The sequence below is a fragment of the Telopea speciosissima genome, chromosome 7, assembly GCF_018873765.1.
Source record: "Telopea speciosissima isolate NSW1024214 ecotype Mountain lineage chromosome 7, Tspe_v1, whole genome shotgun sequence".
NCBI classification, from domain to species: Eukaryota; Viridiplantae; Streptophyta; class Magnoliopsida; order Proteales; family Proteaceae; genus Telopea; species Telopea speciosissima.
In genome coordinates this window covers 1878518-2012064 of record NC_057922.1, presented here as the reverse complement: position 1 = coordinate 2012064, position 133547 = coordinate 1878518, and the positions used below count along the sequence as shown (strand labels likewise).

Sequence of the window (133547 nt, the reverse complement as noted above, 5' to 3'; positions counted from 1 at the left end):
GGCATGTCAAAAGGGGAATGGAGAAACAGAAGGAAGTGAATCCCAGCTCTCAAATCCCTTATGATGTCTCGGATTCTATTTCTTCGGAATTGGTGGACGATGATGGTGTGATTTCGGAGAGCACCCCACAGCTCGGGCAATTTTCATTAGATGATATGGAGGTTGTTGGCCTTTTGGATCGTCTGAGGCTCTTTCAAGGTTTCAAAAACCATTTTGAATGTCGATATTGTAATGATTTTAATATCGCTGATTTGCGGAATCAAACAGGTGATTGGGGCTCCATCATTGAAGGCCTCAAGAATTTTAGCTCCACGATGGGCAGAAGAGTGGACTTGGCGTTGTGCAGATTCAAGGAAGACCAAATAAGTATGGACAAAAGGGGGAGTGAAAATGCAACTGGTCATGGTTTACATTCTAAGGGAGCTCGACATAAACCCTCGCAGGCCACACCGGTGCAGAGACGCATAACGAGGTCTATGGACCTGTCAGGTAACATCCCAACCGTTATTTAATGAATTTCCTTTTTTGGAATATTCGTGGTGTTGGAAACAAGCCTTCTTGCAGGCGTTTGAAATTGTTAGTTAAGTCATCAAAGCTGGATATGGTAGCAATTGCAGAACCTAAAATTTTGTTTAGTAAAGCCTTCAATTATGAGAAGAATTGGCATGTCTTTTTGCATCTCCAACGGTAGAGAGGGAGGGGACTGGATTTGGGTTTTCTAGAAGGATGGTTTACAGGTGCAGGTGGTGGGATCTCACACCCAGTTTGGTACTTTATTTGTTTCCATTATTACTCCTAGTGTGACTTTCCTAATCACCTTCGTGCCTGTGTTATGTTCGGTTGTGGATAGAAGGATTTTATGGGACAAGCTTAGTGTGTTTACTGGTTCTGTAACACAAGCTTGGGCTGTCTGTGGGGACTTCAACGCCATTCTTCTTCCATCTGAAAAGGTGGGTGGGAGATTGCCTTGCTCTCAATCCTTGGAAGATTTTGGTCGCTTTGTGAATTTGGCTGCAATCATAGATTGCGGGTTCGAAGGAAGTGCATTCACTTGGTCTAATGGTCAGGTGGGCCAAGGCATGTTGAAAGCTAGATTGGATAGAGCTCTTTATAACAATACATGGTCCGGACAATTTCAGATCAGTCGGATTCTGTAGATGCATCCATTGGGGACTTATTTTATTGGATAAATTTCCTTGTCAATTGTCCAATAACTTATTTTATGAGTTCTGTAGATGCATCCAATGAGGTTCAAAATGCACCAATGCCATTTCAGTTGCTTGACAACAAAATTGAAGAAATTGGGGAAGATAATGTGGTACAAGTGGTGACAGAGTGCATCAAATTATGTTGTTGCTGGTAGATTGTTGATGGAGAGGAGGAAGAAGCTGTTTTGGACTCCTTGTGCAGCTCATTGTTTGGACCTAATGTTAGAGGAAGAAAAGAATGGGATGGACCTAGTGAGAGCTGGTGTTACAAGGTTTGCCAGTTCATTCCTCACCTTGCAAAGTTTGTTAAGGCACAAGGATGCCTTAAGGCAATTGTTTATTTTTTATGATCGGAAGAATTCAAAGTTGTCTTCGACAGGGGAAGGTAATAAAGTTCTTGATACAGTCCTTTCTCAAACAGTTTGGAATAGTTTGGAAGATTGCCTTAGAGCATCACAACCAATTCTAGTTGTCTTGAGGTTGGTGGATGCGGATGAGAAACCTGCCATGCCTGAAGTTTATATGACAATGGAAGTGGCAAAAAATAGGATAAAACAGAATTTTGGAAATAAGGAAAGATTATGGAAGAAAAGAAAGTGATTATAATTGTTGATAGGCATTGGGAGTGTCAAATGGATCGACCTTTATATGCTGCAGCATTTTATCTTAATGCTAACAAGTATTTTGAGTACATTGATGATCCTATAGTATCTCCTGAAGACATTTGTAAATTATGAGAAGATTTTAATGATGTAATTACAAGATTAGAGCCCAATGAATCTATACAGGACAAAAGCACTCGTGAGTCTCAAATGTACAGAAAAAGTGAAGGAGCATTTGCAAAGTCTTTAGCTATTAGACATTGGACACGCGGGACAGCATTGGATACTAGTAAGTATTTTTCTTTTTTAAAATTTAACAAGTATTGAATTATTATTGAGTTATTTGTAATTGTATGAGCAACATATTATGTGTATCTGATTTTTTTTCTTATATATTATATTTTATAGTCACTTGGTGAGAAACACATGGAACTTCGACCACCATACTTCGGCAAGTTGCAATATGTATATTAGGCCTTTGTTGCTCCGCTTCCTGTTGCGAGCGCAATTGGAGCATGTTTGACTTTGTAACAAGTATTTTGTAGTTTGTACATCTATTTTTTAAATAATAGATTTTAGGTTTTAGTTGTAGTTTGTACTTCGTACATCTATTTTCTTTACTTAAAGTTTTAAATAAAGAGGTTAATGTTATGAGTTATGATTATTTGGTTATGGATTTAGATTTGCGCCAAGAAGAGGAATAGACTAGAACATCAACGCTTGAATGATCTAGTCTATATCCAATATAATCGGCGTCTCCATTCAAGGTTCAAAAAAAGGATTGAAAAGGGCGACAATTATGATCCACGACTACTTGATGAGTTAAATTGTAGTGAGTGGATAGTTGCCTAGCAAGATGAAGATTTAGTCCATCCTGAAGACATTCTCACATGGGGAGATGTTGATAGAGCAATTGGGCATCTACATTGATTGAGGGCCGTAATCTACCAAGGAGGGCTCAAACATCAACAAGTGTAGGTGCAACCAATGTTTGCTATACATGTCGTGCTAGGGGGAGAGGTGTTGTTGAAGAGGAATCAGAAGGAGAATTTGAAAGAAGAGGTCGAAGAGGGTGTAACGATGATGAAAATGTTGAAGAAGACTTGGGTGATAGGCCAACTGATTCTATGGGGCAGCAACAACATAAGGGAGAACAACAAATAGATGTTAATTTGTTAGTTTGATTATGATTGAACAAGAACAATGGGATATTTGGATAATTGGATTTATAAGTGTTTTGTTGTTTTGAATTTTGATAGTGGATACTTTAGTAGTTCACTACTTCACTTTACTATTGATGGTATTTTTTTTTGTTTTAAATCTTATTAAAGTTTATAATTTAATAAGATCCTTGCCCTCCGCCCCCTGGCCCTTCGTGGAATCTCTAACTCCATTGCCCGAGGCTCCTCTACCTCCCTCTGGCTTGACCCTTGGCACCCCCTTGGTATCATCTTCTGCGTTCTCGGCCCCAGGTCCATCTATTCCTCTGGTTTTCCAAAAAATGCCCCCCTTTCCATTCTCATTTCCTCTGGGTCCTGGTCCCCCCCTTGCTCAACCCCTCTATTGTCGATCGGATTTGGCCTGCTCTCCCCCCCTCCCCCCCCCCCAATGATGACAAACTTTTGTGGTTGCCCTCTCCCAATGGCCTCTTCACCTCCTCCTCTACTTGGAACTTCGTCCACCTCTCTGCCCCCTCGGTCCCCTGGCACAACCTTGTCTGGTTCAAAGGACACATTCCCCACTACAGCCTTACCACCTGGAGAGCCCTCCACCTTTGCCTTCCTTAACCACCGCCACATCCATGTTTCCCCTACCTGCTCCCTTTGTTGGAATGGTCTTGAGGACATCCCCCACCTCTTCTTTGACTGCCCTTTCACCGCTACCATCTGGAAAAAAGCCCTTTCATCCATTTGGCATTATAGTAGGAGACCCCTCCCCTTTGACAGAGAGTGGCCCTGGGTGGCTAAGTCCTTCGCAGGGACCTCGATCTGTGACACCATCGGCAAGCTGATCTTTGGAGCTGCTTTACACCACATCTGGATGGAGCGTAACTTTAGGAGATGGACTTCCAACTCTCGATCCTTCGATCTGATTTGGAAAGCCATCTCCTTTGACGTCTCTTCCAAGCTCAGCCATATCCCTCTTCGTGCTATCAGAGACACCCCTAGGAACAGGCACATTGCAATCTATTGGGGTCTTGATCTGGACTCTCTTTTTATTTCCACCTCTGCGTAGGTCGGTTGTTGTTTCTCCCCTCCCCCCCTTTTCCCTTGTATATTCTTTTCTCCCTTTCTCCCTCCCCCCCCCCCCCTGGGGTAAGGTAATACATTTTATTCACCCAAAAAAAGTTTATAACTTTGGTTTGAAGTTTGATTTTTATGTTTTCCACTAAATAGATGTTGATTTTTGCATGAAGCTTATTAAAATTCAGGTTGATGTTTTCCCATAATAGATGTTGATTTATGCCTGATGCTTATTGAAATATCGTGATCTATGGAGGACTAGGAGGATCTCGTTTAGGCATCTTAAAGGTAAGTAAGTTTAACACATGTAAATATTATGTGCTTAATATAGTTCTGATTAAATGTTATTGTGCCATTTATTTTATTGCTTTGTTTTCTATTTATTTTTATTTTTATGTTGTTACATATGTTTAATATAGTTATTATTAAATGTTATTGTGCCATTTATTTTATTGCTTTGTTTTTTATTTTTATGAATATACTTCTTTATATTTTTACATTTTGTTCATCATTTGTTGAGTTTCTCATTTTTAAAGTGTTCATTTTTGTCTTTTAATGATACTTATAGTGTTGATTCTTCATAAACAATTATATCATTGTTGTACTGGATATAATAGACATATTAAAAAAATATTAGGGCGCCTTGTCGCCTAAGCGCTTAGGCAGACCTCCAATGCCTTGGTTCGCCTAGGCTCCGTGACAACTATGCCTACTTAAGCATGCACATGGTGGTTGCCTCTAAGGCCACCATGTGATCCACTAATGTGCTTAGTCAAATCAGGGCCATGGCCACCTCCTCCTTCCAGCCATGTGGCTGGGTTCCTATTGCCACCACCATCTTGGCCATGCAAATGGTGGTTGTTTAGACTTGGTCAAACAAAATGGCTGACCCTTGACTACACCTCACCCTTATGCCATGTGACTACTAATTATGCCATAACCTCATCCTCTCCTTGCACCATGTGGCAGGCTGGCAACCCTTAAGTAGGACACATGGTCCAATCATGCTAAGCCACCTCTAATCCCTCATTAATCCCCCTAATAAATAGGATTAACTTAATTAATCATATTAATCAAATACTAATCAATATTTAATCACTAAGATTAATATAAGCATGCCACCTTGTGCTTGCACTATTCACCATAAATAAATAAAACAATTCAATAGACACTAAAATAATAACAAATAATCCAAATCAATATTAAAGTATAATACTAGAAATGTGGGGCATTATCTGACACCCTTCTAACACTAGAAAGCTTGCTCCCAATTGGGAAGGACCTTACAGAGTTACCAGAGAAGTCCGCCCTAGGACGTACTACTTGGAAACTCTAGAAGAGAGAAGGATAGACAGAGCATGGAACTAGAAGAACCTTCGAAAATACTATTAGCAATGAGCAGGTCTAGCCCAATTTGTTAGCCCATTCTCTTCTCAGTTAGTTAGTTCTTTTCAATTAGTTCGACCCAGTCAGCTAGTTGTGTTTAAAAGTACTTTACTTTTTTTTTTTTTAATCTTAGGTCATCTAATGCATTGTATTTTCCAGAAGATTTAGTGAAGATTGCAGATTTCTAAGTCAAGGCACCGCACCTTATAAGACCTCTAAGTTGAGGCACTATGCATACATAAGACCTCTAAGTTTAGGCACTGCACCTCGTGAGGCTTCCAAGTTAGGGAAGTTTACAACATAAGAGGCCTGACAACCTATAAGCAAACTAAGCCAGGATTCTACACAAGGAAGGTGAGGAAGCGTACCTCGTAGGAAGGATCTAAGGCAAGAAAAAAAGAAGGGCAAGCAGAGATGAAAGAAAACTTCTTGTATTATTTCGGGTAAAACCCCACAGGTTGTTACAACAAGGGATGAAAGATATACAAAGTTACAACATCTCTTCAGACGACCGACATAACGGATTTTGTAGATCCACTTCCTCACAACAGCTGCTTGGCGAGTGATAGTGGCAAACATCCTAAAGAGCATACTCCAACTCCAAAACATTGGTCCACAAGTCAGAGGAAGGTTCCCACTCCTCATGAAGCTGAAAATAATGTCCACAGGAGGAGCAGGGAACCTACCTCTACACTCATCTGGCCCTCTTCCTCAAACCAATAAGCGATTCAAACACGCAAGCATTACCTTGGGGATGAACTCGCTGCCAGGATGAAGGAAGGACACAGAGCAATCTACAAACAACGAAGTGATACGTTGTTCGAAGAACGCTCCTGGAACAGGCATCAACAAAGAGATCACCTCCGAAAATTTCAACTATACCCACATCAAGTTATAGAAGCAAAGTTGCGTTGACAAGACTCTAGGTTCTAAGCGTTGGAGGATCAAGGAGAAGGGAAGAAACGTCCCGTTGAGGAAACATGACCTCCAGGCAAAGAAAAATTTAAAATGAAATTCAGTTAGCCAGGAAGAAGTAGGTGAGGAAAAATGGCGAAGGCATGTCCCTTATAAAGAAAAGCTAATGGTCAGGATCTATTCCAGTTGGACGTAGGGGATTACGAGACTGTTCGTTCCCAAATGGTCTTTTCAATTCCCCAAAACATGGACCACATGGTGCTACCCCGGGCTGAAGTTCAACGTATGCGACCTCTTGGAAAGGCGTGAACTTGATCCGGTCCAAGAGCATCTGACTGTGTACGGCGAATATTTATGACAACGGTTCAACTGGTCAAACGAAGCTCAGATTACTGAAAAGGAGCCTCGGGAACATGAAAGACCTCCAAGGTAAAGGTACTCGCCTAAGACCTTAGGGACACGACGACCTAAACTAGGTAAGAAGTCATGGAAGACCTCCAAGGCAGAGGTACTCGCCGAAGACCTTAGGGGTGCGAAGACCTAAGCTAGGTAAGAAGTCATGGAAGACCTTGAAGGCAGAGACACTTACTTAAGGCCTTAGGGGTGTGACGACCTAAGTTAGTTAAGATGTCATGAAAGACCTCCAAGGCAGAGGCACTCGCCTAAGAACTTAGGGATCCGACAATCTAAGCTAGGTAAGAAGTCATGAAAGACCTCCAAGGTAGAGACACTTGCCTAAGACCTTAGGGGTACGATGACCTAAGCTAAGTAAGAAGTCATGAAAGACCTCCAAGGCAGAGGCCCTCGCCTAAGACCTTAGGAATGCGACGACCTAAGCTAGGAAAGAAGTCATGAAAGACCTCCAAGGCAGAGGCACTCGTCTAAGACCTTAGGGGTGCGACGACCTAAGCTAGGCAAGAAGTCATGAAAGACCTCTCAGACAGAGGGTTAGAGTCACAGGCCTAAGACATTAGGGTGTGACGACCTAAACTATGCAAGAAGTCATGAAAGACCTCCTAGATAGAGGCACACGCCTAAGACTTTAAGGGTGCAACAACTTAAGCTAGGGAAAAAGTCATATACGCTCACAAAAGTAAAGGAATAACTAAGACAAGAGCCACAGATGGAATTTCCTTTAAAAGTTCCAAAAAAGTATATGTTTATCAAAAAAAAAAAATACCTGGGACCTCGGCAGCGTTGCCAGGCTTGGCAATAGCATTGAGTAGAGATGCATCAGAAGGCTTGAGGGAGTCGTCCACTAGCGGAGAAGCATCAACCAAGTCAGAAGGAAGCCCCTCTAAACCTTTGATGTCGAAGTACGGGCTCACCCCAAGTACATAGGACCGCCTTCTTCATACCATCGATGTAAGCGCCCTCAGAGGCCTCTTCCATCTTGTCCACGAACTTGGGAGATGACTTATAGTTAGAAATTTCCCGTGTGATTCCGGCTTCCCTTTCCTCCTTAGCTTTGGCCTCCACCTCAGATACCACCAAAGCCTTAGCGGTTTCAGAATTATTCAGCTTGGCCTGGAGTGCCCTTAGTTGATCCTTTACCTCAGACACTCTCTTCTCAGCGCTTTCCTTGGCCTCAGCTAAGCCTCTTATCTTAGCCTCCAATTACCGATTTGTCTTCAGCAACGCATCCCCAGCCTTCTGCAACTTGTCCATCTTTTCCTTTCACGTACTCATCACTTCATCAAACTAAGCTTGAAGTCTCTTTTTGTCGACCTCTAGCCCCCCGCACTAGCTTGTAACAAAGTCAAGACGGTCAAAGGCTTCGACGGTATGGACCAGGGCCTATGGAAAGCAAAAAATCGGAAAAAGCCCACTGCAGAGAAGAGGCAAGTGAACCAAAAGCAAAGCAAAACTCACCGAAACCAATGTCTGAAAAGACCTCGAGATGAGCTGCTTATCATTGAGCTCCCAGACGTGCACCACATCTCTCTGTAGATGACCTCTAAAAAGGAGCTCTTAGGCAACCTCGACAGTCTCAAGAGTGGATTGATCAGCACGAATGTCCCACGAAGGGACAAAGAAAGTCCGGTCAAAAGCTCTCCCAGAGCAGGATATCATGGTTTTTACCGAATCATTCACATCGACCCTAGGAGCGTACACAGGAGCCATATTGTAACGTCCCAAACTCGGACAAGATTCTAGGCACTGCTCTTACAAGTGCCAACCCATTAGGTTACAAACTTACATTAATAGTAATAAATAAATCCCAATCTAGTTTACAACGTAACGGAAGCTTTATTTATTGGATAACAGTTCAAGTCAAATGTATATACTGGTGGCAGTTATCTAAAATGCCGTACAACTAAAATCTTGTTCATTCATTCATCAACATTAAATATTCTAAAATAACTTTGTTCATAAAATATCTCTCTGATCTTCTAACATTACCCATACTTCAAATACTCCGGAGTTGTATAAGACTCCACACCTGACTCGTCATTTGAAAAACATCAACATATATAGGGATGAGCTTACGCCTAGTGAGGTACACATGATCTTATACACACAAGCATTCAAAAGAACAATAAATGAAATGGAGACATACATAACACCTCATAAAACTTCACTTTTTATTTAATTAGGTCAGGTCTTGGCCACTTAGTGAACTACCATAGTGCATAAACAGTTGAGAGTGTAGTCGACTACAAACATTCCTAGGCACTGTAGCCCAACAATATAGATGCGCTCCACTCCCATGTATCCAGGCACCGTAGCCCTAGGGGAGGACCCCTCATCTATAAAAATATCATATTAGACGCACTTACTCCCATGTGTCCAGGCACCGTATCCCTATGGGAGGACCATAATAGACGCGCTCTACTCCTATGTATCCAGGCACCGTAGCCCTGGGGGAGGACCCCTCATCTATAATCTTTCTCTTTTAAGACCCTCATCTAGTACATAACCCTCTATTGGAAAGGGGTAGTAGCCACGGGGGAATTTAATGCAAAGTTATCATTAACCATACATACATACATACTTCTCTTTCATTCATTTACTTCATCTCTTCATTACCCTTTTCATTTTATAATGATTCATTACTTTCTCTTGGCAGTTGGCATAACATGTGAAATCATTCTCATACATATTTCATTGCATGGTATATATCAGATTTCATATCACATTCATAAACCATATGCATACCATCTCATATAAACATTTCATGTCATACTTAATTTTACATTCAAGTAATGTCAAGTAAACACTTTAAGCATTCGCATGGCATTCATTCATATAACAATATATAAATCAACCATCATTCAATAAACACATCATATCATACAATTCATACCCATGCTTTCCTCACACAACATGCATACATTGTATTATAGTACATAGTCATGGATCCCTCACCTTGATGCTAGTGTGTTCGAATATTGTATGTGTATCTCCCAACAATAGCAGTACCAATATAGCTATTTAACACCTTATTCCACTGTAATTCATAAAATTCCTCTGCAACTCAAGGTTTCAGCAGCTCATACACCCAATCCCAGTTTTAAATCAATGTAACTTTTTTTTTTTTATTACCTGGGACCCGGGCCAGCCCCTAGAATTTTATTAGAATCAATAAAATTGAATAAAGAATACAAGGGGGGGACGTACCGCCTTACCCCAACCCTAAGGAGCAAAACTCTCAGCAAAACACTAGGCCCAAACCCATACAAAGAGATTAGAAAAGGACTCTACATTCTGAGAATGGGCAGACCTGCACTGTCCTCCCAAAGAATACGCTGCAGATCCCCCTGTGGCAGGCTGCCAATGTTGAAGATGCTAGAAGACCTTGTAGAGCAAGCAAAGTTGGCAAGCCAATCTGCAGCCCTGTCCCTAAACGCAAAGGAAACAAGAGGCCGCGTAGAATGCAACAAAACCATCGTATCTTGGAACCAGTACCAACCCCTCCAAAGGTTACACCTCCTCTGATTAACCATTCCAACCGTAACAGCAGAATCTGAATTGACTACAAATTCTGTGAACCCTAAATCATAGCGCAACTTCAAGCCATCCCTCAAAGCTCTCAACTCAGCAACCGAGTTAGTGCAATCACCATAAAACTGAAGAAGCCTGCCAAAACAACACCCTCCTTGTCTCTGATGATCCCTCCACCCCCTCCAACGCTTGGGTTGCCCTTACAAGCCCCATCCACATTGAGTTTAACCGTGGCAAAGGGGGGACACCAATACATAGGGAGTGGATGCTTCAAGCTTAGAGGGGAATCCAACAAACCTAAACACTGGAGGATTAACACTTCTCTATGAGAGCCCGAACACTTAAACTTGGGAGGATAAGGAAGTCCCTTCACTCAGAGTTTTATACTCTCAATAACAGAACCAGCAGCCCGCCTTTTCTCACCGTGCCTACGGTTATTCCTTTCCTTCCAAAGCTCCCAAACTACCAGAGAGGGGATCAGCCCCGTAAGGCACAGAGGTTTTTACCACTTGCCGCTCCTTGCCAAAGGAGGATGCGACCTCTGACATCCTGTGCAAGAACCACAACAATATCAAAGAGAATAGAAAAGAAGTTCCAAACCTTCACCGCAGTGCCTCCAGCAACCAAGCAATGATCGGTTGTATCACTCTTCGGGTTCCTGCAACAGTTACACCTTGACACCAAAGGAATCCCAACAGCCATCAAGGAGTCATCTGTGGGAATTCTTCCACTGAGGAGCTGCCAATTAAAGAAGGCTATTTTCATGGGCAGGGAAGGGTTCCAAACCCACCTAGCATAGGAAACTTCAGAAGATCTGTTCCGCACTTCGTTCCAAGCTGATTTTGCAGAGAACTGACCGTCAATATTGGGGGTCCAAACCAGCACATCCTTATAACCCAAAACTGTTTTGATTTCAGCTCCTATCTTCTCCTTTCAATTCTTGGACCCAAATCAGTTTCCTTCCTAATTCTGGAACCCTTTTGGAAACCTTCCTTCAGCTACAATTCCTTCTCAATTTACACCGTGTCAGTACCCCAATTCGCAGATGTTCATTTGATTTCACAGAAATACAGCAGCCCCACATCACTCCTAGGAATTCAGCTTCTCTTCTTCTACAATTCTCCTCTGTTTTTCTTCAAATTAGAACTTCAGATCTTCTACACTCAATTCCAGATCCCAATTGATAAGATAACCCCTCTTTAAAACACAGTTCCAGGTTCAAAGATCTCGGGTCCTCTATTCAATTCTTCTTGATTTCCTTGCTGAACCCAATCTGAATTTCCTTCTTACATAGAACCCTTTGGAAAGCTTATGATCAGCAGCCTCCAATCTTAATTCCTTCTCTTAATTCAATTTTTTCTTCAATTAACAGTGATGATGCTGCAATGAAAACTCTAGGGGCTGGCCCGGGTCCTAGGTAATATTCGGGGGGAAAAAAAAAACAGTGATGATGCTGCAACACCTCAACTTATCAATCAAAAGAGATAATTAACATACCAATTTCAACTTCTTTCTTCTCTTAAACTCTTCTTAAATTCCTTCTTCAAATTTGATACTCCTGCCAATTCATAAAACCTACTCCTTCCTCAATTAAACAATCTTATTAAGTCCTTGCTGCTGTGTAATATCTCTCTTGCAGTCCCAGGTCCAACTTCCAGCTACCCTTTTCAAACTTTTATTTCTTTCCAAATCTCCTATGGTTCAGCAACTCCATATCATAATTCTCTTATCTAATTTCATGAGTTCACTGCAGCTCCTTCCCAAATCCCATTCTCTTCTCCTTCTCCCTTCTTCTTCCTCTATAATATAATCCACTAATTGCTTTAATTAACAATTCCCAGCTTCATTTTCTTCTTCTTCTTCTCCTTCCCTCTTCTTTTTCTCTCAGATCCAGAATTCCAGAAATATATTTCATCTAAAGTCATGGATTAAATTCTTAATTAAGCAAAACCCGAGCACCAGCTCCTCCTTCCTGTTTTCTTCTTTTTCTTCTTCTTTTCCTCCTCCTCTAAGCCTCCTCCTCTTAAGTCCAGAATGACTCTACCACAGAACCTATTATTGATTGAGCTCAAGAGTAGGAATAGTAAATCTATTTCCTAATTCTTATTTAGCTTATATATAAATATCCTAATTACTCACTCATTAATACTATTATAATTTAATCCAAATAGCTTAATGAGAGCTGAGCACTAATTATGTCATAACCTACAATAATATAATCAAATCATCACTAGTCCCTAATTACTTAGCATAAGAGACACCTCAACAGAATTTGGTAGGTGGCTTATTCCTATCATGACACTACAATCCCCACTTAAAGATAATGTTGCCACCTAATTTCTTCTCAGCACCATGTGACAATCCACCTCATGCTTCAGCCACCACATGCTTTCTCTAAGCATGTATGTGGCAGTCCTAGCTTTGCCACCACCTCCTTTTGACTTTACCATGTGGCTGCTCCTTTTTGAATCTCCATAATCCAAACAAACCAATAGCTATCCATATTTGAACCACTTGGTTCAGCCAAGTCAAGCCACACCAAACCAAAGCAGACCAGACTAGACCAAACCAAACCAAGCCAAGCCAAGCCAAACCACCTCCTACTTGACTATTCACACCTGCTTCACTATTCACTTAGTGAATTATACTATTACAAACTATATATTATATCAATCATATATATACACATACATATACCATAGTGTATTATATAATATAAAACTCACAAAATTCATATAACTTGTATTAAAATTAATGAAATAATTCTCTTCACATTATATACAATCCATTAATATAATACTAAAATAGAATATCAAACAATAAAATACTCTCAATTATTCAAATACTATTAAAATATTCATAAAAGCATTAGAATATTCTAGGACACCTAATATAATAATAAAATATTCATGATCTGCATTAGGGAAGTTACACGTATCACGGCGGCAAGCAGGATCGAGCGGACGCGGCACGAAACTAATTATGTCTACGAATGCTATCAAAATCACTCTGAATGAAAATATTATTTTAAACATCAAAACAAATGAACATTTTACCGCACTTTTATAGGTTGATTGGTTATATTCAGGTCTGCTTTGCCAAGACTCTATCTAGACTACTTCAGCCTTATCCGATTCCTCTTGGGTCTGGCATAAGATCCTTGCTAGTCAACATTTGGTCCTCCAAGTCATTTGCTCCAGTATTGGTGATGGGCTATCCTCTTACTTGTGGTTGGACCACTGGCACCCTATGGGAATTCTCTTCCACTTGGTCACCCCGAGAACCATTTATGCTTCAGGTCTCAACAGGCTTTCCTTAGTGGCTGATATCATTGACCAAGTTGGCTGGGGTCCTCCTCCTACTTCCTCCACCTCCCTAGGCCTTATATGGAACGAGCTCCATACTATTTCCAGAAGGCTTGCTCCTAGAGGTGACTCTGTTACTTGGAAGACCAACAATTCTTGCACTTTCTCTTCTAAGACTGCCTGGAATCTCATCCGGCTGCAAGGCCCGTTGGCCCCTTGGCGCAAGCTTCTTTGGTTTAAGCATCACATCCCTCGGCACTGCTTCACCGCCTGGAGAATCTTCAACAAATGCTTACCAACTTAGTCTTTTCTTCAGTCCAGACAGATCCTAGTCTCTACTACCTGCTGTCTCTGTTGGAACAATTCTGAAGACTTGGATCATCTCTTGTTTGATTGCCCTACTGCTGCTGCCATCTGGAAAGGAATCTTGTCCAAGTGTTGGCCTGCCTGCAGAAGAATCCTCCCTTTCTCAAGGGAATGGATCTGGATTGACATGACCTTCGCCAGCCATTCTATTTGCAACTCAGTCGGCAAATTAGCGTTTTGAGCAACTCTCAACCATATTTGGATGGAGCGCAATATCAGGAAATGGACCTCCAACTCTTGCTCTTACCAGAAGATTTGGAATTCCATTTCCTTTGAAATTAAAGCAAAGTTATCGCTAGCTCCTCATTCTAGTTGTTCTAACACCCCTAGGAACAGGCTCATTATTGATTCCTGGGGCCTCTCAAATGTTTCTTTTGTTGCTACAGCCGGCCTCTAGCTAAGCTAGGGTCAGGCTCTTTATTTTTCTTTCTTCCCCTCGGGGCCCCTTATTTCCCTTTTCCCGTTTGATAATGAAATTCTTATTCACCCAAAAAAAAAAAGATTTTTGGAACTGTTCTGCTTAATGGCAGCCCGGCAGGTTACTTTGGTGCTTCGGTGGGAATTTGTCAAGGGTGCTCTCTGTCCTTGTATTTGTTCACTTTAGCTTTGGAAGTTCTCTTTAGGGAAATCCAAATCTGCACTGATCAACAACTCATCTCTCCTTTGCCCAAGTGTAAAGCTCTCAAGCTAACTCACTTGGCTTTTGCAGATGACCTTATGATTTTTTCTAAGGCCTCCATTACCTCGCTCAAGTCCATTTTGCTTTGTCTTCAGCACTTCCATGAGCTTTCAGACCTCCGCATCAACCCATCTAAGTCTCTTTTATTCTTTGTTGGGGTCTCTGAGCTGGACAAAGTAGCTTTTCTTGACAAATCGGGCTTCCATGAGGGGCAGCTAACAGTCAAATATTTGGGGCTCCCTCTGATTCCTGCCAGACTCACAGCTCACCATTGCACCCCGATGTTAGATCTTATTCGAAAAAGACTTCAGATGTGGAAAGGTAAGTTATTATCTTATGTAGGCAGGTTAAGTTACTATCTTATGCAGGCAGATTGGTTCTTATCAAATCAGTATTGGAGTCATCTTATATCTACTAGTCTGGCACCTATGGTCTCCCGCAATCTACTATCAAGTCCTTGGAATCCCTCCTGACCTCATTACTTTGGAAGGGTAATGATTCTTCTAAATTTCTTCACCCTTTAAGTTGGGCTATTGTATGTCTGCCTAAGAAGGAAGGTGGTTTGGGTCAGAAGGATTAAAGAAGTGAACTTTGCTGGCATCATCAAGCTAATCTGGAAGATTGTTAAAAAAAAGAAAAGCATCTGGGTTGATTGGATTTACTTGGGCCTTCTCCGTCATGATTCCATTTGGACTGCTTCAGCCTTGTCATATGCTTCTTGGGTTTGGCGCAAGATCCTTGCTACTTGTTATTGGTAAAGCCTGATTTCGGTCCAGAAAGTGCGGTTGGGATCTTCGGAGGGCTGTTTCGGCCTCAAAACGACCTCAGATTGCCCAAAAATGGAGTAAATTACCACCAAAGGCTGTGAGTTGTGTTGGGCTCATCGAAATCTTTGAAACGGTATATTTAGGGATATATGTTATGTTTTGGTCCGACCCTGTCCGGTTTGGCATTTTTGGGTCTGGGGGCATTTCTGTACTTTCTCGGGTTAGGGCTTCTCTATATAATGTTCTTATCTTTGGGAGGATTGTATGAGAGGTTTTGTAACATTTCCAAAAGATAGTAAAATCGGTTCTATTGCTCAGCCGTGTATGTTCCTTCCCATCTTGGGGGTGAACCACGTAAATCTCATGTGTTGTGTGTTGTGTGTCTTCTCTATTTTTCGTTTTCTTCTGCAAATCGCCATTTTGGGCGTTGTTTTCTTAATACTCGTCACCTGGTCCTTCAATCCATTCACTCTCAGATTGGTGATGGTCTCTCTTCTTTCCTTTGGCTGGATCACTGGCACCCAAAGGGAATCCTCCTTCACTCAGTCACCCCTAGTTACATTTATGCTTCAGGCCTTCATAGGCTCTCTTTGGTAGCTGACATCCTAGATCAGACTAGCTGAGCTCCCCCCCTTCTACTTTCCCTGTGCTGAATCTGATTTGGAATGACCTACATTCCATCTCCAGAAGACCAGCGGACAGAGGTGATTGTGTTTCTTAGTCGTCAAAAAATTCAACTTCCTTCTCCTTTAAAGCATCCTGGGAATTAATCCGTCAGAAAGGTCCATTGGTTCCTTGGAGAAAACTTCTTTGGTTCAAGCATCACATTCCTCGTCACTACTTCACGGCCTAGAGGGACTTTACCAATTGTCTTCCAATTCAGGGTTTTCTTCGCAATCACCAGATATCAGTCTCCCCTTCATGTTGCCTTTGTTGGAACAATGTAGAAGACTCTAATCATCTCTTCTTTGGTTGCCCTACTTCGGCTGCCATTTGGGAAGGCATTTTGATCAAATGTTGGCCTGCCCCTAGAAGAATCCTTCCTTTCTCTAGAGAGTGGATTTGGATTAATATGACTTTTGCGGGCTCCTCTATTTGTGATACGATCGGAAAGATGGCCTTTTGTGCAACTCTAAACCATATTTGGATGGACCATATCAAAAAATGGACCTTCAACTCTCGGTCCTATCAGCAGATTTGGGATTCCATTTCCTTCGAAATTAAAGCCAAGTTGTCGTCAGCTCCTCCCTCTTCTTGCTCTGACACCCTAAGGAACAGGCTCATTGTTGTCTCATGGGGTCTCTCATCTGCCTCTCTTGTTGCTCCAACCCCTCTTCCCTGAGGATTTGGCTTTTTCTTTTTGTTGTTGCTCCCCAAAGGGGATCGCTGTATTTTTTTCTCTCTCTTCAGTAATGATATTTTTTTTTTCACCCAAAAAAAATAAAATATTTATAAAACTTTTAGATTTGAGAAAAACCCCAATATTTAAAAGTTTCAAATTGCACCTATTGCCGAAAATCCAGTTTCTGTTATTGAATTGGGGGGTTAACTTTTTATCCTTTTGGAATTTGATTTTTTAATTATGTTTATTGGATTCAAATAAGGGGGTATTTGCTTATTTATGAATAATCTCTTAATTAATATTAGGCATAAATAAGTGTCTGTCCTGGTTTCCCATTAAGTGAAACTCATATTTGGACTTTGATTTTTCGAAATATGATAATGCCATTGTGTTTAAATGGCCCAAAATAAACTGTATACCAAGTTTCATGACCAAACTAGGTCAAAAACCCACCGAAACCATCAAACGAGTCCAAAAAAAAAAGTGCACCAACTTGTCGAGATCTTAGTCCAACTCGGTTTTTGGCCTAACCAAAACCAGGTCTGAAACCGAGTTCTTGAACCTTGTAGTTCGTGGCAACAGGTTTGCTGTTGACATGTATCACTAGAGTGTGTGATTTGACTTGTACATGGAGAAAGCACTGGAGGAGGAAACTTCCAAGGAATATAGATCAATTTGTCCATATAAAAGTGATGGAATAATTGGAATGGCTTGTCAATATGACAGGCTGACAGCCCCCACACGATTTATTTATAATCGATATGAAGAAGATTCCAGAATAAGAACAATTACAATAATACCCTTAGGAGAAACTAGAATAGAGAAAACCCCATGGGTCGACCCATGTTACATTAATACCATATTTCAACACTCCCCCTCAAGTTGGTGCATAGATGCCAATCATGCCCAACTTGCACATTAGAGGTTGAAAAGCTTTTCCACTTGACCCTTTGGTGAACACATCTGTCAACTGTTCCTCAGATTGAACATAAGGAACACAAACAGTCCCATTATCCAAATTCTCTTTGATAAGACGATCAATTTCTATGTGTTTCGTCTGATCATGCTGAACTTGGTTATGGGCAATACTTATTGCTGATTTACTGTCACAGTAAAGTCGCATTGGCAGAGTAATAGGAATGCTCAAATCTTGCAACAAGGTTTTGAGCCACAATAGCTCACAAATACCAAGAGCCATAGCTCTAAATTCAGCCTTTGCACTAGAACGGGCCACCACTGTTTGCTTCTTGATGCGCCACGTAACACAATTTCCACCCACAAATGTACAGTAACCTGTGGTGGATTTACGATCATGGGGACCAGCCCAGTCCGAGTCAGTGTCGGCCTCAATGTGAAGATGGTCATGAGGAGACAATAAAACCCCTTTACCAGGGGCTGACTTCAAGTATCTCAAAATCCTGAATATGGCTCCCAAATTGTTAGATCGAGGATCATGCATAAATTGACTAATGAGACTCACAACATAGGCAATGTCAGGCCTAGTGTGAGATAGATAAATTAGGCGCCCGACTAACCTCTGATATCTCCCCTTGTCCACTGGTTCACCATCAGTACTTCGAATAAAAGTATTGGCCTCAATAGGAGTATCCACAGGAGAACATCCCAACATTCTTGTTTCTGAAAGAAGATCAAGAGTATACTTGCGTTGAGATAAGAAGAGCCCCTTAGAGGAATGGGCCACTTCAATCTCGAGAAAATAGCGAAGTATTCCCATATCCTTGATCTCAAATTCCTTGGCAAAATAGGTCTTCAACTTGGAAATTTCTGCAAAGTCATTTCCAATTACAACTATATCATCCACATATACGATGAGGAGAGTAATAACGCTGCCCGTCTTCTTGATGAACAAAGTGTGATTTGCGTTGCTTTGTTTATAACCAAATGTCACCATTGCCTTCTAAAAGCGGCCAAACCATGCACGAGGTGACTGTTTCAGACCATATAAAGCCCGCTTGAGTTTACAAACCTTGCCTTGAGTCGCAACAGATGAAAATCCAGGTGGCACATCCATATACACTTCCTCCTCCAATTCACCATGGAAGAAGGCATTTTTAACATCAAGCTGTTGTAGACTCCATCCAAGGTTCACAGCACAAGAAAGAATTACCTTGATAGTGTTCATCTTGGCAACAGGCGCAAAAGTCTCCAAATAATCTATCCCATATGTTTGGGTAAAGTCGCGAGCAACCAATCTTGCTTTAAAGTGGTCAACTGTTCCATCAGCTCTCTGTTTAATCACAAAGACCCATTTGCAGCCAACAGTCTTCTTTTGTGGTGGAAGTGTGACGAGGTCCCATGTACCACTCTTCTTAAGAGCTTGCATTTCTTCGACCATAGCCCCTTTCCACCTATCATCTGCAAATGCATCCTGCCAAGTCTGTGGTATGGAAACAGAATATAAAGAGGAAACAAAAGCATGAAATGAGGGAGACAAAGATTCATACGAAACAACCTGAGAAATTGGATGTTGCGTACAAGATCTTTTTCCCTTCCCGAGAGCAATGGGTAGGTCAAGTGACGGATCAGAAATAAGAGGAGGTTCAGAAATAATAGTAGAAGAATTTGAAGGATCATAAATATTACCAGAGAAAGTCTCATGCTGTCCTGGATCAAAGGACAACTCTCGGTCTGATATAGATGCAGTGGTGGGCTTTAGTTGTCATTGCCCTTTGTTCTTCCGATAATACTGCCGATGAAAATCCTTCTCTGGCTGAACCTGTTGCTCCCCCTAGACACCACCATTATGGGCTCATGAAGGGGAGGAATGATAATCGGCACATCTTCTAGAGTAGATGTAGACTCCCCCTAAAGAGGTGCCGATGAGGGATAAAATGCCACAGCCTCATGAAAAACAACATCCACAGAAACAAAAATGTGACGAGATGAAGGATGGTAATATTTATAACCTTTTTGAGTAGGAGAATATCCAATGAAAATGCAGCATATACCGCGAGGATTAAGTTTACCATGGGCATAGTGGTTTCGAACAAAACAAACACACCCGAAAATTTTCGGAGGAATAATATAAGAACACCCCTTTAAAAAATCAAGAGGAGACTTATAGTCAAGGATCCGAGAGGGCATTCGATTGATAAGATAAGCGGCTGTTAGAACAGCCTCTCCCCCAACAATAAGAAGGAACATTCATTTCAAACATAATGGAGCGAGCTACATCAAGAAGATGTCTATTTTTGCATTCAACCACTCCATTTTGGGGTGGAGTGTCAACGCAACTAGTTTCGTGAATGATACCTTGAGTAGCAAGAAAGACTTGAAAGGCCCCGTCGAAATATTCACGACCATTGTCACTTTGAAGAGTTTGAATGGTCGCCTGAAACTGGGTTTGAACCATGCTATAAAAAACTTTAAAACAAGAAAACACTTCACTTTTGTGCCGCATCAAATAAACCCAAGTGGTGCGTGTGTGACAATCAATAAATGTGATAAACCACTTAAAACCAGAAATAGATGATGTGCATGAGGGACCCCAGACATCAGAATGAATCATAGAAAAAAGGTTTGGAACATCTTTTATTAGAACTAGAATAAATAGAACAAGTTTGTTTAGCAAAAACACAAGCCTCACATAATAAAGTTTGAGGATTACAATGCTAAAATAAACCAGGAAAAATTTTAGCTAAGGTTCCTAAAGGTGGATGTCCCAACCGGCGATGCCAAAGATGTAATTCAGATAAATAATGGTCAGTGGAAGTAGCATTATGAGCCTGTCCAGAAATTGGAGTAGTATTAGAGGTAAGATCATCGTCGAGCAAATAAAGGCCACCACGCATTCTACTTGTTGGTTGAACCGTGGGTCAAAGAGAGGAAATAAAATAATAGAATGGCTTGTATTAATGATAGAAAGGCCCCTCTATTTATAATAGAGGGGAAGTTACAAAATAAAGTAAGCTAGGCGATGTGGGACTAAACCCACACAGCCAATATAAACTTAACACATTAAATAACATAAAAAATACCCCAAAAGGACCAGAATACCCCCACGGTATTCTGGTGTACATTATTCTAACACTACCAGTTCCAATCGTTCTCCCCGTCCCCAAGTCTTGAAAGACACAATGAGAAGGATAAAAAATAGCTTTACAATTGAGATCAGATGTCAAACTACGGATAGAAAGCAGATTAGAAGCTAACTTTGGGACATGCAAAACAGAGGACAAGGATAAAGAAGGAGAGTAATGGATGGCTCCCTTCCTTGATACAGAGGAAAGAGAACCATTGGCAATTTTAATTTTATCCTTGCCAGAGGAAGGAGAATAACGAAAAAATAAATTGGATGTATTAGTCATGTGATCAGTAGCTCCGGAATCAATTATCCAAGGATGGGATAATACTGAAGCACAATGACCACCAAAAGAAATATTGTTAGATATATGGGCCAGAATACCGTGGGGGGTATTCTGGACCTTTTTCTCTTTGTTATTTTATTTGTTTTGTATGTGGTTTAGTCCCACATTGCTCATGTACATAATTTTACTGTTTTATTACTCTTATAAATAAAGAGGTGCTTGGGATGGAATTAATCATCCAAGCCTTTCCCTAATTTTAAATCTCTCTACATGGTATCTGAGCAGATTTCGAATTAGGGACCAACAACCTTATATTTCAGTCATTTTCTCCCTCTCTCTCTCTCAATCTTCTTCCCCTCTCTTTCTTTCTCTCTTCTCCCTTGTTCTCCCTCCCCATATCGGTCAGCACTGATGAGGTGATCATGCGATCCAGTTGCTGCCCCCATTACCTCATTTATGCCCCATAATTATGCTCGATAGGAACAGACCAGAGCTGCCTGCGATATTGGTTCTTCAGTTTTTTTTTTGGAGATTGCTTCTACAACAACTATAAGGAATCAACTCCTCTCTTTGAAGACCACAACCTGCTGTAGGATTTCTCTTTCATTGGTTCAGTTCTAGGTTAGGTCCTACCAGTTCTTCTGCTCCTTCAGGTTCACACTTTGCCCGGTCAGGTATTCCATTTGGAGGTCATTGTGCTTCTGTAGCTTCCCATCCTTGGATCATAGATTCTGGAGCTACAGATCATATGACCGGTTCCTCTGGTTTGTTTCATAGATATTCTCCCACTTCTGGGAAAGACAAGGTCAAGGTGGCTGATGGTTCCCTTTCTTCCATATCTGGAAAAGGAATCATCAACTGCACTTCCTCTCTTCCCTTATCTTCTGTTTTGCACATTCCTAACTTTACTATAACCTTCTTTCCATTAGTAATATTACCCGTGATCTTAACTGCAAAGTCACTTTCTTTCCTTCTCATTGTGTGTTTCAGGATCTGGAATCTGGGAAGACGATTGGATTGGGTAAAGTGCACGGTGGGCTGTACCTGCTTGATGACAGTCGCTTCTCTCCACCACCATTGCCTTCTCTGCTACACCAAAACTCCATGGTCTCTTCTGAACTCTACCAGTGGCACTCTAGGTTAGGTCACCCCCCTTTAGGAATTTTAGCTCATTTATTTCCTAGTTTGGTCACCCTTCGTACTAAGGATGACTTTTTTTGTGAGGCTTGTGTTTTGGCCAAACAGACACATTCAACTTATCCACTTTCAAATAAAAGGAGTTCTTCTTGTTTTCAATTAGTGCATTCTGATGTTTGGGGCCCTAGTCGTAAAACATCTATTTCTGGTCATCGTTGGTTTGTCTCTTTCATTGATTGTCATTCTAGGAATACCTGGGTGTATCTTTTGCACACAAAAAATCAGGTTTTTTCATGTTTTCAGTACTTTCATAAAATGGTCTAAACTCAGTTCCAAGCTACTCTCAAAGTATTGAGAAATGATAATGGAACCGAATATACAGAATCCCATTTTCAAAAATATTTGGCTGACCATGGCATCATTCATCAAACTAGTTGTGTTGATACCCCTGCCCAGAATGGTGTGGCAGAAAGGAAAAATCGCCACTTGTTAGCGATGGTCAGGGCTTTGATATTTGCGCGGAATGTCCCATCTCAATATTGGGGGGATGCGGTTCTTACTGCGGCCTATCTCATCAATAGGCTACCCTCTCAGGTTCTTAACTCCCGTAGCCCCTCTGATATTTTAATGGGTAATTCCTCATTTATTGTGCCTCCCAAGGTGTTTGGTTGTGTGTGTTATGCTAGAGATACCAAATCTCCAGGCAAACTTGAACCTCGGGGGCTTCGTTGTATTTTTTTGGGTTATTCTCCAACCCAGAAAGGTTATAAATGTTACCATCCCCCTTCCCGCCGTACCATAGTTAGTATGGATGTTATTTTCCATGAGTCCCTTTCTTATTATTCTTCGCCACCTCTTCAGGGGGAGAGTCCAAGTGAAGATGTGCCTTTTGAGATTCCTCTACCTAAGGTTCCTCTGGCTGCTGCCCAGCCTCCTTTACTACCCACGGCTGCTGTCCAACCTTCTTTACCACCCATGGCTACTGCCCAGCCTCTTTTGAATGCTGCCCATCCTACTTTGGATGCTGACCATCCTACTTTGGTTAATACCCAACGTCCTCTGGCTGTTCCTCCCTCACCTGATGGGAATCCTTTACAGGGGGAGACCATAGAAAATAGTGTTGTTAATGTTCCTATCCAGGGGGAGCAGACTCCAGTCCAGAGAACTATTGGTGAATTTCAGAAGAGAATTGACAACTCCAACATACTCACATATACTAGGGGCAGATCCAACAGAGGCCAGCTGCAACCCACTGTCGCACCAGTACCCATCCAATTGCCGGCTCCAGACCCGGATCCTACATCTCCTGGTAATCCCTCTTCTTCCGACCTACCTATTGCTCATCACAAAGGTACTAGGACTTGCACTTTACATCCCATATCTTGTTTTGTTTCTTATGGCTCTCTTTCTCCCTCTTTTCGTGCTTTTGTATCTTCTCTTTCCTCTATCTTGATTCCTAAAAATTGGCAGGAAGCATCTACAGATGGAAAGTGGAAGGCAGTAATGTTGGAAGAAATGAGAGCACTACACAAAAATAATACGTGGGATCTTGTGGCTCTTCCTCCAGGGAAAAAACCAGTGGGATGTAGATGGGTCTTCGTGGTCAAACAGAAGGCTGATGGTTTTGTGGATAGGTATAAGGCACGCCTGGTTGCAAAGGGGTTCACTCAAACTTATGGAGTAGACTATCAGGAGACCTTTGCACCAGTGGCAAAGCTCAACACCATCAGGGTGTTATTATCTTGTGTTGCAAATCTTGGGTGGGATTTTCAGCAGTTAGATGTGAAGAATGCCTTCCTCCATGGGGAGCTTGAGGAGGAGGTATATATGGACATTCCACCAGGCTTCTCTGATGACAGGACTGGGGGCAAGGTCTGTAAATTGAAGCGTGCTCTTTATGGGTTGAAGCAGTCACCTAGGGCCTAGTTTGGCAGATTTCATAAGGCTATGATTTCAGCAGGTTACAAACAGAGCAATGTTGATCACACTTTGTTTATCAGACGAGTTAGTTACAAGGTTACTCTTCTCATAGTCTATGTGGATGATATTGTGGTCACTGGTAATGATGGTGCTGTAATCAAGGATTTGAAGCTTCTCCTTAGCCGTGAGTTTGAGGTCAAAGATCTTGGCCCTCTAAAATATTTTCTAGGGATAAAAGTTGTTCGCTCTTCAAAAGGCATCTTTCTTTCCCAAAGGAAATATGTCCTTGATCTATTGACTAAGACAGGGCTGCTAGGTTGTCATCCTTCAGATACTCCTATGGAAGCTACTACAAAACTTAGGGAGAAAGAGGGTGAGCCGGTTGACAAGGGTGGTTATCTGCGGTTAGTGGGCAAACTAATCCACCTTTCCCACACACGACCTGACATAGCAGTTGCTGTAAGTTTGGTGAGCCAGTTCATGCATGATCCCTATTCCTCTCATATGGATGCAGTCCGTCGTATTTTGAAGTATTTGAAGTCTGCTCCAGGAAAGGGAATCCTCCTATCTCCCAATGGTCATCTCAAGATTGAAGCTTATACTGATGCCGATTGGGCTGGTTCTACTGACAGGAAATCTATCTCTGACTATTGTTCCTTTATGGGTGGGAACCTTGTCGCATGGCGTAGCAAAAAGCAAAATGTTGTGGCAAGGTCCAGTGCTGAAGCCGAGTTTCGTGCGATGGCCCAAGGCATTTGTGAACTTCTATGGCTTAGAGGATTATTGCAGGATATCGGTGTTGCTGTCCATCTTCCCATGATGCTTTATTGTGACAATAAGGCTGCCATTAGCATTGCTTATAACCCTGTCCAGCATGATCGCACTAAACACATGGAGGTTGACAGACATTTCATCAAGGAAAAGCTTGAAGCTGGCCTCATGTGTTCCCTTTGTGAAGTCTACTGATCAATTGGTTGATGTGTTCACTAAGGGACTGAGTAGCAAGCTGTTTCATCCTATCTTAGTCAAGTTGGGCATGCATGATATATATGCTCCAACTTGAGGGGGAGTGTTAGATATATGGGCCAGAATACAGTGGGGGGTATTCTGGACCTTTTTCCCTTTGTTATTTTATTTGTTTTGTATGTGGTTTAGTCCCACATTGCTCATGTACATAATTTTACTATTTCATTACTCTTATAAATAAAGAGGTGCTTGGGATGGAATTAATCATCCAAGCCTTTCCCTAATTTTAAATCTCTCTACAAATACCTGGTTTGGAGAAAACAAGGTTGGATTCAGAAGAGGGAACCACAGTCGAGGTAGAGGCAGAGGCAGATGTTGATGCGAGGGACCCAAAGTTGGTCACCATACGACGAAATACAGCAAGCTCCTCTGCAGATAGTGTGGTATTAGGAGATGATGTTTCGGTTGCTTCAGTAAGATTGGCCTGTATATCACCACGGCCACCATTACCACGACCACGGCCCCGGCCACCACCACAACCATCAGACGTATCAGATGGCCGACCATGCAACTTCCAGCAATAATCCACAGTATGTCGTTCCTTTCCACAATGGGTACATTTAAGAGGTTCCTTCTCAGACGAGGAACGTGTACCAGTATTAGAAGAGCCACCTCCAGAAGTAAGTAAAGTTGATCTCTCTAGCTGAGTGAGGGGTAACATAGTGGACCGACGAGTATCCTCCAACTGTATCATAGAGTAGTCCTGCTCCAAAGTGGGAAAAGGAGAACGACTCAAAACCTGAGACCGTAGCTGGTCATATTCCACATCGAGTCCAGTCAAAAAGGTGTAAACTCTGAATTTATCCTCCCTTTGCTGAAATTTTGTAACATCAGAAGGACAGTCAAGTTGAAAATTATCATAGTAATCTAGCTCTTGCCATAGACTACGGAGTTCAGAGTAGTATTGTGACAAAGTGAGTTCTCCCTGTTTGGTTGCATAGATTTTTCTCTGAATATCATAAACTTGTGCATCATTCCCTACCTAGGAATAGGTATCTTTTGAAGCCTTCCAAATCTTGGCGGCTGAATCAAGCAATACGTAGCCACGGGCAATGGCTGGAGTCATAGAACTGAGAAGAAAAGACATAACCAATGAGTTATTTGTACTCCACTTATCTTGTACTAGACCAACATCACTTGGCTTGACAGCAGTACCATATATATATCCCTTATAGCCCCGTGAATCAATGGAGAGAAAAACTGATGTAGACCATAGTAAGTAATTTGTGCCATCCAGCTTCACTGGACTGGCTGGAAAAGAAGGATATTCATGATGATTCCCTTGTGTAATAGATGGGCCAATAGATGTTGTGGATATGTCTGAATCAGGCATAGTGACTATAGTTGCACAATATCGATCACAAAAGATGCAGAAAAATAGCCCAAATCACAAAGTCGATCTGCAGAAAAGTTGCAGTTATCGTTTTCTATAGAAGGATGATTCTCGGTTTCTGTAGAAGACTAGGAAAAAAATTGCAGATCGTGGCTGAGAGTATTTCTCTAAAAAAAAATCTGCAATGGCTTCAAATAATGATCTCGATCTGTATGGAGATCATAAATATAGGATAGAAAAAAAGGACGTAAGATCCAGGGCAGGTACTAGATCATTATTGATCACCTCAAAGTACCGCCCCCCATAAAACTATGGAGACTAGAGGGAAAAAAAAATCTAGGTTGTAAGGTTGGGTTTAAGGTTTTGAAGAAACTAGAAGAATGGAAGAAGAATCGATCTAAGAGGGATCGATCTTGAGAGGAAGGGAGAGATGAAGGAAAAAATCAAACTCAAGAAGGGAGATCGATTTTTGGGAATTGGGATTTATTTCTTAGGTATCGATTTTGGTTCTGATACCATGATGGAATAATTGGAATGGCTTGTCAATGTGACAGGCCCCACACGATTTATTTATAATAGATATGAAGAAGATTCCAGAATAGGAACAATTACAATAATACCCTTAGAAGAAACTAGAATAGAGAAAACTCCATGGGTCGACCTTATAACATGGTCGACCCATGTTACATTAATACCCATATTTCAACAAAAAGAGTCTACACAGAAGGTGGCTGTCATAGTTTAGGAAAGAACGTTGGAAATGCTTGGATGAAATTCATCATTTTGAGTTTTATTTGTACAGATTTCAACTCCCAATACAATATATGCACTGGGGCAATCTTTTCTATAGCTTATAGATATTTACTAATGAGGCTTGTGTAATTGAAGCCACTTGTATATCCTAGCTTTGCAATTTTCTCTTCCCCTAGCTTTAACAAAACATCTGAATTATCAGAAAAGAAGCTTGATAATGGAAAATGATTATAATGAGGATGAGGATAATTGAAAACTATAATGACAATAACAGCTAGAGTATTAGAACAATAATGATAATGACCACAATGGTAGTAACAAGTAACAACTAAATATCAGAGAAACTTAGTATTAAAAATAATGAAAAGATGCAAGTATTGTTTGTAAGACTTACCTAAGAGAAAATCAAAAAAACCTCCAACTCTAGCAGTAAATCAGTAATATTCAACAGCAGCTATGAAACACAAAACATAAAATCCTTCAAGAAAGAAAGTAGAAAGAGTCATTAAAATCCACTCCCCAAATTGCTCCAATGGAACCTGATGAGTGATCAGAAAGTAAATAACCACTAAATCAATTGATATCACTAAATAATCACCATAACAATATAGAGATTAGACCAGAATTTGCTCTCTCTCTTTTTTTTTCCCCTCAAGATAATTGCTACAACTGCTTATCCCAAAAGCCCGAGCTGTTAAGCAACAGCCAGAACAATGTATATCAACACATTACAACACCACCCGGCACGTGCAGACCGACTCACATACACGGTTCTGCACATGACACCATCACGTGGCACCAAGGGGGGCACAATCAACATGTAGGGGCAAAACAACATATAACACAAACCCCTCTCACACTTAACATGGATTGAACACCCGACCTCCCTGCTCTAGTACCATGTTACAATTTGTTCGTTACCGTTTCACCTAAAAGCTCGAACTGTTAGGGAAGGGCAGCATCAATGTATACATCAACACTCCCCTGCACGTGCAGGCCAAGATCCCATGGTCCTTGCACATGGAGCTCACGCGGCATTTCCTTCGCGCAGCACCGAGGGAGAAGAAATGTCGGGAAAAACTCTTCCGATGCACTTCCCAGGAGTCGAACACTTGACCTCCCTGCTCTGATACCATGTTCGCTACCATTTCACCTAAAAGCTCAAACTGTTAGGGGAGGGCAGCATCAATGTATGCATCAACACAATCACTTATCTAAGAAGCTCAAGCTGTTAAGTGAGGGCCACAACTATGTATATCCACAAGTTACAACACTAATTACCATAAAGCCCAATAAAAAAGAATTCACAAGATTAGCAACTTTTCAAAGCACAGAGCTTACTCATGAAGTTGGAAGAGTGGCCAACCAAGGGAGCAGTTTTTGATGGACGAGGTCAGGCCTGTCATCATGGGGACAGTGCCCTACTCTTTCCAGTACACAGACGCTTACATTTGGCAACCTAGAAGGCAAGGAAGAGAAGTATTTCCCTACAGGCCCATCCAGAGGAGTAAATGGATCTTGATCACCCCATAAAACCAGAACTGGGAGAGAGATTCTTGGCATTAACTGCACTGGACTTGGTCCAGGTGGACCTGTCACAATAGAAATGAATGCATCAAGTGCCCCTTCATCATCAGCTGGTCTTTTGATTATCTGCATTTTCAAGAACACTCAAGCATTTAGTCACTATGACTAGATGTTCAATATGAATATTAGAGTGAAGTATTAATTTACCTCCACCAGATCATCATCAACAGACTCCTTATTTCCATATACAGACAATAAGATGTTCCTGAGACTCCCTCTGGGCCAGTACAAGCATGAGATTTCTGTGTTCAGCCACTGGGGTTGGGGTACAACAAGAAATAGGCACTTACCTCTGCTTGACACGTTCAAAGATTGTTGACGCGATGCCTTTTTGCTTCAGCAATAAGTCAAACAACAAAAGCAAAGGCAACAACAGTTTGATTCTCCAATCATCAACAATTGCTTTATTGTTCATGCCACCGGCGCAATTTAACAGCACAAGCCCTCGAACCAGGCCGTGCCTTGATTCTGATTTCAGAAAAGAAGGCACATGCAAAGAACAGTGACAGATTTCAAGAATCATGAGCAGTTCAAAGTGATCCATTTACAAAAAAAAAGTGAATATTCTTTCTTTTCAGCCAGAGCCTTCTGGAGATACCTGTGGCAGCTATGACACAAGCAAGGCTTCCAACAGAATTTCCCATCAGCACAGCTGGATTCTGAATTATTTCATCCAAGAAATCCAGGATCAGCTGTTCACAGTGAACAAGCGGATCAGCAGAAAAGAAAAAAAGTGAAACGATGAAGGCCACTTGCAGATAGATAAAACCCCACATAGGGCATAATAAATCACATACCTGAGCCCATACTTCCATTGTATAAGCAAATCCTGCTGGCTTATCCGAATCACCAAAACCAAGAAGATCAATGGCATAAACAGTGTAACTTTGAGCTAGCACCCTGATATTCCTAACACCTCCATAAAAAAAAATCAAGGATGAACACTTTTAAAGGGAAAGGTGTAGAACAGTACCACAAAAGTAGATAAAACCAAAATATAAGAAGCCCAAAAAATGACCATAAGAGAATGTTATCAATTCTCACTCTCCCTGGGTTGAAGTGGATGGAAACTAAATTGAAAAAATACTAATGATATGAATAATAGACCAAAACAAAAGTAAAAAAAATAGAAAGAATTTATGGTGAGTGATGTTCATCAGGAGAATCAAGTGTCAAATGAAAAGGGCATCCACATAGAAAATTCAATCAAGCAGGGAGGTTGGAAGTTAGCCAAATCAAGAATGGTCTGATAGAAGTCATTGAAGGGCTAGGTTAGGAGGGGGATCACAGCAGGTTGGTAGAGGAGAAAATCAAGGGGGGGGGGGGGGGGGGACAACTTAAACTCATGCTCAACATACACAATAGAGGGGGCTGGGATGGTTATTACAGAACAGAGAGGAGCTACGGTGTCAGTGGTGCTAAGCATGGATTGGGAGGGTGGGGGGAATAGAGGGGGAGCAATGACTGTTGGCCAGATACTGGTTAGTACTAGGGAGAGGCATCCTCAGCTTGCGATGGGAACTATTACAGAGGTCGAAACAGGCAGTCGGGCAAAACAGGAGAGTTTTGTAAATTGATAACGGTCATGTCAGTGGACACAAGATCCAAACTCGAGATTGGAAGACTAGTCAAAAGAGGCCTGGTGCTATCAAGGATGGAAGGATTAATAAGCCCATGGGGTGCATTGGTGGGGGGGCCCTTTGGAGCTGGAGGGAATTGGGTGAGAGATAGGCCCAAGAGAAGCGTGATGTAATGGAGTGGCAAGCCCCACACTATGGGCAACCTCTCATTGAGACAGGAGAAGACGCGTGATGGCATTGTGTATTCCCAGTGGGTCCCCCGTCCAAGGAACCATTACAAAGAAATAAATGAGAGGTAAGGGGAAGGGTTGGTTCGTGGACTGAAGATATGGAAATCCTAGGAGCAAGGGAATGCAGGAGGTTGAGTGTGCGGACGATGGAGCAGATGATGGGCGAATGGCAAGGAGTAGACTCATGGAGAAAACGGAAGCGGGAACCTGAGGAGAGTGACATCTTGAGGAGCAAGAGGGATCTAAGTTGCTGCAGCTAGTAGGAGGCAAGGTCTCGAGAGCAGAGCTGATATTGCCATCAACGTCAAGTTGTAAAGCTGAGAATCTGCTGTTACCCAAGGACCTTGTTGGGTTATTGACCAATAGTATAGGGACTGAAGGTCCAGTGAATGCCATATTGGAGAACCAGATACAGACATTTCTCGGTTCTGCTGTCATCTCCGACGACGGTTTCTGGCCCTGCGACGACTGGGTGATTGGAACCCAAAAGAAGGGTTAGTGCCAGGGGAAAGAAGTGGAACAAGGGGTAAGTTGTAGGGTAGTGGTTCAAGGTTGCATGGGAGGCGGAGGAGTCGGGAGCTGAAGGGACATCAGGGCCAACACCGTCGAGACGATAGGAAAGCATAGATTGGAGTCATGGCCAAAAAGTTTGTGGATCAGGCATTGGGGGGGTCCATTCATATGCGACTTCTTTCTGGAATGAGAAATTTTCTCCCCATCATGCTCCGTAATGAATGTTGGTTAGGATTCCTCTGTAGAGACCTCAATACAGATACAGGCGTAAGCAAGGTGGTCATTCCTCTTGGTTCTAGCGTTGGTGTAAAGGGGAAGTCCAAGAAGCGAGATTCATAGAGGAATGGTATTTAGTTCAACACGATGCAATTGCAGTTTTCGGTTCCATTGATGGAGAAATATAGTTTTCCATCCAACTTGCCATGGTCCTCCTTCCAAAGCTCGTAGCTTATCGTGTTCATTGAAGAACTTGAAGATGAAGAATCCGTTATCCATTAGATAAATCTCAATATTTCCTTGTAACCTCCATTGTTTAGTGAGTGCGAGCTTGCCGATATGAAATGGTGGTCGACTTTCAATGAAGTGACCAACCAAGGACTTGAGTCAGAGAGAGGCCTCATCGCCAAGTAAGAGAAGTATTTTCAGAGGTTGTAATATATATTCTACACTACAAATAGAGAGGCTCTGTCACTCTAGACAAGCCAATTGATTCTCTCCAATCTTTTTCTTCTCCTCTCAACTTCAACTTGGTATCAGAGCCTAATCCTTTGGGATTATTTTTTTTGCTAATAGAGGCTTCGGCCTCCCAAGGTTAAGCATGGTAGATTAAAAACATGTCGCCTCCACCCAAGAAAATGGTCCTCCAATTCCAGATCCTTCCAACAAATTTGCTGAAAATTTGTTGTGTCTTGGGGTCTACCCCTCTCCATTCTGTAGCCCTCTTCCTCCTCTCCTTGAGGAATGGGTTTTGCTTGTTTGTATTTTAGTTCTTTTTGTCGTTGCTTCCTCCCCTATTTTAGGGGCTCCTTGTATCTCCTTTTCCCCTTCTGGTAATGAATTTTATATTCACCCAAAAAAAAATATGAGTTGAGTTTCCAGATTCCTGGTGGGAAGTTGTCAATGCTTTAGAATGTCATTATATCTAAGAATTTCCAGAAAACCTCCAAACAAGCCATTTGTTGCTTCCTGTTGAACTACTTTACATGTAATCTTGCCAATCACTAAACTTTCTTCTGAGAATGTTCGTAAACAATCTACAGTGTCTCTCCTCCCACAGGCAGCAAAAGCCTGCAAAGAGAACTCCTCTCCATAGAATTTTTCTTCTCTCGCTAAAAGGTATCAGGTGCCAAAACCAACATAACTCCTTAACATCTGCATAAAATCCCAAGCCATTTGGAAAACCATCAGAAAGTGGCAACAAACATTTTCAGCAAAGAGACAAAACAAGGAAAGATGGTGACTGGCTCACTGTCTTACTTATACATCAAACACAGATTGGGAGAAAGAAGCCAAGTTGCCATCTTGTGTGCTAATTTCCATCCCAATATCCTGCATGTCAAAGTTATTCTGACCTTCCATTGCATCATTTTAAGAAAAAGTCCTCTCACATTATTCCCATCATCAGAATGAGCAATAATACACAACTCAATGAAACAAGATTCAGAAGTAAATTTACTCTCGCCATTAAGGGTCCATAAGTGTTGTCTCCTCCTTCACTATCAAGTTCTGAAGATGAGAAACATTCTAGGTCAGAAGTTTATGTGGACCAGGTAGAGGGAGGAGTCGAAATTCCATGGACTGAAACGGCAAATCCAACAGGAATAAGAAAAGAAAAACCAAATGACCAGAAGTGCACTTCACTAAGAAGTGAAGTGAAGTAAAATAAAATTTGCAATGCCAAGTGTTCTGGGTGCTATGAAAACATGTGGGTACCACAACATAGAGAAAGTAAGAGGGGGAAGAAAACTTTATGAAATTTTGATTGACAAGTGAAGTAGACTTTAGTAACTAGGTGCAGTATGCTTTTAGGTTACACAAGGTCTTCTTGGCTATGATTAGAAAACATTCCATTTCATTTTTGTTTTTGCTGTACTTCACTTCAAACCTAAAAAGATGTAAAGTAAAGTAAATAAAAATGCCAATCTATGCTCACCGCCAGAGGAGCAACATGATGAACCAATGATGTGCAAGGATAGTTTTTTAATTCATTTTTTAGCCATATTTTACTTTGTTGCCAATATGGGGCCATCCCTAGTGGTGTGAGGATTCGCCCACCAACCAATTTCCCTGATGCGACAGTTAGGTAAATTGTCCCCCATTGGAAGCTCCTTTAGTCAGAACTCAATGTTTGGGTGCTTGCAACTAATTTGCAGTTGCTTTTTCCTTGACTGACCATTAAATCAACCACATGCATTTGCACATAATTAACTAAACGGGAGAGTTGGATATTTCTAGTCAGCTTGATCTCAGGGACTTTCAATTGAATAATATTAGCAACCAACGTCATCTAAATTCTATTGCATATAGCAGTGATGACTATGATAACAACATTTGATGGTTATAATGATCTTGACATCCATCGGTTAAATTATCCAAGTTGTATAAACGGAAGATAAAACGTGTGTATAGTCTACAACTCCCACAAAGGTTGGGGTTTGTCTCTAGATTTAGGTGGGATATTGTAATTATAAGTCGTTCAAATTCTAGAGAAAATGTGCATATAATCAAAACTAGTCTAAAAGGGTTTGGGTGTTTATCTTGATTAAGACGGAATATCACAATTTGGAAGAAGAAGCAGTAGCGAAAACGAGAAGGGGAACGGAAAAGGCACACACATAAGCACATGAAATTCACTCTTACAAATAAATAGGAATTCCTTCAAAATGTACTTGTTAGAATATACGAGAATTATTTGTTATAAACTGTGAACCTAACTTCGTTAAAGGAAAGATGTTTAAAAAAAAACAAGAAGAAAATAAGAGAAACCAAAAGGAAGAACAATTGTAGCTCGTAGGACATGGAAACCAACGAACGGGTTTTAAGGATGTGAATCCAACCTGCGCCAATGGGCGATAGAAGCCCCGAAGCCATGAACGAGAAGCAGAGGAGGTTGAAGGGAATGATCTTCGAGTAGGATTCCGTCGCCATGAAGAGGAGGAGAAGCAGGATGAACAAAGTAGTTGATGACGTGGCCCTTCCAACGCCATTTATTGCACCTCTGCCTTATCTCATTCACGTCTAATACGGTATTGCTGCCGCCGCCTTCGCTTCTAATTGGAGACGCAGACGACAGCGAATAATTTATTATAAAACGCTGGTGATGGAGAGAACTTGCTTTAAAGCGATGCAGTGCCTGCCTTATAGTACCTGAATATGAGGGACTAACCGGACGAAGATGACGAGATGAAAGAGGTAGGGTGGGCGTTGGTGGGAAGAACAATGTTGGACTTGGAGCAGCAATTGCTGTACCCTTCACCATTTCCTTATCTTGATTGAACTCTTTTGAACTTTGAAGAGAGAAACACTTTTAAACAGTTTTACTAAAAGGCTAATATTTGCATGCCAAGAAAAGAAAATTTGTTTCTTTTATCCAAATTCCTCGGTGTCGCAAATAAATAATGGGAAAATTTTTCACGTATCTTACCTGAGCTATAACTTATGTACACTTTCACCAGTGTGATTTGAAAAATTTTACGTACCTCCCCAGATCTCCAAACTAAATAACAAAAACCCCCAGGCCGTTAACTATAAATGTTAAATGTTAAAATTTTGTTTTAATTGATCAAAATAATATCAACCATTACCCATTTTTTAACGGTGTTAATCTTTGAAATTTTTTTGACCAAAATACCCTTTACATTAAAACATAAAAAACCTAGATTGATCCAATGACTGAGAGAGAGATATTACCCAATCAGATTATTCCAATGACCAAATTTCTCCTAATTTTTAAATTAAAATTGATTAAAAAAAATGCAACATCCACAAGTTTCCCAGGGCGCATAGTGGACATCACCATAAACACAAACACTGCAGCAAAGCTCATCAAACCATTTCTCACAAAGAAAACAGAAGGGTTTGTTTAAGATCGATATCAAAAAATTAGAAAAAGAGAAGGAAAAAATCTGTGTTTGGGAAGGGGTGCAATACTGCAATGGGTGATTGCTAAGATGGGCTATGAAACCTGCAATACTGCAATGGATGATTGCTGAGATGGGGTATGGAACCTGGGGAGATTCTAACCATTATCCGAAATCTAATCCTTATCTCTCTCTCTCTCTCTCTCTCTCTCTCTCTCTCTAGCCCTCTTTGACCACGCAGAGCAGACCTTCCACACCCAACCCCATACCTCATCAACGTTGTTGGCGTGCTCAACCCCAAATCACCCACTGTAGCCAATGGCGCCATGGCCCATTGAAGACTTCGGAACCGGCAAAAGAACAAAAGGGAAAATATCTCTACCAGTAGAATAGATAGTATGTCTGGAATTCTATATGGATTCTTAGATTTTGGTAGTTTGAGACTTCAACTTTCAACCACTACTTTCTCTTAATTTAATGAGTAATTGCAGTGAGTATGAATACTTTTAAATTTGATTTTTGGGCAGTGGGGAAAATTTAATTTTTCTCTCGTTTCATCATTAACTGAAGGAAATAGGAATGAGACGATGATCATGGGTGAAGTGTGACCTATCTATCACCTCTGTTATTGCAAGAAGAGGAAGAAGAGATGGATGGTTTTGCAGAAAGAAGAAGTAGAAACAGAAGGGTTTCGATTCCTTTACTAACCTGAAACACAAAACATCGTTGGAAAAGAAAAACAGCAAATCCATTTCAATGGTGAAACAAGCAATAAGCAAAGAAGGGTAGATTTGGTCACCGAAATAGGTCTCTTTTCAGAAGATAGTAGGTTGTAGTGGATGTTTTCCATGGTTGTCTAGGTTGTAGTGGATGTTCTCCATGGTTGTCGATGAGTATGAGGAAAAAGAAGGGTTTGTGGGTGTTCTAATTGAAAGGATAGATTAGATATTTTGCCACTAATAAAGACAGAATTGTCTTTTAAATTGCTGACATCATCACTTAATAACTCTTAACTAACGGTAGGGGTCTGTCTGAAATTAGTTTGGTAAAACAAAAGATGACACTGATATTATGGTAGTTAATGGATGTGCTTTAAAATATAGGCAAATGTCAGAGGTGGCGTTGATAATTTCCCTTGATCAAAATACCCTCATCTTCCCTAAAACCTGCAACTTGACTCTCTCTCTGCAGTGTGCAAGTTGTAACTCTATTTGATTGAAACAATCAATAGTGCCATTGCAAAGGTCACAAAAGTCATGGGGGAGGGGGAGATCGATCCTTCTGCTTGATTTTTTAGAGCGAGGGAGGATGGCGTACGTGAGGGTTCAAGCCGGCGTTCTGTGTGAGTGACAGCCATAGACACAGTGGTCTTAGCACTTCAGATGTCATTGTCTCCCTTCAGAACATTCCTGAGACGCGCTTCGATGCTATTGATCTTCTAGGAGTCTTTAATTGGAGACAAAGAGTCACATTCCTTGACATAGATGAGAGACGCAATGCGTCCATTGTGAATCCACACTTTGGCTTCCACAACATTGCATTCAAGGTCTACTAGGAGTCTAGGACTGCAAACACCTCTAAAAGGAGACCTGGCCGGTCTGTTCCCGTTAATTCCAACGCCGTTAGGCCCTTGAAGCAGTCAGATCTGACGGAATTACAGGTACCAAAAGACTGTAACAGATGAAAAAGCAAACCCATGTTTGCATTTCCTTAAGAAAGAATTAAAAACGGAATGGAAAATTAATGGTTTTCAATGGCAGAACAGGGAAGAAATCTGAGTAAGAGGAAAGTGTAACTAAGAACAGACGGAGGGATTCAAGAACAAGGCACCCCAATTCAACTTTGGGTGCTGCAAGATTGTCGTTCTGAGCCTAGATTCCGACAAAACCGACGAGGTGGAGTTGCAGAATGCGATCAAGAATGCCATCGACCATCTGGTTCCCTTTGATGCTTCTCTGGCGGAGTACTCAAGTTATGCCGACACTTCCACCTTTCCAGGGCATTACGTACTCTACTGGGAGCTTCGGCTTGGTGGGTCGACCCTAGTTCCGCCGTCTGTCTTCGAGGATTGCTGCCTCACGGTGGAGTGGTGATAGTTTTACCATCCCTGTTGTTCTTCTCGTTACCGGTGGTAGCGTTGGAGGTGACATTGATGAGGGGTTGAGAGGGGTTCGATTCGACGGCAGAGTCTTATTTCACTATTTAGGGTTTTATTTTTCAAACCTTCAACGATTTTGGGGAAGATAAGGGCATTTTGGTTAATTAAGTCAACAGATTGGGTGTTTTTGTTACTTAGTTTAGAAAACAGGGGAAGTACGTGAAATTTTCACATAAATAATTTATAGAGAATGGATCGTGTGCACGTACATCTAAGAAGTAACCAAATGTCTTTTGTTTTCATAAATAACCCTCCTCCCCTTGTAAACGTAAGAAATGAGACATGTGGTTGCCTCTCTCACATGAAGTGAAGAGGAATTGAAATCCAATTTATAATCTTATTTTTTTGTCATTTTTAAAATATTACACAATTTTTTTAAGAGGATAATAATATCATTTTACATTTATACTTGAAAAATGTATATCACAATTCACAATAACACATTTTGATAATGGCATTTCAAATTATTTTTGAAAACCATTTTTATACTCTTTATTTCAAAAAAAAAATTTGAAAATAGGAAAATTATCAACGTCACCCCTATGGTTTACCTTTATTTTAAAGCACCCACACGAAATATGGCACTTATCAGCGGCTCTCTTAATCGAGAAAAAAAATTACACACCCCCTACCGTTAGTCAAGGGTTGTTAAATAGTGATGTCAACATATTAATTTTTTCTTAAAGACAATGCTACCATTATAATGACATGAATTACCTATGATACCCTTCCAATTAAAAAAACCAAACACCCCTTTCTTCCTCAGCCGAATACCTCAACTGGGAAAACATCTCTGCTATGTTGTGAGCACTATGGCGACCCTACATTCCGAAGACCAAAGAAGTTGTCGTCAAACATGAGGCTGCTTAATGTTGAAATAATGGAGGGTGAAAAGTGGTGCTCAGGCGAAGGGTGGGAGAGGTATCGGAGAGGAGTGGGGTACCACTTGAGGGGGTTGTGGGAGGAACGAGAGTGGAGGGAAGCAAGGGTAATTTAGAGATTTAGAATTAGGATGGGAAAAGAGGAGGTGAAAGGTTGTTTTTTGGGAATCAGAAAAGAAACATTGAGTAGGGGAGTTTGAGTAAATATAGGGTAAGCATATGGAAGTGATAGAAATTTTCCCAAAACAAAATCAATTAAATAGAAAGTTACCTACATCATAGTGAAGTAACTAGATAATACTATAATAGTTACATTTACATGAGTTATAATAAAAGTTAATTCCAATAAAAGATCAGAAAGTTCAAATGGCCAGTCTATTTGACTCCCGTGTGTCAAGCAAGTGCATAGATCAACTCTATCAACCAATATTTCTACATTCTGATAGCCTTGTTCCATGGCAATACACAAACCTTCCATGGTTCGTCTGGTCTTTTTGTGCCAATACATTCCATAAAACACCACAACTCAAGGAAGCAAAGTGAAACTTGGACTAAAAAAACATTTCAATACAGCCATCACATACTAGTATAGGACAATCAGTAGTGATCAGGGCTTGGTACTGATATAGAGACCAAGGAACAACGCAAGAACCATGAGAGAGAGGCATGGGGGATTCTAAATAGAGCATGATTAGCATACCAAATATATATGAGATGTAGTTTGTGACGAGGTGAATGCGGTTGATGCTAAAACACTAACTGATTCCTAGCTATCTAGATAAAATACAATGAAATGGCTGCGATGGAGATAACTCGTTTTAACATCCAGAGTGGAAAGCTAGGTAGAATGCGTAAGTTGTTCAAAAAAATCCACCATAGAAGAAGCCTGGATATATTCAGTACGTAAACCCAAATTTCCTACAACCCAAATATGTTTAGAAAGAGAACATGAAATAAAAACATGTCAAATTTATTCACAATTATCATGGCCAAAGGATGTAAATGGATAATCGAAATCCAAATCCGAATTCGCATCTGTATCTGTTTAGGGACATTCGTATTCGTTTAGAGATATCCGGAAAAAAATCCAAATACTCCGATAAAAATTCGTCTAGAAAAAAATCTGAATACATAATAATAAAAAATCAAGTAAATAATGATTTTAAGGGTTTATGAAGATTCAACAGGTTCTAGAATATGATGAAAAGAGAATTATGATCTAAGAAATATGGATTGAGATTGAATTGTATCTGCCAAAGGGAGGAAGGTCCGGGTTACACAAGGCGGAGATGTAAACGGATGGTCGAAAATTATGGATCAAATATACTATATAGGAATGGAAAAGTAATTAATGAATAAAGTCGAACTAGACTTACTGGTTTCTTCTCCCTTTTCTATTTCCTCCATCATTGGAAAAAAAATAATTAAGCCAAAAAAGGACTGCAGACAGAGAGAAGGCACTTCTAGGGTTTTGATATTGGTGAAACAAGAGGTCCATGTATTAAAATAAACAAAATAAAAAATATAAAAAATATAAAAAAAAAACATAATTCCAACTGACATAGTGAGGGTAACCAAACATTATTTCAGATGGATTTAAAGTGATTCTAACTCACAGACTCAGGGTAACCAAACAGTATTTCAGATAGATTCAGGGTGAATCCAAGTGACAGACTCAGGGTAACCAAATAGTTTATTCAAAAGAATCATGTCACAGAATCATGGTAACCAAATAGTTTATTTTCTAGAATTACGATTCATTTGATGGTAACTCAAATAGATGACAATCTCCAATCAGACAACATCCAAAGGATTTACGCAACCAAACGCACTCTAAGACGTTCTAGTTGAGGTTTCAAAATTCGGACGCAACACAAGTTGCCCTGTGAAACGGAGTAAAGAAATGAAAAAACAAAAATTTCAAAGAATAAAATATAAATGTAAAACACAAAGAAAAGGTAAAGGCGAAGGGCTTGCATACCCAGATTTCTGGCGAAATCAAAAAGAAATGAATGAGGTTCAACGAATTGAATCAGCTTGAATTTTTTTAAGATCTGATTATCAGTTGAAACTCAAGGGTTTTGGTACCTTAATAGTGTTAGAAACGACTTTTGAGTCTTTGTAGTCCTGGTTTAGTAATCTCTTGCCTAATGAGTTTCCTCTTCAGCAAGAGGAAGGCTCCCACAGCCTGAGGCACCAGAAGAAATGAAGGCGGAGCAGAAAAAAGAAGAAATGAGGAAGGACCTCACAACTTGCAGTACAGCAAGAGGAAGATGGCCCAGAAGAAATGAAGGCGGCCCCCACAGCCCACAGCACGTCAAGAGGAAGTTAGTCGTCTAGTCTCTTCATCTCCAGACCCTTGAAGATGATGGAGAACAAACGAAGGTGGTGGCAATGCAGTGAGAGAGAGATAGACTGCGGTCTTTTAGGGGTTGGAGGAGAAGGGTTTTACATAGACCAATTTGAAATCACATAGATGCCCTTGCTTCAAGAGATGTACTGTACAAAACATTAACTATGAACTAATACTGAATCACCGACTGTACAATATAAATGTAGGCACTATCATGTGATCAGACTAAAGGAATGATACAACAGAAATATGGAACCTTAAGAACAGCAAACACCTGATGATTAATCACTTCAAACACCAAAATTGTGCAATGAAAGTCATTTGGCTCTGGAACCCAGGCTGTAGCTTGTTGAGCACGAAAATGTGTTCCTGAGCCCGTCCGTGATCAAACCCACCATCAATCCATCCTGTAAGCCCAACTGTGGTACTTCAGAAAAGCTTGCACTGCTTCCTTGATGGCCAAATTTGGAACCAGCTGGTGTAGCTCAAGTGGTTCCCGCGTGACTGGATCAAACTTGCCAACCTAATTCAAAACTGAATTAAGAAACCCATATGGAAAAACATAGACAGGCCATACGAAGAAAATGCAACTAGGAAACTGGAATCACCTTCTGAAGATGATCAAGGATCACAGCCCTCTCATATGTTACTCCACTTGGAGTGATGACGGGATCACGGAAGATATCAAGAGTGATTTTACAACATAAGTAGTCCGGCACCTAGATAATGTAAGTTAGCCCCCCCCCAAGAAACTGAATGCAAGATAAAGAAAGAAATAAGGTGTGCTCAATATCTGCATATCACCTCAGTTGGTGTGTCGGCCTCTGCAGCTTTCCTAAACACTTCCTTCAAAGACTTCAACTGTTCCATATGTGTATTCTTAGCTTCGCCTTCACCCATTATGTATTCCCCTTTTGAAGAATCAAGTTGATATTGCACATTTAGAGCATTTTCACAAGCTTCCCTGAAAAAGTAAACCCACATTACCTAAGTGGTAAGATGAGACTAAAAGCAAAATAAAGATGCAAGTACCTCGGCACATAGTATCACCAAAAAACTCACTGAAGAAACATACTTCAAGCTTTGCAGCTTCCATGTTCGTTCCGTAGATTTATACTCCCACTCCAAATATTTCGCCTTGGCAAGCTCCTGCCAGATTTCCTCTACCATGTAACTCTTAGGGTTTGCACCCCTCCCAAGATCCAAGGCCTATAAAAAGAAGTTGATTAACTTAATTAATTTACTTGCTAGTGCAGATAACAAAATCAATATCTCAAGTTCTAACATGCTTTTAGATGCACATTCTCATTACTTCATGGGTTTGACACCACATAAGGTATAATGCTCAAAGCTCTTTGTGGAACGTCTTGTCCTCTATAATGATTTAAGATAGTTCAAATGAAAACAGAGGTATTTTCACACAAATGTACCTCTATAATGATTTAAGATAGTTCAAATGAAAAGAGAGTTATTTTCACACAAATGTAACGTAATTCACAACTAAACCATTTCATGTTTTACCTATTGCGTCAGCACATGTGTGTGTGTGTGTGTGTGAGAGAGAGAGAGAGAGAGAGTATTATTTAAGAAAGCTATGGTGTTCCCTGACCTCCTCCCTCTACTACTTTCCTACAGAATGGACGCCAATAGGGATCAAATCAAATCCTTTGAGAAGATTATCAGCACAACCCTAGTAACATCCTAATGCTAACAATAGAACTCTTCCCCATGTTAACAAAGAATAATGGTTTTGCCCTCTCACAAATGATAATTATACCTCCTATGGACTACCATTCAGCCCGTAAATTTTTGAATTCCCCGAGTACTATTATGGGTTGAAGACAGATGTTCATCACACAATGTTGATTCCTCCATTTTGCAAAATTCAAGGACGAATTTTTTTCAATCAGGGGAGAATTGATGTAAATAAGTCACTTAGAGGACTTATTTTATTGAAAATAAGTTTTGGGTTGGGTTATATATGTGTTGGGCTTTTGATCCCATCGGTTTATTTTGTAATTGGCCAATTTAATGCGCCTAAAATATGGGTAGAAAATAGGAAAATGGGATTTACTTCCTTAGTTTAGTTCGCGTCCTATTTTGAGTTTGTTTTCTTTATTATTTCACTTTCTTAGTCAATTTAGGTTACCTTATTAGTTAAGGATAGGGTTAGGCACTTAGGCCTTTCCTTTTTAGTGTCTAAGTCTATTTTTGAGTCTTCTATATAAGTTTGTAAGGTACACGAATTTGATTAATGAAATATTGGTTTTAGCCTTTGTTAAAATCCTGAGATAGGTTGGGTGAGATGCCCAGGGTGACATGCCCATTCCCTTCCCCATCCCCTTCCATCGGTTATTGAATCCAAACCCTAATTCTGTTCAAATCGAGTTCAAGAGTGCTACAAGCTGCTGGGATTTCTTTGAACTGATTGTCACATTGATTTCTTGAAGATTATTACATCAAGATCATTGCTGCGTCAACAGGTTACAAATTTGTGGTTTTTCTATTTGTTACTTCAACCAAGGAAATTGTTCCCTCATTTGAGTTTCCATTGTTCTCTTGTTTCCCTTATTCTTACTTCCCTTTGTTCACTTGGTTCCCTCATATGATTTTTGTTTCCATTGCTCTCTTTCTTGTTCTTTGGAGATTTTCTTTTTGATCCTGCCTGGGATTAGACCTATTCTGGTCTAGTCTTACATTATTTTTTCTTACCAGAAAAAGGATTTTAAATTGCAGCAACAATAGTTGTCAGATAGACACCAAATCCAGGTCGAGTGGCCTCTCACAATAGGGCAACAGTGCCCTAAAATCATATCAAGATCTGATGGTCAGATCAAATTCAATTTCAAGTACTGACAAAGAGATAAATACACGAAAAACAGAGTACCGTAAGTCATGAGAGAAGAACCTGATTAGATTATCTTGGATGCACTGATGATTCCCAAATCAAGATCGAGTGTAGTATCCATAAGGGTTAACAAAACCCTAAATAATAAAGAGAGTCCGATGGGTTGATGAACAATGAACTCAGATTTAAAATCTGTCCAATATGAAAGGTAGAAACAAGGTGCCGCCAGCACTTGTATTGATGTCAATCAATTTATGTAGATGATCAACTCCATGGAGCTCAAAAGCAGGTAGTGTTCTTCAGGTATGTAGCATAACAAAAAATATATATATTAGTTTTTAGACACACACTAGATCTACATAGTAGATAGTTGCAGCAAGGGGTGGCTGCACACCACAGGAGAGGAATCGAAATAGGATCTCCCAAAACAAAGATGAAAAAAGGTTGCTAGCACTAATTACCTAATCTCTGATACCATGTGACAATACCAGAAGAAGATAACAAGTACGAATAACAGAGGACAAGTGAGAGGAATATGAAGAAGAGGAGGATGAGAGAGAACAGAGACTGCCGCATGTAGACAGAACAGTCAATATCCCTAGCAGCAGTCCATCGTTGTATATATATATGTCAAGCACTAATTACAATACAGTAAGGACTGTACAGTCCTTGCTGAAGTAAAGAACAACTAGGAGACTAACTAACTATCACTAATAACATAACTCCAACTAATGACTAACTACTGACTACCGCAGGGACTGGACAATACTACCCCCGTGGTATATTACAAACACATAATTTAACAATCTCTAACTATCCCTATGCCTAACTGCCTCACCTCCATTCGAGATTATTGTCTAATGCAACTGCCATGGAACAAGAACTCGCCGAGATCTCTGTAATATCTCGGTTTTTTTGAAAAACTGAGACAAAATGCTAGGCGAAATGAGAAGATTGTCTCGCCGAGATCTCGGTCGAGATCTCGACGGGAAACCTTGGTATACAGACACTTATTTATGCCAAAAACCAGGACAGACAGATATTTATGCCAGAAACCAAGACAGACACTTATTGATGCCTAATATCATTTAAGTAAATGAAATAATATTTGTTATCAATTCATTTACTTTAAGATATTATTCATAAATAAGCAAATACCCCCTATTTGAATCCAATAAAAATAGTTAAAAATCAAATTCCATAAGGATAAAAAGTCAACCCCCCCAGTTCAAGAAAAAAAACTGGATTTTCGACGGTAGGTGCAATTTTCAACTTTTAAATGCTAGGGGTTTGAATGAAAATATTTTTTTAGACATCAAAACAAATGAATATTTTACCGCACTTTTGGTTTTCATCATATTAAGATTTATGGAATTTATAGATTTGAGAACCCCAACATTTAAAAGTTGAAAATTGTACCTACCGTCAAAAATCCAGTTTTTTTTCTTGAACTGGGGGGGTTGCCTTTTATCCTTTTTGAATTTTATTTTTTAACTTTTTTTTTGGATTCAAATAGGGGGTGTTTGCTTATTTATGAATAATATCTTAAGCAAATGAAATCATTTACATAAACAATATTAGGCATAAATAAGTGCATGTCCTGGTTTCTGGCATAAATAAGTGTCTGTCCTAGATTCCCACTAAGTCAAACTCCTATTTGGACTTTGATTTTGGGAAATCTGATAACCATTTGTGTTTAAATAGCCGAAAAATAGGCTGTATACCAAGTTTGATGATCAAACTAGGTCAAAAACCCACCGAAACCATCAAACGAGTTCAAAAAAAAAAAGTGCCCCAACTCACCAAGACCTTGGTCCAACTCGGTTTTTTGCCAGACCGAAACCAGGTCCGAAACCGAGTTCTCGAACCATGGCAACTGCATCACGGAACACATACCACCCCATACCAATTCCACTAGCCAGATTTGCCACATCACCCTTCCACGTGGAACAACTTTATGGACTTCTAGTACAAGCTGAAGTTCATATGTTGCATATCCATAAAAATAAAAAATAAAATTGATTTGGAAGATATAACACATGCCTTGCCCGTACACATGTTGATGTTGTCTCTGCATAGATATTTTGGGTTGGGTCCAGGTATCACAGCATGTGTGATATCCATGTCCAACGGAATCATCCACAACCTAGAGCTAACAGTGTGGAGTCAACTGAGCATATTACTGTGCATTGTCATTATGTTCATTGTTCGTGGTTGATGTCTGCGTACCCAATCCAGTTGATCTAAATTGCTAATCTTGTCAAAACCCTAAGGTTCTGAACTGAAGCAGTTACAACCTCCTTAGAGACAAGGTGATGTAGATTGATGGAGGAAGAACCAGCAATCAACAGCCAGCCCTGGAGCACATCGAACCAACCCATTCTTGAGCTCCATATGGGCCACCAATGGATCATCGTGGCCATTATTAAAAAGGCTTGTGGCTTGAATCTTAGACCCAACTAATGGGCTAGGTTTGGATCCATTCTCTAAGTGACTTGTGTGGGAGCCTTTTGATCAGTTTCAATTTTCCAGTTTTGTTTCTCTTTGGTAGGCAACTACAAGACAGATTTTATTTTGTAACTAGTTTCTATTTTGATACAACTAGTTTCTAATTTATTGGAATGTAATCGGTAGCGGATTCCCTCCCCATGCAAGAGGGGGATTTGGGAAGCTATTAATAAAAGAGGGGCTGTACTTCAACCCCCCCCCCCCCCCTCGACTTGATTGATGAAGAAGAAAAAAATTTGGTTTGTTAACCACGGATGCTGTGAGATACAGTGAGTAAGTATGATACCTAGGTTAGTGAGAGACTGACCAAAGCCATAAGTGAGAGGCCTTGGTCATATCCCTCCCCACCTTCTTCTTCTTCTTCTTCACTCCCATCTTCTCTTAGTATCTATTTCTTTAATTGCAACCTGAAACTGAGGAGTACAGAGTGATACCGAGACCTGCTGGAGGGATTTATCTTACTGTTGCATGCTCCATTAGTTAACTGTGTGGTGTACTAAAGACTTGGAGACAGAATACCCCTGCGGCACTGTGGATCTGTGTTTTTTTCTGGCAGCATCCTTCAAGTTTGTATGGTTCCACTTCCAGCCATCAACTCCAGTCCTTGTAGTATGTTAATCAACTTAATCCTTCCTTCAATGGCTTCCTTCAACTGTAATTTCCTAGCCATTCAATGGCTGCAAGTCCTTGAGCTAATAACCTTCTAATTCTGATTCTTAGTTACTAATTTTGGACCATTGCCATATCTTATGATCTAGCTATTAACATTGGCTGAAAATTTGAAGTGTTAATCCCTCCTAGGTACCCTACCTTCAACTGGAAGGATCTTCCCATATGATTCAACTAGTTGCTATTTTGAGATATCATCTTATTTCCTGGCATTTGAGTCTTTTGTGTTCTGCCGAAAGCAGTAATTTGTCTTTCTGTTTGCTCACTGTGGTTGGGTATTTCATGACTGTACTTTGTATAAGATCTGAGGCTATGCCAGTGTTGCAAATCCTAATTTATTAGCATGTTGTTGGGACTGTTATCTACTGTTCTGTTGCTGGGATAGGTGTTATAACCTACTGTTTTGTCAGTATAGAGTGATCCTATTATGGGAAAGGTTCCTACTTGTCTAGTTGTGACCTGGTCCTACATTACAAGGTATACTCCAGAGACCATCTGAAGCAAGAGTCAAGGACGAGATGGCAAAGGTAACAAAACAATGAAGGATGCATCATGGGCAAGCAGTAGGAATTGTACTCTTTCTTTTAATTCCAACCTCCAGTTGAACAAAAGGAAATTATTTAACAGGAAGTGTTTAAAAGCTAAAAGAAATTGTATAGGCCTAAAAAATGACATTATTTTCCTGGAACGCACCATAAATTTGGAAAATAAGTTCCTATTATTTTTTCTGGCTGCTATTTTCCAAAAAAGTGTTTGCCACTTGGTCAGTGATATAATTCCCACCCATGCGGAACAGCACACCATCATGTGCTCAGATTCTTTTCCTCGTGCAACCATGCCAAAATATTCTTCTTGTGATGTACAATCAAGAAAAAATGCAAATAGCAAACAAAACAAAACAAGAAAGTTTGATAAGTAAAAGCTGATTTTCTAGGATTTATTGTTTTTCCCAATGAAGCAAATGAAGCCCTAATGAGAGATTAATTAGAAGATGATGTTTTATGATTTCAAATTTTATCAAGTATCCAGTACGATTGGAATAGAGATGCTAGTTACAATGATGTGATTTATTTTGTCCCATTTGGGTCCAAGAGACATTTAGAAACGGACTCAGGGGCATCAAGAAAGGGTTGGATCTTTTTATTTTGAAATTGAGAATCAACATGTTTTCCTTCTCCATAACATGACTTGTATCTTTGCTGCTTTTTCCTTCATCCAACTCTGGTATCAGAAATTTCCACTTTTGGAATGTGTAACAACCGCTTATCCCAAAAGCTCGAGCTGTTAAGGATCTACAACAATGTATATCAGCATACAACACCACCCCGGGCACGTTTAAGCACACACATACACACAGTTCTGCACGTGGCACCGAAGGGGCACAACAACACATAACACAATCCCCTTGCACTTACCAGGGATCGAACAACTCACCTCCTGGCTCTGGTACCATGTTACAAACGCTTATCCCAAAAGCTCAACCTGTTAAGTAAGCTTATGCAGATCTGAAGACCTACATTCACAAGCAGCGAGGCCAAAACGTGGCCTAGTCTGGTTGATGTTTGGCTGCTTTCATACTTGATTTACGTTGATGTTTTGTTATAATTTTCAATTGATTTTACAATTGAACCATGGTCCATTTTGGTCCAATGTTGGTTCAATTTAAGTTGTCTATTTAAGTAAGTTGATTGTGCTATGTAATTGAGTCGGTTGGGGGATTTCCCAATCCAAATCAAAGTCTACTTCTGGCTTCATACATAAACCATGCATGGGGATCTCTTTCTTACTCACGATTTTTTTAAAAAAAATTCATAGAGCTGCAGCTGCAACTTGTCTTCTTCAGCAGAAGAACCTTGTGTGTTTTGATCCAATCGACAACTTGCGGTGAGAAGCCCGGGTGGATCTACATATGTTCTTGTTCTGCTACTAATGTTAGTTATTGATTTATCATTTTTATTCTCAGATCTTAGCCATTAACAGGAAAGCTTTTTTCTGAAAATTTCTGCAACTAGAACCAAATCTTCTAGAAGTTCATATGCAGCACTTTTTTTGAGATAAAGCAAACCAACCATCTGATTTGACTGAAACTGTAACCGAATCTTAAGAACCCTAACTTGAGAACTCGATTCAAGTTTCACTCAATTCTGACCAGCCGATTGGCTGCTGGAGTGAAATCTCTGTACTATCCTTCACCTTGTTAAAACCCTGTTTTCATAGCTGATTCAATTTGTGATTTGCTGAACCTATTAAGCTACTGTTTATAGGTTATTTTCATGTCTGAAACTCTGCAACCTATCTTCAACCTCTGAATCCTAATTAGAGTACTTAAATTACTATTTTACCCCTAATCCTATTGCCACTAGGAATCAACCATAATTGCTGATCAAACCATCCGATTGAGGTCAGATTTTCAGCCAACCTTACGATTCCAATTCCCTACACTCGACCTTGGTATCAGCCCCATCCAACCACTTGATTTTGTGCTATTAAAAATCTCCCTAATCTGATTAAAAATTGTGCAATGGCTTTCGCGCTAGCAGCAATCAAACTACAGTGCGTGCTAATGCACAACGAAGGTCATAGATCAGCTAGAGCTCAGGTGCGTGCTAACGTGCGCGGAAGGAGATGAAATCGTTCTCCGTCCCTCTACCTATGAACGTTTTGTAAACCCCATCCTGATCGATCCCTATCGAAAACCCTTAAGGGAAACGGGCCTACTCTACTGAAGTCGTCGTTATTGGCTACTGATTTGACCAATCAAACCACTACTACAATAGTAAGGGTTACAAAAAAGTATATCAGCACACAACAGAAAGATTGCAGTATAGCTTGTTTTGGCACAAGTTCATTCCTTCTCCGAATACTGATCAAAGACAAACTCTTGGATGAATACTAAAAATTGTTAGGAATGCCAAAAGTTCTTAACTAATAATGATAACATCCAACCAGAAATCACATCACTTATCTTAAGAGTACAACTGAACTCATCTCAACTAATCCTTTTCCCAATTAAATGGGGTAAACAAAATGATACATAATATTGAGAAAGCAAACATTTCCATCTCCCTCAAGCTCTCCTCTTTGATAAAAAGGTTTACTGTTTATATTGTTCTGGTATTTCTTGAAGGTTTCAGTCGAGCAACAAGTTGTTGCGCCAGAGATCAGCAAGTTTTGACTAATCATTATAGGAAAGCCACATAAACTGACATGACTTACAAACTGTATTTATTTTATTTACAAAAAAACTGTTCTTCCATGTTGCCTCGTGATTTGGAAAATAATTCTGTGTAAACCTGTGAAGACAGAACGCCTGAACCAGGTTTTGACTTTGTGTAGTGCCAAAATGTCACAAATTCTATTAACAGAAATTTAAATATTAAACACTGCCACAAGATACATGATTTGCTCATGAAAGGGAATTAAAGGTAAAAAAATGAATGTAGCTTTTGATATATAACTATATAAGCGAATGAGCATCGGGAGAACTTGTACAAATTAAATAAAAAATATTAAGAAAGAAAATTGAGAGGGAAGGGTGCTTACCTTCTCAAGTTCCCTCACTCCTCCAGCATATTCTTTCCTTTGTAGTAATGCAAGTCCCAACATATAGTGTGCCTGTCACTCATTGAAGCACGTCCAACTTAGTGGCATGTATGGATTATATAAATATTATTCAAAAGACATATAGTGATTCCAGTTGTATCTAACCATAGCACACCAAATGAACAAAAAGGCAAAACACCCAACAGGAAAAGTTTTTTCCACAATCCTCTAGCCTGCGCATTCACCAAAAAACAGCAAAACCTTCTGATAATTGGAAATATTGGAGGCAGAAAAAGAGTAATACATATGACTAATTATTGAATTCTTTCCCCAAAATATAAGTAAATGATACATGACTCGAAAAAAAAGGAGCTCTATTTAGTTGGAGAGAAATAGAGTTGGACATACTTACAGGAACCTGGGCTGTAGGACAAGAAGACTGTGACAGTCCTAGTTTCTGCTAGGAATATGGAATCCTAGCCCCACTAGGATAAGGAAGGAGTTCTCCTAGCACTACTAGTAAAAGGAAAGTAAGCTCCAAATCCAAAGTACAAGAAGGCAGTGTGGCCCTAATTTTGTCAAATCCATAAGATAGGAAAACTAGAAAAGAATCACCGCATTTCATCTATCGAACCGTAATGCATTTCAAAATCAGAATTGACAAAGGAACTCATGCACAGAGAAAGTTCACAAGGTTGCAAATCACAGAGAATGTTGACAAACTAACAACCAATTAATGATTCAAAAGCCTCCAGCTGAGAGAGAATTGATTTCCCTGAGATCTGAAAGGTACATTTGCAACTTGTTAAATGTAGACCTGCAAAAACATCTCAGAGGTGATCCTAATCATACAATGAAGGGAAAAAGAACAAAGAAGTTTTATTATTAGACGCTTTTGAGTCCCATGATCACCAGGACAAGAGGGTGTGGACTTTGAATTCTAGTGTGATACTCACTTTCAACTCCTGTTTTTGTTCCTTTTTATCATTTGCTTTGCCCTGAGGATAACCATGTGCTCCTTTTACTCCTAGAGCTCTTTCGAAACCTCATGTTCCATCAATCCATCCAAATGTAATGCTTAGGATGGGAGACAGCCCATAAAAAAATTAAGAATGTAGATATCTCCGAGCTGAGGAGGGGAAGTGTTGCCTTTCATCCTTCGTATGCTTTATGTGCAAGGAGAACAGAGAATTGGTGATGCAGCCCATGAGCCCTTCACTTGGCTAGATAGGAATGATCCTATTTGGAGGCCCATTGATGAGCACATTTATGTGTGAAATCTTAGTGCCATAAAGCATGCATTTTTATACTTGGAACGGAACTACTCGAGGTTTTTGTTTGTGTTTTCAGGTTTTAGGTGAATTCTTGTGAAAATGAAGCAAATGATGCTAAGGATCCATTTTTAAGCTATTTAGTGGTGTTTGGCAGTAGCCGGAAGCGCCCAGGAGTCGAGAAAATCAAGTTTGGATTGAGCACTAAAAGAATCACGTCAATTAGTCAAATTTGAATGTGATTACAGTGGGCCCCTTAGCATAATTTTGAGGTGTTAATAGTATGGATGCGTAGTCCATCGAGTTAGCTTCGCAACAGTTCAAACGGCACTTGATTCCGAGCTGAAACGAAGAAGTTACGGCCGTTTCCGTAACGACGCACGAAAATGGTCTGCAGGGGTTTGTTTGTAATTATCAAAAATCGGCCGAGGACAAAATAAAACGGAAGTTCGGATTCGAGGGGCTTTAGCACAATTATCAGAAGCTATCTTTCCTGTTAGCTGAAAGACTCCATTTGGAAGGCTCTAGAGCAATCAAACTTCAACTTGAGATATCTTGGGCTCCCGAACTCCAAATTGGACGAAATTTGGGTCTATTTTGGGTGATTTTTTGCAAGGAATGCAATAATGAGGCTTATATAAGCACCCCATGCTCCATCTTTTTTGAAAGACAGAATGAGTAAATTATTTGTTGAGTGGAAACCTAGTCATCACTTTCTCTCTCCTTCAACTTTCCAAGGGCACTTTTGGAATTTTACTATGAATAGATTTGTTTTGAAAAATATTCTCTCATCCATGGAAGGTTGAAAAGTCAAAGATGCCTTGATCTCATTGCTTGGAGAAGACACCTACAAAGAAAAGGAAGCACAAGTTTAGAATTAGAAAGTTACTTTTTGAAAAATAGAAGGTTTATGTAGCTAGGCTTTTTATCTCTCTTAGTTTCTATTTCTCTCTTTTTTCTTGGGATTCAAGTAATGTAAAGAAGGAAGGAATATTCTCTTCTCTTAGGGAATATTTCTCCTACCTCTTCTCTCTTCCCTCTTCTCCTCTTCCCCCTATAAATACCCCTTGCCCTTTGGGTTGTAACTAGTTAATTTTTAGTTAGTTCTAGTTCAGTTTTTAAGTTAGTTTTAGTTTAGTTTTAATTCAGTTTTTAGTTCAATTAATTAGTGAAATTTCTTCTTCTCTTCTTTTAGTTTTTGGCTTTCTAAGTTCTAGTTTGATTTCATGCTTTCAATTCCATGGTTGTAATGCTTTTGATTCATGCTTTAATTTTATGTCTTCAATATGGTTGTAATAATTCTAGTTTAGTTTCAAGCTTTCTAGTCTAAGTTCCTAAGTTGATGACAAACCTTGGAGATTTAGAAGAGGAAGTCATGCAAGGTTTGTTCAAGTATTCAAGCTCTTCAACTACAGGTTTTTACTCTCTAAACTCTTCTATCTCATTCTCTCTCTCTTCTCTCTCATTCTCTCTTCTTCTATCTCATTCTCCTTCTTCTTCTTTTGTTTTTTTTATGTGGTTGTGGTGTGTGGCAATCTATCCCTTCCAATCCGTGTTAGTTTGATAGGTTAGATGGCTATGTGTTAGGACACCAATTTAATTCGTTAGATGCTTGTGAGTTAGGACGCATTAATTTTTGTTGGTTTAATTAGTTTAATTTGACACTTTAATTTGGTTCATTTTGCATTAATTTTTGTTAGTTTAATTTGACACTTTAATTTGGTTCACTTTGCATTACTTTAAGGTGAGGAAATAGGGTGGCGTATATCTCCTTTAGTTCGACCCGTAGCTACGATTAATCCGTACGCTTGCGGTTATTATTTTGTGCAAACACACATGCTGAAGAAAACCAGGGAAAGATCACAGGCTGCAGGTCTATATTTTAGGTCTAACAGGGGCTGGCGACAGTCTAAAGGGTTTAGTTTTTAGGATGTTGAGTGCTACAGTTGTAATTTGCATAGTTTTAAATTGATTTTTTTTATCTGTCAACAGCAACTTACTGATAACAACTAAACCAGCCAATAAATCAGCTTCAAACTACCATCGAAGGGAGGACTCTAGGTGGGTATTCCACTGTCACAACATGGGTTGGAATGAATGGCTTGATCAGGAGATAAAGGCCCACGAAATCTCCGCAGAAATCTCCAATATCAGAGAGCCGCAATACAACAAAATCAGCCTTATCCCAACTTAATGGGGTCGGCTACATGGATCCAATCAAACAAAGTAGGTAAAAACTGCGAAGTGAAAGAGAAGAATGGGAAAATAAGATGAGAAGCGAAAAATGACAAATGAATAAAGGAAAATACAAGAAAAGTGAAAGAGGAAAGAGGCACAGCCCAGCAAGTCAGGAGAATCTCAGCTAAATAGGGTGTTACATGGATCCTTGCCCTCCAATAAGCTCTATCCAAGGTCATACAGGGCACAAGACCTAGACTATGCATGTCCTTTCTCACAACTTCTCCTACGGTCATTTTAGGCTTGCCCCTCGCTCTTTTAGCTCCATCAATCGGAATCATATCACTCCTCCTAACTGGGGCGTCCCTAGGCCTCCGTTGAACATGACCAAACCATCTCAAACAACTCTCTCAGAGCTTGTCATTGATTGGAGCAATTCCCAAGTCATCTCTGATACGATCGTTCCTTACTTTATCCTTCCTTGTTTTCCCACACATCCATCTTAACATCCTCATCTCTACCACACAAAGCTTCTCAATAATGACACTTCTTAACTGCGCAACATTCTACCCCATACATCAGAGCCGGTCAAACTACGGTCCTAAAGAAGCTTTAAAGGAATATGTCGATCACATAGTACTCCGGACGTACGTCTCCACTTCAACCATCCCACTTTAATTCTCTGTGAGAACCATCTTCTATGTCACTTTCCTTATTAATGATTAACCCCAAATATCTAAAATAGTCACTTTGTGGTATCTCTCTTTCCTCAATTCGCACCATGTTAGTATTCATCATAGTGTGACTAAAATTACAACATCAAATACTCTGTCTTCGTTCTACTAATCTTAAAACCTCTTGTTTCCAGGGTTGGTCTCCATACCTCTAACTTAGCGTTTATACTTGATTTTGTCTCATCCACCAAAACGATATCATCGGCAAATAGCATACACCATGGGACCTCGTCTTGAATGCTCTTGGTTAGGTCATCCATGATAAGCGCAATAAGATAAGGGCTTAAGGCTGATCCCTGATGGAGCCCAATCGTAATTGGGAATTCCTTGCCCTGACCTCCCACAAATCTCACACTAGTCACAACGTCCTCATACATATCCTTTATTATATCCACATATTTACTCGATACCCCTCTCTTCACTAGTACCTGACGGATTAAGTCTCTAGGGACTCCGCCATAGGCTTTTTCCAAATCAATAAAGACCATATGGAGGTCCTTCTTGCTATCTTTATATCTTTCCATGAGCCTCCTTAATAAGTAGATAGCTTCAGCCGTGGATCTACCTGACATGAAGCCAAATTGGTTCACCGAGATATGGGTCTCTATTCTCAAATGAGCTTCAATAACCTTCTCCTAAAGTTTCTTAGTGTGGCTGATAAGCTTAATGCTTCTATAGTACTTGCAACTTCGGATATCACCTTTATTCTTGTAGATCGGGACTACAATGCTTCTCATCCATTCATCTGGCATCTTCTTTGTGTTCATAATCCTATTAAACAAATTGGTTAACCAATAAACCCCACAACTTCCAAGGCTTTTCCACACTTCTATCGGAATCTCATCTAGGTTTGGAGTCTTGCCTGTTTTCATCTTTCTTAAGGCTTCTTTAACTTATGCCATACTAATCTTTCTTACATATCTATGTCGTGTGATGTCTTGAGGAGAGATGTAAATGTCCAGATCATTTCTACTCAACCTATCTCCATTTAGAAGGTCACAAATATACTCATCCCATCTCTTCACGATGTCCTCATCCCTTACCAATACTCTTCCATCCTCACTCTTGATGCACCTCACCTGATCGAAATCTCTACTCTTCCTTTCTCTCATCTTAGCTATCTTAAATATAGCTTTTTCCCCCTTCTTCAGTGCTTCAGTTGGTATAAAGATCCTCATATTTCTTTGCCCTAGCCATCCCCACAATGTTCCTAGCTTTGTTTCTGGCATCATAATACCTCTTTTTTATCTTCTGAATCTTTAGTCCTTTGCCAAGGCTTAAAACAAACTTCTTTGGTCTTAATGGTTGCTTGGACCTCAACATTCTACCACCAAGTCTCCCTAGGGGCCTGACGACAACCCTTCGCTTCCCCTAGCACATTTTTGGCAACCCTCTTAATATATATCATCATCTCGTTTTACATCGCATTGGTGTCTCCCTCAGAGGCCCACTTTCCTTGTTTGACCACAATATCAGTAAATGTCTTTAGGGACTCCCCTTTTAATCTCTACCACCTTATCTTAGGATACATAGGTTCCCTCCTCCTACGCTTCTGTGCAATGAGGCACATATCCAGGACTACCAATCTATGTTGGGTTGTTAGGCTCTCCCCAGGGATAACCTTACAGTCCTTACACACCATTTTGTCTGCCCTTATTGTTAGGAAGAAGTCAATTTGACTGGTATGAATCCTATTTTGTTTGCCCTTCTTGTCAAAGAGCTGCAATGATGGGAAATTATTCTTCAAGTCTTATTTACACAAGAACTCGATGGATTGATCTTCAAAGAGATGAACAACTCCAGCAGTGCCACAGTACTTTGAAATTTGAAGGCTTCTCAGATGCATGAAAGTTGCAGAACCAACAAAATAGAAAGTAGAAATCAATGGAGAAGAAATAGAGGAAGAAGATGGGGGGGTATATAACCAAGGCCTCTCACCAGTCTCTCACTGCCCCCACGGTACAACACCTCACTGCTTCTCACAGAACTTGATAAAAAAAACCATAGCTTTCAACTTCATTAAATCGTGGGGAAGAGACATTAAGGTCTCAATATATATAGGCTATTGTTGCTAAAGCAAGAAAGGAAATAAATCAAATTAGAAAGTCCCTTACAAAGTAAATCGTGGAACTTGTACAGCAACTAACTACATTTCTAGCTATTAACCAAATTAGAAGGCTCTTAAAAACAAAGACTAAAAAATAAAATCTCAGCTAAACTCTCCTACGATCTAGTTTTGATGAACCAGAAAACACCCAGCCCAAGGCTAGTTGGCCCAAAGGCCTATCGAACTGTGGTCCCCATTCAGTGTGAGGGGCCTCATTCCTAATGTTCCTGCGGGTATATTTCTGTCCAAAGAACCTGTCTAAATCACTCTTGGCAGGTTTGCAGTGCTGCATTTGGTAAGAGAGAAATGCTAGAGTGTTCTTGGATGAGTTTCTCCGGAACAAAGAGTGACAGAAAAGGTTGCACACCAAACGATGGCTGACCCTCTCTTCAGATGTCACCTCCATCCACCTCTTCATCGATTGGGGAAACATTAATTGGTCAAACATTTCCATAAACCTTCCTCCACTGGTTTGGCGAAATTAAACTTTGATGGGTCTTCAATAGGCAACCTTGGGCCACGGTTGGGTGTTATCATCAGATCTTACAATGAGCGTTATTTAAGGCATATCTGAGACCAAGTGGTGAAGGGAATTCAATCAAAGCAGAGCTACATTCACTTCAGATGAGATTAGAATTTTTTTTTTTGAAGGGTTTGTAATGTAGTTCTAGATTGGTAAGAGACCAACTAGAAGCTAATAACCAGGATCTGCTATGAACCATGTAATTCAGCTAGGTTAAAATAGGTAAAAATTGTGAAATTAGGGCCAGGGTTTGATGGGACCTAGAGGTTTGATGGTAGGGTTAGGTCAAGTTGATGTAGGGGAGTCTATCAGTAAAGGTCCTGAGATGTTTTGATGGAAGGAAGTATGTAAACTTGAAGGGACAGCAGGTTAGGGTTAGGTTTCCTGGGTTATTGAAAAGAGGAATATGGGGGATTCTAGGGTTTAGGATGGTCAGTTGGTGATAGGGTTTGGATCGAGCTCACCTCAGGGTGAGAGAGTGATTCGGTCCAAGTATGGGCAGATTCTGATGGCTGGTTAGGTATATGGAGGTTTTTGATCATGGAAAACTCAAACACAGAAAGGGGAAATTTAGGGTTGAGATTGTAGAAGGTTAGGAGAAGAATTGTGGGGATGGGAATCACTTCTAAGTGCAGAGAAATCCTGGCAGCAGCTTGTTGCTAATGTAGTTCTAGATAGGGTAAAGCCCTACTAGAAGCCAATTAAACCAGGACCAATAACAAGGAACTAAGGGGCTGTTGGTTCTGCAGTTTCAGTAGGACAGAACTGCAGTTTTAGGTCAAATCTAGGGCTTAGGTTTGGATAATGGAAGGGGGGCTTAGAGGGTATGGCGAGGCAGGTTTATAGGACTCTAATAATGTAGGTATTATAGAGTTTTAAGTGTTTTGAAAATTCTGTAAAACTGGGCAGTAAGTCAGGATCGACTATGGGCTTTGGGGAAATTAGTGAAGGATGAAGGGATTAGGGTTTTGATGGACAAATTTGGCTGAGCAGCAAGATCTAGAGTTTAATGGAATTAGGGTTTAATGGAATTCAAGCAAAAATAAAGGGGGATCAATTGGGGAAGGGAGTAGAGGATTAGAAGAAGAAATTAATGAACAAGTTGCAGCAGAAATCCACTAGCAGCAGCTTGGACAGAAGTGAAGGATAGAACCACCTTCGAATTGGGATCCTCCCGGCCGTCACGGTGCAAGGAGTCGATTGGATTCTACCAATCCCTTTCCACCTTGATAGAACCACAAGGATGCACACTCACAAGGAGCACAGGAGCAGCAACAATGGCAGCCAACAAGCAAAAGCTTTTTCATTAATCAAATTCGTGTTCAAGGCTTTGCCCCCTTACAACCTTATATAAAAGACTCAAAAATAGACTTCTACTCTAAAAAGGAAAGGCCTAACCCAATCCTTAACCTATTAGGTAACTTAAACTGACTAGGAAACTAAAATACTAAAAGAAATAGACTCAAAACCTGGCTGGACTTATAGAATCCTAATCCAGCCCAATTTACATCACATGACCACTTAAACAAGTCACATGATCACTTAAGTGATCACATGGCCACTAATTACATAAAAATCAAAACTAAGGAATTAAAACAGCTAATCCCGTGTGCAACCTAATTACCCATATTTTAGGCCCATAAAAGTGGCCTATTACATTGAAAACCCATGGGATCAAAGGCCCAACATACATATAACCCAACCCTAGACTTATTTCTAAAGAAATAAGCCCATTTCGGTGATGAATCTGCATCAGTTGCAAGTTGGAAACTTGAATAAAAACTGAATCTTGAACTAGAACTTGAAGGAGATCTTCAAGGAACCACCCGGGCTACACACCACAAGGTGTCGATTGGATCAAACACCAATCCCACCAACCTTGATCAGACACAAAGCAATTCCCAAAGGAGAAAACAAAGTTGCGGAGCAGCTTGAGCAGTTTTTAAAAATTCAGAGGTAAGAAACTGTTAGCATATCTAAATTAGAGAATGTTGCTTGAATGATCAATGTGATCAAACAAGCCTTGTATTTATAATAAAAGAGATTACAGCCTAATGTCCAAAATACCCCTAGCTTAGCCGACTTAACTAGGAGGTACATAAACATAATATTACAACTGTAAAAAGACCAGAATACCATGGGGGTATTCTGGTGTACATTATTCAACACTCCCCCTCAAGTTGGAGCAAATATGTCAATCATGCCCAACTTGACTAAGTTTGGCTGAAATAGCTTTCCAGACAATCTCTTGGTGAAAATGTCAGCAACCTGATCAGTAGACTTCACAAAGGGAACACAAATCACCCCCTCTTCTAATTTTTCCTTGATGAAATGTCTATCCACTTCAACATGCTTAATGCGATCATGTTGTACCGGATTATGTACAATGCTGATTGCAGCCTTGTTGTCACAATACAACATCATAGGAAGATGAATAAGAATACCAAGGTCTTGTAGCAAGCCTTTCAGCCAAAGTAACTCACAAATGCCTTGGGCCATAGCACAAAATTCTGCTTCAGCACTAGAACGAGCCACCACATTCTGCTTCTTGCTACGCCGAGTGACAAGATTGCCACCAACAAAAGAACAATACCCAAAGATAGACTTGCGATCTGTAGAACCAGCCCAATCAGCATCAGTATACGCCTCTATCCGTAGGTGACCATGAGGAGACAGGAGAATCCCTTTTCCAAGAGCTGACTTCAAGTAGTGAAGAATGCGAAGAACAGTCTCTATATGAGAAGAGTAGGGATCATGCATAAACTGACTCACAATACTCACAGCAACTGCAATGTCAGAACGTGTGTGTGAGAGATAAATCAACTTCCCCACTAGTCTTTGGTATAGGCCTTTATCAACAGGTCCACCCTCCTTTTCTTTGAGACGAACATCACCATCCATAGGAGTATCTGAAGGGTGACATCCTAACACACCGGTTTCAGCCATTAAATCCAGGACATACTTCCTTTGAGAGAGAAAGATGCCTTTAGAAGATCTGGCAACCTCAATCCCAAGAAAGTACCGTAGCTTTCCTAGATTTTTAATCTCAAACTCCTACCAAGGTACTAAAACTCGGAACTCGGTACCAACTCAACCCTTGGAAAAACCGAGTCGAGTCGAGATCTCGCGCCGAGTTGGTGCATTTTTTTTTTCCGACTCGAAGCCTCAACTCGGTGGGTTTTAGACCTAGTTTGGGTCTGAAACTTGGTATTCAGCCTATTTTAGGCCATTTAAACACAATGGCACTATCAGATTTTGCAAAAACAAAGTCCAAATATGAGTTTCACTTCGGACCATAGGTTGGCAGGCGACGACGTACTAAAATACCCTACTCTACACATAGCTTAGTAATAGAAAGCAATCAAAACATTCAATTAATGTAAATCAACTTAAATAAGCATTAGAAATGTTAAAGTGTACAATACATCAATCTTTAAACAAATGTTACATAAAATGTGCTATGTTAATGTATTCAGTCCCAACACGATCCACATAGAATTCCCATGTCATAGTGTTGCTGTAATTTTGCACATAGTTTGCCACAACACTCATATAAGTGTTGTCATCAACATATTCCAAGTCCCCTATCCTAGGGTATAGAAGAGACGGTTGGGATGAGGCGTGAGATCCACTGCTACTGTCATATTGAGGCATATATGGGTATCGTTGGTTAGGGACTAGGAATATGGGCCCAAAACCAGACCCAGTGCTTTGATTGTCAAACTCATGTGTTGACTGCCCAAACTGACCATAGCCACTATATTCGGAATCGGTGCTCTCCTGGCCATAATCATAGTCCTGATGAGGCTGAGATGAATGCCACGACTGACGCTCACTAGTTTACCTTTGAAAAATCCTTCAAATTTGTGATGAATCATGAAGATTTGTGATTTAAATCTTTTAAATGTGCAGCTGAATCACCTCTCCCGCAAGTTACAAGTTCAAATCCATAGCCAAAATGACTCAAGTTCAAGTCACAGCCTTCAAATGGAGAAGAAAAGAGGCTCTGGACAAAACTCAATCAAGTTCTGTCGAGTCTCGTCGAGTTAGGTGAACTTTAAAGTGTTAGATGGGTCGAGATCTGGGTCAACCCGAGATCTCGCCAAGAAAGTGTAATTTTTAATATCATATAGGGACTCGACTCAATTTCTCAAAAAATCGAGATCTCGCGAGTTCTCGAGCCATGACTCCTGCCCAAGAAAGGTCTTCAAACGGCTGATCTCATCGCCATCATTGCCAGTAACAACAATGTCATCAATGTAGACTATAAGAACAGTGAGTTTTCCACCAACCCTCTTTATAAAGAGAGTGTGATCAGCATTACTCTACTCATAGCCTACAGAAACCATGGTTCGAGAACTCGCGAGATCTCGGCAAGATCTCGATTTTTTGAGAAACCGAGTCGAGTCCTTATACGATATTAAAAATTACACTTTCTCGGCGAGATCTCGGATCTCGGGTTGACCCAAATCTTGACCCATCTAACACTTTAACATTCACTTAACTCGACGAGACTCAACAGAACTCGATTAAGTTTTGTCCAGAGCCTCTTTTCTTCTCCATTTGAAGGTTGTGACTTGAACTTGAGTCATTTTGGCTATGGATTTGAACTTATAACCTACAGGAGAGGTGATTCAACTGCATATTTGGAAGATTTAAACCACAAATCTTCAAGATTCATCACAAATTTGAAGGATTTTTCAAAGGTAAACTAGTGAGCGTCAGTCGTGGCATTCATCTCAGCCTCATCATAACTATAATTATAGCCAGGAGAGCACTGATTCCGAATATAGTGGCTATAGTCAATTTCTGCAGTAAACACATGAGTTTGACAATCAAAGCATTGGGTTTGGTTTTGGGCCCATATTTCCAGTCCCAAACCAGCCATACCCATACATGCCACAATATAACAGTAGCAGTGGATCTCACGCCTCATGCCAACCGCCTCTTCTATACCCTAGGATAGGGGACTTAGAATATGTTGATGACAACAATTATATGAGTGTTGTGGCAAACTATGTGCAAAATTACAGCAACACTATGACATGGGAATTCTATGTGGATCGTGTTGGGACTGAATACATTAAAATATCACATTTTATGTAACATTTGTTTAAAGATTGATGTATCGTACACTTTCACATTTCTAATGCTTATTTAAGTTGTTTTACATTAATTGAATGTTTTGATTGCTTTCTATTACTAAACTATGTGTAGAGTAGGGTATTTTACTACGTTGTCTCCTACCAACCTATGATCCGAAGTGAAACTCATATTTGGACTTTGTTTTTACAAAATCTGATAGTGCCATTGTGTTTAAATGGCCTAAAATAGGCCTATTACCAAGTTTCAAACCCAAACTAGGTCTAAAACCCACTGAGTTCAGGCTTCAAGTCGGGAAAAAAAAATACACCAACTCGGCGAGATCTCGACTTGACTCCGTTTTTCAGAAACCATGGCTTTGTGAAATCTGCCAAACCACGCTCGAGGCGGCTGCTTCAGCCCATAAAGTACACGCTTCAATTTATATACTTTGCCTTTATTACTATCACAAGAAAACCCTAGTGGAATATCCATATACACCTCCTCACCAGGTTCTCCATTGAGGAAGGCATTCTTCACATTTAGCTGTTGTAGATCCCATCCAAGATTGACTGCACAAGAAAGCAAAACTCGAACCGTATTTAGCTTTGCAACAGGAGCAAAGGTCTCCTGATAATCAATGCCATATGTCTGAGTGAAGCCTATTGCGACTAGGCGTGCCTTATATCGATCCACAATCCCATCAACCTTCTGTTTGTCCACGAACACCCATTTACATCCTACTGGTTTTTTCCCTAGAGGAAAGCTACAAGATCCCAAGTATTGTTTTTTTTCAATGCTCTCATTTCTTCCAACATTGCTGCCTTCCACTTTCCATCTGCATAAGCTTCCTACCAATTTTTAGGAATGGAAACAGAAGAAAGAGAACACACAAATGCACGAAAGGATGGAGAAAGAGAACTATAAGAAACAAAGCGAGAAATGGGATGTTGAGTGCAAGTCCTAGTAACTTTGCGATGAGTAATAGGTAGGTCGAAGGAAGAAGTCTTACCAGGAGATGGAGGATCTGGATCCTGAGTCGGCAATTGGATAGGCATTGGTGCCACAGTGGATTGAAGCTGCCCTGTTTTGGAACATCTTTTTTTATAGGTGATAATGTTGGAGTTGTCAATTCTCTTCTAAAATTCACTAATGGTTCTCTGGACTGGAGTCAGCTCCCCCTGAATAGGAACATCACCACCATTATTTTCCATGATCTCCCCCTGTAATGGATTCCCTTGAGATGAAGGGGCAGCAACCAAAGTAAGCTGGGCAGCATCTAAAGTGGGCTGGGCAGCATATAAAATGGGTTGGGCAGTATCTAAAGGGTATAAAAGAGGAGGAACCACATCTTCACTAGAACTCTCCCCCTGAAGACGTGGTGAAGAATAATATGGAAGGTGTTCATGAAAAATGACATCCATACTGACCAGAGTACGACGGGAAGGGGGATGGTAACACTTATAACCTTTCTGGGTTGGAGAATAACCAAAAAAATTACACCGTAACCCATGGGGTTCAAGTTTGCCAGGAGATTTAGTATCCCGAGCATAACGCACACAGCCAAACACCTTGGGAGAAACCACAAAAGAGGAATTCTTCAGTAAAATCTCAACCGGACTACGGGAGTCAAGAACTCGAGAAGGCAACCGATTAATGAGATAGGCTGCAGTGAGAACAGCAACCCCCTAATATTGGGATGGAACATTACGAGCAAACATTAATGCTCTGGCCACTTCTAATAAGTGGCGGTTCTTCCTTTCAGCCACCTCGTTTTGGGCTGAGGTATCTACACAACTAGTCTGGTGAATAATCCCATGATCAGCAAAATATTTTTGAAATTGATTTTCTGTATACTCGGTCCCATTATCACTTCTCAAAATTTTGAGAGTAGCCTGGAACTGAGTTTGGACCAATTTATGAAAATGTTGAAAACATGAAAAAACCTGATTTTTTGTGTACATAAGATAAACCCATGTGTTTCTAGAATGACAGTCAATAAATGAAACAAACCAACAATTACCAAAAAGAGAAGTCTAACGACTAGGGCCCCAAACATCAGAATGCACCAAATGGAAAAGTGAAGAACTCCTTTTATTTGAAATAGAATAAGTTGAACGTGTCTGTTTGGCCAGAACACAAGCCTCACAAAAACAATCATCCTTATTACATTCTTTGACCAAAGTAGGAAATAAATGTGCTAAAATTCCTAATGGAGGGTGACCTAATCTAGAGTGCCATTTGTAAAGTTCAGAAGAGACCAAAGAGTTCTGGGGTAGCGGAGAAAGTAATGGTGGTGGAGTAAGACGACCATCATCAAGCAGGTACAATCCACCGTACACTTTACCCAATCCAATCGTCTTCCCAGAGACCAGATCCTGAAAAACACAATAGGAAGGAAAAAATGTTACTTTGCAGTTAAGATCATGAGTAATACTACTAATGGAAAGGAGGCTAGTAGTAAAATTAGGAATGTGGAAAACAGAAGACAAAGTAAGAGAGGAAGTGCAGTTGATGATTCCTTTTCCAGAGATGGAAGAAAGGGAACCATCAGCTACCTTGACTTTGTCTTTCCCAAATGTGGGAGAATAGCGATGGAAAAGGCTAGAGGAACCAAAATCTATGATCCAAGGATGGGAAGCTACGGAATCACAATGACCACCAAATGAAATACCTGACCGGGCAAAGTTTGAACCTGAAGGAGCCGAGGAATTGGCAGGAGCTGATGTAGTAGAAGCAGCAGCAGCAGAAGACCGTGGCACACGTAGGAATGTCTATAGATCATCCTAGGATAGACCAGTGTCAATAGCAAGGGCTGTGGTAACAGTCTCAGTATGATGAGCCTTGTTCTTTGTTTTTTCTTAGAAGCCCGTTTGGCCTCAAAATCAGCTGGTTTCCCGCAAAGCTTCCAACATTTCTTTTTGGTGTGGTAAAGCTTGTGGCAGTGCTCACAAGTAACAGTCCATGTATTAGAATCACCAAGAGAAACATGTCCAACAGGTGCAGGAGTAGCCTAGACAGCAGACTGGAGGGCTGATCTGTCAGTAACAGGAGGGTGGAGCATAGCAGCCCAACAGTTCTCTTCAGAGGAGACTAAAGCCTAGGACTATTCAAGTGTGGGAAAAGGGGAATGACCCAACACTTGAACACGAATCTGGTCATACTCCATATTCAAACCAACTAAAAAATCATAAACTCGGGTTTTGTCCAGATGCTTCTTATATGCAGCAATATTGGCAGCTGTAGTGGGGTGGAAATCAAAAAAATGGTCCAATTGCTGCCAGAGACTGCGCAAGGTAGCATAATACTTGGAGACAGACAAATCCCCTTGAATAGTATGATTGGCCTTTTTCCAGAGTTCATACACCTGTGCATCATTACCAAGCTGTCCATATGTTTCCTTGCAAGCAGACCAGATTTGATAGGTTGTATCAAGGAGAAGGAAACCACTTGCAAGGTCTGATTGCATGGAGCCAATCAAATAAGACATGAGGATACCATTATTGGAGATCCATCTAGTCAGAAGAGGACCAGGAGCAGTTGGCATAGCAGTAGTACCATCAATATGTCCAGTAAGCAGCCCACGGCCAGCAATGGCAAAGTATGCCGAGCGAGACCAGATTAGATAATCCCATCCAGTTTGATAGCATTAGGGAGAAGGTCACAGATGTCATTCCTACAAAACCCATCAACAGCAGAAGTGACAGTAGAGACTTCAGAGTCACCCTTCCAAAAACCAGCTTCAACAGAGACCAGCAACACAAGGATCGATATTTTTCGGGTTTTGAAAAAAAACAGAGTTTTGAAAAAAAAATCGATTAAGGAGGGATAGAAGCTTGCGCAATTCTTCTGCAGTTCTTGCACTTCAAAAAGGTGAATCGAGTCCTCGTACTATAGAGAGAATCAATCCAAAAACTTGAAGGCTGCAAATATCGCAAATAGGGAGCAATCTTCTATCGAGCAGAATTTTTTTATATCATGAATGAGGTAATAGAGGGCAGCATTTGGATCTTTAGATCACCTCATCAGTGTTGCCCTTGTGGGAGAATGAAGAACAAAAGGAGAGAGAGGAGGGAAGAAGAAATCGAGAATGAAAGAGAGAGGAAGGAGAAATCGAGAATGAAAGAGAAGTGAGGGCCCTAATTCGAAACCTGCTCTGATACCAAGTTAACAGATCTGAATTAGAGAATGTTGCTCGAATGATCAATGTGATCAAACAAGTCTTGTATTTATAATAAAAGAGATTACAGCCTAATGTCCAAAATACCCCTAGCTTAGCCGACTTAACTAGGAGGTACATAAACATAATATTACAACTGTAAAAAGACCAGAATACCCCCACAGTATTCTGGTGTACATTATTCAACAGAACCCCCCCCCCAACCGAATTACTTTATTTATAGTGGCATAGGCCATATTCCTAATCAGCCTAGGAGTGTAAACATCCCTAGCCGACTTACACTAGCATCACCACCTCCTCCTAAATTCGTGGGAGGTGTGGACCCCAAAAAAAAAAAAAAGAACTAAAAATTGCATTTAAGTAAAAGGGCGACTCAAGTCACTTAAACGGAACCACTGGTCAATCAGGTTGGGCTGGTTCAATTTAAAAAAAACACAACACAACACACTAAAAATAAACCAAGTATGGAAATACCGAAATACTACTACTACTACCAATACTACTTGGACAGCTTATTGTTGTTCTTTTTCTTGCGGATGTAGTGCTTCAGCTCTACATCAGTTTGACAATATAATTCTGACAGTAGGTCGGATACTATTCTAGATTGGGTCAGATCCGACATAGAAGGCCCTTGGAGATAGATATGCTCCCATTCTAAGGCATATTAAGTAAGCTTCTAAATGAAGACACTTTGAGTAATAGTGTCCCTGAAGACTGCATTACCCATCAAGACACCACATGTCTTAGATATATACAAAAAATTAGGGTGTCTGAAGTAAAAGAAGCTTTAAGGAGGATGAAAGTAGGCAAGGCACAGATGAGGTCCCAATAGAAGTGTGGAAGAGCTTAGGAATCTGCGGTTTATCTTGGCTAACCAAACTGTTTAATAAGATTATGAGCACAAGGAAAATGTCAAATGAATGGAGAAGCATTGTAGTTCCGATTTACAAAAATAAAGGTGATATTCAGAGATGGAATAACTATAGAAGCATAAAACTAATGAATCATACTATGAAATTATGGGAGAGGGTTTTCGAAACCCACTTGAGACAAGAAACTACAATTACGGAGAACAATTTGGTTTTATGTCAAGAAGATCAATGACAGAAGTTATTTAGTTAGGAGACTCATGAAAAGATATAGAGATTGCAAGAAGGATATCCATATGGTCTTTACTGACCTAGAAAAAACTTATGACAGAGTCCATAGAGAGTTAATCTAGCAAGTAGTAGAGAAGAGAAGTGTCTCAAGTAAATATGTGGACATAATTAAAGATATATATGATGGTGTGGTGACTAGTGTAAGAACTGCAAGGGGGGATCACCTTTAAGCCTATATTGATTGTGTTTATCATGGATGATTTAACTAGAGACATTCCAGATGAGCTTCCTTGGTTTATGTTTTTTGCTGATGATATTATTTTGGTGGATGAGACAAAAACAAGAATTAACGCCAAGTTGGAGTTATGGAAATCAACCTAGGAATAAAAAGGTTTTAAGATAAGTAGAGCAAAGACGGTATATATGGTGTGTTTGTGTGTAACTTTAGTTACACTAGAACAGATAATGAGGTGATGAAAATTGATCAAAAGAAGATTTTGGCATTCCGCAAAATAATTCACAAAGAATTAAAGTGGGATGGATGAAGTGGAGAGGGGCGACTGGAGTACTGTGTAACCGACACATTCCTTTAAAGCTTAAAGGAAAGTTTTACAAGACTGTGGTCCGACCTGCTATGATGTATGGGGCAGAATGTTGGGTAGTTAAGAAGTGCCATATAGCGAAGCTATGTGTTGCAGAGATGAGAATGTTATGATGGATTTGCGGCAAAACTAGGAAGAATAAAGTGAGGACGAAAGTATTAGAGTCGATGTGGGAGTTGCCCCGCTCAGCGACAAGTTTTGAGAATATCATCTGAGGTGGTTTGGCCATGCGCAATGGAGGCCTTGGGAAGCCCCAATAAGGAGGAGTGACCTGATTCCTATTGAAGGAGCTAAATGAACTAGGGGCAGGCCTAAAATGACCATAGGTGAGGTTGACGTTGTGAAGAATGAAATGCAGTGTCTGGGTCTTATGCCAAGTATGACCTCAGATAAAGCCTATTGGAGGGCAAGGATCCACATTGTTGACAACAGGTAGCTAAGATTTCCCTGATTTTCTAGGATTGCCACTTTCCTGTTACTCTCATTTTCATTTTTCCATTTATCACTTCTCTTATCTCATTTTTTCATTTTTATTCTTCATTCCTCTGTTTTCCCTACTTTGTTTTGTAAGGATCCATGTAGCCGACCCTATTTAGTTGGGATAAGGCTGAGTTGTCGTTGTTGTGGGGCTCAATCATAAATAAAGAAGGTGACATAAAGGATGATGTTTCACAAAGAAATAAAATAGGATGGATGAAGTGGAATAGTGCATCCAGAATGTTGTGTGATCGACATATTCCTTTAAAACTAATAGTATTATAGGACAATCGTACGATTGGCTATAATGTATGGTGCGGAATGTTGGGCAATTAAGAAACATCATATAGATAAACTCAATGTAGCGGAGATGAGGGTGTTGAAATGGATGAGTGGCAAAACTTGGAAGGATAAAGTAAGGAATGATCATATTAGACCTGATTTGGGAGTAACTCCGACACATGATAATGTACGAGAAAGTTGTTTGAGGTGGCATGGCCATGTTCAACGGAGGACATTGGATGCTCCAGTGCGGATGAGTGATTTGATTCAGATTGAAGGAATTAAGAGAGCCATGGGCAGACCTAAAATGACCTTAGGGTAAGTGGTGAGGAAAGACATGCATAGCTTAGACCTTGTATCAAGTATGACCTCGAATAGAGCTGATTGGAGGCCAAGGATCTATGTAGCCGACCCCATTTAGTTGGGATAAGGCTTAGTTGTTGTTATTGTTGTATGAAGTAAACTTCTAAGGTGAACTGCTAAGTCAATTGGAGGCCAAGGACAGCAAATGGCATAGCTGATCATTGGGCTAGGTAGGGTGTTGACTGTTGAGAGACAGAGCTGGAGTTCAGGGAATTCTTGTCCTCTTCCTGCTTAATTGCTTTTATTTGATGTATTATATGTTTTGGGCACCACTGTCATAAAATATGTGGTGGTAGAGATGATGTACACTATTTTTCTTATTCAATTAAATTTTTTTTGAGTGAATAAAAGAATTCAATTACCAAAGGGAGAAAAAGAACTACAAGAACCCCCGAGGAGAAGCAACAAAACAAAAATCACCAAGCCAAGGCCTCAGCTAAGAGAGAGCTGAGCCAACAAAAGAGACAGAAGAGAGACCCCAGGAGACAACAATGAGCCTGTTCCTTGGGGTGTCAGGACAAGAAGAGGGAGGAGCTAATGACAACTTCGCTCTAATTTCGAAAAAAATGGAATTCCAAATCTGCTGATAAGACCGAGAGTTGGAGGTCCATTTCCTGATATTACGCTCCATCCAATTATGTTTGAGGGTTGCACAAAAAGCCATCTTTCCAACCGTATCACAAATAGAGGAGCTAGCAAAAATCATATCAATCCAAATCCACTCTCTAGAGAAAGGAAGGATTCTTCTAGGGGCATGCCCGCATTTGATCCAAATGCCTTTCCAAATTGAAGCCAAAGAAAAGGCGATCAGAGTCTTCCACATTATTCCAGCAAAGACAGCACGTGGGGGAGACTGAGATCTAGCGATTGCGAAGGAAAGCCTGAGTTGGAAGACAATTGATGAAGACCCTCCAGGCCGTGAAGTAGTGGCGGGGAATGTGATGCTTGAACCAAAGAAGTTTCCTCCAAGTAACCAACAGACCTTTCTGACGAATGAAGTCCCAGGCTGCTTTAGAGGACAAGAAGCTTGGATTGTTTGACGACCAAGAAACACAATCGCCCCTTCCTGCAGGTCTTCTGGAGATGGAATGGAGATCATTCCAAATAAGATTAAGCACAGGGGCAGTAGAGGGGGGGGAGCCCAGCCAGCCTAATCCATGATGTCAGCCACCAAAGAGAGCCTATGGGGGCAGGAAGCATAAATGATTCTAGGGGTGACTAAGTGGAGGATGATCCCCCTTGGGTGCCAGTGATCCAGCCAAAGTAAAGAAGAGAGACCATCACCAATCTGAGAGCGAATGCCCTGAAGCACCAAGTGACGGGTAGCAAGGATCTTGCGCCATACCCAAGAAGCATTTGACGAGGCTGAGGCAGTCCAAATGGTATCCTGACAAAGGAGGCCCGAGTAAATCCAATCAACCCAGATGCTTTTCTTTTTTGTAACAATCTTCCAGATTAGCTTGATGATGCCAGCAGAGTTCAGTTCTTTGATTCTTCTAATACCCAAACCACCTTCCTTCTTAGGGAGACACACAGCAGCCCAACTTAGAGGATGAAGAAATCTTGAAGATTCAATACCCTTCCAAAGAAAGGAAGCCAAGAGGGATTCTAAGGATTTGATAATGGTTTGGGGGAGACCAGAAATGCCAGACCAATAGATATAAGATGACTCCAAAACTGATTTGATGAGGACCAGCCTACCTGCATAAGAGAGGAGTTTGCCTTTCCACAATTGAAGCCTTTTCCGAATAAGATCCAACATCGGGGTGCAATAGTGAACTGAGAGTCTAGCAAGAATCGAAGGAAGCCCCAAGTATTTGACTGGAAGTTACCCCTCTTGGAAACCTAATTTCTCTAAGAAAGCAACTTTGTCCAGCAAAGAATAAAAGAGACTTAGATGGGTTGATGCGGAGACCTGAAAGCTCATGGAAGTGCTGAAGACAAAGCAAAGTGGACTCGAGCGAGGCACTAAAAGCCTTAGAAAATATCATCAGGTCATCTGCAAAAGCCAAGTGAGTTAGCTTGAGAGTTTTACACTTGGGCAAAGGAGAAATGAGCTCCTGATCAGTGCTGATTTGGATTTCCCTATAGAGAACTTCCAAAGCCAAAGTGAATAAATACGGGGAAAGAGGGCACCCTTGATGAATCCCCACCGAAGCACCAAAGCAACCCGCCAAACTACCATTAACCAAAACTGAGAACTTTGTAGATGAGATGCAAGAGTGAATCCAGTTGACAAATACCAAAGGAAATCCCATCTTGGTCATCACTTGAACTATAAAATCCCATCTGAGGGAATCAAAAGCCTTGTGGATGTCAATCTTCAGAAGGACTGCTGGGGAGTGATTTTTCCTGTCAAAACCTCCAACAATTTCATTATAGAGAAGGATATTGTCAGAGATGTTTCTGCCAGGGATGAAGGTCGATTGGTTGTTGCTGCTAGGAGATCCACTATACTTTTGAGCCTTCGAGCAAGGACTTTGGCAATGAACTTGTAGAGCAGGTTGCAAAGAGCAATGGGCCTAAAGTCGGACAAGGCAGAAGCACCTTCTTTCTTGGGGATGAGGCAAAGAAAGGTGTGATTGGCTCCCTTGATCTGGCTAGGTTTGAAGAAGAAACACTCAATAGCCAAAATAAGGTCCTTCTTTATGATATCCCAAGAAGCAAGAAAGAAACTATTAGAGGAATGAGAGAAGAATAGGAGAATGGCTTAAGTGACTTGTGTCTCTCCTCAGCCCTCTATATATAGATTTCATTAATAGGAACAGAATTACAAGTATACCCTCCATAGCCGACTATGATAGCTAAGGAGAGAAATAAGAAACAAAATAACAAAGAGAAATGCCCAAAGTACCCTTACCGGGTTACATAACTTAACACTCCCCCTCAAGTTGGTGCATATATATCATGCATGCCCAACTTGACTAAACTAGGATGAAACAGCTTTCCCCTTAGCCCTTTGGTGAAGACATCTGCAAGTTGATCTCCTGACTTCACAAAGGGTATATAGATATGCCCACTTTCTAACTTTTCCTTAATGAAGTGTCTGTCGATCTCCACATGCTTAGTACAATCATGTTGCACTGGGTTTTGAGCAATGCTGATTGCCGCTTTGTTGTCACAGTACAACATCATTGGATGATGAACAGAACCACCAATATCCTGGAGCACACTCTGAAGCCATAATAATTCACATATGCCCTAGGCCATGGCACGAAATTCTGCTTCAGCACTAGACCTAGCCAACACATTTTGCTTTTTACTTCGCCATGTGACAAGGTTACCTCCAACAAAGGTACAATAGCCTGAAGTGGATTTTCTGTCAGGGTTACCACCCCAGTCAGCATTTGTGTAAGCCTCAATGCGAAGAGATGATCATGTGAAGATAAGAGAATCCCTTTCCCTGGAGCTGACTTCAAGTAGTGGAGAATACGAAGAACAGCAGCCATATGAGTGGAGTAGGGATCATGCATGAACTGATTGACCAAACTAACAAAAAACGCAATGTTTGGTCTCGTGTGGGAGAGAGAGATCAGTTTTCCCACCAACCTTTGATTGGGCCCCTCGTCAACTGGATCACCATCCTTCTCTAGTAGACGAGTAGTTGCCTCCAAAGGAGTGTCACATGGGTGACACCCTAACAAGCCAGTCTCTGAAAGTAAGTCTAAAACATATTTCCTTTGGGAGAGGAAGATACCTTTGGGAGAACGGGCAACTTCAATCCCAAGAAAGTACTTGAGCTGTCCTAGGTCTTTGATCTCAAATTCTTGGCCCAAGAATGTCTTTAGGTGAGAGACTTCCTCTGCATCATTGCCAGTTACCACTATGTCATCAACATATACTATGAGAAGAGTAATGTTATCTCCATTCCGCTTGATGAACAAGGTGTGATCAGCATTGCTCTATTTGTATCCTACAAAGATCATTGCTTTATGGAACCTGCCAAACCAAGCCCGAGGAGATTGTTTCAGCCCATATAATGCCCTCTTCAGTCTGCAAACCTTCCCATGAGTCTTGTCACAAGCAAAACCTAGAGGAACCTCCATATAGACTTCCTCCCCCAATTCTCCATGAAGGAATGCATTTTTCACATCCAATTGCTGCAAATCCCAGCCAAGATTGACAGCATATGATAGTAGAACCCGAACTGTGTTCAACTTTGCCACTGTGGCAAATGTCTCCTGATAAACAATGCCATAGGTCTGGGTAAAGGCCTTGGTCACCAGCCTGGCCTTATATCTGTCCACTGTTCCATCAGGCTTCTGCTTGACAACAAACACCCATTTGTAACCCACTGTTTTCTTGCCCAAAGGAAGAGCCACCAGTTCCCATATTTCATTTGTAGATAAGGTCGTCATCTCTTCCATCATTGTTACCTTCCACTTTGGATCTGATATTGCCTCCTGCCATTTTTAAGGAATAGAGACAGAGGAAAAAGAGGACACAAATGCATAATAGGAAGGGGACAAAGCATCATATGAAACAAAATTGGTGATGGGATGTTGGGTGCAAGATCTAACACCTTTACGGGTAACAATAGGTAAATCAAGAGAAGGATCCTTACCAGGTAACGCAGCGGAATCTGGATCTAGGTCAGGTTCTGACTGTTGGAGAAGTGGTACAGTAGTGGTAATCTCAACTTGCTCTTTGTGTTTTCGGCTGACGACTTGATCCACAGGAATTTGGCTCACAGGTCTTCATTTCCCCTGAACAGGAGGCACCCTAGAGACTGAAGAAGGAGGTTCCCCCTGAATAGGAGCCGAAAGGGTAGAAGAAGACTCCCCCTGCATAGGAGCTGGTAGAAGAAGAAGATCAAGCACATATTCAAATACTGGATCATGCTCCCCCTGAAGAGGTGGTTGAGAATAGTATGCCAAGAATTCACGGAAGACAATGTCCATGGTAACAAATGTACGTCGAGAAGGGGGATGATAACATTTGTATCCCTTCTGGGTAGCGGAGTAGCCCAAAAACATACAACGGATGCTCCGAGGATCAAGCTTACCATGATGATGATAAAAGCGAGCATAGCAAACACAACAAAAGATTTTTGGGGGGACCACAAAGGAGGAAGAACCTTGAAGGAGGTCAACAGGAGTACACCCATCAAGGACAAGGGTAGGCGTACGGTTAATGAGGTAGGCAGCAGTAAGTATGGCATCACTCCAATATTGAGGAGGAACCTGCCGTGCAAACATAATAGCCCGAGCTACTTCCAAAAGGTGGCGATTTTTCCTTTCGACGACTCCATTCTGGGTAGGGGTATCTACATAGCTGGTCTGATGGATGATGCCATTCTTAGCCAAATAGGTTTGGAATTGACCTTCCATGTATTCTTTGCCATTGTCACTCCGCAGAATTTTTTATTTGGCATTAAATTGGGTCTGAATCATATAATGGAATAGCTGGAAACATCGAAAAACCTCACTTTTGTGCTACATCATATACACCCAAGTGGTCCGAGTAAAGCAATCAATGAAGGAAACAAACCATCTATAGCCAAAAATGGAAACACAACGGGCAGGGCCCCACACATCAGTATGAACTAAAGCAAAAGGAGAAGTACTTCTTTTATTGATTAGAGAGTAAGTAGAACGAGTCTGCTTAGCCAAGACACAGGCTTCACATAAAAACTCATCCTTGTTACAATCTTTAACTAACTGAGGAAACACAAAAGGTAAAGTTCTCAGAGGAGGGTGACCAAGCCGACAATGCCATAGATGGAGATCCGAAGAAGTTGTTGAATGTAACTAATGAGCCGAAGAGGAAACTGTTGGTGGACAAGTCTGACCCATGTTGAGTAGGTAGAGACCACCATGTACCTTACCACCCCCAATCGCGTGGCCTTTCTCCAGATCTTGTTTGATACAATGAGAAGGAAAGAAGGTTATTTTGCAGTTCAAATCTTTGGTTAGACTACTAATGGAAAGAAGATTAGTAGGAAAGGAAGGAACATGCAAAACAGAATTTACGATAATGGTAAGGGATCAATGAATGGAACCCTTTCCATGAATGGGAGAAAGGGAACCATTAGCTGCCAGAACAAGGAGAATAATGACGAAATACATGAGAGGAGCCAGTCATGTGGTCAGTGGCATCGGAGTCTATGATCCAAGGACTGGAGACTGCCAATGCACATTGACTACCGACTGGAATACTTGAGGCAAAGTAAGAACCAGATGAGGCAGCAGATGCCATGGAAGGTGCAGCAGAAGATGGCTGGAACATGCGACGGAGGGCTAGCATCTCATTTTGAAAAAAACCAGAGTCATCAGTAACTCCCAAAATACCCAATGGATGATGCCCAAATTTGGATCGAGTACTCCTCCATGATGAGGGGAGCTTCCCTCAAAAAATCAGCAGCAACAGAGTAGGGCAACCCAAAATCGATTTGAGTGTCAAGGTTTTTAAAAAAAAAACTGACAATGGAGATCAATTTTTGCTTTAGAGGACTGAGGCTATCGATTGAATGGGGAAAGGTGATCAATAGAAGCTATCCAAGGTGTGCTGGTGTGGATCTCCAAGAAGGGAAGACTCGATCTCCAATATTTGGTAAGACTCGATCTTCAAGAGAGGAAGACTCCAAAATCGCAGAAGAAAGGACAGCAGCTATCGATCAAAGAAACAACTTCTAAATCATAATCTGATTGAGGTAGGAGAAGAACAGCACAAGATCAATCGATCACCTCATAAGTGCTGCCCTTTGTGCAGATTTAAGACCAAGAAGAAGAGGAAAGGGAGAAGAAAAAAGATCGAAGGTGAAGAGGGGGCTGTTAGAGACAGAGAGAAACGATGGAGATGATGGAGATGATGGATGTTCTAACCCTAGATCAGTTTCTGCTCTGATACCATATTAGAGGAATGAGAGAAGAATGGGATAATGGCTTAAGTGACTTGTGTCTCTCCTCAGCCCTCTATATATAGATTTCATTAATAGGAACAGAATTACAAGTATACCCTCCATAGCCAACTATGATAGCTAAGGAGAGAAATAAGAAACAAAATAACAAAGAGGAATGCCCAAAGTACCCTTATCGGGTTACATAACTTAACAGAAACCCATACTAAAGCCATCCGGACCAGGAGCACCTTTCACCTTGAGAGAGTGAATAGCAGCCACTATTTCATCTTCCTTAGGAATGGAGCGCAAGGAGTCTAGATACTCACTGGGAAGGAACTTGCTGAGCAAGTTGCTGGGGATAGGAACTTGATCTTCATGGGATCCATTGAAAATATCCTTGAAATTATTCACAGCCAAATCTTTTATATCCTTGACTGCAGTGACAGGAGAACCATCAGGGGATGTAAGCTGAAGGATGGAGTTAGCATTTACTCTGGCTTTCATAGAGCGATGAAATTAAACAGTATTTGAATCACCCAATTCCAACCACTTAATTCTGGATTTCTGCTTGAGAAAACTTTCTTCCTTAGAAAGCAAAGAGGAGAGCTCAAGGGAGAGCACTTTTTCTTCTTCAGCTAAAGGCCCATTGAGATTATCTGTTTGCAACTGAAGCTGGATAGAGGATAACTTATCTTTGCAGTCCAAAACTTGCCGGGAAATGTTGCCAAAAGTGTTATTTTTCCAATCTTTAAGGGCAGCCTTAACATTGTGAAGCTTCTTAGAAAAAACAATGAGAGGGGTAGAGAAAGCATAGACAGGCTTGTCCCAAGCTTCCTGAACTGTGGGTAAAAAAGAAGGGTGGGAGGAAACATGTCAAAATAGTTGAAAGGTTTTGGGCCAAAAGAAGTGAAGGGCTGAATAGTTAAGGAGATGAGGGAATGGTCAGATATGTCAGGGTTATCAAAAGAAGCATGGGAAGATGGGAATGATGATAACCAAACTTCATTAACAATCACTCTGTCAAGCTTACAAGCAATGCGGTGATTTCCAGCCCTTTGTTGCTCCAAGTGAACGGAAAACCAGTCCATCTAAGGTCATTCACACCAATATCCTCAATACAACCATTGAAAGAATCCATGGCTTCCATGTCTAAGTGATCGCCACCTTGCTATTCATAACTATATCTTATGACACTAAAATCTCCGCCCAAGCCCCAAGGGTGAGAACCAATCTGGTTTGCAATGAAACGTAAATCAGTCCATAAGGGGAGCCTTTGAGAAGAACAATTGTGGGCATAGACCACAGTAAAGAAGAAAGAGAAGTGGCCAAGACAGTCCGAGAAGCTTAGGTGCATGAATTGAGAAGAGGAAGATAAAAGAGTTATGGAGATTTTACTGGGATCCCATAATACCCATATTCAGCCATTAGGATGGTGAGCATAGTTTGAAACAAAGGACCAGCCAGGGGTAAGGGAATTAAAAAATTCTAGCAGAGTTAGGCTCTTTTATGTGGGTTTCTAAAAGGCAGCAGAAACTGGCTTTGGAAGAGCGAAGACGGTAGATTGGTAGAAGACCAACTAGAACTCTAGAAGCCAATAACCAGGATTTGTTCTTGAATGGTTAATTCGGCTAGGTCAAATATGTGAAAATTGTAAATTTAGGGTTAGGGTTTGATGGGACCTAGTGTTAGATGTTAGGGTTAAGTTAGGAGAGAGTGGTTGTATGGGAGAGAAGAGATGCTGAAAGTTATAGTTAAATCAGATGACTAAATCTGAAGTTATTGAGGAATCCTAGAAGAAATAGGATTGAGGGGTAAAAGGGTTATTTCAGACAATCGGCTGGGTGGATAGTAATGAAATTTGGATCGAGTCTCTCTTAGGATTTGAGTCGTCTATCAAAATTTCAGCAGGTTCTAACGGTTAGATTTGGCTGGGCAGAATTCTCGAGAAAATCACCTTGCATGTGACCTTCTAAAAGGAAGAAGAATAATTGCAGAATTTCGATTTCAGACTTCTTGTTTGAAAATATCTTGAACCTTGCAGAGAATTTCCAGCAACTGATATGTTTCTTCAAGAGATCAGCTAGGGCAGAACTGGAGCTTGAATGGAGATCGATGGAATGGGGTTGGGGAAGGAAATGGTTATCTCAGCTTGGACATCTCACCCAACCTATCTCAGGATTTTATCAAAGGCTAAAGCCAATATTTCATTAATCAAATTCGTGTGCAATGCTGGCCTCCCTTACAAACTTATATAAAAGACTCAAAAATAGACTTAGACACTAAAAAGGAAAGGCCTAACCTATCCGTAACTAATAAGGTAACCTAAATTGACTAGGAAAGTGAAATAATAAAGAAACAGACTCAAAATAGGACTCTAACTAAACTAATGAACTAAATCCCGTTTTCCTACTTTCTACTACCCATATTTTAGGCTCATTAAATTAGCCAATTAGAAAGTAAACCCATGGGATCAAAGTCCCAATACATATATGACCCAACCCAAAGCTTATTTCCACTAAAATAAGCCCTAAGTGACTTATCTACATCATTCTCTTAAGAGAAACTAAATCAGTTTCTTAATATTCTTTGATTTATCGCTTTAATTATGCTACTTGATGCAGAAGAAAATATCAGGTCATCACAATTATGATGTTTAGCTGTTCTATCCTTGTTTCTTTTTCTTCAGTATTTGGGCCCTAGTCATTAGTAATGGGTCTGTTGTCTTTTTGTGGGTTTGAAAGGGTACTTCTGTCCAGTTATTTATTTAAAAATTAATATGGCAGGTCATGTGAGTCTGCTATCCTTACGAAAAGTTCTATACAACATGTAACGAAGGACAGCTCTTGATGTTTTCCAGTTTTACGAAAGATAATATATATTCTCTTCATAATCAGTTTCATCGGTCGCCTTGTCAACTATGCTAGTTCGACAAGTCCACGATGAACCTGCCGCCACCCTCTTCCCTTCCCTCCGCCTCCTGCTCCTCCTCCACCCCCATCGCTTGCTCCTCCACCACCCCACCACCCACCCCGGCTGTCATCTCTTCCACCACCCCACCCTCCTCCACCACCCCACCCTCCCCCACCACCACCCCCCTGTTGTCACTGCCTCCACCACCCCTGCCGGCTCTAAATCCTGGGCCTCCCTGCTCTCCAGCCCATCCTCCCCCCCTGCTCTGGTCTTGCCCTCCACTACGTCAAACCCTCTTCTGAAGATGGCAACACCATAGTTATTAAGGCGTCGCCTTGTGTCCTGGCGGTTTTGAAGAGTCAAGGCGTTTGGGCGCCTTGGTGGAAAAGCGCTACTTAATTATTTTATTAATTTTTTTACATTTTGTTCTTTTTTCTATGTTCTTATTGGTTATGTGTATATGATTTTCTTACATTGCGATACACCGAATCATTTAAAAACAAAACAAAATTAAAATATGTAAAGTTTTATTCTATTTCTTATATTTTCATAGGCTTGTATACATTATTTCTGTATATTGTGTTACATGGAATCACCTAAGCCAAACAAAAACGGAAAAATAAAAACGAAAGTCCTCCTCACTCCTCACCGTCTCACCCATAACCAAAAGAGAAGAAAGAAAACCTGCGAAAGAGAAAAAGGAGAAAAAGGAGCAGCGGCGAGGGCGACTGTCGCGACTCCCTCAGACCTCACTCCTCCCTCTCAGTCCCCATTTTCGACCGGTGTCCGGTGAGGCGACGACATCAGCAACCTTGTTAGTATTTTGCTTCTTTTATTTTTTCTTTTTTCCTTCAAAAATCTGAACCCCTTCGAACATCTTCACTCTCCACTCTCCACCGACATCTCCATCTCCAGCCTCAACCTCCACCGGCGTCCGGCGACATCTCCAGCCTTGAAGGTAAGTATTGTGCTTTATTTTTTTCTTTTCCCTTCTAAACCTCTATCTTCTAAAGTCTAAACCCTTTCTCTAACCATCTCCAGCCTCCACCCCCCACCGGCGACATCTCCAGCTTCCACAGGAAGTGTTGTGCCTTTTTTTTTTCTTCTAAAGTCTAAACCCTTCTTCTAACCTTGTCTATGTTTCTTCCTTTTGCAGCGGTGACCTTTTACATCTTCCGGCACCGCTGTCTTCCTTTACTCCGGCATTCCGGCAGCATCTTCCGGCCAGCAGCAAGTGTCCTTTTTTTTCGGTTTCAGTTCTTCTCTTCTTCCGGCCAGCAGCACTTCTTCACTTCTTCAGGCCACTGGCCGGTGGCTTTGGCAGCTGCATTTTTTCCTTTTATTCTTCTAGCTTCTTCCTCTTCTTTGTTCCATGTCTGACCATCTTCTATTTTTTTTTATTTTTCTTATTCTCTTATACCTTATTCTTGTGTGGCTGGCTTCTACTAGTGATGGCCGGTGGCTTTGGCTGCTGCCGGAGTGGCCGTTGCTGTAATTTCTGCAATTCAATGTAAATTGTGCATTCCTTAGTATAATTTATGAAATGCATGTGTTATTGTAAGTTATGCAATCTGTGGTTATGTAACTATTTATTCCGTGATTATGTGAGTTTATAATTCTAACATCATGTGAGTGAGTAATTATGTGATTCATTGATTTTGTAATTATGTGATTCACTGATTTTGTAATTCTATGATTATGCTATTTTGCAATTCCTTGATTATATACTTCAATTCTTTCATATTTATTTAGTATATAAGTAGAATTATATAAAAATTAATATGCTATTTGTGCCTAATAAAATGGTTATATAAAAAAAGAACACTAAAACGCCTTGTTCGCCAAGGCGACGCCTTACGGCCGCCCTATCGCCAAGGCCGCTTAGGAAGGCCCTCAAACGCCATGGTCGCCTTGCCGCCTTGATAACTATGGGCAACACCTTTGCCCTCTGCCCCAACGTAATTCTGTCCCCTGAGATCTCCAAGTGGCAATCTTGCCTAGTCGGACATTTTCTCGGCTCCAGGCCCTCCTTCAACACCGTCAGGTCTTCCCTCTCCAAACAGTGCAAAGCGCAGGGCTCCCTGGACATTTTCCTTCTCGACAGTGGCGTGTTCATTTTCAAATTCTTCTCAGACGACATTTTGGCTCGCGCTCTGAATGGTGCTCCCTGGCTTGTAGGCAACAAACCCATTTTTCTCAGACAATGGAACCCCTACATCCTTCTCCACAAGGTCGACCACAGCACAATTCCCTTGTGGATTTCCCTCCCTGGCCTTCCTTTTCACTTCTGGAGCCAGGAAAGCCTTAGTAGAATTGGCTCAGTTGTGGGTCACCCTCTATACACTGATGTGCGCACCCTCAAGATGGACAGATTGTCCTTCGCTCGTCTCTATATCGACATTTCAGCTGATCACCCACCCCCCTCCTCCATCTCCATTGTTGACGAAGACGGTTTCAGATTCGAGCAGCCCATCAAATACAACTGGCTTCCTCCTCATTGTATCCACTGCCACGTCTTTGGTCACCACTCCAAGAGCTGCTCCGGAAAGACACCCATCCCAGCGGCTAGCCCTGAAACTCATGTTGGTCCCTCGGTTCCCCCTGCAAACCTGCTCTCGCCTTTGGCTCCAACAGCCCCAAGTCACACCTCGCCTCCTCCGACTTCGATGGGCCTCCCTGCATCTCCGGCTGCTTCAAATGTTCTCTTGATCCCCCCGCTGGCCTCTGGCCCCTCCAGATCTCCCAGCAGGGGTCGACTGAAATCTCGCCGCCGCTCCAACAGAAACCGCCATCGTGCCCAGCTGAGCTCCTCTTAGCCTACGCGCAGGGAAGGCGCCTCTTTTCCTGCGCCCGAGACGACTCTGTCATCCTGCATAGACACTGCCACTCTGCCTCCGCCAGCTGGTCAGACAACCGCATCGATTCTTGGCCCTCCTCCGATGGGTCCTTCAACCTCTTCAAATCGCTTTGCGCCCCTGCGACTGACGATGGCCCTGGCGATTGAATCGCTGTCTCGTAATGCTGGTAGCACCATTTTGGCCCCTGCGACTGACGATGGGCCTGAAGCTCCTGCCAAATCTCCTTCGAGCTCTGCGTTATTGAGGTTTTGGGCTCTGCCCCCTCTGGCTTCCCCTGGCACTGCTGCAGTCTTCACTCCCTGTGATTCGCGATCTGCTTCCAAAAGTCTCTCTCATGATAGAGGCTTGGCCCTTGTGAATGGTAAAGTGAACGAAGCCCCTCCCCCCTTTTCAAACCCCTTTCCTTTTGACCCTTGCGACTCTTTGTCGCTCCCAACAACCCCCATCCCTCCACCTTTCCTCTCTTGCCACGTGTCCCCACCTTTTCCCCTAATCCCTCTTCCACCCCTCACTCCCTGGCCCCACCACCTTTCAAACCCCTTCCATCCTTCTTCACTTACAATTTACCCATTTTAACCCCCCCATCCACACCTCCTAAATGCCCACAACCCGCAATTGCCCCTACACGTTACCCCCTCTCGACCCATCACCCTTCCCCAACCCATCAACCCGTCTGCTCCTTCTACCCGACCTGATACCCTTTTGGCTACCCGCCCAGTGAACCAATTTACAAACCCGCTTCCCCACCACTTGGCCCACCTGTCTAACCCTGCTACCGATTGCCCTCTCCCCTCTCTCCTTGGTCCATGGCAGCCTCCCCTCCCCTCCCCCATTCCCCCCTCCCCCCTTCTTGGGTCTGGCCAGATCCACCCCCCTCCCCTCTTATTCCCACCTCAGGGATCCCTTGCCCTATTGCTGCTCCAATCATTGCCCGCCACCGCCCCACCATCTCTTATTTTCGCAGGAGGTACCGAAGTACCCCCCTAGGAATTCGCTGCCCCCCCCTCTAGTTCCCCATGTCTTCTGAATTCATTTGGAATGTCCGGGGCCTTAATTACCTGGCAAAACACCATAAAATCAAGAATCTCATTAAATCCTCCAACTCCTCTTTTTGTGCCCTCCTTGAAACCTAGGTTCTCATTGAGAATGCCCCCGCATTGCGGCTGCAATCGCCCCCTCTTGGTCTTTCCTCTCCAACTATGACCATTCGCCCAACGGCCGCATCTGGCTTCTTTGGGACCCATCCAAAATCCACTTCTCCATCTCCCACTCCTCCCCCCAACTCCTTCACCTTTCCATCTCTCTCCCCAACTCCCCTCCCTCCTTCCTCTCTGTTGTCTATGTCTTCAACAGGGCTGCCAATCGTACCCCTCTTTTGGACGATCTTCTCCTCCTCGATTCCAGGGTCGGGTCCAGCCCTTGGGGGGTGGGGGTAGACTTTAATGTTGTCAAATTTCAACATGAAAAAATTGGAGGCCGTCCTCTTGACTCTCTCGCCGTCTCTGCTTTTAACGATTGCATCGAGGAAGCGGGTATTGACGACCTTCGCTGGTCCGGATCCCCTCTTACTTGGCGCAATCGTCGCTCAGGTCCTGACCGGATTGCCTGCAAGCTTGACCGGCTCCTCATCAATGGAGCCTGGCTTTCTTCTTTCCCCCATTCCCACGCTTCTTTTCCCCTCTAAGGTCTTTCCGACCATTACCCCTGCCTCCTCCACATCCAACACTACTCCTCCTTTGGCCCCAAACCTTTCAAATTCTTTAACATGTGGACCTCCCACCCCCTCTACCTCCCCACCATCCTCAAAGCTCCGCCTCACCAAATCGACCCTCAAAGCCTAGAACTCCTCCACTTTTGGCAACATCCCTTCTCGTGTCTCTGATTGCCGCAATGAGCTCTCCTGCATCCAATCCCGCCTCCAAGCTGACCCCCTTAACCCCTTCTTGGCTGAGGAATAGAAAAAGCTCTCTGAATCCCTAGCCTCCCTTTCCTCTCAAGAAGAAAGCTTCCTCCGCCAGAAATCCCGCATTCGTTGGTTGGAGCTGGGTGACTCCAACTCGGTGTATTTTCACCGCTCTCTTAAAGCCAGGCTCAGCTCCAACTCCATCACCATGCTCATTGCTAATGATGGTTCCCATCTTTCTTCTGTCTCTGACATCAAGTCTGAGACAGTCTCCTTCTTCTCCTCCCTTTTCAACCCCTCCCTCCTCCCTCCTTCCCCCAACCCCCTGATCTCATAAATAAATTTGTCCCTCCCTCCCTAGCTAGCTCCCTCCTCGCCATTCCCTCGGATGAGGAGATCTCCAAAGCTATCCTCTCCCATAAATCCAACAAGGCTCCTGGCCCTGATGGCTTTAGCATGGGATTCTTCTTGAGCTGCTAGGACCACATCAAAGCTGAGCTCATCACTACTGTACGCAGTTTCTTCTACAACCCCAACCAGCTGGCTCAGATCAACCAGACTTTCCTCTGCCTCATCCCTAAAAAAGATGGTGCTTCCTCTCTCTCTGATTTCAGGCCTATCTCCCTTTGCAATCTTCTTTACAAGTTCATTGCAAAGATCCTGGCCAATAGGATCCAGCTTGTCATCCCCTCCTTAGTGAGCCCGAACCAGTCTGCCTTCATCTCTGGTAGAAGCATCGCAGATAACATCATCCTCTGCTTTGAAATCGTTAGAGGATTCGATAGGAAATCCCACTCGCCGGCTGCCCTGATGAAGATTGACCTTCATAAAGCATTTGACTCCCTTCGCTGGGACTTTATTGCTGATGTGATGTCTCTAATGGGCTTCCCTCCGCCTTTCATTAGGTGGATTCTAGCTTGCATCTCCTTCCCTTCCTTCTCGGTTATTATTAACGGCTCTCCCGTGGGGTTCTTCCACGCAAAAGCCGGGATCCGTCAAGGTTGCCCCCTTTCCTCTTCTCCCTGGCCCTAGAAGTCCTCTCTAGGAGTCTTCAAGCCAACACTGACCTTCACCTTATCTCCCCTCTTCCCAAATGTAAGCACATCAATCTCACCCACCTGGCCGTTGCTGATGATTTGATGATCTTTTCCAAAGCCTCCCCTTCCTCCATCTCTAACATCATGTCCTCCCTTCATCTCTTTGAACGCCTTTCAGGGCTTCGTATCAACCTCCTCAAATCCAAACTCTTCCTTTCGGGGCTCCCTAATGATGCAAAAGCTAATCTGCTCCATCTGACTGGCTTTTCCCTTGGCACTCTTCCAGTCAAATACCTTGGCCTCCCTCTCATCCCTGCTAGGCTCTCCAGCCACCATTGTACCCCCATGCTTGACAATATCCGCAAGCGCCTCCAACTTTGGAAAGCCAAGCTTCTCTCCTATGCGGGCAGACTTGAGTGCATCAGATCGGTCCTCCAATCCTCCTACATCTACTGGTCTGGAGTTTTTGCCATTCCAAAAGCCACCTCCATAGCTATGGAGAGACTCTTCTGTGCGTTCCTCTGGAAAGGAAAGGAAACATCCAAATTCCTCCACCCTATCAGTTGGAAATCTATCTGCCTCCCCAAAGCTGAGGGAGGCCTGGGGATTAGGCACATTTAGGACTCCAATACTACGGGCATCCTAAAGCTAATCTGGAAAATCTCTTCCAAGCATGATTCTATATGGGTCCAATGGGTATGCTCCCACCTTCACAAAAATGACTCCATCTGGACCGCTCCCATCCATCCCAATTCCTCCTATATCTGGTGCAAGATTCTCCACCTGCGCCACACTGCCCTACGAGCCATCTCCTTCTCCATTGCTGATGGTTCCTCTACTTCCATTTGGCTTGATCCATGGCACCCTCTTGGAGTTCTCTGCAACCATTTTGGCCCCAGAGCTATCTATTCTTCCGGCATCCCTAAGGACACTCCCCTTTCTTCCATCATTTCCCTTGGCTCTTGGTCCCCCCCTCCCCTCCTATCCCCATCCTATCCTTGATCTGGCCTTCCCTCCCCCCTTCCCCCCCCTCCCCCTCCATTGTTGACAAGATTACTTGGCTCCCCTCCTCTACTAGCCTCTTTAGCTTCAGCTCTGCTTGGAATTTTGTCCGCCCCCAAGCCCCCTTGTCCCCTGGCACAAACTAGTTTGGTTCAAAGGTCACATCCCCCGCCATAGTTTCCTAGTTTGGCAAACCCTCAACCATTGCCTTTCCACCCAAGCCTTTCTCATCCACCGCAGAATCCCTTCCCCCCCCCACCTGTACCTTTTGCTGATTTGGTTCCGAAAACATCGACCATCTTTTCTTTGCTTACCCCTTCTCCCAAACCATCTAGAAAAAAAGCCCTTTTGTTCATTTGGCCCCGCAACAGAAGACCCCTTCCCTTTGATAGAGAGTGGCTCTGGATGATCAGATCTTTCCCAGGAGGCTCTATCTGCGACGCCATTGGGAAGCTAGTTTTTGGAGCTATGCTCTACTTTATCTGGTTGGAGAGAAACCTTCGGAGATGGTCTACCAACTCTAGATCTTTCGACTTGATTTGGAAGTCCATCTCTTTTGACGTTTCTACGAAATTGAGCTTTCTTCCCCACAAGTCTTTGTTGGATTCTCCCAGGAATAGGCATATTGTTAGAGCCTGGGACCCTGATAGTTCCATTTTACAGCCCTCCCCCTAGAGGGCTAGTGGCTTGTTTCTCCCCCCCCCCCCCCCGTTTTCCCTTGTATTTCTTTCTTGCCCACCTCGGGGTTTCTTTGGTAATACATTTTTTTATTCACCAAAAAATATATATATATTCTCTTCCAAAATAGATGCCAAGGACTCAAAGCAGCTCTGCCAAGGCAACAAGGCCAATGGACATGACCAAAGCGACCGGGCTCCTCACCCGTCTAGTTGCCCAGCGCAGTTTTAGTCCAAAAATTGGGGAAATAAGGGAGGAACAGGGAGAGAGAAGTGGGAAAAAGGGGGAATGTGAAGGAGGAAAAAAAAAAAGGGAAAAAAGAAGAAGAAGAATATGAAAACATACTTGGAACCAAAATCAACACATGAAATGTAGCATATTCTTCTCAAATATGGCACTCACCTTGGGCACTTGGCCTCACTTAGGCGCCTTGCAACTGCAATGGCTTGCCTTGGCACCATGACATACATGCTTCCAAACTTAGTCTATTGCACCAATGAGCATCCTTATTGTTCTCTAGCTCTCTATTTTTCTTTCGATATTTCTATTGAAACCAGATTATACCACACCTGGTTTTCGCCTCTTACCGTATCACTACTCTTTGGATTTGGTTAATCTATTCTGGGCCTATACAGTGGCAATTAGACTCCCAAATATTAATTGGAACTGCCGAACTACGTTATTGGTGGCTACATTATTTGGGCTTCTGTTTGTAAAGAATTCAGAGATGCAACCATACACAATATCAATAGACTGGCAAAGCTTTGCCCCTTATTGAATCGTACTAAGAAATATGATCTAGGACTGACAGGGGAAACAAAATAATAATAATAATAATAGTGTCCATATGTGAAGCTAATCTACCAAAATCCTACCAATCCATATTGCAAAACGGCCAGAATTATGAGAAGAGCTGAAAGAACAAAACAATCCAGACCTTAACAGAATTGGTATCAAGCTCAATGGCCTTCTGACAATCCCATTCCACCTTCACCCAGTCGCTATCAAAAACCACCGGATTTGAGTTGCGGAAAAGCAAGCACGGTAAAGTGATAAAGTCAGCCGCGAAAACAGAAAAAATGGGAACAAAATGTCAATGAAAGAATAGGGTCCAGTTTACATACTTTCGCTTCCGATGACAAAGAGCTCGATTTGTCCAATATACCGGTACATTTGGGCAGAGAGTGATTGCCTAAAAGAGTGAAAAGATAAGAAACCAAACAGCAAATAAATAAAAAACGTAATAATTGATGGAGATTGAGAGTATATTAAAATAATAGCTTAAATTTTTACCAAGAAGACGGCATCTGGATTCGACAACAAAATTCATGGTATTGTTAATTGAAGGGATGGAGGGATAAATAGGTGAATTAAAAGGCGATAAGTAGGGTGAGGGGAGAGAACGATAGGGGCAACGTGAGGGAAAAGAAAGAAAGATACCTCAGTATAGGCATCGATAGCGGCTGCGAAACGCTCTTTCTTGAAGTAAACATTGCCATCCTGCTTTAGCTGCTCTGCCTGTTTGACCGCCGACGCCACCGATGCCGCTGCGACCACGGTGGGAGACATTTGCCTACCTCTCTCTCTCTCTCGTCTTTCTATTTACGATCGTCTCTCGGCGATGGGTCTCTTATTCTGCGGTACTGTTTCCGGAGCCTTCCAGAACAAGGAAAATGAAGGTGAAGCACACTAGTAACTGGACAAGAAAGAAACAAGAAGGAAATAACAGGGAGGCAATACGACGACAACGTACAAATGAACCATCGACCCCGTGCAACTCATCTTCCCTCGTCTGGCACGGTGACAATTGAGAAAGGTAATATTAACACCAGTTGGGGGACGAAATTCCTATCCCTCCTTTCTTTGACACATGACACGTGTTTTTAAGAAACTCTAGGTCCTCAATCGGTTCGATTCGTTCATTCGGTTGGTTTTGGTTTGGTTCCATGCCTTAAAGGTGTGAACCGAAACCGAATCCAGAATCGAGTCGGTTCTGGAAATGGAAACCAAAATTGAACCTTCTCGTTCGGTTAGTTTATGGTTCCAATACGGTTTCAATTCGGTTCTCCAATACGATTCCATTCTGCTAGGCTGCCAATTGTTGTTGCCTTGTTGTATTCTCAAGAAACTCCATTTGTATAAATAAAATGCTCACAAAACCTTAAAAGAACCATACATATTCATAAATAAATAAAATTTTCAAGTGAGTTCTCCACTTTCAGATCTTATATTTCAACTTACCCATCAATAAAGTCTGAGAAACACATCAAAATTATAGTTCCAAAAGGAAAGGCAACACCGTTAAAAAAAAGATATAGGGCTTTGGATTAAGTGTGGTATTTGGTTCGCTTTCGGTTCAAATTGACTTTTTAAACTAAAACCAAAACCGAACCGAATCAAATTAAATGCTCATATACCGAAACCGCAAACAAACTGAATTTATTCGGTTCGGCTCGGTTTTGGGTTCGGTATTCAATTTCATTTTGGTTTTGACACCCTTAGATACTATACTCAAAGTCGCCATCCAGATCAGAGTATAAAACCTAAGTTGTATCCAGGGTTTTAGTAATCGGAATCGGCTTCTTTTAGATCATCCATATCATTTATCCTTGTTTTTTTCAAAAAATTAACTATTTCTTTTACATTTTTACCCTTATCTGTACCAATCCACAAATATATGATCGGCCAAGAATCAGTATCAGTCTCCACCGATACTGATACAAATCGGCCGATCCAATATTGATTCCTCAAACCATGGTTGTAGATAGTTAGAAAACTAAGTTTGGACTAGGAGGAGTCGCCTGAGTCGAGTCAAATTTTTGGAAAACTTGGTCAAGAGTCGTGTAGACTAAGTTAGGGTAAAAAAAATTGACGAACCTAGGTCATACATTGTCCTAGTCATATAAAGACTTAGTATTTTTACTCGAGTCATGACAAACTCGACGAGTTTAGTCGTTTTATAGAAAAAACATAAAATCGATTCACTTAGAAACTGAGTTGAGTAAAATGGTAAATCCCTATTCTAAAACAATAAGAAACCCTCAACTCCTCTTCTCTTGTTCAATTCTAAAGACTCACACACGTTGATATGTGATTCCTTGTTTTTTATGATTTCCACATATTTTTTCTATATTTTTCTGATTTTTACTAATTTATATATATTCATTGCATTAAAATTTAATCAAAAAATAAATAAATAAAGACTTGCCTTCTCCGGGTTTGATAAGACCGAGTCACTAGGTTTTTCTAAAAGACGAGTCGAATTAGAAAACCTACTTTTCCAACTATGCTATGCACAACATATCTTATGTTTTTTTGACAATGATATAAAAGTAATTTCATTGCTAAATTTGTTGAGCTGACGACAATGGTTGGGTTCTTCGACTCGACTAGACTATTGATATTGGGAGCTCAATAGAAGGGTGATGGTTGGGTTCTTCGACTAGACTGTTGATATTGGGAGCTCGATAGAGGGGTATTGTGGGAGGGGACATGGGTAATCTAAATGTTTTGAATTATTAGGGGAGAAAGAGAGATGAAAGTTAAAATTTTCAAGGACATTCAATAATGAAGTTTGGAGTAGTTGAGTTTGTGTAAATATAGGCGATATATATATAAGACTAGGATTAGCCCGAGGCCTCAGCCAAGGCCCGCCTAATCCTACCCAGAGCTGGGAAATCCCAAACCTACCTAACTCAGGAAATCTATTTTCGAGCCCACTGTTGTACTCATGACTACCTTTGGTGGGCTCGGGTTGCCGGGCCAAACTTGCAAACTATTAAAGGGGAAATGCTGATAGGGGTGAAAGTTTGGCTCTGACAACCCGAGCCCACCTTGAGCCTGAACAGGGCATGGGCTAAATATCTCAGTCTTGAGGGTGGGTCAGGGTTGGAAAATGCAGTCCCTGAGTCAAGGCCAAGTTGGGCCAGGGTTGAGGCCTCGGCCTGAGCCCAACCCTTAGTTAGTGAGTTCGGGAATGGAAATTGAACGGGAACGGATACATACAACAATTAAACGGACTAGGCGACAATAATACTTTCCAAAAATCTGGCATAATAAAATGCATATGGCAATAATACGATACGTGTTTAATATGGCCACTCTATAAGCAAACATACGGGCATATATTTACTATGTAACAGACATTCACCACCTAATAAACAAAATAATAGCACATACACAATGATTTTATCAAAAAGAAACCTCATAAATAAGATAAACACAATATAATATCCCCCATTACATCTCATAAGATTATCATTTAACAAACCTTAAAATATCCTCTTGCATGACCATAGCCAAAGCCTCAACAACCGAATGAAGATCTTAGGTTGGATGGAGATAAAAAAATGAGATGTCAAATTAAAAAATGAGAAGATCCAATGGTTAGATTTAAAGTAATTTGAAGAATAAGGATTTCTAAATCTGAAATCCAGAAAATAGAAAAACTGAAATCAAATCTGATCAAACCAATGGAATGGACTGAAAATTTGATCGAACCTCTATTTCAATAGCCCAATCCAATCCCCAAAGTATTAGAACAATGAGAAGGTTGTATCGAAAACAATTTTGAAAACTTAGATTCTGAAATATAGAAAATTCATAAATATGAAGATTTTTAAGTAGCAGCACAACCAGACCTCACAATGGACCAAAACTCGGATCGAGTAAACCCTAAAAGATGGTACTGATCTTATAAACAGAACAACCTGTGGTAGCCAAAGTCTTAGGTTGAAAAACTTAAGCTAAAACCAAGGAGCCACCAGTGTTCAATGAGGATATCAATGGAGTTTAAAAACGACTCGTTCGGTCTGCATTGAACTCATTAACCCAAACTATGTAGATTACTAGAACATGTCTTCTGGGTAGTGAGCTTATAAATCAAAATCATGATTTCTCGTGCATGGATCTTCAAGCTTAAGCTTAGTTTTAGCAACTCTGATAAATAAGATAACATATAGGTTGAGATTTGAGAAAAGACTTACAACAGAGATGGACAGAGACCTACAATCACCGTTGCAACCGAACGGAGATGGAGAAGAAGAGGAGGAACAGAGCCGTCGCCCTTAAAGATTGAGAAAAGAAGCAGAGTCGTCGCCGTTGAGGATTTGAGCCTTGTTGGAAGATTTGCCAATGGCCATTGAACAGAGATGGAGAAGATGATTGGGGATTGGTGGTAGCGGTTGCTAGGGTTCAAAGAGAAGGAAATGAGAAGTTTTGCGTTTTTTCACTTTTGCGTTTTTCCTTGTTTTAGACTTTTGTTTTGTTTTTTTAAACATTAAGTTTAAAAAGTATTAAATCCGTTTAATTCGTGTTTAATACTCACATAAAAAACGTGTTTTTTAGTAAAAATACAAAAATATACGTCATAATACTTTTTTTTTACATTCGGATACGCATTTAATACGCATATAATACGTGAACTTACTAACTAAGGTCCAACCCGATCCTGGTTTTAGCATTATTCTTATGTTTAGTTATTTAACATACATATATATATTATATACAGTCAAACTAGGAGAGGTGATGAAGTAGTGAAACTTGAGGAGCAGGAAATACCACCAAGTGAATACTTTAGATACCTGGGGTCAACCATTAATAAAGAGGGTGATATAGAGGATAATGTTTCCCATAGAATTAAAGTAGGATGGATGAAGTGGAGAGGTGCATCAGGAGTTTTATATGACAAACGCATGCCTATTAAGCTTAAGGGGAAATTCTACAGGACAACAATAAAACCAGCGATGATATATGAGGCAGAATGTTGGGCTGTTAAGAAGAGTAATATAGATAAGATGAGTGTAGCGGAGATGAAGATGTTGAGGAGGATGTGGGGCAAGACCTAGAGAGATAAAGTACGAAATAATTGTATTAGAACCAAATTGGGAGTCGCACCAATCCAGGACAAGCTCCGTGAGAGCCGCTTGAGGTGGTATGGTCATGTCCATCTGAGACCCATGGATGCACCAATAAGGAGGAGTGACCAAATCCAGTTTGAAGGAGCTAAAAGAGGTAGGAGCAGACCTAAAATGATTATTGGAGAAGTGGTAAGAAAGGATATGCATGTGGTAGGGCTCAATCATAATATGACCGTGGATAGAGTTGTTTGGAGGACAAGGACCCGTGTAGCCGACCCCTTATAGAGGGATGTTCCTAGGATGCTGCTTTGACTATTGCTTAGACTCTTTCCTTTAGCAACTTTATTTTATCTTTTTTAACTTTCAATTACTTCTTTCTACTTTTATACTTTTTTACTCCCTTCTACCTATCTTATTCCTATTTTGTCACGGCCTCTTCGGATCCATGTAGCTGACCCCATTTAGTTGGGATAAGGTTATGGTTGTTGTTGTTGTTGTTCTTTGTACACTTTATAATTATTTTTTTTTTCTTTTTAATAATCATTATGTTTTAACTTTTTAGGGATTGGTTTCCTCTTCCCCATGTGTTCTCTTCTTATATTCCTTTCACTGTACATCCCTCTTCATGCTTGGAACAAAGAGAATGTACCATAAAAGATATGCGATTTGGAAGTTTTCTTTATTATGGGATCTTGAGGGTTATTCACTCTGGGATTTTGAGGGTTCTTAGATCAGAGGAATCGGGAGAGAGAAGATAAGAGAGAAGAAAAACCAAAAAAAAGGAAAAAGAAGAGGAATAGAGAGAGAGATAGAACGAAAGATTTGGGAGAGAAGTTGAATCACTTCAAGAGGGTTTTCTCTTATAGGTTGGAAGTCTTGGTTTGCAGAGAGAGATTTCTTCACCTTGGAGTCGTATCGTTTTCTTCCCAAACAGCTAACTTCTGAGTTCTCTCCATATCCTACTCCTTTTAATTGAACCAGAAAATGTTCGTTTGGTTGTTGTCCCTATGTTTTTGAGCTAAGTTTGAGTATTAGATTTTCACATAATAGCATAGCACATTAGTTAGAGTGTTTCAACTTTTTAAAAAATGACAAACCCTATTTGAGATGCGCAATAGGGTTTTGGATGGAGAGAGGTTGAAAAAGACGGTTTTTTTGGATGGATTCAGTCAGGGTTAGGGTTAGGGTTAATTAGGGTTAATTTGGCCCGACCGACCCAATAAGGATGCGCCTGGACTGGGCTGAGCCCGGTAGGATTGGGCCTGGATTGAGGTTTTTAGACCCAAAGTCAGGTCAGGGCGGACCTGGGCTAAGGGGATTCAAGGTTGGGTTGGGGTTATAAAAACCCTCCCCAACCTCGCCCGGTTACACCCCTAGGCCATAGTTAGGCTACGTTTGGTAAATGTCTGAACACCGTTCTGAACTGTTTTTTCGTTCTTTAAGAACAAAAAAAAGTCAAAGTATGTTTGGCTTGCCGGGTCATTTTATAGTTCTTTGTAGAACGAACCGGTGGATTTTTTGCCAAAAGAACGTTCTTTACAGACCATCTTGGGGACGGTCTGCAAAGAACAAAGAACGAAAGTTGTCGCGATCAATCGTCAAAACCCGTGATTGTGGGTTAGAAGGAACTCAAGCTTGCGATACGGGGAAGAGAAGGGAAGAGAAGTAGCAGGCGAAGAAGGTAATACCTCTCTCTCTCGCTTCCTCTCTCTGTCTCACTCTCTCCCTCACTCTCTCTGTCTCGCTCTCTCTGTCTCGCTTTCTATCTCTCTCTTCGGTCTGGTTCGTCCGAACTATCTCTCTCTTCGGTCTGGTTCATCTTCCTCTTCCTCTTCGGCTTCTAGCTCGTGATATGAGGATTCTTGATCCTGGGCTATCGTATCCATCGATGATTCTTGGGAGAGAGAGGGCGATTGTTGTTAATTTGGAGCATATCAAGGCGAGCATCACTGCTTCTGAGGTTATGGTGCTGAACTCCAAGGATCCCTTGGTTGCTCCCTTCGTTCGCGATCTTGAATCTCGACTCTGCAATTTCAGTGAGAAGGCAAGTGAGGGAAGAGACGGTGATACTGGAAAAGAGGCTATTGGGGGTATTGCCTCCGTCACAGCCCATCGTTGTTAAGGTGAAGATTGTGTCCAAGATTGCAGAGAAGAAGATCAAGGAATCCGGAGGAGCTGTCGTTCTTACTGCTTGGGAGGTTTAATTCTTCTGCTTGTTATTGATTAGGTTCTATAAAATTTTGGAATTTTTTCTTCTAATTTTGGTTATCTACAATAGAAACAGATTATTATTGCGGTAAAAAAAAAAAGAAGGGTTATCGTTATCATCTTCTACCTTCTTCTGACTACCTTCTTCATCTTCTGTCTTCTCTCTTGATATTGTCAACCATCTACAATTATTTTCCATTAGAGAATCTATTGAAGCCCTAGAATTATTTATTTATTTATTTTTTTGATAGGTCAGCCCTAGAATTATTAATCCCCTTTTCTAACATTTTGTTTGATTGCTGGTTCTTTTCATCGTCTCTTTGCATACGAAATAGTCGATTATGGCTGATTTGCATGTAAGGGATTAAAAAAAATCTGACGGAAAAAAAATAGAATAAAGGAGAGGATGTATCCTACTTCAACCAGCTCTCTGTGTTGGTGACGGAAGGTAGAACCCTAAAGACCCAAATCCATTTCTTTCTGTGTTCTGTTTGTTTTTATGAGTAGTTCAGGTCAAGTTAGGATTATAATTTAGAGAGACTTATCTTTTAAGATTGCTATATGCCTTTCTTCCCCATGGTTAATGAAGTTGGATTGCTTTTACTTTCTTTGAATGGGCTAACATTGTGTGAGAAAACTTAAAAGAATCTATGTAAGAACTATTTTCTATTCCTGTCCTTGCTTCTGTGTCTATTGTGTTTAATTTATTTTCCTTCGTCTCTTCTTGTATATTGTGTTTATGTTATTCTTGTTATTGTTTGAGTTAAAATAAAACTGCAAGCGTATGGGTCAATCGTAGCTACGGGTCGAACACGAGGAGATATACGCCACTCTATTTAACTAACTTAAAAGTAATGCAAAGTGAACCAAATTAAAGTGTTAAATTAAACTAATTAAACTAACGAAAATCAATGCATCCTAACTCATAAGCATCTAACAAAATTAAGGGATTAAATCGGCGTCCTAACACATGAGCATCTAACCTATCAAACTAAAGCGAATTGAAAGAAATAAAAATTCAACCACACATACTAACCATATAAAAAGAAATAAGGGAATAAAAATGCATCCATAAACCACAACCATATAAAATTAAAATAAAAGAAATAGAGGGGGAAGAAGAAGAAGATAGAGAGAGATAGAGGAGATGGAGAATGAGATTGAGAGTTTAGATAGTAAAACCTGGATGTGCTTGCATGAATGCAATTGAAAAGCTTGAATACTTGCATAAACTTACCATGACCTCCTCTTCTAAATCTTAAAGTCTTGTCATCAACTTAAGAACTTAGACTAGAAGGCTTAAAACCTAAACTAGAATTAAGAAATTACAATCCAATTGAAGACTTAAATTGAAATTAAAGCATTAACTAAACCTATTATAACCATTAACTAAAAATCATAAAAGCAAACTAGAACTTAGAAAAGCCAAAAATCACAAATTAGAAGGAGAAGAAGAAAAGAAATTTCACTAAGTGAATGAGCAATTTTTACAAGAGAGGTAGGGGGTATTTATAGGTGGAAGAGAGGAGAAGAACGAAGATGGAAGTGTAGGATAAATATTCCCTAAGAAAATAGAATATTCTCTTCTCTTTCCTCTTTTACAATGCCTTGAATCCTAAGAAGGAAAAAAAAAAGAAAAAAAAAAGAAGAAGAAGAGAAGATTGTTTACATAGACCTTCTATTTCTAGAAAAATTAACTTTCAATTATAACAAGTACTTCATTTTATTTGTAAATATCTTCTCCAAGCAATAAAATCAAAGCGTCTTTGATTTTTCAACCTTCCATAGATGAGAAAATATAAATCTATCCCAAGTAGAATTCCAGAAGTGCCCTTGAGAAGTTGGAGGAGAGAGAGAGTAAGGGTGATGACTAGGATTCCTTCAATAATAAATAAAATACCCATTCTGTCTTTCAGAAAACGTGGAGAATGAGGTGCTTATATAGGCATCACCATTGTGTTCCTTGCAAAAAATCACCCAAAATAGACCCAAATTTCGTCCAATTCGGAGTTGGGAGCCCAAGATATCTCAAGTTGAAGTTGGACTGTCCAGAGCCTTCCAAATGGAATCTTTCGGGTACAGTAAAGTAACTTCTGATAATTTTGTTAAGGCCCCTAGAATTCGAACTTCCGCTTCACTTTGTCCCCGTCCGACTGTCAATAATTATAAATAAACCCCTGTACACCATTTTCGCGCGTCGTTACGGAAACGGCCATAACTTCTTCATTTCAACTCGGAATCAAGTGTCGTTTGAACCGTTACGAAGCTGACTCGATGGGCTATGCATCCATACTATTAACACCTCGCTAAAGCTTAAAAACATCTCCTTAGCATCATCTCCTCCATTTTCACAATAATTCACCTAAACCCTGAAAAGCACAAGAAAGCACCGAGTAACTCTGTCCAATGTGGTAAAATATATGCTTTATGCCCTAAGATTTCACACATAAATGTGCTCATCAGTTATCAATTATAAAATGATTGAAGACACAATCTTTCCCCTACGGATTCATCTCTAGAAAACCCATCTCCTATCAAGAGTCATTTTCTCAAATTTAAGAACATCCATTCTTGGTGCAATTGACCCAGTCAAGACAGGGTTTCTTTTCTTGAAACTAATTTCAAGTTTTTCCATCCAAAATCCTTCCAAAAGTTCCAATCTTTTACTTTTATGAAGACTTCTTCCATACCAATGAAATGCTTAATTACCGAAGATGTTTCAAGGTGAGTTTTGGGTTTTGAAGAGTAGGGCCCAAGGCTCCAACAACCATCTCTAAGAATAGATTGCATTGTTTCTAATTTGTATGAACTCGCATCATATTTGATACGGTCTCATCCTTGTTGAAAAGAAGACGAATAGAACATTACCCCAATTGATCCAGGTTACTACTGTGGTTTCAGAACTTCATTGTGATTCTAGATTCCATCCTAAAATCTGAACCACACCACATGACTAACACTGTCTAAACCTCAGTCAGTTGTGCATCAATGCGGATAGATAAATTTGAGCCACAGGAACTGGTTTAGTACCATCATTTGGAATCATTTTGATTTTCTTCAGCTAGTACCGAAAGTTTTAGTACATTCTCATATGCATCCATGTGGCCATTGAACACCATACTTATGGAAAATATAATATTAATTGAAGAGCAGGTGGTTGTACTGCAGCCTCTGGGTGGCTTTGAAAAGGATTATCCAAGTTTGCTGGGATTGATTTTCCTTTTCTGAAGCAACAAATTTTTAAGTTGGAGAGCATTATGTTGGAGAGTGACATGCATAACTATGGACTTCTTTGTTAATATTTTTTACTTCTAAATAAAGTTCTTTCCTATATTTTTCCTTGTGATGCTTATGGGAATGAGTTATGGATCTTGAAACTTTGCTTTCTTTTGCAAACACTGGATGCCATGGAAAAGAAGGTTCTTGGCGTCATTGAGTGTCATCAAGATGAGGTAGGTGTAAGGGTGTCAATTTGGGACCGGAACCGGGAACCGTCCCAATATCGTCCCGCTAAAACTCGGTATCGGACCGACCCATTAGTAAATGGGATGGTACTGGTATCTGATTTTGGTACCGAATAATAAATGGGACGGTTCCCGGTTATGGGATGGGATTCCCAATGGTACTAGTACCGAAATACCAATTAGGTACCGGATGGTACTGAAACTACTAGTACCATTTAAAAAGAAAGAGTATATAAGATTTAAAAAAGAAAAAGAAAAAAAGAAAGGGTATAAGAATTACGATTCATTAGGGTTTCACTAATTGCCTTTTGAATACGAAGAGGAACAACAGGTCAACAGCCATAGCTTGAAGTCTCTCCTCACAGAACCTACTGCAGTGCTACTCCCTCCTCCTTCGACCAACTACATGTACCAGGTTCTTCCTTTTTGCACTTCATACTTCGTACCATACTACCATGTGACGTGTGATAAATAGAATTTTGTTTGGGAAAATCAAAGAGGAAATACAACGGGATTCTTCCATTTTGTAGGACTTCTCTAGATTTAAAAAAATGAGAAGTTTATTACATATGATCTTAGGGAGTTTGAAGAAGTAAAACTATGATTTCATAATTTAAGTTGCTTTATAAAAAATAGTAGACAACTTAGATTTCATGATAGTGAAAAAATTCCACAACACTAATAAACCCGCCGTGTTAGAAACAATGAAACTTCTTCTCCTTTTTTCTACAGTGCCTAGAACCGTTTAAGAACCAGTACCGTCCCGTCCCGCTAGTAATCGGGACTGGGATCTAGGTTTGGTCCCGTTAACTAAATGGGACGGTACTGGGATTGGCACTCTTAGTACCGGTACCGGTACCGTCCCGTCCCAAACACCGGAAACCGTCCCAATTGACACCCTTTGTGTTTGTGTATGTTTTTTGGGATTTGGGGTGTGGTTGTTAAAGAGATTTTATTTTGGATTGTTCAAAATTCAAACTTCAGTCGGTGGTGATATTTCTACTCATTAATTATCTATATATCCAAACCACTTAAATGAATGGTTTAGTAACAAAGGGACATTCATCTGTTGAGTGCTTCTTTCCTTGGTTCATCTTAGCTGCTGAAATACCCTTTTGCCTCCACTGATTGAATACTACTTGATGGGTCTTTAGCTCAAATTGGTAGAGCACTTGGAACATGCTTACATGAGCATGTTCTAAGGGGATGGTGGTTTGAATCCACTAAGGCCTTTTTTATTAAAATGTTTATAGCATAGTCAGTTATGGCACTAATCCACACAAGAACCCAATTTTTAATGGCATCTTTGAAATTTGATATATTTTTATAATTACTTTGGTTATGTTAATGAGATCTTTTAATTTTATGCTAGGGTGGTAAGAGAGAAAATGATTTTACAAATATTTTTTGATATAATTTAGAAAGAAATGACATTATTGTAATTAATATCAAATAGGGAAGAACATGTTTTACCAAACACCATTTTCGTTCTGAACGCTGTTCTTGAGACCGCTGCCAAACAGTCATTTTTTGTCTCAGAACGTCGTTCTAAACAAAGAACGCCAAAAAACGTTTCTAGTCAAGAATGGACGTTATTTGTTCAGACATTTACCAAACGTAGCCTTAGAGAAATCCGCATATCGGCACGTGGGTTGGTTTTAACCTCAAACTCAGCGGGCCCGAACCGCAATTTTGTTGGACCCTTGGGTTTTATGGCTCGCCTTTTCCATGTTACTATTGATAGATTTCGAGTTTGAATCTTTATCTTTTTATTAATTATTACCGAAAAAAATCTTTATCGTTTCGTGCCGTCTCGTCTCGTCTTGCCTCGTCTCCCTTTTACTCATTTTTCAATTGCAGAAACCCAGGCGCAGGCGCAGAGAGAGAGAGAGAGAGAGAGAGAGAGTCACAAACTTCGTCGCCAAAGAGCATAATCATTATTTCTCACAATTTGAAGATGAGCAGGAGAAACCCTAAGCGATTCTTCAGTCCTTCGCTTTCCCCCGTCTACGACAACTAGTCAAAAACCCTAAGTTCTTTCTTTCTTTATCTGTCTGTCGCTATCTGCCTATCCTTCTGCCAGTATAAATCAAAGCAATCCGTGCCCCACTTTTAAAGCACCAAAATTTGCATTTATTTCTCCCTCTCTCTATATGTATATTTAAAAATTACATGTATTAAAGGTTTATCCAGCCTTGTTTATATTTTTACTGTTAGATTGTCTTCGTTGTTTCTTCTGTTTTTATTGCCTCTCTTGGGTATGGAAGGACCTCAGGGGCCTCATAATCCTCGATCGGTTGAAGAAGTCTTTAAGGATTTCAGAGGAAGGCGCGCCGGGATGATCAAGGCTCTCACCACTGGTTGGATTTTGCTTTCGATGCTTCTCTCATTATTTTTTTGAGGGAAATGGGAAAGAAAGCGACCGTTTTCCCTCGAGTTTTTTTCTTCTGGCTTTTGATGTTCACGTTGTGTTTTTTCTTTTGTAGATGTCGAGAAATTCTTTCAACAATGTGATCCTGGTGAGTTCTGTTCCTGATATGGGGTTGGTGGGGTTTTGGTATTAAAAACCAATAATGACTACTGTATCAATTTAGTTTCTGGATGTAAATTGTATCTTTTGAGTAGTTGCTGGTTGCAATTTTACTATTTGTTGGTGATAGTGGTTGAAGGAGAAGCTAATAATTCTGCTTCTTTACCTTTACAAGTTTGCTGTTTCTGCCACTTCCCCCGCCCCTAAAAAAATGTTTGTCCTTGTGGCTGTACGTCTTCCTATTTATGTTTTATGGTTTCTTGAATATTGAATTGAACATGATGTTTCATGTTTAATGTTAATAGTTCTTTGGTTGCCCCCTCCGCATGTACTCATTTTGTCATACGAAAGATACATAGTTCTTACTTGCCTTGTTGTACATGTGGCTTGCCCTAGAGCTTAATATACTGTGACAACTGCTTGGGTTAATTTCGCGTGTATTCTTTGGTCATTGTTGGAGTTTTTAAGTCTTCTGTTCGCTCTGATTCTAGGTGTGTTCACAAGCAGGTTTGTACTGCTAAGTGATAGGTTTGATGAGGCTTGGTGGTATTGAGTGTTGTGGAAGCGTCTGAAGTTATAGTATTACTGTATATATGCTTAGTATCTGTTGTCTCCTTATTCAAAATAATTCAAGTACTTCCTTGCAGAATTTTGACAATGATTTTGCATTTTCAGTCGTCAATTAATTTGTAAATCTTCAATTAATATATTTTCTTTTAATTGTTGGTCACTTTACTTGGCTATTACATGTAGCTTGGTTCTTTTGTATGGATGAGTCTATTGGTTATAGTTGGTTGATTAATAATCTGTTCCTGAAGAAAGCAATGGTTATTTGTTTGCAGAGAAGGAGAACCTATGTCTGTATGGGCTTCCAAATGAAAATTGGGAAGTCGCATTGCCTGCTGAGGAGGTTCCTCCTGAACTTCCTGAGCCAGCATTGGGAATAAACTTTGCTAGAGATGGGATGCAAGAGAAGGACTGGTTATCATTGGTTGCAGTTCACAGTGATGCATGGTTACTTGCTGTTGCATTCTATTTTGGAGCACGCTTTGGCTTTGACAAAAATGATAGGTAAACTTGTTCAAAACTCAATGATAGCTTCGTGTACATTTTTGAAGACATTTGCCATATCCTTCTCTTTCAATCAGATTTCTTTTGCTTTCTTCTGAATATTTATATATTTTTTGTTGCACCCAATAAGATAACACGGAGAGTACCATGGGTCTAAACTTCTCTTTATAGTATCTTATTTGTCATTTTTATGGTATTCTTCTCGTCTTTTTGTCTCAATGATGATTAGTTTACTGTATCTTGAGGTTGCTTTAATTCTTTTAGGGCTTCTTTGGTATCATTTTTCATTATGGCCTATTTAAAAAAAGTCATTAATAAAAATCATTTTTGATAAAAAATAAAAACTGTTTGGTAGCTACTAGACATAAAAGAATATAGAATGAGAAACCATTTGGTAACTACCTATGTGTAAATAATTTTCATAACAATTTTTTTAAGTTGTGGGTGAAGAGAGTCTCTTCACCCATCTTCCCCAAATCAACTCTAGTAGAAAATAAAGAAAGAATCTCTCCCGATAAAGAACAGATGCTCAAAACCACCCTTTTATCATTAGGACCTTTCAAATACCCAGTGCATCTCTGATCTCAGGAAAATTTTAGATCTATTCAACTTTGTGATATTCCTGGTAATGGCAGCCCAATATGTCATTGATCCTAAGTTTTCTTCTTTTCAGAATGTGACCACTAGTGTGGAGTGTGGGGAGACCACTTGTTTTCCTGTTTAAAGCAAAGACCACAGTTGCATGACATGATTTTATCTTTATGCACACAAAATGTTCATTAGATGATGATTGCCTTCCATTGTGTAGAATAGGGAACAAATCAAATCACTTGTATCCATATATTTGTAACCCAACCACAAGTGCCAGATTGTAATGCCAATCTAATTAAGGGGTTTCATCTGCAGAGTTACAGGGCATATCCTTTCCCATCAGTCCTGCAAGCTCTGGCCAATGTACAAACTCATTAACAAAAGAATACCCTGCTCTAGAGGGTTTTACAGTGGGGTACACATCTTGTAAACCCAGGTTATACATCTGTCCGTGAGCTAATTGGAAGTTATAGAAGTTGGAACACGCCATTCTTAACTACAATGTTTGCTTCTAATGTTCGCAATCATATCCAAAAACTGATATTAATAAGAAATCAGGGATTGGGAAGAGACTCACCTGTACGGCTGTACCAAAGAAGTAGAAAACCAGGGCAGAGTCTAGAGTTGCTTCCTCCTCGACTGGGGTCACTGCAGGGATGTTAGATACGGAGAAGATGAAGGGACCGCTGCAGTCACTGTTGGAGACGGAGAAGAGGAACGGGCCGCTGCAATCACAGGGTATTTGTGGTATTTCTGGTGGCCGCTACAGCCAGAGGGCACTTGCAGAGCTCTGAGCCGATGCCATGGGCATCCAATCACAGGTGCTTCACCTTCATAACCTTCCACGGGAGTGCATCAAAGAAGAGCTGGTCGAACGTTGCAAACCCTTCGGCAAGATCGTCAATACCAAATGTAACGTTGGTTGTTGCAAGGAGGGGGCTTGTCATCCTAAAAATAAAAGAAAATGTCTATTTTACCCCTCATATTTGGGTCATATGAGCACATGCTCATTAAAAAGTGAAAAAAATGAAGGAAAAACAGATTTTGACCATAATCCATAATGGACTCTTGAGTCTATTATCATTTTGGGGGTGTTTTCATTTATTTTAAATAAAAAAAATTTTAAATGTGATACCAAACACATGTAAAAATGTCGGAAAATGAAAATGAAAAATGATACCAAAGAGGCCCTTAATAATCAATTTTGCAATCACCATCCTGTATTACATTTCAATTCTCCTTCGTTGCACATTCAGTTTTTAGGTCTTGACCACATTTTGTGATTAAGCATAAAGGCATCGCTTGGTGCAATGCTAAAGCTGGGGTCGCCAGCATGATGATTTGGATTTGACTCTGAAGTTGGTCACTTTGTGCAAAAAATGTTGAAGGTTAGGATTGCACCAGATCACCCCTCCTGGGTCCTGTAAAAGCAGGCTTGCACCAGATTATGCCCCTTAAGTTTTTGAGGAAGATTATTGATTGTGCGAGAAGTTGGTAGAGCGAAAACTGTCTACTTTCATAGATGTATTACGAGGCAATTTATTGAGAAATTATTTTTTCATTGGTGTTTCATATTTTTTTATTTGCTTTTGTATGTCATGCTCAAACTAAGACTGCTATTCTTGTCATCTTTTTAATATTATGGATGTTTATCAGTTTTTAAGTTTTAACTGTTGTTATCCCCCTTGTAGGAACAGATACAGAAAATATTAGTTTTTATTCCTTTAACTTTCTATTGTTGATTGATGGATTGATTTTCTTTCTTTTGCTGCTCTATTATCATGATTGTCCTTAGAGAGAGAATCATATGGATGGGAAATTTTTTTTTTCTTTGGTGAATAAAAAATTCATTACCAAAACCCCGGAAAAAAGGGGGGGTGGAAGAAAAGGGGGAGGGGAATACACAGGGGGAGAGAAAGGGGGGGGGGGACTATACAAGCACAAAAAACACAGACCTAGGGGGCCTGGTTAGGAGAGCCAAAGAGAGAAGAATCTAAGCCCCAGGTAACAACAATGTGCATGTTCCTTAGGGAATCTATAAGAGAAAACGAGTGAAGCCTAGAGCTAACATAAAAAAAGATGGCTTTCCAAATCAGATCAATAGACTGGGAGTTGGAAGTCCATCTACGAAGATTTCGCTCCATCCAGATGTGAGAGATAGCAGCACCGAACACAAGCTTGCCAACTGTATCGCAAATGGATCTACCAGAAAAGGACTTATCAAGCCAAAGCCACTCCCGGGCGAAGGGAAGGGGGCGTCTGATACGGGGCCAGATGGACTGCAAAGCTTTTTTCCAGATTGAGGAGGCAAGGGGGCAGGAAAAGCAAAGGGGGTCGACATCCTCATTCCCATTCTAGCAGGAGGTGGAGATAGGCATGTGGCGATGGTTAAGGAAGGATTGGGTGGGAAGGCAATTGTTTAGGGATCTCCAGACATTGAAAGAGTGTCTAGGAATGTGGCCTTTGAACCAAACAAGATTGCGCCAGGGGACTGAAGGGACGAGGGGTCTAACAAAATCCCAAGCTGAGCGGGAGCTAAAGATACCATTTTTTGGAGGGGAGCCAGGTTACTTTGTCTGAATGAGAGGGATGGGGAGGGGGGAGGGGGGAGGGAGGCCCAAATCTGGGTGAAACCGGGGGGAAAGGGGATCAGGGGAGACTAGGATCCATGGGAGATAATTGAAGGAGGAGGAGCAGATTTGGGGATGCCAGTAGAGTAGACACTTCGGGCACCAAGGATACTGTAAAGGACTCCAACGAGGTGCCAAGGGTCAAGCCAAAGGGAAGTGGAGGTACCATCGACGATCACAAAGGAAGTGGCATTGAGAGCTAAAGGACGAAGGAGAAGAATTTTTCGCCAGACCTAAAGGGGGGGGGTCCGCATTCACGGGAACAGTCCAGAAGGAATCAGATTTGAGTAAGTAGGAGTAATCCCAATTAACCCAAATAGAGTCCTGCTTGGAGGAGATTTTCCAGATTAACTTGAGAAGGCCTGCAATATTATAATCACGGATTCGACGAATACCAAGGCCTCCTTCAAATTTGGGCTGTCAGATTGCAGCCCAGCTGATCGGTTCAAGGAATTTGGAGGACTCTTGGCCTTTCCAAAGGAAAGCACAGAAGAGAGATTCCATAGCTTTGATTGTGGACTTTGGAAGCCCATAGATACCGCACCAGTAGATGTAATAGGATTGGAAACATTTTATTGCTTCTTGAACCAGGTTGTGTTGCCATGGGGGCCATTTTGTATTTTCTTTTATTCTTTTTTGTTTATTGAGTTCAGAAAAACACTTCCATTTTTTCCCGTTACTGTTTTGTTCTTATCTGAAAACAAATGTACAGAAAATCTGCTTTCTTCCTTTAAAATATTTTGTTGGGAAAAAATGAAAACAACTTGTTCTTTGTTTGTTTTTTCCCCCCTCGATATGTAACTGCAAATGCATCAATCGCAAAATGTTCTTTTGACAATCAACATGAATTGTGTCGAGGATGTGGTGAGGTAGAAAAGGGAGGCATCAAAGGCCATGACCCTGATGCACTGTTTTCCATTTGTGGCTGCAAGCCTGCAATTTTATTTCTCAGCAGTGACAATTGCAGAGGACCGGCGTTACCGGGCTGAACTCGAGTAAGTTTTTTCTCCCTCTTCCAATTATTCTTCTTTAACTGTGCGATGGATCCCTCCTCTTTTCTCTTGCGGTTAAGGATCCCAACAACACTAAGGGTTCACTTTAATAATGCTAGCTTTGGGAGTTAGAGACACCCACATGAAGAAAGCTGTGGGCAGCAACTAGACAGCTCTGGAGACCCACCTTTTCACCTAGTGGATTAGAGGAGCTGGCAAATGTCAGGAGGAGATTGGAGACCGTGTAATGTAGTCCTAGATTCGAATAATCAAACTAGGAACCAAACCAGGATCTTTTAATCAAAGGATAGTTCAGATTAGGGAAAATCTTGATAACAGAAAATAAGATGGTTAGAATGATCCTAAATTCCACATGAGTTTACCAAATAGGGACTGGAACAATTGCTGAAAAGCTGAAATTGATCCAATGGTTAGATCAGTTAATATGGGGGAATCCTAGTACAACTAGGAAAAGGGCAAAACAGTAATTTAACAAGGAAATTCAGAGATCAGAAATTAGGGTTATGTTCAGCAATCGAATATAAATTTAGTCTATAAGAATCAGCAATAACAGATCAACAGGATTGGTATATTAATTGTGACCTCAGAAGAACAATATAACAATAAGGGCAGAATTGGAAATTCACAGCAGGAACAGATCTGCATGTCAAAATTGCACCAAACCGAAATCGAGTTCATGGATTAGGTTCAAGAACATTAGGTCAGAACTTGAGATGATTCTAACGGTTAGATTTGGTTGGGCAGAATTCTCACGAAAATCACCTTGCATGTGACCTTTTAGAAGGGAAGAAGAATAGTTGCAGGTTTTAGGGTCCTAATGGATCCATGGTATTAATGATGGATGAGGAAGGTAGTAAGGATTGAGTATGGACAATGGGGATCGATGGGGTTGGGTTTAGAGGATTAGGAGAAGGAGGGGATGACTAATAACAGTAACAACTTCCTTGGTAAGGCATGTCTTCAATGATAGTAGCTTGAAGACTAGAAGCAGGTCCTCCCGATCTACAAGATGCAAGGAGTCAACTGGAGATCCACCAGTCCCTTCACCTTGATATGACTCACAAGGCAACACTTAAGAGAGCAAGGCAGCAGCAATGGCAACAAGCAAAAGTTTTTTTATTAATCAAATTCGTGATTAATGTTTGCCCCCCCTTACAACTTTATATAAAAGACTTATAAATAGACTCCTACTCTAAAAAGGAAAGGCCTAACCCAATCCTTGACCTATTAGGTAACTTAAACTGACTAGGAAACTGAAATACTAAAGGAAATAGACTCAAAACGTGACTGGACTTATAGAGTCCTAATCCAGCCCAACTTACATCACATGACCACTTAATGTCACATGACCACTTGACCAAGTCACATGATCACTTAAGTGATCACATGACCACTAATTATATAAAAATAAAAACTAAGGAATTAAAACAGCTAATCCCGTATGCAACCTAATTACCCATATTTTTTGCTCATAAAAGTGGCCTTTTACATATAAAACCCATGGGATCGAAGGCCCAACATGTATAGAACCCAACCCTAGACTTATTCCTAATAAAACAAGCCTATTTTGCTGATGAATCTACATCAACTCTCCCCAGCTTGAAAAAATTCGTCCTCGAATTTTGTAGTGATGAGGGGGAAACAAAATGTGATTAGCAGCTTTGACCATTCCCAAGCAGAATTGTGGTTGCTTGTAGACTTTAGGGATGTAGTCTTCAAGGCGTGGAGCTCTCTCTTCAAAGAACCATGGTGGCATAACAAACTCTATGTGCTCGACCTTTGAATCAATATCAACTGTGTATGTCGTGTCCGTAGAGTCTTCAACAGTGGTAATCTTCTCATCTAAGACTTGAGGCGCAAGTTGTACCTCTTCAAGAACAACATCTTGAATTTTAACAATTTCTTGTGGAGTGCTCTCAACCACCTCTTCATCTTTTTTTGTTTAAGCTTTGTCTACTTTGTTCTCTTCGATATTGACGACCTCTTTAGTAGATTCTTCTGCATGTTGACTTTCCATCTTTGAAGCTTCAGGCATTGTCTCTATCTTTTCATCACGTGAGATAGAGGCTCCCTTAGCCGTCGCCCTCCCACAAAAAATGCAATCCTCATTCATCTCCTCGATTCAGCTACCATTTTGGCCATCATCTCCAACACTTGAGCCTAAAGCAGTAAGCTCTTGTTGTTGCCATGGTGTTGAGAGCACCTTGTAAGGACCCCGTGAGCTCCTCCCCGCTTTGTTCTATAACATTAGTCGTTCCCTCACCTTGGCCGTTGCTAACTGTACCTGAGCTATAGCACTTCCAACATCAACGGACTTATCTTGGCCCCTTAGCTTCCCAGTGTTGTGATTGGCCTCCCTTCCATGGGCTTGCTCACTCAGCACCACGTCTTGCACATCTGAGCTAGACATGATGCCTTGATCCCACAAGCTTGGCTCCCTTGCAATTGAAGTTTTGATACCACATTGTCACAACCTTAGTCTTCTACTAAGCCAACTGTGCCGACACTTAGCAGCTCTCTAGTACTAATTCAGCCTGTTACCACTCCTTGAGTGATTAGGAAGAGAGCTTGAGAAAGAACACAAGAGGGTTGGAGAGAATGAGACTTGTATTGTACTAGAAATGCTCGAGTATAAGGCTTGATTGGTTGCTTTGTGGATGCCTTGACCAAATGGGGCCACCCTATGTTACAAAGAATGTTTAGGATGCTTACACTTCTCCTCCATCCAATGGTTAAAAATGTTCTAGAGACAAAAAACTTCCCACCTCCTTAGAGGACTCTAGAATCCTCCTACTTCCTTAGCTATGTACAAGTAACCTCTAAATCCTTCCTTGCTTCTATAGGATTCTCTGGAAATCTCTTTGACTCCGCACAGAATGGTTAAAGGGTCTAGACAATGGACTTTCTCTACAAGTATCTAAACTTCCTATACTTTGGTAAAAAGTTCTAGATACTGATCCATTGCTTAGCCCAATGGCCTAAGTCTATAGACTAGTGAGCTTGGCCCGTGGGCCTTTGGTGGTGGGCGGTGTCACATGGCTCTATTCTCAGCCTCAACACTGTACCTAGCCAAAGTTGTTTGTTTCTTGCTTCTCTATGTGACAAGATTGCCACCAATAAAAGTACAATAACCTGTGGTAGATCTCTTACCACCGACAGCATCAACCCAATCTGCATTGATATATCCAAGTATCCAACCACATAAATATGTGGGAAAATTACGTGATTAGCCACTATTAGGTTTATGTTTACAAAACTAAGCACTCATTGTTTTAATTAACAAAACTAAACTGTTTTGAGTTTGGGTTTTCAAAACTAGCCAAGACAGTACCCAATGCTCATTTAAGGATTTGTTTGACAGTTTTACCCCTCCCTCCTTCGTTCTCGTTGCCCACCCGCCTCTGCCCCTTCTTCTTCCTAACCCCTACAATCTTCTGCCCCTTTCACATCTCATCTCTCTCTCTCTCTCTCTCTCTCTCTCTTGTCTTCTATTGCAGCAGCAACCAACGAAGATTTCAGGGGTGGGGATGGATGGGATTGGGTAGAAGGAGTTGGCGATGGGGCAGAGGAATCGATCTGTGATGGAGTCGCGAGGAGGCGCTGATGGGGCCGTGGGGTGCAGGGGCTTGGGCGCTGGTATGTGGGCTGGGGCCAGGGGGTTTGGGTATTAGAGGCCGGCATGGAAAGCATGGGAGCTCATAAGGCGTTGGGATCCGGTAATTGGCCGACGCTCAGCTGAGCGACCCCTGTTATACACTTATACCCCCTGCAACCTGCCCACCTGCTCCTTAACCGTCTCCAAGTGGGGTTAAGCTCAATGAATCAACGATACTGTGTATATAATAGGAGTTTGTGTTCTAGGGTTTGTGATTATTGCTTTGATACTGACTGCTTGCTTCTCGCAAAAGAATGGCGGTAGTGTTGCTGAAGAATGAAAGGTCGCCGAAAAAAGCAGTTCCAAGCAACCGTCTCTCTAGGTTTTACTCTTCCGTTCCGTTAATGGTATTTTTCTGGGTTTGTGTTTCTGAAATAGGAAAAGTTACTGTTGTGGTTCTCTTTTGGCTCTAATGTAAGAAACAAACGCCATTTCCTTACAGAATTTTGCTTCCTCCGTTTTCAAAGTAAACTCCAAATCAGGTTGCGTTCTACAAGAAATTTTAAGGATGTAGTATTTTTTTCTTCATAAACTTACAAAAATCTCTTTATTCATTATATTTTCTTAATAAAAAAGTTAAAGAATCTCCGCCCGTTAATGAAGAGTAGAGTGCAATTTCCTTGTGACGGAATTGCGGCGGTGGAGCAGCGAAGCGGCAAGGAAAGAGAAGAGACGGTAGAGAAAATAGATCGGAGAGGGTAAAGGGTGGGTAGACATGATGACCGGAGAAGGTAAGTTTAAGGGAAGAAGAAGAAGAAGGTGGGTCTGGGGCGGGAGGTTTCAGGGGGTGGGGCTGGACGAGGATAGAGGAGGGGGGATAGGGGATGGGGCAAAGGATTGGAGGGAGTAGGAGGAAGAAGAAGAAGAAGGGGGTAGAGGCGGGTGGGGGCGTGTGGGCGCGTGACATGGCTGGTGGGGGTGGTAACGAGTAGAAGGAGGAGGAGGAGGAAGGGGTAAAACTGTCAAAAAAATCCTTAGATGAGCAATGGTTACTATTTTGGATAGTTTTGTAAACCCAAGCTCAAAACAGTTTATTTTTGTTAATTAAAACAATGAGTGGTTAGTTTTGTAAACATAAACCTAATAGTGGCTAAGCACGTAATTTTCCATAAATATGCTGACTAGGTTGATAAATAAGCCCCTTTTCTGGAGCACCCTTAGGGTACTTTAATATTCAAAATGCTGCCTCCCAATGAACCTCCTAAAGTGATTTCATAAATTGACTAATAAGTAATAACCGTACCAACAAACAATTTGTCTCGTCTTGTAAAAGTAAGGTAAATTAGTTTCCCTACTAGTCTCTTGTACCGGTGCCTATCATCAAACTCCTCACCATCATTTTTCCAAAACTGCTGGTGTGGGTCCATAGGTTTATCAACTGGTTTAGAAGCAAGCATTCCAGTCTCAGGCCAAAGATCTAGAACATATTTTTTTTTAATGAGAAACTGAACCCCTTTTAACTCCGAAGCACTTCAATACCAAGAAAATACTTGAGCTCATCCAAATCTTTCATTTGAAAATGTTGTTGTAAATAAGATTTCACCATTGTAATCCCAGATGTATCATCCCCCCAAAATGATAATATCGTCGACATAAGCAACCAATACAGTCACCCTAGAATCCCGACAATGAACAAACACTACAACAATTACTGCTCAACCTTATCTCAACTAAATGGGGTCGGCTACATGATCCTTGCCCTCCAATCAGCTCTATTCGAGGTCATACTTGATACAAGGCCTAAAGTCATTTTAGGTCTGCCCCGGGCTCGTTTAGTTCCTTCAATCTGAATCAAATCACTCTTCCTTATTGAGGTATCCAACGACCTCCGTTGAACATGGCCATGCCACCTCAAACGACTTTCTCGTAGCTTATCATGTATCGAAGCTACTCCTAAATCAGCTCTAATATGATTATTCACTTATCCTTCCTAAGTTTGTCACTCATCCATTTCAACATCCTCATTTTTGGTTCACTTACTTATCTATATGATGCTTCTCAACTACCCAACATTCCGCACCATACATCATAGCCGGTTGTATGATTGCCCTAAAAAATTTGTGAGTTTTTTAAGGAATACGTAGATTACACAACACTTCGAACGCTGCTCCCCACTTCATCCATCCGATTTTAATTATCTGTGAAACATCATCCTCTGTATCACATTCTTTATTTATGATTGAGCCTAGATATCTAAAATAACCACTTTGCGGAATCTCCTTCTTGTCAATTTTCACCACCTCATTATGCATCTTACTAAAGTTACACACCATATATTCTGTCTTTGTTCTACTTATTTTAAAAACTTTTGATTCCAAGGTTGATCTCGATAACTCTAACTTGTAATTAATCACTGCTTTTATCTCATCAACGAAAACAATATCATCAGCAAATACAAACCACCAAGTAACCTCATCTTGAATGTCTCTCGTGAAATCATGCATGATACCATGCCTGTCTGTTGGAGCGAATTGGATGATCAGGCTGAGGGAACAAGCAACGGATGAGCGCTAATTGAACTACGACCAAGTTGCCCTTAAAACAAGTACTTGGGCGTGCAAACAATAAGGCCTTAAAGATGATCCTTGATGAATTGGTGTAATCCAATTGTAATTGCGAATTCACTACCTTGACCCCCCACAGTTCTTACAGTGGTCACCACACGATCATACATATCTTTAATTATGTCCACATATTTACTTTAATCGTGGATCTTCTTGGCATAATATTAAATTGGTTCTCCGCAATTGTAGTTTCTTGTCTTAGGTGGGTTTCAATAACCCTCTCCCATAATTTTATAGTATGACTCAGTAGTTTTATGCCTTTATAGTTATTGCAGCTCTGGACATCACCTTTATTTTTGTAAATCGGAACCAAATTGCTTCTCCTCCATTCATTGGCATTTCCTTGTGTTCATAACCTTATTAAACAACTTGATTAGTCAAGATAAACCACAGATTTCTAAGCTCTTCCACACTTCTATTGGGACCTCATCTTGGCATTGTGCCTTGCCTACTTTCAACCTTTTTAAAGCTTCTTTTATTTTAGACATCTATTTTCGTACATATCTAAGACACGTAGTCTCTTGATGGGTAATGTTGTCTTCTAGAACACAATTACACAGAGTGCCTTTGTTTAGTAGGCTACAGAATTAACCTTTTGATCTCTCCTTAATGTCCTTACCCCTTATGAGTACTTCACCTTCTTCAATTTTAATACATCTAACAAGGTCGAGATCTCTACTCTTCATTTCCCTCATTTTAGCTATCTTATATATAGCCTTTCCCCATTCCTTTGTGCTCAGATTGTTATAAAATTCTTCATATTTCTTCGCCAGGTGACGACCAAACACTACTACAACAACAACAACAAGAAGTCTGCCCTATCCCAACTAAATGGGATCGACAACATGGATCCTTGCCCTCCAATCAGCTCTCTTCGAGGTCATATTTGATACAAGGCCTAAACTATGCATGTCTTTCCTCGCCAATTCTCTTAAAGTCATTTTAGGTTTGCCCCTGGCTCTTTTAGTTCCTTCAATCTAAATCGAATCACTCCTCCATATTGGGGTATCCAAAGGCCATGGTTTAAAGTATCGGTCCGTATCGTATCAGCCGATATGTATGTATTGGTCGGTATTGATACGATACATAGTGATACGTATCTCATTTTTATTTAAAAAAATAGTATGTAGTGTCGATACATATCGGTATGTAACGGCCGATACGGTCGGTACTAACCAATACTTGTTGATACGGCCATTAAATGTCCATGTGACTTTCTGACTCTATATAGAGAGTCTTTTGCGAGGAAAAAGGGAAGGAACTCCTGACCGAGACTCTCAAAACTTGTATTTAACCAAGTTTTAAAAAAAAAGTGGAGTTAGGGGTTCTATTCTACGCTAAAAAACGATTCAAGAGGTGCTTCAAAAACTTAGTTTGCATCATTCAACAAGCTGAAATCAGAGATTGAAAGAGATTTTACCGAAAAAGGTATGTTTCAGAACAACTTGATCTGTGTGTTTAAATCATGGTTTTTATCATGCAGGGTGTCTTCACACTCTTTCCTTAAGGGCAATGTTAACACCCCAATCATCATTAAGTTGCGGTTCACAGCCAACATCTCCAGAATGGATTCAATGGCTCTAATCACTGAGTCTAGTCAGTCTACATTCTCTTGTTTCTCTTCCATACGGTAGCATCCGTGGCTTCAAACATTTGCAATAAATGGTTCTAGTTCTCTTCAACTGTAAATGTCTTTTGGTGGTAATCTTGTCGAATGGAGAGCTTTCTTCGTATATATTCCGATAGGTATTTGTTCTTCAACTCGTGCTTCATTTCTTCCCAAGTCTTAGGTTCCAAAGAACTAAAACTCGTCTCGAGTGCATGTTTCGAGCTGGCCAAATAGCGAGGTTGGGTATTTTTTTCCCAACTTGATGACTGGTTTCGTTGGGTTTTAGACCTATTTTGTACCTGAAACTTGGTACTCAGCCTATTTTAGGCCATTTAAACGCATTGGCACTATCAGATTTTGCAAAAACAAAGTTCAAATAGGATTTTCACATCAGACCCTAGGTTGGTAGGCGACAACGTACTAATGACCCTATTTTACACATAATTTACCCATGATCTAAATCGCAAAGTAACTTTTTTTCTTGATCACTGTATTTTTCAGGACCTGGTAACGGGAAATACGATTGGTTGTGGTAAGGTGACTGGTGGTCTTTACTTGCTTGATAATTCTCCATCGGCAATGGTTTCCCACTCTGATTCGATTTCTTCTTCTTTGAGTGATTTGCATCAGTGGCATCTTCGTTTGGGTCATCCTCCTTTAGGAGTTTTATTTTCTTTATTTTCTAGCTTGGTGAATAAATGTAATCCCAATAATTTTAGTTGTGATGCTTGCATTTTTGCAAAGCAAACTCGGGCTGCCCGTTGTGTTTCTACCTCTGGATATAGATGGTTTTCGCTGCACTACATGGGTGTATCTTATGCACCAGAAAAGTAATGTATTTAATCGTTTTCAACTCTTCGACAACATGGTCCAAACCCAATTTGATGCCAAAGTGATATTCTTTCGATCAGATTATAGGAAGGAATATGTCAATGGTACATTTCAGAAGTATTTATCAGAACATGGCATTATCCATCAGATGAATTGCGTGGATACTCTGGCCCAAAATGGTGTTGACAAGCGGAAGAATCGTCATCTTTTTTAGGTTGCCAGATCTTTGTTGTTTGCCATGAATGTTCCGCCTTAGTTTTGGGGAGATGCTGTCCTATTGGCAGCTTATCTCATTATTCGGCTGCCCTCCCGGATGTTGTCTTCCTGCTTTCCAATTGAGGTATTGATTGGTTCTACCTCCTTTGTGGTGCCTCCCAAGGTGTTTGGCTGTGTGGTATTTGGCCGGAGTAACTATGTTCATGGCATGTTTGATCCCAAGGGGTTGCATTGTATTTTTTTTGGGCTATTCTGCTACACAAAAGGGATACAAGTGTTACCATAATACCATTCTCCCTCTAGAAAGCTTTTTGTTACCATGGATGTGGTTTTTCGCAACGGGGAGGCGTATTTTCCATCTCCCACTCCTCTTCAGGGGGAGCCTTCTAGTAAAGAGGATCCTTTGATTACTTCTCTTGATGTTCCCATGATTGAAGACACTTCTGGTGTTGAACTTGAAGATGGAATAACGGGACAGGGACAGGGACAGGGACAGGAACAGGAGCAGGCGCAATCTCAAGGGCAGGGGGAGACGGTGACTGGGAAATCTGATCTTTTGAAGGTTTTTACCAAAGAAACGTGGCACAAACAAAAGCAATTTGACAATATCATTACCACCGCACCTAACCAATCGTTGTTCCTAGATCCAGGCTCTTTGCCCATTGCTCCTGGTAAGTCTCTCCTTTGGATCCTAGTTTATATTTTCCTATTGTTGTTCGTAAACTCCGGAGAAATTGTACTCAACATCCCATAGCTAATGTTGTTTCCTATGACTCTCTCTCTTTCCTTCCATTCCTTTGTTTCCACTCTGTCTTCTGTTTCTGTTCCTAATACCTGGCAGAAGGCAATGGTCATTTCAAGATGGAAAGATGCAATGAATGAGGAAATGAGAGCTTTGGAAAAGAATGAAATGTGGGATGTTGTAAACCTTCCTCCGTGAAAGAAATCAGTCTGCTGCAAATGGGTCTTCACTGTCAAACACAAGGCTGATGGGACTATGGAGCGATATAAGGGGAGATTGGTTGCTAGAGGGTTCACTCAGACTCATGGGATTGACTATCAAGAGATCTTTGCCCCAGTGGCAAAGAAGAATACTATTATAGTCAATCATTTCTTGTGCAGCCAATCAAGGATGGGATCTTCAACAACTAGATGTGAAGAATGCCTTTTTCCATGGAGAGCTTGAAGAGGAGGTGTATATGGATATTCCCCCGGGTTTTACTAATAATCAAACCCAAGAAAAAGTGTGTCATCTCAAAAAGGCTCTCTATGGTTTGAAACAGTTCCCAAGAGCTTGGTTTGGACGATTCCATAGAGCAATGGTATCCAACGACTACAAACAAAGTGATGTTGATCATACTTTATTTATCAAGAAGAGAGACAAGTTCATCATTGTGCTGATTGTGTATGTTGACGACATTGTTATTACTGTAAACGATGTTGATGAGATAAAGAAGTTGAAGACTTATTTGGGGACAAAATTTGAGATCAAGGATCTAGGATAGCTCAGATATTTTGTTGGGATTGAGGTTGCCTTTTCTGCTCAAGGTATCTTCTTGTCTCAACGGAAGTATACTCTTGATTTGTTATTTGAAACAAGTATGTTGGGGTGTAAGCCTGCAGATACCCCCTTGGAACCAAATACCCACCTAAAGAGTAAAGATGGAGATCCAGTGGATAGAGGCAGCTATCAGTGATTAGTTGCAGATTAATCTACCTATCTCACACACGACCTGATATTGGCTTTGTTATACGTGTTGTGAGTAAGAAACAATCGGTGGTTGCTCGATCCAGTGCTGAAGCATAGTTTTGGGCGATGGCCCATGGCATTTGTGAGCTTCTTTGGCTGAAAGGCCTTCAGGTTGATTTGTGTTTTCTTGTTACACTGCACATGCGCCTCTATTGTGATAGCAAATCAGCAATAAGTATCATTCATAACCCAGTTCAACATGATCCTACTAAGCATTTTGAGATCGATTGACATTTTATCAAGGAGAAGCTAGAGCAAGGATTGATTTGCATTCCTTCTGTTCAGCCGGAGACCAACTAGCTGATATTCTTATTAAGAGTCTTAATAGCAAGAGTTTTATTTCTATTGTTAGCAAGTTGGGCATGTTTGATTTTTATGCACCAACTTGAGGGGGAGTGTTGTAAAATGGGTTCAAGAGTATTTATGTCCTTGTCTTATTCTAGAATGTTCTCTCACACAGTATAAACCTGTTACCGAAATTTCGGTGAATCCTCAAAATATTAACCAAAACCATATGCTATTTACGTTTCATTTCGCGTATGGTTTCGTTTCAATAACTTATGTAACCGAAAATTTAACCAACTTTTCACCGAAATCTTGTGAAACCTTGTACCATGTCAAATAGGAATTTGAGTAGTCCAGTTCTGGTCTATATATAGTTTTCAATCTTTTAGTTCATTTATTGTAGTTCTTTTCTTGATTGTTAAGAGTTGTTCTCTAGCATCAAGGTTCGTTGGTTTAAGCCTACCGCTGTTTATGGGGAACAGTTATTATATCTCAGTTCTTCGATTCTTTGCGATACATGCTACAGATAAGTTTTCACACTCTTTCTTAATCTTTGTGTTTTCTATTTCTTTCTGGTTTTTGATTGAACTTACTTTTTTTCAGACAATTGATACCTTTCCTACATTGGAGTGATTGTACATATTTATCTACATGAATAGCCTCCTTGTGTCTACACTGAGACAAGTAATGGACTTTTTGCCATATCTGATGCTGTGTGCTGGATTGTGCAAGAGGATACTTGATTGCTGGACAAGCTTGAGTTCTTTAAAGAAAACCAAGGGGAAAATCTCTTAAGGAAATGCTGATCTAAGTACCAAGTGAGAGGTCCAAAAGGCTGAAGTTCTAACGGTAAGGCTCAGTCTGGTTGAAAGGGAAATAAAGGGAGGGGAAGTGAAATCAAATCTATACTAACATGGAAATTTTTGAATTCATTTAGTATTGATTTGATTTTAATTCCCCTCCCTTTATATCCCTTGCAACCAGACGGAGCCTTAATAGTTTACCTTAGCTAACAAGTAACAATTGTGACAAAATCCTAGACAAAATTAAAACCAAACATTTCATCAGCTCTTTATAACCTTGGGTAAAGTGAAGTGTTAGAGAGACTTTTTGAGCATGCACTGGAATCTGGGCAGAGTTAGTACCCTATGGTTATGTAATTCCTCAACTTCTAATGAACAATTCCTAGGCTAATTATTACAATTCACTAGCACACAAGTAACAGGTATTTTGACTACAGTAAGTACATGGAGAACTTTGCTTATTGTCTGTGTTCTGACTTATCAGATGTTGCCTTAGCATGGTGTGGCTATGTGGGAAATCAACACATGTTACATTACAACTCCATATCTTTTGGTTGATACAGGTTGCTTACATTAAACATGCATTCTATGCTGGTTTTGCGTACCTTGGCAGAGCCATATTGTCATTGGAACCTGGATATATCCTTGTCTTAAATGTAGATTTAAATTAATGGAAGAAACGTCTTCAAGTCAATAATAATGTTGATTTTGGCTTATGTAATGACAGGAAGAGGCTCTTCCAGATGATAAATGATCTGCCAACCATATTTGAAGTTGTGACTGGCATTGCTAAAAAGCAAGCGAGGGACAAATCAGCTGCCATCCCTATCAGCAGCAGCAAAAGCAAGTCAATTGGGAAGATGGTATACTTAAATAAAAAATCAGTATTTCTACTTATTAGTATTTTTATTTTAAATAAAATTAAAATATTTATGGTGTATTTGGAAGCCCTCAGCCAAATGAGTTGGACAGCTAATGCGTTCCACTTATTGCATAGGGTTCTTCTAATTTTGCTTTGAGTTTTGGTCTCAGTTAATTTATTTCAGCTCATCTTTCTCGTCTTGCTGTTGCTTCTCAGCAACCCCAGCAATCTGAAGCTCAGACAAAGGGATCAAAGATGGTTCCACCCCCAAAAGATGAGGACGATAGCATAGGAGAAGATGACGATGAACAGGGGGCAACGCTTTGTGGAGCATGTGGAGATAACTATGGCAATGATGAATTTTGGATCTGTTGCGATGTTTGTGAGAGATGGTTCCATGGCAAATGTGTAAAAATCACTCCTGCGAGGGCTGAGCACATCAAGCAATACAAATGTCCAGCATGTAGCAACAAGAGGGCAAGAGTGTAAGGGTGTCTGTTTGAAGATTTAAAACATCAAACAGGCGTAGGTACAGGGACTGTTACAAAGCAGCAGCAGGCAAGTTAATTGACTTACAGGAATTCATGAATGACTCGCTCTGGTTGCAATTTTAGATTTCAGACTAGCTATCTTTCCTGTTTTGCTCCAATTTATGGGAATTGTGTTAGTGTTGCAAAGCAACTAGTTCGATTTTAAAGGTTGATATTATTCTTTGGGCGGATTTCTCATATGCATTTGGATTGAATCAGGTTGTATTCTGCTAAATTGCTAAGACATTTGGATGTCTGGTTTAGGAGTAAAGATCGTATTGGTCATACCCAGCAATATAGAAGAAAAAATAATCTAGCTGTATACACCGCTGAAATATTACAGTCCAACCGAGTTGGGCGGATTCCCAACAAATTCTGGGATGGTTCAAATTGGAATCGATGGAGACATCAGAAGAGAACAGCTGATGAGACAAGTCTGAGTCAATAGTCCAGTCTGGAGAATGCTAGTCATCTTTGCTGAAGACAATCGGCCACTGATTACTAAAGTTGCCTTTTTGCTGCAATGACAGTAAAATTGCAATAATTCTAATTCAACTGACTTCTGCACTTTGAATAATATTACCTCTAATAATGCAAAGCCTGGCAAGTTCTAAGGGCCGCTGAACTATTAGATTCTGACCTCTACAAGAGTTAAGTGTTCCTTCGATGCAAAATTGGCTTGGACTCTTCGCCTCCATATGTCATGTGCCATTGTTGCTTATGTATCAAGTAATTATTTTTTCTTGCTTTGAAACACATCAAACTCAGCATAACAAGTAGTAATGTAAGTAGCTGCCACGCGCAACAATGGTTAGGGTTCTATGTGGATACCCAACGTAGATCCCCCCCAAACATGCCTTTGGAAGATCACACCTGAACTACATATGCCATATATAGATTGGAGTTTAGCATCAGAGTAGACAGCCATACCGTACTGCTAACTTTCTGCTCAGCAACCCACATGTTGGGATTATATATAAAATCGATCCTTGTACCTATTTCTGCCCAGAAATGACTCTCTTTGCCATTGGATTGGGGGTGAATTGGCCAGGCATGGAACCTATTGAGCCACAAACTGAGCTGGCACGTGAAAGGTACCTTATCATTGTATCTTCAGTGGGTCTGGGAGAAGGTCCATGAACATAGCCTTCACTTTTGAAACAAAGTCAGCAAAAGGCCTCAATCCATCAAGGCATTTTTTGAAATAGTGAAACCTGTTATCATCTCTGACTACTATCTCCCTTCTCTGCAACTCAGATTAATCTTAATGGCAATATGGCAATCCCTCCTTAGGTTCTTCACACCTATAATTGTTGCCCCTATTCCGAAAACATGAAGCACGACTCCCCGAACCCTACTACCAGCTTTTCACTATGAGTCCCCTCCATCTCTTCATTCCCTTCCTCTTCAATCTCACTCAAACCAAAGAGTGAGTACGCATTTGGTCGAAGAGGGCATTTTTCATTATAATCTTATTTCGTTTTTACATCAGTACTTTTGAGCAAGATGTTGAGAAGTTTTTCTTACCTAATCAAAGAAGATCATTCAAAGGTTCAAGGATCACTTCTTTGATTTTCAACTGTTCCACGGGCAAAGATGAATTAATATGTTCCAAAATGCTGTGAGACCCATTATTTACATCTCTGGAGGTTCCTCATGCACCTCAATAGTGTTCCAAATCTTTTGGATGACCTTCAAGATTTTAAATTGGCTAAAAATATGTTTTGAAAATAATGTCTTATCTTGCCTTTGCCAACTGAAAGATTTATCTAAACCTACCTAAAGACCCTAGAGGAGAGGACGTGATGAAGGCCACTAAAGGAGTTGGAACCTACCACTTCTTTGACCTAGGTTGCTTGATGTAGTCAACTTTTATTCCTAGTCAATGACCACCCCAATCTTCTTATGATCAAGGAGATCTTTAAGTGTTTGGATGAATAACAATGCCTTGGATGTGGATAACCTCCTAGGCTATAAATAAAATCTTCATAGGCATTTTGAAGCATTCTTAAAATATCGCGCGCTAACCCTACTAAAACTCCTTAAGAGAGGAACGGAGAGAATCTCAACCTTTTCTTCAAGTCTCTTGTAGCTGTGCAAACTTAATCATAACCAAACCTGAGCCTAGTCCGTTCCAATGTCCCTATGAGATTTAAAGCTAGGAGGGTCTTCTTTCCTTTGGATTTACTTCATTCAATTTCATCGACTGTATAGTGATATATCCTCCAAATAGTGAGGGTACATCGTTGTTGCACACAATGGGGTAGCGACGACATGCCATGAATTATACTATGTTTTTATAGTTTCAAATATGGATTTTTGTACTACAGTTTATTTGAACTTTTTATCTTTCATTGATCTCCTTTCCATTTATACATATGGTTTAGAGTAATTTAGCATACCCATGGTAGAATAGTTGGCTAACCGAGCAGACTAAGATGCCTGAGACCTTCCTCGGACCACAACTTGACATGAAGGCCACCCTTGGTTGGATCAGTTCGGAGTAGAGTCATAATTTATTTTATGTATGGATCCTAGATGGAAACTCTTGGTCATAAAACCCCAGACTTTGGCTTAGTCTGAGTCATGTCATGTCCTTACACCTGTAAACTGTTTTATCTTAGATGTTGATTCGCAAGAACTTGGTTTGCATCATAGGGGGCATCTATAGTCTTAAAGAGAGTGACCAATGGCACAACAAAGCTCCATTGATTTCTTGAGTTTCTCCATGTATTTTTGGATTCACGATATCATATATAGTGCTTCTCATTGACATGATCAATTGTGTTTGCTAACGATATAATATAAGTATCCATTCCTCTATTGCGTATAATATAAGTATACATTCCTCTATTTTCATTTTGGAATATTTCCAACACACTTACATAAAATAAATATTTATAGAAACTCAACTAAGTCTCCTTCATTTTACTAATTTGAAGTTTTTATCAGTAAAAATAATGGTACAAATGCATTCCAATAAAAAATCCTAAACAATATTTGTATTCATGTGATAAAGATATTGAAGGAGAAACAAAAGGCAAAGGCAACAATAGATTAATACTTCTTAATTAGCAAGTGGCTAATAAATGTGGGACAATATTTTAGGGGATCCAACAACCATCTCATTTGTCAAATTTATGCTCAAAATAAGCATGAAAAATAGTTAAGAAAGTGAGCTTAAATTTAACAAAAGAATTGTTAAATGTCATTTACATGGTAAAAGTTTTTGTGGTCTGTCCGATCCATTCATAGAAGCCCTCAGGATCGGACTAGCTAATATGCCACATGTATGGGTTATTTGACAAATCCAATCATTGAATAGAATGGACATTATCTAGACTGCCAAATGTCAAGTTTCATATTTGGCCGAAGGATTTAGGATGATTCTGGGCTCCCGGCCCCATTGATGCTAAAGTCCCCAGTTTTATTACTAACTCAGGTACGAAGTCACTCAAAAGCCACGTTGATCTCATAGAGCTAAACAACAACTCAAATACAAATAAACTACTCCTTGGGGGGGGGGGGGGGGGTTGCGTAGGTAGCAAAACCCAATCACTTATTTCTTGTGTCTTGTCATCTTTTTCTCGAGTTTGAAAGCTTTATGTTGCCACATGGTAGATTTTGGTTGGGTTCAAACAGTAGTTAGAATACTATGGAACCTACTTGCACATATAATTTGGGCCTAACATTCTATGATCAGACAGACCACCAAACCAGTCTCCATCGATATCGATCGATAGAATCTAGTGGGTTCCCTTTTTCCACTAATCTATCACTTTGGACATGCTTGCAAGACACACTCTCCTTACCTGTTTGCGGTTGAAGATTTGACTCAGTCCGAGGGCTGGGCTGGGCTAAGGTTTGGATTTCCAAGCATGGGGTTGGGCTAGAACGGGTCCAGGTTGAGCCCAGCCCAACCCATTTACATATGTTATACCATGTATCATATATGTGTATAATAATGTATAGATACATGCAAGATTAGGGCCATGGATTAAGTATCATTATTTACATTTATGTTATACATCAACTCTTAAATTAATTTAAGGGGACATGACTCGTGTGTGTACAGGAGATTCTCACATCGAGCTGAGCCAGTATTTTTATAGGGGGTGTAGGGGGTTTAGGTCATTTCGGATGGGCATTTATGCCATCCACCCGTACAGGCTGTCCTCCATACAGACGGCCGTGCATGAAAACTATTGCTTTAATTTAATATATATATTAAACATCTGTGTCTTTAGGTTAAAATTTATTTTCTACTTTTGAGATAAAAAAATAACATGAAAATGTAGAACACATACACATGGCCAAGCCAAGCCCAGCCCAGCCCAGCCCAGCCCACCCTGAGCTTGGGTTGAGCCCTGGGAACTCCGGGTTGGGCCTGGGTATGTTTTCAAAAATCCTGGCTCAAGCCAGCTCGATCGATTGGACCCCCTAGCTAGATGTGGACTTGTATGTTCTATCTATCTTATGAAACCACTCATGTTAGATGGCAAGAAACTATAATAATTCAACTACTTTTGGATGGGCTTGGTTTTGCAATTGAAGTTTGTGGCAGCCTAAATCTGATTTTCATTCGCTCGATCATCTCCAGGACTGGATCCCTTGATTTGTCTTGTCCGGGCAACTGCGGCTAATTAATTAATTATATATGGGAGATTTTTGTCAAGAGATAATCCATCGCATCCAGGTATATATGGGTGTGTAGTGTATGGAACTGTGGACCTACCTGAAGCAAGCTCGAACAAATTATACATAATATATATATATATATTTATTATGATGGGATGGGATTAACAACAACCAAAAGCTGCGAATGGGTTATAACAATTACAGGATTTCCCATGTTGGATCTTTATCACATCCATGCATTCCCCGCTCACTCGTCGGTTGGCGGTAAGAGGCAGATTCAGCCCGTCGTCTGTAGTTGTCGAAGAGTATTGATCAGTGCGTCCTCCAAACCCAAACCCAAACCCAAACCCAAATCCAAAACCAAAACCAATAGAGAAATTAAAATTTTGGGATGGTTCTTCATCATCGTCGAACACTACCCATACCTTGCTTATTTTAGTCTCCAATCTACAAGAGAAAGGAGTTGAGGATGATGGTGATGTACTAGCACCACTACCAGTGCCACCATTATTAATTGTACTTGTTTGTTTTGTGGCTTCGAGGCCTTCTTCTTCTTCTTCTTGGCCTATTTTGGTTCTGGGTACGGTGACAGTGACTTGCGTCTCTCTCTTTGTCGACGACCTCAGAGGATCAGTGAAATAATCGCAAAAAGGAGAAGGAGATGATGATGATGATGATGATGATGATGAACTAGTGGTGGTGGTTGTTTTGGACAAAGTGGAAGAGTACTCATTCATGATGGAGGAAGATGATGATGATGATGATGGTGAAGGGCATGATGATGATGAAGATGATGGTTCCATAGCCAAGACGTGATCAGATGTGATGATATGAACGGTTGGATAATCCAAATTCTTGGTGCCGACGAATCGCTTGCAAATTTTGAAGAAATCGGAGAGCTGGTAGGTGAGGCGAGAAGCTGTCTTAAGAAGTTGGAGAGCCAAGAGCCTAACTGGATTCTTAAAATCGAAGAAGGAATCGAGGAGGGTTGCGACTCCTTCACAGAAACTCATGTAGACTTGGAAGGTCTCTTTGAGGATGTTGTTCATGGCTGCTCGAGTGAGGCGGTGGTGGTGGTCCACCGACGAAGAAGAAGAAGAAGAAGCGATGAGCAGCGCCAGCGGTGAGCAGCAATCCAAAACACGATCCAGGAACGCCTGATATTTGGGTAACCTTCGGAAGACGGTGTCGATGGACTTGTCTTGGAAGAAACGATATTCCATTACCTGGAACATTATGGGCTCAAGCTTCCCTGCTTGGTTGATTACCCACCCCATCCGTTCTTCAAGAAAAGCCGTGTAATTCAGTAGAAAACAGATGGAAGGATCATCATCATCATCATTCAAGAAATGCTGCTGAGGTACTGCTACTGGTACTGGTGACGAGGAGGAATAATATTGCCGACCACCATGATTACTATTATTATTATTATTATTATTATAACTATGGGTATTACCGTTTTCATTCTTCATCTTCTTCTTCATAGTACTGTTGTTGTTGTTGTTGTTCCTGCAGGAAGAGAAATTAGAAGAGGCAACGGGGGCAGAGCGATGAGGACGACGATGACGACACCAGCGGTAGTGGCGCTGCCAGCGTTTGTAGTTAATCATAATTTGGAGATGGCCGGAGAAGTGGGCATTACGTAGGTCTTGCTCGAAATAGCGATCCCCTCCGCGCAGGAGACGGTGGACGAGCATGAGCGTCTTGAGGGCGACGTTGGGATCACGGGTCTTGTCAAGGCGGTGGGAGATCCTTTCGGCAAGAAAAGGGACGGAACCAGCTGGAGCGTTTGAGACCAGGAAGAGGATTTCGTGCATGTGCTTGTCGTCGATGGGTGTGCTGTCGTGCCCTGTTGCTCGAACCACTGCAATTTCTATGCCAGCTGAAAACCACCCACCATCGTCCAAGCTGCTGCTGCCTATGCCTAGTACTGATCTGCAGATCATGGCCTTCCCAATCGATGCATAATCCTTCATTCTGCCCAGGGCTAGCCGGAGCTTCTTTGGTACCTGCCTAATTTCCACCATCATGCGCGATCCTTCTTCAATTTCCCTCTAGCTAGAGCGAGCTAGCTACCTAACTAGCTAATATTTGTAGTCTGTAGTTCGTTTTTTTTTTGGGTGAATTTTATAGTCTCTAGTTCTCTTGATGGTTTTGTAGTCCAGTAGATTGACTTTTTGTGCGTGTGTGTGTGTGTGAGAGTGAGATATAGATGGAGAGATGGATGTGGACTTTTAGATTTCAAATGGTTGGTTTGTTTTTTTTGATGAAAGAGAAAAGCTTATATTGCTAATTAAAAAGAAGTTTGGTGCAATACCAAAGTGTTACCTGTTACGCCTGGGATCCGACTCCTCTACTTCCGTTTTTGCTACTTTCATCTTACTTTCGTGAGTCCTAAGCACGCCACGTGTACTAATAGCCATCCAACGGCTCTTGTTACTAAAATTCAATTTAAAAAAAAAAAACCAATGACACCTCTGTGAACCAACTTAAACCCTCCAACCAAACCCACAAACCGAACCTAACTGAACCACAACCCAACTCAAACAAAACCCCCAAACCAATACTCACTCATCACCATTTCATTTTGAACGGAGCAGACCCTAAACGGAAACGAAGTTGCAGAGGCTGCCTCCATCGCTCCATCTGCCGGCTACCAAATGCAATCGGGAAATGGCTCCATCCCCATTTCAATTCGAACGGAGCAGACCCTAAACCAGTGCAGCAGAGCCTCTCTACTCTCTTCTTCTTCTTCACTTCTATTGGTTGCCTCCATCGTGGCCTCAAAGAGAAAGTTGCAGAGTGGTTCCTCCCTTCGAAGCAAACATTAAACCAGTGCATTGCCTCTCTACTCTCTTCATCTTCTTCACTTCTATTGGCTGCCTCCATCGTGGCCTCAAAGAGAAAGTTGCAGAGTGGTTCAAAGCCCAACCCCTTTGAGTTGCCAGATTTCTCCTGATGTTTTGTCTTGGCCCTCAACCACTCGTTCTACACATTACTAAAACAAGAGAGAACACAAAAATCGGATCTTTCTTTTGCGTCGAAACCAGATAGCCCGAAGATGGAGGCGGCAATGGTTATGGACATCGTGAGGGCAGCGAATTGGAGGGGTCAGCAATTTGGCGGAGTCTGCCAAGTCCAACCAAATTAGGCGCTTCTCAGGAGGCTTCAGCAAACAGTAGATATCTACGAATAGCAATGACGAGATGAAGAGGAGACGAGAAAAAGAGAAGGCCGAGACTCTCCTGCACTTAATCTGCTGGGGTCCCAATTAATCATTCTGTTTTGCTTCTGAAGTTTGTTCCATGTTTTAAAACTTGAGAATTTCGGTTGAAAAAAAAATCGAAGTAATGAGTGTTATACAAGAGTTGTCTTAATAGATCACATTGAAGGGTTACAGTTTCTGTAAATGCCTAGCTTCTGGTTTGCTGAATGCTTTAATGACAACAATTTTTAAGGATGTAGTAGTGATTGGAGACATTGGCATGTAATTTTCTGTTTCACTAATGGAGCCCTATATCTATTGACAGCAATAGAGAAAATTTCTTCCATTTTTGGAGATACGCCCGCTTCCTTTTTCTTTTTTTCTTGGAACAAATGAACTCTCTTAAAATTGATTTTACCCTTACAAACATTCATTCCTCTCAAAGGCTCAAACTTTGCAAGAACCGTCGTCAGTTCATTCCTCTTCAATCCTTCAATTTGAAGCTATGGTGATAGACGATCATAAAAAATCGGATAAAGCATCCTTTTATTGGAAGCTCCAAGAAGTCCTAAGAGACTTGTATCTCTGTAAGGATACAGAACTCAGGCAATTTAGATCCAAAGTCTAATTCAAGTATTGGTAACAGAATTAGTACCCAAAAAAACAATAGAACTACAGTGATCTAGGTGTAATCCTATCTACAGAATCCTTGATCTTTCTGTGCTTCGAACGCTGGGATGCTCGCTATCACCATTCAACCACTGCACATCGAACATTTTGGGTTGTGCTGATGTTGCTTAATTCTTCTGATCTGATAGAAAGGAAAATATTTTGGTGGCAAGGAAAGCTGGACTGAAATGTGCAACTGGTGATAAATTATACTGTTGGTCTCGTATCTGAAACTAATCGGGAGATTATCATGGATGATGCGAGTATTAGATTTGCAATTAATCAACCAGAAATCGAGCAAATCACAAATGGAATAGAAAGAAAGAAATGATTGAAATTAGGTTTGATCGTTTTACTTTCTTCTCTAGAATCAACATTCTCAATCAGTATTTACAGAATAGACGAATTAGGAGAAATACAGCTCTGGAGTAGAGAGATTTGGAGATCAATTGGGACCCCAACAGCTCAAGTACATAACTTTTCTGAGAGATCCTTCCGATTGCTTCATCTTTTCATCACTCGGAACCACCTTATTACACATCGCCATTGCAGAAGAGGAAGGAGAGGGAAATCTGTTGGCTTGAGATAGAGATCTGCAATTGTTCTTGGCGTGTTGATGGAAAGATCGGAAGGCATAATTCCATCTACAGAACCCTTGATCCTTCAGTGCTTCGACAGTCCAAACGCTTGCAGCCACGATCCAAGCTCTGCTCGTCGAACTCATTTTCAGTACCCGAGGAGAAAGAGAACCAGACAACCAAAAAAAAAAAAAATCAAAACTTACCCGAGCAAGGGAGGGAGGAACCACTCTGCAACTTTCTCTTTGAGGCCACGATGGAGGCAGCCAATAGAAGTGAAGAAGATGAAGAGAGTAGAGAGGCAATGCACTGGTTTAATGTTTGCTTCGAAGGGAGGAACCACTCTGCAACTTTCTCTTTGAGGCCACGATGGAGGCAGCCAATAGAAGTGAAGAAGAAAAAGAGAGTAGAGAGGCTCTGCTGCACTGGTTTAGGGTCTGCTCCGTTCGAACTGAAATGGGGATGGAGCCATTTCCCGATTGCATTTGGTAGCCGGCAGATGGAGCGATGGAGGCAGCCTCTGCAACTTCGTTTCCGTTTAGGGTCTGCTCCGTTCAAAATGAAATGGTGATGAGTGAGTATTGGTTTGGGGGTTTTGTTTGAGTTGGGTTGTGGTTCAGTTAGGTTGTGGTTCAGTTAGGTTCGGTTTGTGGGTTTGGTTTGAGGGTTTAAGTTGGTTCACAGAGGTGTCATTGGTTTTTTTAAAAGAATTTGAATTTTAGTAACAAGAGCCGTTGGATGGCTGTTAGTACACGTGGCATGCTTAGGACTCATGGAAATAAGATGGAAGTAGCAAAAACGGAAGTAGAGGAGTAGGATCCGTTAAGCCTGCTGTTGCGTGTGAAAACCTCCGGTACTTGGTTCGCCCGTGAATGAACCTGCAAAAACCAAGCAATGAGCGCAAGAGGGCCGGTGTGGCTCCGGCCTAGGACTCTCCGATGCTCAAGTCAGGTCTTCAACGCGACAGCGTAACTGCGTACTAAAAAGCCAGATGTGGAATAGAGCTCCATACCTGGGTATTTATAGAGTAAGGAGGAGATGAGACGGTTGGGAGAGTCCTAGTATGGTAGGAGTCCTTCTTTCGGAAGGTTCTCTCGCGTAGAGCGGAGTGGAGAGTTATTTTCGGGGTCGGACTCTTATTAAGGTAAGAGTCCATGTAGAGTGTGATTCTGTGTTGTGCTGGGATCGTGGCTCGGTCCTTATCCCGTGATTCTCGGGATGTGCTGACGTGGCCCGGAGATCCCCGGTGGGGTGCTATGGGAGCCTCAATGGAGGAGGGCTCGGCCTACGAGGTCGGCCCGTGGGGTCGGCCATGGAGGTCGGCCCGAGAGGAGGTTGGTCTCGGCCATGAGGTCGGCTAGGAGTCCCTGGCTGACCCGTATAATCTCGGCCGCCGTCACCGGCCAGCTCGCTCAAACCAGGCTTTGTCAGGTGACTTATCGGATATGGGGTCGGCCCAATTTCCTGCTCGGCCCAACTAGGTTCTCGGATTGAGGTCGGGTCGGCCACGTGGCAGCCTCTGATAGGTGGGGTGTTTTATGCCTCATCACAGGCCCCCCCACTCATCAGGTGTCGGCTCGGCGCTGATGAGTGAAATTTCCTGGGCGCTTGTCGGGAAGATTCTTGCTGTTGGGCCGAGATTATTTATTGCTGCGGATTTCACGCTGCACGATCTGACGGTTGGGTGTCCATGCCACGTCAGCAGAGTCATTATGGCGGGCTCGGGAATTCGAAACGTCCTTTGATCTGGGCCGTTGGATCATGCTGAGCTCTGGTCGGCCGTTGGATCAGTGAAACCCAAGGATTATAAATAGGCGACTCCTAACTATTCATTCTTCACTACTCTAAGTTATTGACTTCTCGGCCAGTTTGGAACCGTCAACTCGATAGATCTCGTCGTTTGTCTGCTCGTGATCGACTCGGCTGAAGCTTCGTTCGTGATCGACTCGGCCGTCGTTTCGTTCCCGCTCAACTCTTCTTCAACCAGTAAGTCTTCTCCGCCCAATATGTCAGTTGGTAGTAGTCCTATGGGCGAACTGCTCGCCAGGGCGGCAGAGGGCGCAAGTCCGAGCCGAGAACTCCCCGTCCGCTCTCCCACCATAGACCTGTTGGGCTCGACCTCAGACGAGCCCGATGTGGTGGAGCTTCGTCAGGCCGAGGTGGCCGAGCCCCCGTTACCCATGGAGTTCGACCACGCGGCCCAATCCATAGCCGCAGACCGGGCCGAGAACTCCGGGTCGTCCTCATCCGATGAGGAATCAAGTGAGGGAGATTCGTCCGAGATGGGGGTTGGCTCGGTAAGCTCGTCTACCGACGCCCCTGAGCCCGAGGAAGGCAGTGTCGGCACCGTTCCGAGCACAATCACGGAGGCCGACCTCGACTATCTGAGGACGACCTACGCCATCCCCGAGGACATTCAGCTCCGAGTTCCTAATCCGGGGAGATGGCACCTTCATCGAGGCCGGCGAGGTGGCTGCATGCGAGACGCCCTTCAAGTATGCGTTTCGGCTCCCGTTCTCGGCTGGTGGACCGGATCTGGACCACTTCCACTGTCTCTGGTCGGTGGTGCCGAACTCCTGGCTGGCCGTCTATGGTTTCTACGCCCTGTTCTGCGAGATGGGCCGAGGTGCTAGCGTGGCGCTTTTTTCTCGGCTCTTCTTCCTGAAGAAGTCTCCCGAGGAGGGGTGGTATTATTTCTGCCACCGATCAGGGAAGAGCGCGGCTCTAGGCCGTCACAAGTTTCTGGTCGGCACGCCGACCTTCAACAAGTACTGGAAGCCCCGCTTTTTCTTCGCTTCCATTCCCAACAGCCCTCTCCGAACCGACTGGAAGGAGATGAACCTGAACTATGTAAATAGGGTACTACCCCTGACCGAGAACGAGATGACCTCGCTCGACCTGATCCCCCAGCGTCCGCCCTTCGATGTTCTCCGGCTTCAGGACGAGGGGTTTCTTCAGAGTTGGCATATGACCCCTGGTAGGAACCCTTGCCGAGCTTATCTCAGTTATCCGAGCCGACCCCTTAACTTAGTTTTCTTTTCCTTTTCTGACTTGTTTCCCATGTTTTCGGTTTCTCTTGCAGTGGTCGGCCACATTCCTCCAATGGACACAGCTCGGCTGAATTATCGCGGATAGGAAGAAGAAGAATGCCGAGAAGAGACCCCGGGGCGAGTCCTCCAAGGCCTCCAAGGGAAAGGGGGTGATGCCGGGACCATCGGACGCGGTGGTCGGTCTGGAGGCCGAGAAGAACACGGGTCAGGCCGGGTCTCCGAGGAAGGGGAAAGGCCGAAAAGGCGAGAGGAGCCCGCCGAGAGACATTAAACGCCAAAAGCTCTCGGTTAACCTGACAAGTGGCGGCCTTCCGCCCGTGGCCTCCCCCACCAACATCTCCCGATACGTCCTGGGGAGGGCTTCGGCCAACAACGTCCCTGTGAGGCCGACCTGGCGCCTCTTCCCGGGGGACTCGGCCTTGACGTCGGCCGCTCACGCTAAGGAGTGGCTGGATGCCAGTCGGCTCCCAGCGGACAAGGAGAAGCTGGAGGCGCTGTCCGACCCTGAGCTCCTCTCCACCCTTTTTCAAGACTTCAACATGGTAAGTTTCCTTGTCGGCTCTTGCCTATGATCTGATATGTGTAGTTTATCCTGATTTTTTGTTCTCATGCTTTTTTTGTAGGGGTTCGCCAAAGCAGTGGAGACCATGCTCCGCTTCGAGCGGCTCCTGACCGAGAACTATTCCTTGGACGTCCAGTGCAAGAAGGCTTATCAGGACGCCCAGGATGCCGTTCAGAGGCGTCGGGAGACCCAAGAGAAGCTCACCGCTGCTGAGGCCGAAGTGGAGAGCTCTCAGGCCGAGGTGGCCAGGCAGAGAGAGAAGGTCCGGGCTCTGCAGGCTCGGCTCGCCGAGGTGAAGGAGAAGGCCAAGGAAGATCTGGCCACGGCTCGGAGCGCGGCGATTAGCGACTATCTCCAATCGGAGGAGTACGCCGATATCTGCCATGAGATCAGGAAGCCTCCTTTCGCCGAAGGTTTTGAAGCAGGCCGAGCTGAGCTTTTGGCCGAGATCAAGGCGCGTATCCCGATCTCAATCTCTCCCGCTTTGACGATGATGCGACTACTTTTGCGGGGAGATGGGAGATGAGGAGGGCCGAGGTCACCCAAGCTCGCCCAGGCACCTGCCTTGCCGACGTCGTCCCTCCGGGAGCTGGACCTCAAGACCCTGCTGCCGAGCCCAACACCGTGGACGCCTCCGAGGGTGCCTCCAAGTCCCACGCCGAGGAGGCGGAGATGTAAAAATTTTTTTTTTTTTTTTTTTTTTTTGTATGGGTGGGGCCGAGCTGCCTCTTTTGTAACCGCGCCGATCAGTCGGCTTTCAATGAATAAAACAACTTATTTTTGTCAAAATTTGTCTAAGTATTTGAACTCGGCGCCCTCAGTATTCTTTTCCTTGCGTATTTTGTTTCGTTTGTGGCCAAGCTGCCGAGTCGTTTCACTAACCAAGCTTAGGAACTCGTCTCTTTTTTATCCATGCCCAACGTTGTCGGCGGTCAATGCGATCTTCGCTTTGGTTGTTAATCCGCCTTTCCTTTCAGTCCGATTGGAGAGGCTATCATATAAGCGGACGCGTGGCCGAATATCCTTCTTGGCCGAGCATAATGCCTTAGCGTGGTTTAGTACTTCGTTAGGCTCGGCCAAATAGGAATGTCGGCCCTTGAGATGTCGGCCATGTCTATTTGGATAGGTCTTACGACCCGGCTGCCGACCTATGAGGGTCGGTCTTTGATATCGGCCTGGTCTATGTGGACCGGTCTTATGGCTTCGCTGTCGACCTATGAGGGTCGGTCTTTGATGTCGGCCTGGTCTATGAGGACCGGTCTTATGACTTGGCTGCCGACCTATGAGGGTCGGTCTTTGATGTCGGCCTGGCCTATGAGGACCGGTCTTATGACTTGGCTGCCGACCTATGAGGGTCGGTCTTTGATGTCGGCCTGGTCTATGAGGACCGGTCTTATGACTTGGCTGCCGACCTATGAGGGTCGGTCTTTGATGTCGGCCTGGCCTATGAGGACCGGTCTTATGACTTGGCTGCCGACCTATGAGGGTCGGTCTTTGATGTCGGCCTGGTCTATGAGGACCGGTCTTATGACTTCGACTTGGGAGCTTGCCAATACGTTGAGTGTTGGAGAAAAGATTTTATTGAATCAAATGTCGGAACTGACAAACATGTTCAATTATTGAAAAAACTTTTTCAAATTTTCCGAGTTCCAAGGTCTCGGTACCTTCTTGCCCCCCGGAGTCTGCAAGCGATATGTGCCAGGGCGAATTTGCTTGGAGACTATGTACGGGCCTTCCCAGTTTGGTGCTAATTTTCCTTGTAGCCTCGGCTGAGATGCGCTGAGTTTTCTGAGAACAAGGTCCCCTTGACGAAAATGCCGCTCTTTGACTCTTGAATCATAGTAGCTTGCTGTCTTCTGTTGGTACGCCGCGTTTCGGAGTAGGGCATTTTCTCGGACTTCATCGAGGAAGTCCAAATTGGCTCGCAGCCCATCTTCATAGGTCTTCTCATCGAAGTTGAGCACTCGGTATGATGAAGCCATAACTTCAACCGGTGCGAGGGCTTCGGTCCCATAAGCGAGGCGAAATGGACTCTCCCCGGTT

The 133547-nt window shown here is 41.4% G+C and overlaps 5 protein-coding genes and 1 long non-coding RNA gene across 11 annotated transcripts; 2 read left to right on the top strand and 4 right to left on the bottom strand.

The window, feature by feature from the left end:
* Positions 1-28571: 28571 nt before the first annotated feature.
* Positions 28572-34679, bottom strand: LOC122667636 (uncharacterized hydrolase YugF). 4 transcript variants are annotated; one of them, XM_043864000.1, is made up of 6 exons: positions 34222-34679; positions 29640-29751; positions 29441-29534; positions 29133-29310; positions 28990-29059; positions 28572-28908 (listed from the first exon to the last, which is right to left on the bottom strand). In XM_043864000.1, the coding sequence occupies exons 1-6, from the start codon at positions 34641-34643 to the stop codon at positions 28597-28599; spliced, it is 1188 nt and encodes a 395-aa protein (XP_043719935.1). In that variant the 5' UTR covers positions 34644-34679; the 3' UTR covers positions 28572-28596. The 4 variants fall into 4 exon arrangements, with proteins under 4 accessions (XP_043719935.1, XP_043719937.1, XP_043719936.1 ...); XM_043864002.1 differs by having other exon boundaries at positions 29652-29751; XM_043864001.1 differs by having other exon boundaries at positions 29640-29742.
* On the top strand, positions 34165-54539 carry LOC122667639. The gene is made up of 3 exons (XR_006333826.1): positions 34165-34294; positions 42932-42936; positions 54522-54539. It is a non-coding gene; the product is annotated as an uncharacterized LOC122667639 (long non-coding RNA).
* On the bottom strand, positions 40786-93950 carry LOC122667638 (E3 ubiquitin-protein ligase CHIP). Of its 3 annotated transcripts, none has more exons than XM_043864007.1 (10): positions 93922-93950; positions 92806-92818; positions 87773-87915; positions 87457-87524; positions 87270-87333; positions 50205-50276; positions 41712-41845; positions 41441-41600; positions 41245-41355; positions 40786-41140 (listed from the first exon to the last, which is right to left on the bottom strand). In XM_043864007.1, the coding sequence occupies exons 3-10, from the start codon at positions 87899-87901 to the stop codon at positions 41066-41068; spliced, it is 813 nt and encodes a 270-aa protein (XP_043719942.1). In that variant the 5' UTR covers positions 87902-87915; positions 92806-92818; positions 93922-93950; the 3' UTR covers positions 40786-41065. The 3 variants fall into 3 exon arrangements, with proteins under 3 accessions (XP_043719942.1, XP_043719939.1, XP_043719940.1); XM_043864004.1 differs by having other exon boundaries at positions 40786-41159; positions 93922-93942; XM_043864005.1 differs by lacking the exons at positions 92806-92818; positions 93922-93950 and having other exon boundaries at positions 40786-41159; positions 87773-88116.
* A 5756-nt stretch (positions 93951-99706) lies between these two features.
* Positions 99707-118985, top strand: LOC122669627 (PHD finger protein ALFIN-LIKE 7-like). Its single transcript, XM_043866427.1, has 5 exons — positions 99707-100222; positions 100349-100381; positions 101235-101463; positions 118138-118273; positions 118489-118985. The coding sequence occupies exons 1-5, from the start codon at positions 100123-100125 to the stop codon at positions 118759-118761; spliced, it is 771 nt and encodes a 256-aa protein (XP_043722362.1). The 5' UTR covers positions 99707-100122; the 3' UTR covers positions 118762-118985.
* Positions 118986-123638: 4653 nt separating this feature from the next.
* On the bottom strand, positions 123639-125470 carry LOC122667286 (putative clathrin assembly protein At1g33340). The gene is made up of 3 exons (XM_043863539.1): positions 125052-125470; positions 123807-124799; positions 123639-123729 (listed from the first exon to the last, which is right to left on the bottom strand). The coding sequence occupies exons 1-3, from the start codon at positions 125468-125470 to the stop codon at positions 123639-123641; spliced, it is 1503 nt and encodes a 500-aa protein (XP_043719474.1).
* A 2220-nt stretch (positions 125471-127690) lies between these two features.
* Positions 127691-128038, bottom strand: LOC122669413. The gene has a single exon (XM_043866170.1). It carries the CDS (start codon positions 128036-128038, stop codon positions 127760-127762), a length of 279 nt encoding a protein of 92 aa, XP_043722105.1. The 3' UTR covers positions 127691-127759.
* Between the last annotated feature and the right edge of the window lie 5509 nt (positions 128039-133547).

What these genes read in the sequence shown, in the direction of transcription:
- LOC122667636 (XM_043864000.1), bottom strand. Translation starts at nt 34,643, where the DNA reads ATGGTGAAGGGTACAGCAATTGCTGCTCCAAGTCCAACATTGTTCTTC. An exon ending in CAATGGAAGTATGGGCTCAG is followed by an intron (nt 29,535 to 29,639) that starts GTATGTGATTTA and finishes CACTGTGAACAG; the next exon opens with CTGATCCTGGATTTCTTGGA. An exon ending in TTGATGATGATCTGGTGGAG is followed by an intron (nt 28,909 to 28,989) that starts GTAAATTAATAC and finishes TTGAAAATGCAG; the next exon opens with ATAATCAAAAGACCAGCTGA.
- LOC122667638 (XM_043864004.1), bottom strand. Translation starts at nt 87,901, where the DNA reads ATGTCTCCCACCGTGGTCGCAGCGGCATCGGTGGCGTCGGCGGTCAAA. An exon ending in CTTTGTCATCGGAAGCGAAA is followed by an intron (nt 87,334 to 87,456) that starts GTATGTAAACTG and finishes GGTTTTTGATAG; the next exon opens with CGACTGGGTGAAGGTGGAAT. An exon ending in AGGCCGACACACCAACTGAG is followed by an intron (nt 41,356 to 41,440) that starts GTGATATGCAGA and finishes TACATTATCTAG; the next exon opens with GTGCCGGACTACTTATGTTG.
- LOC122669627 (XM_043866427.1), top strand. Translation starts at nt 100,123, where the DNA reads ATGGAAGGACCTCAGGGGCCTCATAATCCTCGATCGGTTGAAGAAGTC. An exon ending in CTTTCAACAATGTGATCCTG is followed by an intron (nt 100,382 to 101,234) that starts GTGAGTTCTGTT and finishes ATTTGTTTGCAG; the next exon opens with AGAAGGAGAACCTATGTCTG. An exon ending in GCAAGTCAATTGGGAAGATG is followed by an intron (nt 118,274 to 118,488) that starts GTATACTTAAAT and finishes GTTGCTTCTCAG; the next exon opens with CAACCCCAGCAATCTGAAGC.
- LOC122667286 (XM_043863539.1), bottom strand. Translation starts at nt 125,470, where the DNA reads ATGATGGTGGAAATTAGGCAGGTACCAAAGAAGCTCCGGCTAGCCCTG. An exon ending in TTCTCCGGCCATCTCCAAAT is followed by an intron (nt 124,800 to 125,051) that starts TATGATTAACTA and finishes AGTAGCAGTACC; the next exon opens with TCAGCAGCATTTCTTGAATG. An exon ending in AATTTTAATTTCTCTATTGG is followed by an intron (nt 123,730 to 123,806) that starts TTTTGGTTTTGG and finishes CGACAACTACAG; the next exon opens with ACGACGGGCTGAATCTGCCT.
- LOC122669413 (XM_043866170.1), bottom strand. Translation starts at nt 128,038, where the DNA reads ATGAGTTCGACGAGCAGAGCTTGGATCGTGGCTGCAAGCGTTTGGACT.